This window comes from Hoplias malabaricus, chromosome X2 (genome assembly GCF_029633855.1).
Source record: "Hoplias malabaricus isolate fHopMal1 chromosome X2, fHopMal1.hap1, whole genome shotgun sequence".
Classification (NCBI taxonomy): Eukaryota; Metazoa; Chordata; class Actinopteri; order Characiformes; family Erythrinidae; genus Hoplias; species Hoplias malabaricus.
In genome coordinates, this window is record NC_089819.1 from 48,691,124 (window position 1) to 48,835,302 (window position 144,179).

Consider the following 144,179-nt stretch of genomic DNA (forward strand, 5'->3'; position numbering starts at 1 on the left):
ATTCAGTATTCTATTTCACTAGTGTAGCACATTTCGCAGCTAATGCTCAACAACTACCGCACAAATTTCCTAAAAAGTAAAAACTTGAGTGATAATCCTTCGCCAGATGAAGCTTCACCAACAGCTCTTCAGTCGTCTCCTTCACACGTCCCATCATCTGTTTAATTTAACCATTGGTTTCAGGTCTTTTATCAGTGATAGAATACATCTGTGAGCTTACGCAAATGAGAAATTACTCTTTATAAAGAAATCATTGTTTCAGCACCTCATTTCTTTTTAAAGTTCTGCCACAGTAGACCACTACTTAATTGCAGAACTCCTCCAGTTGTTTTCTTTTCACTCAGAATGTGATTCTCTTGGTACTGGAATCCATCACTGGAATGTTCTGGCTGAGGTTTTCTCAGGTCATTGATTCTCCAGGTTGCCGCTTTCTCCTTCCAGCTAATCTGTCTGATTCCCTCAGACACTGCAAGGTCTGTGGCCAAGGGAGCTTGCTGCTACTTTTGCCTAAATCCAACAGCACAGGTGGGGGACACACAGACAGACAAACACACACACACACACACACACACACACACACACACACACACTATGCATCAAAGAGAGGAGGAGATTAGAGAATTTCACATTGCTGCAAATGGCCATGTTCAGCTAATCATCTGCAGCATGAAGCTGTTTGAAGTGACCTAGGTCATGTGAAGAAGCTTTTAAAGTGTTAAATATATCTCTGGGGATTTCTTTGGAAAAGTTATTGGTGTACTTTCTCTGCTTTTACACACTCTCTGGTCAAAAGTTTGTTTTGAACAGCAGGAGGCTTAGAGTCATGACAAGGATTACACACATAAAAGAATAGTTCTATAAGGGTTCCTTAGTTTTAAAAAAAAGTGTTCCTATATAGAGCCCTGAACACTCAAAGAACCATTTGCATGACTAAATGGTTCTTTGAAAATTTGAAAGGGTTCTTCAGACTGATGAAGAATATGCTATAAGTGGTTAAAGCCCCTTTCAGAAAAGAGTTCTATATAGCACCCAGAATAATTCTTCTATTGTAAAAATCTTGACATCATAACAATAAAATACGTGTTTTCAGGAAAGCTGCTAAATAGAATAATGAATCTGAAGAACACTTTCACAAATCATGCAAAGGAGTCTTTAAGTGCTCATTCTATATAGAACAATTTCCTTTAATAGGGAGTATCTGCCAGAGCTGCTCTGGGCTAAGCACTGCAGAAACTGCACTATGTAACGTTTAGTGGTTTTGCTTCAAATTCAAAGTCTTCTTCTTATTATTGTGTAATTACAGAGAAATCTAGGCAAACTAGATGATTTATAGATAGATAGATAGATAGATAGATAGATAGATAGATAGATAGATAGATAGATAACTGCACAATCTTTGCTGTGTTTTATTGTTTATTTTTGGAACAGACTCTAAGCTCTAAGGAGCAATAACGGCATAAAAGTAAAAACACAGATCGAAACTGCTTAAAAACGAAACAATTCTAGTTACAAACTCAAGTTACATTCCGCCTTAAAATATGCATCACTTCTGAACGTAAACAAACCAGAGAATAGCATTTCCCCATAATCATAGATGTTCCCTTTAAGGGATATGAGTTAATAGGATCCTAGGCCTGCCAATGATCCATGTAAATGCTTACCACACACACACACCCATGCACACATTCATAAAGGCTTCAGGGATTGAGTGGAAAAACTCATTTTGTTAGCTCAGACACTTCTGACTTTTTTGGATCCAAGCAGAGTATACACAAGGATAACCACCAGGATTCATGGCCAGTGGGAGTTCCTGCAGTCTAGAGCCACCATTTGGAAATAACATTAATGGCCATCATTTTGCTGATTTGGCTTCAAATACTTCCATTTGGCCTGAACAACATGAATCTGAAATAGCCCTCCTGAACAACATATATAATATATTCGACACATGTTGTGAGTGCACCACAATGCTGGAAACAGACGCTATCAAAACGACTCACACCATAAATCTTGCTGACAGCTGTTGCTTCTGGTTGTTATGGTGAGATCATTGCTGTGGCAACACTATTTATGTTCAGTGTGAAATGTTGCATAGCCATAATTTCCAGAATGGTCTGACAGGGTCAGGAGTAGACTCTAGACGTGCTGTTGTATGGCTATTGTTCCTTATGAAGCAATATGAAGCCATTACGTCTGCGCAGGGATAGATTTATTCTTATGATGGCTTGTTGTTGAATGAAATGAATTAAGCATCAGAAGCTCTGAAATCACTTTCATATGAACTGTCTTGACTTGTTTGGTTGACTTGCTATTTGGTATCTGAAACAAAGTCTCTCATTCCCAAGACTATTTGTAGTGACAGCAATTTACTACTTCATTGTAAAGCAGGAGAGATAGAGGTTTTTGGAACTGGAGTTGAATATCCCTCGTGTTGCAGTGTTAGTGTCCTGGAGTCAAACAGGAAAGGCATTGACAGGTATGTGGAGCAGCTCGTGCTTGTAATATAAATTGTTCCTCTATTAATTTCTTCTCTCTATTTTTTCACAGCCCTGAATGACAGATGGGGAACAGAACGAACTCGCATGTCTCACAGGATGTAAAAAAAACCTTTTCCTGTACCAGAAGCATCAACTTTACTTTTGCACTCCTGATTCCGTTCAGTGCTACTTTGCCACTTTTTGTTTTTATTTATGTTTTCTGTTCTTTTCCTTTTTCTGTCATTTTTGACCATGTCTTTATTTTTGACATGTCTTGGCAGGACCCAAAGTGAAAATCATAAAACAGTAGCCTATGAACTCTCTTTTGAATAAACATTTTCTCTCTCTCTCTCTCTCTCTCTCTCTCTCTCTCTCTCTCTCTCTCTCTCTCTCCAGATGATTACTCCCAGCCAAAAGGAGCGTCCTTGAGCCTTCATTCTTTCCATGCATTTTTGCAAAGCAGATAGAGGGCCTCCCTAAATCCCACTCAGCCTGGATCTATGGATGGATGGATGGCTTGGCTCTTTGGCAGCAGGTTTGGCAGAGAGCTGCACTACCCTAATAGTTATAAAACCCACTCCACTTAGTTAAATTGTATAAAAACACTTAGACATTTACTGGGAAATTTTCAATAGAAATGAGAACCTAAATGACCAGCTTATTAGCAAAGTGTATTTAACATTAAACGGATATAAATCTTAATGAAATAAACACCTGGGACTAAGTACATTACTCTCAAAACATGAGGTTAAAAAGGCAGTTTGTTCAGTTGTTGTTATATATTTGTTTTCACCATCTTTTTTCTTCCCAACTCTACTGCCCCAGAGCCTATGACAGTATAATAAGATAACCAGTAATACGGATGAATCTCTGTTTTTAAAGAGAATCTGTGAATAGAGGAATGTTCCACTGAGTCTGACCTGTAAACCAATGTCATCTGCAAACTGCATATTTTCTTTTTTTGAGCTCGACTCTCATAAATTTTGTAACCCGATTGTTGATTGTTTCCTTTCTCCCATGAGTTCTATATACACAATTAAACCATCACGGACTAATGAACGTCAAAGGGAAGAGCACAGGAGTCTAACCACTGTTCCGCAGCAACATATGCATTTCATTACAGTTTAATGATCTTAGCTTTCTTTAGCACAGACATGAATACAACCTCTGATCTCATCAATACGGCATCAGCACTGCAAGACATTAACAAACACTCCAGACAAACACACTTTCCCGTTCAGTATCTGTAGAAGCTTTTCTTCCTTTCTATTATTTTTACTGCTTTCTTTCATTTTTTGTGTTGTTCTTTTGTTTGTTTCATTACTTTCAGATTCTCCTTTATGTCTTTATTTATGTATTTTATGTTACTGAATCTGACTCTCTTCTACAGCTCTGTAAACAGCTCTGAGTCATGTCAGTGTCTGTCTGTATTCTCAGACAGGAAAATACAGCTTGTACCTCTGCAGCTGGAGGACTGTGATTTCAGTAAATCATGGTCTGTGCAGTTTGTCTGAAGCAATCACTCTGTGATTACCCCAAAGTTCCCCTGAAGAGCAGCAGGTACCAGTGAAGTCCGTGACCTTGAACTCAAACTAAAGAGGACAAAATAACACCTTTGTTGACCAAGTGCTCTGTTGCCCAGGAAGAAGCTTTCAAAAGCAAATCACTTAGCTGCAAATCACTGTGCTGGATTTAATTGTGAATTTTTGACTAGCCTGGTTAATCCAGGAATTCAGACCACAAGGGATGAACCCAAATCCAAATGGATAATGCTGTAATATTCAGATTATATGGGATACAGGAAACATTTAAAGTGGAATTTTGTTTGTGTTAGTTCAGGAAAAACATATTTTAGTGTATATGAAAAAAAAATCTAATTGAACAGCCTGTCTACTTTAATTGCTTTAAATATCAGTCTATCTCAGGGGCTGTCATACCTCAGGCCTTCATAAATCAAGGCATTAGCTTTTGAGAAATAGCAAAAAAATAAAATAAAATGAAAACAACAATAATAATAATAATAATAAAGATGCACAGGAAAAACATTCTGGCTCAAAAAGACAATGCTGGATGGGATATGATTTAATATTCTAGGTTATCTTGAGTAAACGATGCTGAGGAAACGAAAGTTTCCACCGCCATTATTTTGATTTTTTTGAGGTTCACGTTAGAGACTTTGTTTTACAACATCACTATATTTCAGAGCAGATGGGTGGGATTTACAGTGGAAAATGAACCAGGGACCAAGGGAATAGAGTTGAGTAGAGCCATGTGGAGTCAAGTAGAACAGGTACCATGCAGCAGAAAGGCATCATAAACATCCCCATAAAAACTGTGCCGTCACTCATTTCAGTTTTATATTTCTATGACTACTATGTTTGGTATCTGCTCCCCAGATGACATCATTTACTTTAAGAATCGAGGCATGTAAGTATGAAGGTTTTCTCCCGGTGTCTTCAAAGCTTCCAGTTTTGTGTCATAACAAAGGAGTTTTAATTGCGGGAGCAGTAAAATCCAGCTTTATAAGAGTGGGCAGTTAAGCTTCTATCTGGAAGCTTGTTCTGAGGTCACCCTTGGCCTGAGTGTTGGGAACATGTGCGTGATGAAGTGAAAAAGGCTGCTGTGGGACTAAAGCCTTCATTAGCTCTCTGCTGCATCACTGCACCCCACACCTCAGGTCTTTGGTTTTTTCTCAGATTTAATAATTGGGTTTTCATGCGTATATGTGTGTGTGTGTGGGTGTGTGTGTATGTGTGAAAGAGAGATAGAGATTATACACCAGCTTTTCAGGATAAAATAATACTCTTCCTGCAAGTGGAAATGATGATTGGGTTTTTAGATCCTGTCGATTTAAACATAGTGATTCAGCACTGATTTGTATTTTTTTAAACGTCTTTAGCCAAAATGCTCTGAATTTCTGAAGGTGTGCCCTTTCTGAATACAGAGATCTTAGAATATGTGAAGTATGTCTATAATTTACAGTCCTGTGCTAAATTCAGAGACTGCTTTGCATTGATTTATCCAAATTTCAGCGTCATGCAAAAGGCTCAGTGAACAAGACCTCGTTTTTCGTTTTATAGTGTGTCCACACTTAACCTACTCTAGCTTAAAAAGAGAAATATATTTAGACTTGTGCTTTGCATATTGACTTAAAATTACAATCTCCGATGTTAAACACCTTGTTTTTATGTTAAATTTCTACGTTTCTTTGAGCTGGTGCCACAGAAGAAGCACGTTTAATTTCTTAAGACACTTTACTTCACTCTAACCTCTCATAGGTGCTTATTACAGAAATCATAAAATAATTAATCAATTATGATTGTACATGGTGTTTAGCTGCATGCTACAGAAGAGTTAAGGATAGGAATGAGGATGAATATGAAATATACCTCAAGAAAACAACGGTGGTTTACCTATGGCACTGCTCCAAAGAATTGGTTGCCTTATTGTTAGAAGTGCAGATACACAAAAATATATATATAATTTGTGTGTGTGTGTGTGTGTGTGTCTGTCTGTCTTCGGTCTGACATCACATTCCCTCATAGGAACAGTAAACAGGAATAGAAAGTCATTATTTATTTATTTGTTTGATGGCTTTGTCCCCAGCATCTGCGTCTTTTATTGCCTTCTTACTCGAAAGCTCTAATAATTGAGACTTTTTTTCCTCCATGGAAAGTGCACTGTGCTTTATCGTGCCTCTGAGAGAATTAATGATGAAACAAGCACTCGTCCATAAATCCTGCTTATTCAGATACACATTGGCCCACTAGCTCAGTTCATATGAGGTTCATGGCATTTATGCCAGTGCCCAGTTTGTTCTTGCCAAGCGGATGGCCTCAATTCAGCTCAACCACAGTGGAACCACACAAAGCTGTGATTTACTTAAGGGCTTGCCCACATATAACATGGTAACTTTACGGATATTTATGCTACATCATCTCAGTAAAGCATGTGGAAAGTGAGCTCTGTCAGATACAGAACCTCAAGCCACAGCCAAGGAGTTGGTTGGTTTACACAGCTCGGCCATGCCATCAATTATGTGCTCACTGACCACTGATTACAATGGCACATCAGTTCAGCTCAGCAGCTGAAAATGAGGGCTTTGTTTAAACTTGCATATTCACTATTGATGACTAATAGAAACATTTCAGGAACGTCTAAGGAAACAAAACAAACTGAAACTATGAATAAGTTCTGGATTCGACAGTGATAAAAGCTCTCAAGGAGCTGGAAACAATAGATATGGGAGGATCTGTGACCACATTTGAGAATGAGAATGGAGTTAGAGCCAGTGGCTCATAGTACAGGAGGAACCTCGGGGGAACCAGGTTCAAAGGGGTTCAGGGTGTCTACAGAGAACTCTGAAGATTGCATAAAAGAGTTACAGATATCTCTTGAGAATGGAAGGTGGGTAACAACGGATCCTGATGTGAAACCTGAAACTCATCTAAGTGCACATACACACACACACACACCAACACATACAGTCGAACAATCTGCCCCTCGCTCTCTTTGTCTCACCAGCTGAGCTCTGTCTGCAGTGGGCTTTTATGACTCTGAAGAGCATTTCTGGGAGTTTGAAGGGGAAACAGCTTTCTTTCAAAGCTGTATAGGAGGCACACCCCTCAAACATTACTCATTACTTCATACTCTCTGACACACACCCGACTCAAAAGCAGTTTGAACCAAAATTCTGCTGAGATGGGTGTCAGAATATAGTTTGTGTGTGTGTGTGTGTGTGTGTGTGTGAGTGAGTGTGCGAGATGTACAGGATGCATGCTTATATGTTTATCTAATGTGGATTGGCGACTCAAAAGTGTCTGTAGGTGTGAGTGATTGTGTGAGTGTGTGTGTTGCCCTGTGAAGGACTGGCGCCCCCTCCAGGGTGTATTCCCGCCTTGCGCCCAATAATTCCAGGTAGGCTCTGGACCCACCGTGACCCTGAATTGGATAAGCGGTTACAGATAATGGATGGATGGGTAGATGAGGCTTTACACAGTCTGTAATCACTAAACATCATGAGCACACTGATTCCAGACAGTTTTCTCTGTTATAAAGCAAGACTAAAATGAACCACTGAGTTTTTAAAAGGAGCATTCTTATTTGAATAAATCCACAGAGGTACCACCTTGTTCCAAAAAGCGTTTCTTTCCTTACATCACACCAAACACCTTTTGTTTCTAAATTTTGTTTCTAATGCTAATCCGTATTCTTTTCTGTCTAACCTTGCTTTTCTGATGTCTGTTTTATTTCAGAGTTGACCAGGATGACAGATCACACCAAATAGTAATTTCAGTGCGTGTGTGTGTCTGTGTGTTTGTTTGTGTGTGTCTATGTTCACACTGTCAGGCTAGGGGCCCCTTCTTGAGAGTGAAAAAGAAGAGCTCATCACGGTGTCAGGGCCGAGAAGCGCCTGCTAAGCCTCATGCACTACAGAGGCCGTGACCTTTCGTCATCACTTAGCGACCCTCTTTTGGCCAACAGTCAGAAGGAGCAGCTCAGAGAGGCCAAGAAGAGAGATGATGTCTGTGGGAATGAAAATCGCAGCAGTAAAGTGAGCACTTTTCTTTTCAGAAACATGTCAACCACCTGGCACCTTCAATTCAGGCCAGTGAAAAGCAACGTGGGGCGTCCAGCTATGTGTCATTAATCCTCATAGTTAAACTGGACGTCATTCTCTTTAACTCACCCAGTCAACAGCTCCAAGTCATATTAAAGCTAAAAGGTATAACTGAACACTTCAGTCATATATTTGTGTAGGGCCTAAGTACATTTAAACATGTGGGATCTGCTGAGGTCAAATGCCACTTCTAATTTTAGCAAATGGGGCAGCGATGGCCATGACTCCATCTCCATAAATGGCATGCAATTTAGACCTTAGAAACATTTACTGGAGTACCATTCTTTAATTAACATGTGTTCACAGCAATGGGTGAAAAGCACAAAGGGGAATTTCATCTTTATTTATACTATAGACCCTTTCCTGCAGCTTCATGGGTTTAAAATCTGAAGTATGCAACAAACAGTAAAAACAAGATCATTAATAAAATAAGGATCCATTACAGAAAACAACACAAATATACGTAACGACATAAAATGGTGACCTAGATGTAACTATAAACCTTCCTTATGATACCACTGCTTGCCTGCAGCTGGAAAGCCCACGCCCACAGGTTGACAGATTGGTTAATTACATTTAACTCATAAGAAACCCCATTTGTCTCATTTAGCACATTTGAGACTGTCTTTGGAACGCTGCAGTCAGCCATGACACAGGCTTAAAGACACAGCCATAAACACTACACAGACAAGAAAACAAAATAAAATCAAAAAAAAACAACTGTATTTTCTCTAGAGGGAGGTGTTCTAATTTAAGGGACATGACTGGACCTTGACAACTAGTAATACATCTGCAAAATATGGACTTCCATATATGGATTTCCAGACATTTGTTTCCCAGGTGAAGAAAAAGTGCATTTTTTTCAAAGGAGCTAGTAAAGACATCTCAACATGTCCAAAAACACTCTGATCTCCCTCGTCCCTCCTCATCCTCTTTTATATATAGTTTTTGCCCCATTATCTGTCCTTAAAAGCTGCTAATAGCTCCTGTTCCTTTAATCCTGACTCCCGCCAGCGGTGTGTTTTGCCTTGTAAGTGCAGCAGTGACGAGGGTTTGTAATTTGAGAGAGGGAGCCGGGCTATCATTAGAGCCGTGGCCAGATGTTGGGTAGACACACACACACACACACGCACACACGCACACACATACAGGCGCGCACGCACATACTCCAGGAGGGAGTCCATCGCAGTGCACCGTGTTTTCAGGGCAGCTTATTGTGTGCAGTGCGCGAGTTTTTGTGCTCGTGCGGAGGCGCGGTTCGTGCGGATTTTGGCGCGCGCCCTTTTCGCGCGTGGATATGAAACGTTCTGTGTGTGTGCATAGAAATCTGACCGAAGAGAGGACTGTTCCTCTGTGGAGAAACAGAGGGGAACACGCAGAGTCACCCAGGACGCTGCGGGGCATGTGCGCGTAAAGGTCAGTGCTCTGGTGGAAAAAGGGCAGAAACAGGAGGAAAGCACGCGCAAAAGTCGGTGGAGAATGAAGTAAGTAAGACACCGTACTAGTGTAACTTTAGATAAGATCGCAGAGTTAGAACAGAACACTTAAAAATACAGGTGCTACCAAGGTTTCTTTGAAAGATGCCCACTTTTGGTTCAAAAAATATTTTTGATGATACGTTTAAATGGGTAAAGGACCTTAAGACAGAGTGATGGGGTTTTAAACATTTTAAGGTTCTTCATACTCACACATTTCTAAAACAAACATGGTTCTTTATGGAACCAAAAGTGCTTCTTTTATGGCATCGCTCAAAGAACCTTATGTAGCACCTATATTTGAAGAAAACAATGCTTGAAGGTTAGAAAGCTACTATAGAGGGTTAAACAGGACACGGTTAGAACACTAGTTTGGAAGGTTGCACAAGGTTAGAACACTAGTTTGGAAGGTTGCACAAGGTTAGAACACTAGTTTGGAAGGTTGCACAAGGTTAGAACACTAGTTTGGAAGGTTGGAACCCACGGTGAGAACACAATGTTCTACCTTTTGAACCGAAGACTGAAGCAGGATTTTAGTAGCTGAAGTTAAACTCGCTCCAGACAGGGAAGGTGAACAGGTTTAAACTGTGTTGAATCTGATTCATGTTTCAGTATGGTGCTGCGCGCGGCGCTGCTGCTGAGCGCGTGGGCGGTGGTGTGTACCAGCGCGCTGTTCACGGGACCCCTTCACCCGGAGATGTCCAATGGCACGTTTCACCACTACTTCGTGCCCGACGGGAACTACGAGGACAACGACGACCCCGAGCACTGCCAGATGCTGTTCCGCGTGAAGGACGAGCGGCCCCCGTGCGGTGAGGACGAGTACGGGGATGCAGCGGTGCGCGAGGACTTCACCTTGGTGCGGCGGCAGGCAGAGGACGCGGCGCGCGTACTTGAGGCGATCGCGCGCGGCGTGGCGCTGGATCTGGATGGAGAGCAGAGCTACGCGCTCTACCTGCGGCGCGAGACAACGCACATTTCCGAGGCATTCGCTGCCTCGGAGCGCGCGCTTCTAGAGCTTGAGGGCAAGTTCTCGCAGAGCCGCGAGAACGACCGCGAGGGAGAGCGCGAGCGCGAGCGCAACGAGGACTTTGCAGGAATGGCGGCGCACGCGCGAGACCTGCTGCGGCAGACGCGGGATGCAGCTAGCATGCTCGCTGACCGACACGAGCTGCTTGCACTCGTTGTGCGCAGCCACGGCGCACGCCTTAGCCGCCTGAAAAACGAGTATCTGAAAAGCTGATGAGGAGAGAGAGAGAGAGTGTGTGTGTGTGAGAGAGAGAAAGAGAAAGAGAGAGAGAGAGAGAGAGAGAGAGAGGGAGAGAGAGAGAGAGGGAGAGAGAGAGAGAGTTAAAGAGAGTGGAGATGGGTTACCAGTTTGTGTGGTTGAAGGTTTCTCTTTTTTGCTGGACCTGGCAACCCATGGGGAAATGGACAGGGGAGGCGTGCACACACATGCACGCGCATGGGTTTTAAGGGGCGTTGCATGTGTTTTTCTGTTGCATTCCTCTTTAACGTTGACACAAATGTGCAGAAGTTTAGAAAACGTTTGTAAAATGACGTTTGCGTACATTTCAATGTATAATTAATGGTTATCACCTGATGGGCTGCGAAATACAAAGGCAGGGTCATCATCATCATCATCATCGTCTTCTTAGCAGCTTAATAATTTTCAGGGTCGCGGTGATGAAGGCAGGGTTTCCAGGTTTATTTTACCTCCAAGGCTAGTCTGAACATGCAGTGAAGAAAATGATAAACGTTTCTGATTATTGATGGACAGCGTTTACATAAACATTATATTTGGATCTGGCAAACCTGGAGAATGGAAAAGAGTGTTCATCGGAGCTAATATAAGAATGTGTACACTCCAGAAACAGGGCATTCTGCGGCAAATGTCAGTGCATAACTCATAAGTATTTGTTAAATTTAACGGTGTGGGGAGAAGAAAGTAAATAAAACATAAACATTTTGCACATTTGCACAAGGCACGTTTTATATTATTATTTCAATGCATTCAATTCAACAAATAAACAGCAATTATGTTTTAAAATATGCAGATATATATCAACCAGAGGAAGATGAACGTTTGAAAAAGTGTCCAAATTTTTGCAGACCTGTGATTTTCTATCAGCTCCAGGCTGTTGTAGTGAATAAAATATAACACATCAGTATTCTGAACCCCTAAGGCGACATGGTGGGTTTTCATTTGTTTTTTTTAAAAAAAACGTGGCCACTAAATGACATATTGAGACCACAAAATGATACAATACTGTGGCCATGAGATATTTTAAGGCAATGGCATTATATAATGAGGACACTATGGCCATGAGAATATATAAAATCTTGTGTCCTCAGTTTGTCATAGCCACACATTGTGTAATTGGAGGCAACTGCTTAATATGTTGTGGGAACAACATAATTTGTAGCCTTCGGGTATATTTGTACCTTTCTGTATGCCAGTGACTCTATGCCAGTGATGTCTTTATGTGTCATTCCACATAAAGTTTAATATAAATCACTCATTTCATTGCTTTTTCAGGAAGTCATAATGGCTCCAATGAAATGGATTTCTCTGTGCTTCACTTTTTTGTGGCCTCTATATATTTTCTTGTGGACACATTATAACACGCCTTATTAAAAACAACCATGTTAGGGGTGCTGTATATTTATTATCTTCTGGTTTGCTTATGTTTAGCAGTATCTTTGCTGATGTGGTACATTTCATTATTGGGGCTCTGAGAAATGTGTTTGTATCAGCTGTACTTCTCTGGTATTTGGCCAAAGTGAATGCAGCTGTTTTGTGCAATTTTCAGTCCACTGCCACAGGCAGACAAGACATATCATGGATGATCTGCAGTGGACAACTATAGTGAACACACACTGTCCAGGCCTCAGACATTTAGCTCTTTGTGCTGAGTCATTGGTACAGAAAAATTGCAGCCAGTGTCTGAACACCTTGGTGCAGAAAGGAGTCCAGGCATTTTTCATCATGTGGGAACAGTAATGGGAGTAATGTACAGTACTTGAATGTTTATGCTCTGCAACACCCTGGAAAACAGACAGGAACAGAGCATAGTTTTATGGTGCATGTTTTGAAATACCAATGCTATAAAAATGCTGAGAGAACTCGAAATATGAAGGCAATGTGATGCATTTATATTTTTAGTTTTCTACACAGCTGCTTCTGTGGTCATTCTTACTAAGGTTATATTTGTTTAACTTATATATGATTGTTCATCTAACATTTGCTGACAATTAATATTGGGGAGTGTTAACTTGCATTACATTTACAGCATCTGGTCTTAATCAGTATGACTTACAGTTTAATTGTGAATAAAGAATTAATAACGTAGTCTCAGGGGATATTTACTGATTCGTCCTAATGTTCTTTAGAGGAACAGAACCCTAGTCTGAAGTCTAAAGAACTGCAGGGTAATGTTATCATTGTCCTTTCTGATAACACAGTTGACTCTGTTTCTCTGTTCTCCAACTCCTGATTAAAAACCCGCTGAGACCTAATGTCATGACATCATCCTTCTGTAGATTTCTGGAAAGTGTTAGAGTGAGTAACTGAGCAAGACTCCCTCTGTGCATTAGTTACAGTATCATAATTAGAATGAAAGAGAACTCATACTGGGCGGCACGGTGGCGCAGCAGGTGGTGTCGCAGTTGCACAGCTCCAGGGACCTGGAGGTTGTGGGTTAGATTCCCGCACTGGGTGACTGTCTGTGAGGAGTTGGTGTGTTCTCCCTGTGTCTGCGTGGGTTTCCTCCGGGTGCTCCGGTCCAGAAACACACGTTGGTAGGTGGATTGGCGACTCAAAAGTGTTCGTAGGTGTGAGTGTGTGAGTGACTGTGTGTGTTGCCCTGTGAAGGACTAGCGCCCCCTCCAGGGTGTATTCCCGCCTTGCGCCCAATGATTCCAGGTAGGCTCTGGACCCACCATGACCCTAAACTCGATAAGCGGATACAGATAATGAATGAATGAATGAGAACTCATACTGAATGAGAGCATCTGCCAGTTGCTGTACCTTGAATGGAAGATAGTTTTGCAGCCTATGAGTAAAACAATCTAACAAATTAATTTCTTTATGAATGAGCACAAAAGCAGTTTATTTGCTACAGTGAATGTTTCACACAAAATAAATAGAGAATAAAAGAAGAATATTCTTTGGTTATACTTGATCTATTATGTCTATAAATGTGTATGTCATCAGTGCAATGAATGCCAAAATTACAAATAGCAGTTATATCTGTGCAATTATTTAAAAAACAAATGTATATGTGACATATGTGACATTTCATTCAGGTAGAAGAGTGTGCGCTGTTGAGTCAAGTAAATCCAGTGTAGCAATATAAAGAATTAAATGCACAATTAAAAACTCTGTCTGCAGTCTTAGCACTCATGAACAATGTAGTTAGATCATTCAGTCTGACTCTCCTCCTGAAACATACTGCTTAAAATATACTATGTACAACAGCATGCATCATCATCATCATGATCATTATTATTATTATTATTAATGGAAAAAGAGGCAAAACTATATTTGTAAGGACGTATATTTCTTTTCCATGGGACATGTGTTTGTTATACTGTGAGTGAGTATATATTTTATGGGGTGGGGTAGAGCTTCATTGTATGTTATTCATATAATGAAATGTTGCAGTAAGAATATATTCTTGTAATTATTATTCTCAGAGATGTTGTGAGGGAAAGAGGCTGAGGGTGACGTGTCCTCAGAAAGACCAAAGATAACTGCGGGCAGGAATATTGGACTTCAGACATTTTAACATGTGGAGCTGCATTCCTGAGAGTTTTGGTTTGTTCCACTTGTAATAAAAAATCTTTAACGACAAAGGTTTGCATATTTTTTTTGATGTTGGAAACACCGTACATTGTTTTTAAATGAGACAAACAGAGAGAACGTGGGAGGAATCCAGGATCATAAAAAGCACACACGGATTTCTGATTGTGAAAATATCAGTGCAAGGGTCAGAAATGTTGTACAAGCTCAAACATACACACAAACACTTTCCCAATCTTAACATTCTCTTCAGTTACTTCACATGAAGAAACTAGTCTTTATATAGCTGTGCCAAGCCAGTGACCAGCCACTTTTATTTTGGTATAATGTAATGGTTTCATATTTTATTTCAGTTCGCTTAGAAGATAACAGCATGGTCGGCGCTCTCTCTCTCTCTCTCTCTCTCTCTCTCTCTCTCGTGGACACTTTCTGAATGCTCTTTCAATTAAGTCTTTTATGTCAGATTAAAAGAGACCGAGACAGTGATTGACAGATAGACATCAAACTACTCTGAGTGACTTTGTCTACATCTTCACAATTATTATAATTTCACAAATCTGAAACATAATTGGGCGGCATGGTGGTGCAGCAGGTAGTGTTGCAGTCACACAGGGACCTGGAGGTTGTGGGTTCGATTCCCGCTCCGGGTGACTGTCTGTGAGGAGTTGTTGTGTTCTCCCCGTGTCCGCGTGGGTTTCCTCCGGGTGCTCCGGTTTCCTCCCACAGTCCAAAAACACACGTTGGTAGGTGGATCGGCGACTCAAAAGTGTCCGTAGGTGTGAGTGTGTGAGTGAATATGCGAGAGTGTGTGTTGCCCTGTGAAGGACTGGCGCCCCCTCCAGGGTGTATTCCCGCCTTGCGCCCAATGATTCCAGGTAGGCTCTGGACCCACCGTGACCCTGAACTGGATAAGGGTTACAGATAATGAATGAATGAAACATAATTTCAAAAAACCTAGAGATCTCATTCTAACTCATCAGCATTAAACTTTCAGTGTGACCAGTCATAGTTTATTTCAAACTGCTCAAAACTGCCCCCTGAATTCCGCTCCCCTCCCCTTATTTGAGCACTTTAAAAACTACACATTTGTGTTTCCTCTGTAAAATCTCTAACACACGTCAAGCTTCTCAGAACAACCAGTTCCTTCAAAGAAAAGAGATTACAGCCAAAGCCTGAGAAGACGTATTAAATTAGAGAACGAACGACAGACAGGGATTTCACAGCAGCACTTTTGCAAATCAGTTTATGATGCATACATGAAAATGTGGGATTTCATAGAGAGACACGAAGAGAAAGCAGCTGCAACTGTGCCTTTCTGTAAGCTCACACAGGTGCACATGCATCAGATCAGAACATGGGAATGCAGTCATCATAACAGCTGCTAAAGAGTTGTTCTCCCTTTCCCTGGAAAGACTGGGTGTTTCCCCCATAAATGTGTTGTAGGGCAAATGTGGAAATAGAACTTGTTAGTGGTCACAGTGAGACATGAGAGAGAGAGAGAGAGAGAGAGAGAGAGAGAGAGAGAGAGAGAGAGAGAGAGAGAGAGAGAGACAACCGACCATGCTGTTATCTTCTAAGCAAACTGAAATAAAATATGAAACCATTACATTATACCAAAATAAAAGGTCACTGGCTTGGCACAGCTATATAAAGACTAGTCACTTCATGTGAATTACAACACTGCAGCTACCCAAAACACTGAATGTTTGCAAGACATAATGACAATAAAGTAGTTTAAATAAAACAAGATATTTTTAAAATAGTGTTATTGTGCTTTTGCATAAAATTACAGTCATTTTTGTAATTCACTTTTTCTTAAATTAGTTCCAAATTATTTTGGGGAGTGTGGCAGACATCAGACTATACATTTTATTATATTTACAAAATACTGTCCATTTGGTCAGTGACAACAATTTGGAAATCTTTTCTTCGTAACTTAACAATTAAACAAAGCCTTAATGTAATTAACAAATCACAAATTCCTATTTTATTCTATTCACAGCTGCATTAGTGCTAAATAACGGTGTAGCGTACACTATGCCATTTTATGGCATTAGGTGATTTTTATTTTCTTGGACATAACATTTACATATAAATTGTGATGAACAGATATTGGGTTTTAGGGGCACATTTTGACCGAATGGAGACTTTGAGTGGATTTGTCTTAAAGGGACACGTTTAATAATGGCCTCGACATGACCAACGTTTCACTTTCAGTGAGAGGCAGAGCGCACACTGACTGTAACCTTTCATTTTTGAGGCCACGGCGCTGTGACCTTTCCCCTACTTCCTCTCTCAGCTTCTCACACTCCGCTGTTCCGCTCCTTTCGATTGTAAGCGCTCGGTACCAATAACACCACCTCCAGCTCTCTGCAGTGCCGCCGGTAAGTTCGCCTCTCTGCACACACTGTGTACAGCCTTTTTTATCCTCTCTTTACCCGTTCATGGAGCGCTGACCGAGCGCACACGCAGAACACAAGCTGATTTTAGTCCTCGGTGTTATTGTTTACTCTGTCTCGCTCTCTCACAGACACCCAGAGCTCTCTTAGTGTCAGGAGGCTAACCGGTTAGCTTCTATATAAATAACTAAAAAAAACATATTTTACTATTTACATTACGCTCATCCGCGTCACAACGCATGGCTACAGTGGTTTGACACATAAAATGAAGGATTAAGACCTTTAAAACAGAAGCGCTCAACTAACCCCTGATTCAGATTCTTACTGAGAGGAGGGAGGGGCTGTCACCTTTCACCCACTTCTGGGCGCGCGCCATTCATGCAGCCGCGGGCATCCATCTGCGCTCCAACGTCAGAGTGACGTCATGGCGCTGGTGTAGCCGTGGTCACAGATTTGGTACTGGACCCATATACAGTCGCATGTCAAAGTGTGGCAGCTCTGCGCATGCTCAGATCTAGTTTTACGTGATAAATCTGTTTTTCTCCGCTGCATTACATAATCTTTGTTTACTGTTATTATATGCTTTAATGTTCCAAAACTGTACACGGCGAAAAAAAAAACTATAAAAGCATTTCTTATCACCGTAATTATCATTTCTTTAATAAGGGGATTTAGGCTGTGCATATCTCCTACTTATACTTCTGTAGGCAGCGTTTTCTGATACACTACATATAGCTTAACAGAGTCTCACATACTGTTTTATTTAAGCATCTGTACATATCAAAGTACACTCTGGCAGCACATTTTGACAAGGTAGCACAACTCATCAGAACACCGCCTCTAGGCAAAAAGAAAACAGCTGAACATGTCCTCGACGGGGAGGAGTAATCCAGAGCTGTCTTTGTCACACTTTATTTATTTGCATGTTTTAATGTGATGGGGAAATATTTAATAAGCAGTAGTTGTGGATAAAAATGCAATGTGGATCAAGCCAATGTCACATTTTTAATTAAAGTTGTGCAAACATGTGTGGACTATGTCTGCTTTACATTTGGCTACTGATGATGTTGATGGAGCATATGTCTTGGTGTGAAGTGACTGGTATATTTAGGGCTAATGGTGATATGTGTTATCTGATCTGAGCTCATTAATCCATCCATCCATTATCTCTAAGCGCTTATTCAATTCAGGGTCACCGTGGGGCCAGAGCCTACCTGGAATTATTGGGCGCAAGGCAGGAACACACCCTGGAGGGGGCGCCAGTCCTTTACAGGGCAACACACACACACACTCGCACCTACGGTCACTTTTGAGTCGCCAATCCACCTACCAACGTGTGTTTTTGGACTGTGGGAGGAAACCGGAGCACCCGGAGGAAACCCACGCGGACACAGGGAGAACACACCAAACTCCTCACGGACAGTCACCCGGAGCGGGAATCAAACCCACAACCTCCAGGCCCCTGGAGCTGTGTGACTGCGACACTACCTGCTGCGCCACCGTGCCGCCCTGAGCTCATCGAAACTTTTACAAGCGATCACACTCGTTCGTTCTTTTATACATTCATTCATTCGTAAAATCACTGCAACCACTTTATCCTGTTCAGGGTCATGGTGAGTCGAAAGCCTACCTGGTATCACTGGACACGAGACAGGAACACACTCTGGATGGGAGAGCCAGTCCATCTCAGAGCATCACAAGCTCACACAGTCACTTGCACACTCACATCAGTGCAGTTTTGAATAACTAATCCACCTGCCAGCCAGGGTTTTAGGACTGTGAGGGAACACCCCAAAACCCTCACAAGCAGTCACCTGAGGCAGGGGTCAAACCCACAACCCCAGAACCCTGAAGCTGTCTGATAGGTACACCACCTGTTGTGCCAGTGCGCTGCCCAGTTTCACACGCAGTAGTGTCATGTTATCATTTGACTTTTGGCTTATTTTGATAACTTTATCTTTTGGCAGAAGTCTACTTCACAAACATGAACTCTTATCAGCTGGGTCAGTTGTTTCCTCAAATGAGTAACATTCTGATGCAGGAAATATACAGATTACATCTTGTTCCAAAGGTGTCATAAATGTATATGGTCATAATAAATATGGCTGCAAAGTATTTATGTAACCACTTTTTTATGTGTCACCAGAAAGACAGTTTGCTTCACACTGCTACTCACCACACTACAGGTTCTCCAGGTCCAGGATGTTGTCCAGTCTAGCACGCACTGCCTCCAGGGGGGCTCTCCAGATGCTAAAAGGAGCAAGTTGTGTGTCCAGGCCAGCTACGGTGCATCGTTTTGGTCATCAGACACTTGCAGCTGCTCCTCTCCCTGCTGTTGGTGGAAGTGTTGGAGTGAGGCAGGCAAGGGCACTGGACCATGAGAAACTGCTGCAGGTGGAGTGGGATGATGGAAGTTGTAGTTTATATCCATTCACCTGGCTTAGGGATAACTGCCAGTGCCCTCTGTGTACCCTGCATTCAGCACAGGCTCGGAGTCTTCTACTCACTGACCTTGATGTGCACACCGGAGTGGGCCAAGTGCTCACAGACAACAACAAGGTAGGAGTAGAGAATAAATGTTGTCTTTAAACCAGTCACAATACATTCACATACAAATAAGTGTGATTAAAATGTTTATTGAATGTTTAGGTTCATCTGTTAAAGCACAAGCTTAAAGTGGCCAAATTGTTTCTCTAATGATCTTGTTCTCTAGCTGTTGATGCTCGGTAAAAGCCAATTTACACTTCTGCATTGATTCGACGCAGAGCTAACATCACTGTGAGCCTTTATACTTCTGCATTGGTGCCTGTGTTGCTCTGCAATTACACTGCCACACCACTAGGGCTTCAATAAACAACCATTACTCAATACGTCCATCTAAGCCTATTAAAGAACAAAGTTATGATGACATACACCCTCAGACAAACTGTCACTGTGGTGGTACCCCCAATGGTACATATACAGTACATTTATTCAACACCTGTGTGCTAACAGGCATTGTGGTTTAGCGCACCACAGCTGATGATTTTCCAGCAAACTCCAGCTCAAATCTCACATATTTAGAGACAAAGCATAATACCTGTGAGCACAAAGTCAAGTGGATTCCCTTAACCTTGCAAAGAGAGCAGTTCCCATTCTATGTGTGTTTTTTCTTTTGTGGTACACACTCCCTTTATTTTGTGTTAGTTAAGCTCTGGGCTGAGCACTTGTCTGAGCCTTTATAAAAGCTTTATGAATTGCCTGTGGTAATAAATGAAAGCCTTAATTACCTGTTTGGAAACAAAACAACCTTAAACCTGAACGGTAAATACTTCCTTCCTGAGCGCTTTAATAGAGAAAAGCTTGGTGGAAATTCATCCAGTTCTAATTCTGCTTGTTCAAAGGATAACACATGACTAGAAAAACAACAGAATATTGAGTTTACTTAAAACTGTTATAAATGTGTTAAATTTACCTGTGTAGGTTTCTGTGACATGGCCAGATCAACACAGAAGTGAGTTTGAGGCTGACTGGCTGAAGAAAAGGTGTTTCTCACCTGAGGCAAGACAGGCAAGACAAGAGGAGCTCTTCCTTAATGGTGAGTCATTCTTATTGTAAAAACTAGCACTTCTTGTTGCAGACGAGGCCTGCTTTATAGCATATAATTTGCTAAATAATCCTCTAATTACAGTGTTTTTTACTCTGCGCTATCAGTGTCACACTGCCAGGTGAGTTTCTCTAACTCGTTTGATACATGCCCTATTACAGGTGAATTTTAGACTGTCAGAAAAACTGTGTAGCGGTACCTTAAGGGCACATGTTTAGTACCTTTTAGTTAGGGAGCATAATTAAACCCTATGTTGTCATAACTGTAGATTTTAAAAATCATGAATCACCTGTAGATTCATCTCCTGGACCAAACATCCCTCCTTCCAACCTGCAAGTCTTGGTGATTGAGCCTTCTCCAGACTTGCTCCACACCTTTGGAACTCCCTCCTTTGAGAAATTCAACATTCTACCTCTCTATCATTATACCAACCTTAAAACATACCTGTTTTCTGTTGCCTATATCCACTGTGTTTCCTGAAGCCTATCTCAGGCTGACGCATGCTGTTATTCCTGCTGTGATTTGTGTCTTTGTGTTATTGAAAAGCACGTTAGAAATGTCATTTATTATTTTTTATTTTAAACAGTTCTATAATTAAATCTTACAAATATTAATGGATCCTTCTGGAGATAACAATGGTTTGTCCCTTTAAGGAACACAAGTTGACTATAAACCACTGTTGTACCTTTTTAAAGATACATTTACACAGTTTGTACCTTTTGTGACAATAATGTACCTCTACCATATATTATTACTGAGAGAGTCCAAAAACACACGTTGGTAGGTGGATTGGCGACTCAAAAGTGTCCGTAGGTGTGAGTGTGTGAGTGAATGTGTGAGTGTGTGTTGCCCCGTGAAGGACTAGTGCCCCCTCCAGGGTGTATTCCTGCCTTGCGCCCAAATGAGATGATGAACTGGATAAGGGTTACAGATAATGAATGAATGAATGTACAGTAATTAAATTTGATGGGGCTAAATATGATCACAAGCCAGAGTCAAAATCATGTTAAGACTGACATGTCGATTCACCTGCTCAAGATCTTGTATAGTTCCCAGGAAATTTGCTCGCTATTCTCATCCTTTTTATGAATAATTGAGGATAGTTTGATAAAAGAACACTTACTCACTAACCAGTTCTGCCTCTGATAAATATGTTTACTGGATGTTTATCCTTTTCAGTGATAGAAATGCCAGTGTGCTTATTAATTTATTCTATTTCTCTGAGAACTATTATTACTTTCATCTTTTCTTGGACCCTGAACAGGTCATAAAAATGATTCCTTTTGTTTAATCATAACCTGTCATAGCACTTTGTTATCAAGGGCACGTGGGCAAACAGAACAATGCAACTATTGCTTCATTTGTTTTAAAAATGTCTATGTGCATATTGGTAACACTATAGACTCTAGAATGAATTGTTTGAGGTCCAGGTTCAGTGTGTTTTGTTGGATGCTTCAGTGTTTGGAGTTTTGTTCTTGGGTGTCCTGCCAGCTCAGGAGCACTGGGAGCACTTTACCCAGATGAGAGCTGGAACATGTGCGGCCTCTCTTGCAGCTCGCCTGCATTCTGGATTTAATTAGACCTTCCTTAGGTCCATGCTGAAAAATTCCTTCCCCTGTTAAGAAAAGGGAGGAAAAATATCTGGAATCAGTTTAGCTTTTGGGTGGGATGCAAGTCTTCAGGACTGGATTAAGTCTCCTGTGTCTTCCCAGATAATAGTTACGTATCTGTGTAGAAATGAATGTCAAGACATGTAATAAATTCCCTCAGTAAATATACCTTTTTAAAAGCGAGATTTTAGTCAGAGCCAATGCATTTCCTAACATCCTGCTATCATGAATCGGTGCTGGATTTTTGTGGGTATTTCTTTCATCTCATTCAAACAGACCAGGCCTGCTCAGAGCCTGCCCTAATGATTTGAATATGTAGTTTTATTTGTACTTTCCAAGACTTCTTTCCAGGGTGAATTGACTGAGAAATCTAGTTTAGTATTATAATTAGAAGCTTACATTTTTATTCATAGTAAATTATTTTGATGTATGAATAGATTTATTCAGGAGTAATAACTGTTGTCAGCAGAGCAGTAAAATGTGGCTGCTGTTTCTAAACAGTCAAGCCCAAGGCTGAAGGAGACATATCCAATGTATCTTAAACATCCACTCCTAAGTGGAAATTGTCTCTCCGCTTCCTGCCATATGGAATAGAGATTTAGAGAACTGAAAGAGAGCACTCTGATGAGCTCTGCTCAAAACCCACATGCGTCTGTACTTAGGGCTAACGGCTCTGAAATCACAGCATGGCGTCACATGACCTGAGTGAGTCAAGCCAGAACAGAATTGCTGGTGTTCTGTAGCTTCATTGGTTTACTGTGAATGAGGCTTAAAAAAAATTTAAATTTAAAATCAGCAAGAAATCATGAGCAACACGGACATAAACCTTTTTTTAAATACCTAGAATGTCTAAAACAAAGAATCTGTTATTCTTAATCCTTAATCTGTGATATAGATTCTGTATATATATATATTGTGATATAGATTCTGTGTATATATATATATATATATATATATATATATATATATATATATATATATATATATATATATATATATATATATATATATATATATATATATATATATATATATATATATATATATATATATATTAGTTTCGGGCAGCACGGTGGTGCAGCAGGTAGTGTCGCAGTCACACAGCTCCAGAGAACTGGAGGTTGTGGGTTCGATTCCCGCTCCGGGTGACTGTCTGTGAGGAGTTGGTGTATTTCCTCCGGGTGGTGGGTTGGTGGGTTTCCTCCGGGTGCTCCGGTTTCCTCCCACAGTCCAAAAACACATGTTGGTTGGTGGATTGGCGACTTTCCCAATGTTCCCACCTTGTGCCCAATGATTCCAGGTAGGCTCTGGACCCAACGCGACCCTGAACTGGATAAGAGCTTATAGACAATGTATGAATGTATCAGACTTGATTGCCACTTTTATTTTTGTAAAGAAAATCAGTACAAACTATTGTAAATCAAAATCTGGTTGGTCAATGACTCTGTAATGTCTTGGATGTGTTTTGTAGTTAATGTAACGTGTAAGGTTTTGTCCAGTGCCTGAAGTCCTTTCCAGTGTCAGAACTCTGCAATAGCTGTATCTATCCGGAAATATTCAGATTGGATATTAATTAGCCCCCTAAAGAAGACATTTATTTCAAAACTGACTGTGTTTAATTTAATCAAAAATGAAAAAGCAGTTGCATATTTTCAGGTCAAATCAAAGAATAGGCCTCTGTAGGTTTCGCCACTGGATGATACACATTTTATACATTGTTATTGTAATTTATTGAGTGTTACGAAAGAGTTGCAAATTTGTAAAGTACAGCAAATGGAGATTTGAGGCTTTATAATTAAGTATAACATGGCTCCAGATTCATCCATGCCTTTAAAAATACCCCTCATTTGTTGTAGAAGCATTTAAAGAATCCTCTGTAAATGGTAACAAACAATTCCAGTTATGCATGGTTGTAAACACAGGCAACAAAATCTCTTTCACCGAGCTTGTCCTGCTGTAGGCTGTATCCTAAACACATGCTTCTAAGCTCATAACCCAAAGGTGCATGTTTCCAACCTTGTTCGTAAACAAGCACATAGCCCATGAGGTCAGCCTCTGGCCCTTGTTAAGGCATCTCCCTCGTAAACCCCTTTTAAGCTGTCTGCCAGAGATAAATTATTCCGGAGTCAGTCATGCGTCTCCTAATGCTTTCTGTCCCAGGCAGCGATGTGGCATTTGTCTTTTCCAGAAAGGGCTTTTGCCCTTTGTACCTGCTGTCTGAGTTGAGTATCTAAACAAAGACTTGGTGTTTGTTTTTGTATTTGTTTAAAGTGAAGCCAAAGGCATCTCAATGGCATCTTCAGCTGTTAGTTAGCTAATGTTCTGTTACGACAGCTAACCTACTACTGTCTTTGGGTTGTGTGGGAAGCAAAACGTCTCCTGGAAACCTCTTTAGAACTCTTATTACCACTTAATGTAAAATGAGACAGTAGAGGTTTGCTGAGTATTAGCGAACATGAAAACAGTCTGGTACGTCCAAGAAGGCTAGTAATTTGCTGCTTAGAGATGCAAGCCGCTGACATTTGATTTCTGAAAGAGCAGCTCGTGATTTATTACACAAAAATTGGTACTTGTTCTGTGACTTTATGAATTGTGCATGAATGAAATGCAGCATAGACAGTTAATGTTAAGAATTTGTCTGTGGCTTTCGGAAATCACAGTTTCATTAGAGACAAAATGCCTTTTTTGGCTGTGGATTAGGGTTATTTGCATATTGTGACCCTTAAAAAATTAAAATGATTTTAGCCAATGCTTAGCCTCATCTTTGAGCACGGGACCTAACTTTGTTCTGTTTGCACCAAAATCTCTTACATATACAGCAGTGTTTGTAATCATGTCATGTATATCCACAGGCACACTACATTGTGTGTCTGTGTATGATTCTGTGCAATGTCTGGCAGTGGAGACAATAGGAACTTCCAACAGCTAAACCGAGATTTGGTGATAAACCTTTCATGGTGATGATATCTGCTGCTGAGTTACACGCAGGCTGGAAAAAACACTGCTCGACAATAAAGATCTTTATCGTACTAATGACTCAGATTTTCAGATAGTGTCTAATGACCATAGAATGATTATGAACAATCCTAGGGGGTTAGAAGGGCAGGTCTTTGCTTGCTCTACTTAATGTGTTGTCTTTGTTTTGCCTGTATGTCAGCTTAATCACCTGTGGAAAATAATATGAAATAAGATTACACCTCAGCTAGCCCTTCAAATGGAGGCACAGCACAGTAAATGGAAAGGACACCATTGCTCTGTAAAGGCGGCACATATAAAAGTTAAAGACAATTACATTTTCCAAAGACTCTGTGAAAACTGACCCTTCAGGGTACATTGCTGCATTGTGAAACCACTAGAGTTTACTCAAATTCTTAGAACGTGAGCTTGAATTGACTAAATTGACTTACTTCTGGACTTTTGTGTACAAAGTGCATGAGGAAATTAATTGCGGTAATTGTTTTTAATGGAATTCCGTTTTCCATCATGAACACACTGCACTTGTGTTGGCTGCTTTGAAACATCTCAGTAGGAGCTCAGTTTGACAAGAACTATGTACAGCTGCCAGCAACCTGAGCTTCCAACCACATTACTGCAGCAGAAAAAAACATGGGAAATCCAGCAAAAAGAACATGAAAAGCCTCTGTAAAGGACTTTTTACATTTTCTATACTTGTATTAGGCATGTACACTAACCAACACAGGAACTGAGAATGAATATGGATTTACAGGTTTATCCCTCATTGGAAATGGACTTTTATTTTTATTTTAGTTTCAGTTAATTTTTGACACATACCAAATTATCATTTGTTTCTCACAATAAAAAAACACAGGTTCATAAAATGGCTATAAAAACCTAATAACATATTGAAAGAAATAAAAAGCTGTTAACAAATGGTGCGTACACTTTCCTGTCTCTCACTTTTTTTGTAATATGAGTTAAAGGGCAGTAATGATCTTTCAGATTCAGTGATGTATTATATCTCTGAAGACCAGCTGGAAACTATGTGAAAGTGAGAATATTGCCTGGCTCAGAGGCCACAGTGGGCTCTGCCAGGAAATCCTAGCTGCAAATGTGTGTCGGTGTGAGAGAGAATCCTGAGTGACATTACATGGCAATAAGAGTTTTACAGAGTAGCACCGTCTGAACCTTCTTACCCTGGGACCACTTGTGCTCCCTCTCTCTCGCGCTCTCTCGCTCTCTCATATATATATCACCTGCTATTCCAAAAAGATTCTCTGTATAGATCACTATAATGGACATGGATATGTGATCATTATTGTGAGACTATTAAAGTGTGTTTCAGGGAGATGGCAATTGGCATTTTCTGATTATGTGACATAATAAATAATGACAAAAAATTGAGATGCAAGGTTCTGTTTTCTGACCGCAATAAACTCAAACTTCATATTCATATTTTTAATGAATGTATTTATTTTTAAACATTTGTTCTATACTGTATTGATTTTGAGCCCTTTTTCTGTTATTATACACCATAAATGTTTACATAATGTGTATTAACAGCTGACAGTATTCTCTTTAAAATTATCATGATGTATTTTCACATAATACCACAAATGCAGGGATCACTTGCTAATCTACACTAGTGCAATATGTGTAGTCTTCATGCTTAATATTTGTACCTACAGGAAATTACCAAAAGCTTCCCTATGCATTTCTGCTATATGTAGAAAAAAATGGGGATTTATTTAATTTTGTAAGTGTTCTTTTTTTCAGAGGCCCTGCTACTCGTGCAAAACGAAGGCAAACTGTTAGACTCCTGTTTAATTATGTTAAACATATGATTAGTGTCAGTGGTGGATGCTGGTCTTTCAAGGAGGGGAAGCTCAATTTCGGCCTACATCATAAAATATGTCGGTTTATTTATACGTAAATTCTACCCTTGACTAGTGTCCTCTCAATGGCCAGCAGAGCTAGGCTGCTTAAACGGCCTTGGCCCATGTGAAGTGTGTCCGCCTGTGCTCCCACGGATCTTTACACCAAAGGATCGCTGATTCGCTGAAAGGGATTCAGCCTTAGACAGATCATCCAATCATCATGCAGAAGCTGAGCGTCCGGGCCAGCCGAGGCCAGCCCACTGCCCCATAGACCCCCAGAGACTCTGAGCGTCCGATGGGCGGGACAAAGCCCCGCATTTATCCAATGGCTCGTCTCGTTTCGCTGCACTTCGCTGCTTCGCTATTGAACTTTAAAACACTGTGAAGCTACGGGAATGATTGAGAGGAAAGCCGCGTCTTTACCAGTGATAAGAAGCTGATTCTGAACAAAAGTTGAGCGCGTTGTAGTGCATATTTATTCAATGACATGTACACACAATAATATATATTTGATCACTTATTTTTTGACATTTTAGGGGAAGCTGAGCTTCCCTTGCAGTCTTAGAGCAATCGCCACTGATTAGTGTGTTCTGGAACGATACAAATGGACCATATTTGAACACATGGCTGAAAGAATTATCCTACTACTGGAAAGAATCTACTATAAAACATAAGTCTGAGTGGTTTTCAAAAAACATGTTTTATTTTTTTTGTTTTGTTTTTTTAAATGTCTTGTGGAAGTGAATTCTGAGATGGGAACCACTGCATGCCACTTGTGAATTATTGGATTATTGAGAAGTATGACATTCTGCATACTTCCTGGGTGTATTGCAGCATAAAATCTTAGCACATATCAAATTCCATGATTTACATCTAAGTAAAACATATCACATTAGCACATTTTAACTTTGTCTTTACTTACAAAGCATCTTTGCAAAAGATATTCACAGCAGGTTTCCCATTGTCGTAAATAACAATTATAATTAGAATCAAGGTATTGGCCACTGTGCTTGCACACAGAAGAACTTGTTCTCCGCATTTGACCCAAACCATGCTGTGAAACACATGTTTACACACACACTAGTAAACACTAGTGGGCAGTGAGCACACAAGCCCAGAGCAGTTGGGGAACAGTTGGGGATTAGGTGCCTTGCTCAAGGGCACTTCGGTCATGACGGCTCTGAGGATTTAACCAGCAACCTTCTGGTTACAAGCCAAGTTCCCTGAAAACCACTTGTCCACTTTTCTGTATAGAACTGTTCCTTTTACTTTTGAAAAAGTGTTTTTAGGGTGTACTCCTGGGTACATGTTTACATCTGTTACTCTGGAAGTATCCTGGATGAGATCTGGTCTCTACTCTTGTTATAAACAGGCCTCTAATGATGTTTACAAGAAAATTATCATGGCAAGAGGTGTGCTTATGAAAAAGGAAAACAGTCAAAAATGTCCAAACTGCCAGCATTAACAGAGTGAAGCAACAAGGCATAAATCTAAAGTTAGTCTGATTGCTCTCTTTCGTGCTGTCTCAGTGTCTCAGTCTATTTCTCTCTCTCTCTCTCTCACACACACACACACAGAGTGGTGGAAACAGTTAGAAGAGCCAACTGAAATATCTGCTGGGGTTTTTTCCACATACGTCCATCCTGAACCACACACTACTGCCGCTGCTCTCACACACAGTCTGACCACCATGTTCTGGCTCTTCTCTTCAACACACACACACACACACGCTCTCAATTAAGTAAAAATGACTTGCAAACTGGGATGTGTCCAAATTTCCATTATGTGTGTTATTTTAGCTCATGTCTGCTGTGTGTAGTTATCACACTCGTCTCTCTGGCCAGACACAAAAGATACAGACAGTCAGAGACAGACAGAGGGACAGTTTCTACAGGAAAGGACCAGAGATTTGTCTTATCACAGATAAGAAGAGTTTAGACCGTTCACATTTTCCATCCCTATTAAAGTTGAAAAAGACTGAAACATGACAGACTAAACAGAAAAATAGGTTTTGGAAAACTGAAAAACCTGAATTCCACATGAATGAACTGAAAGTAAACTGAAGGACTAAATTGAATATGACCATTTTACCAGAAGTTAAATAAATAAAGAGTGGCCTTTTTTCCCAGTGGTGTACAAACCAGTCAGAGGCTTTGGCTACAGCTTATTGTATGTTTCACAGTTTACTTCATGTTACTTCTCATAAAAAAAAGAAAAGAACTTGTGCTGTATCTTTAAACATAACTGTTTTGGCTGCTTTTTATGACGGAAACACAGCTCCACCAGGTTGAAGTGTTATGAACGGTCCAGAACATTAAGTGTAATGATATTTCCAATCATATTACAGTCGATAAAATGTTTGTAGGACCCAAAATACCACTCGCTGGCTGGAGTGAAAATGTCAGACACACTCCTCAAACTCCTGCAGTATGTATTTTTTTACATCCCCAAACACGTGTTTTTACTGAAGCTGCCTTTTAGTTGTCGGTGCATAGTTTCCAAATGATTTCTCAACACAGGCATATGTGCCTGCACAAAGAACTGGAACTGCATTTTTCATAGTCTATCAGCCATATAACGTTCCTCCCTTTAAATTCAACTGGAAGAATAATTTTTAAATCACTTAAATTTAATTTAATTATTTATTTATGTAACTAATTTATTGTAATACAGATCTCATATGTGTAATACCACTGTCCCTTGTTGCTCCCACCATGCTCTTTAAGATGTATGCTGTGTGTAGGAGTACACTGCAATACAAGAATTTCATTAAACACGTTATTTATTATTCAATAAATACGTTACTGCAAAGCATCTACTTTAAGTGTCTATCAAAGGAGTAAAAAGCAGCTCAGCCTTGGATTGCATTCTCTAATGCTTTTTCATATAGAGCTTAATATTTTTATTTTAAACTCTATAAAGGTGCTTTTACTTATAAATTAATGATGGTGGGGGGGGGGGGGGTGTTCATGTGTACTGTTATTAGTTCCATGCTCACACACAACTAGGACTCCATTGATTAGGTAAAAGTAACTTTGATTATCATAGCAGTGAGATGCATTTGTGTTTCTGTGTTGTTTCAGAACGAGATTTCTGGGATTCAAGTCTGCAGATCCCCACACTAGACTTTGAGGAGGTCCTCCTGAACGATAAGGCTGCTCTGGAGTGGCTCATTACTCTGAGGCGTGTCGGCATCGTCTATTTGAAAGGGGCGCCAGTGGAGCAGGGTCAGGTGGCTCGGCTCAGTCAGAGGATTGGGTACCTCCGGCTCACGTTCTATGGGTAAAGAGCTTCAGTTTCTAAAGGAGTCTTAGGGGAAAAACAATTTTAATGTTACTGTTTGTTGCCTTTTCTGCACACATTCCCCAGTCCTCCAAATACCGGATGTGTCAGTTTAGTGTGAAGCAACATTGAAAACTCAGCCAACGAGTGTTTTTTCCAAGGAGTTTGTGTTGTAAAGATGACTCACAGGGCAAATGTAGTTAACTTGATTTTATGGAATAAATCAGAGCCAAATCAAACAACATTCACTTGCACATAAATGAATCCTGCTGCCTCTGACCTCTCCTTAAACTAAAGAACAAAGGTAGGACCCAAGATATAGAAAAATGACAGAAAACATATTAAGAAGTTGGAAGTAGCTGAGTAAGAGCAATTGAGATGAAGCAGAAACACTTGAAATGTACTGTTAGCTTCACTTATAGACTGCGTTAATGTCCTCCAGACATCATTACAGGCTGTAACTGTCAGCTGAACTGAAAGCAGGAGAGGCAGTGTCTCACAGGCTGGAGAGTAGCCTCAGATGATACCTGAACCTCTGGCCCCACAGAACTGGTTACCAAACGTTCAACAGCTGTCAAGCCACTGCAGAGAGAGGTAGCAATGGCAAAACAGGTGGAGAGTCCAGGACATGTCTGGACTTTCTCTAACGTGAAACAGTCAAGTATTTTACTGACTTCACTCTCTCTTCCCTTATGTCTCTCATCTTTACCAGAAGAGAGACCAACTTAGGTTTTGCTTCAAGGATTTTTACAGTGGTTTGTTAGGTTATAGGTGCGGCTTAAAGTTAATAAATGTTCAATAGCTCACTTATCTATGAAGCTAAAAACTGAGTTTAGTGCTAGGTTTCTAAATGAAGAAAAGTACTTCTGTGGGACTTCAAAAAGAGATGGAAATGGCATTTTCTGGTTACTTAAACAGAACATATGAAAGGGGTTTCATGATGTATACAATCAGTAACATACAACAGTACCATAGAATTTGTTACCCTGAAAATATTACAATATGTGCAAGCTGCAAGCAATGCCAGTGATAACACACAAATCAGGACGGTCCCATTATAATCCTCTGAGAAGGCTCAGTGCAAAACGTGACCAGCCATTTTTGATGGATGCCCTACATTTATTTCTGACATGTAGTTCTTTTTAGACACACTGGTTAAACAGCGTGTATTGGATACTTACCAATTTCAAGTGAGGTCTTCAGCTGGTCAGTTCTTGATTTGCTTTCAAACTTAATGGACTGACTAGAAGCTTTTGGTGCAGACATAGTTTTTTTATACGTCATGCCACACTGCCATATCACTCACTCACGTTGCTTGCACTTAAGACACTGTGTCTGACCTCCATAAGCAAGAGTAGTTGCGTGCATAATCATCCACAGCTGTTTATAATCAGAACAGCACAGCAGATAAAAAGCAACATTACCTTAATTGTGAGAAGTAGCCAACGTTTTTGGAGCCATACAGCCATTCATATTTCTTATTTACCATTTTAATGACTTCCTTATGGTACTCCAAGGTTCTCAACAGACTGCTCCTAATACAGTCTGAGTTTGTCCATCATGCTGAGGGTCAAATTATACGGTAGTAATCACAAGACGGAATTCCAGCCTTCAACTGCCTGACTTTAAGTGTAGTCATAACAGAAATGTCTGTTACATCCATTTCAGCAATTTCTTACGGTTTTCTAAATTCTCTCATGTGGCTACACGAACACTGTAAGCATTTTATGACTTTGTACGCTACAATTCATAGAGACGCAGTAAACTTTAAGTGGTCTGAAGACACCTGTTCTAAACCCTTGCTTTTAATTTAATTCTCCAGACACACATGGCAAGTGCAGGACAAGCCCATGGCCAATAATGTAGCTTATACATCAGGAAAACTGAGTCTGCACACGGACTATCCTGCTCTGCACCGTCCTCCTGGGGTGAGTGTACAAACTCCCCACCTAACACACACACACACACACACACAGACACAGAGTTATGCATGCATAAGCACGTATCCAGGTCCAGTTACATAACCTGAGCATTGCATTGAACTGCCTAACAGGGCAACAGTGAAAAGTGTAAAGAGTAAACAACAGTAGTGCCTGCTAGTGCCCACATTTAGTTGGCATTTATTGGATGAGTAAGAAAAGCTCCTAAAAGCACCTTCAGCTTAATACACAGCACTGTTTACTCATAATATCTGCTCCAAAGATAGAGCCAGTCATGTTTACTGAAGTACAACCTAGTTAACAGTGAGCATTTTTAAGCATTTGTAAGAAATACTCAAGGTTTATTTTAAGATTAAGATTTTTTTCTTAAGAAAAATCCGATCATGAATGGCTATTTAGTAAATGTTTGTACACTATTTGCAAGAGGACACTTATATGCTTATATGAATTTTCCTCTGAAATCAAGGCTTGTTCCACTTTATGGAACATAGTTCCACCACTGAACAGCACAGTGCTGAGAGGGTGTATATCCCTAAAATATGTTTTGAACATCAAAACCCTTTAAAGGCTAAGCACCAGCGATATGAAAGTGTCAAACAAATAAATACAGTGGAATTTGAGTTCCTAACTTGTGTTTATTAATAGTCAGAAAACATGTTATTTCTTACTAATTGAAGGAATAAGGTTTAAAAGACCGTTGGTCCCCCCCCCCCCCCCCCCTACGGTGTTCAGAAACTCTAATAGGCGTCTTGCCTGTGACGTAGATGGTGGACAACAACTCTAGAAGCTGCACTTAATTTAATGCAAAATGACGAAAATGTGTGTTGTTTTTGACTGCAATCATTCAATGTACCGTGTTCAATGTTCTGTGCACAAATGGCCCAAAGATCCCAAAATATCCAGAATATGGACTAAATTTGTCCACTTTAAACGGGCACTTTGGAAAGGACCATCCGCTCACTCCGTTATCTGTAGCTCATTTCACTGGCGCTTTTCCAACAATATGGGCATGTAAGGACACCAACGAAAGGTGTTCAAGAGCCTCTGTAACATGGAGGTAAACAGGGTAAGGACACTCACTTCGCCTGTTTTAGTTGGTGTTAGTTAACGTTAGCTTGACTCGCTAAACTCGGGGGCTCAGATTATACTCGGCTACGTAGCTGCATTACGGAGGTTTATAGTGTCGGATGAATTCGAGTTCGACTTCGATCACATTTACAAGAATAACGGTACCTCTACATTTGAGTTTAGCTTATTGCTAGGCTATTGTCATGAATAATGTTGGTTATTTAGCTAGATACTGTCGTAACAGTCAGTCATAACGGTGTTTTACCGTGGCGTTGTTCAGCTGTTGTCCACCAGTGACGTCACGGTCGCGTTCAAGAATTTCCGTAGCGAGCTCGGGTTTTTCCGTCAATTTAATAAAATTGTCAGTTTAAAAGCAAATTAAGCTGCTATTTTCATTTAAATTCATACTTATATATGTCAGTAACTAAAATAATGTGAAATATTCATGGAGGTCCATTAAGTGGTGCTTAGCCTTTAAGATGTAAATATACTTGAATATTTAAAACATAACACCAAAACTACATGAGTAGTGATGTCAGTATTTAGCATTCGTGTGTTTGTGGGTGATATTACAGGTCCAGTTCCTGCACTGTCTGCAGCAAGCGGAGCAGGGTGGTGAGAGTGTAGTTGTGGACGGTTTTCACATGGCTGAGCTACTGAGGAGAGAGAACCCTGAGGCCTTTAACACACTTTCCTCCCTCCGAGTGGACTTCACTGACACCGGCTCAGACTACTGCGACTTCTCTGTACAGTCCAAAAACCACATTATAGAGTGAGACAAACTCGTATAATGTAGAAATAATGTAGAAGAAGAGAATCTGATACCTTTTTACCGTGTCATACTACATCTACATACATCTAATCACTACCTGCATTTGTGTAAAAACAGCGCCATCTCTTGTTAAAGCATCTAAGTTAAAGGCATATCTTATGGTCTGTATCTTTCTGTGCACAGTGTGGACAGTGAGGGCCGTGTGGCGAGAGTAAACTATAACAATGCCACACGGGACTCTGTCCTGGACCTGCCACTGGACCAGGTCCAGCCATTCTACTGCTCCTTGAAGAGCTTCGTGGAACTGATGAACCAGCCAGAGAACGTGGTCACCTACAGGATGGAGCCAGGTCAGCTCTCGAAATAATTTTTCCTGCTCCCCGTCAGATATTTCAGCACAATGCACCAATCATTCCCCCTTATTGGCCCCTGGATTTACTACATACTGATTCCAGATCAGTAACACACACTGAACTTTGTAATGCACAATCTGTCACAGTGTTGTTTTTGTTACAAACTTCAGCACACTTAAAAGCTTCGGTTCATTTCACCATTTGAATGATTAAAGGGCCAATATTTAATGGAAAACAGAGAAGCATTGACAGTAATAGCTGCCAAAACAAAAGGTCAGATGAGTATTATAGGCCTTTTCAGTTCGGCTAGATGAAACTTTTATCTACGGCCACGGAGGTGAAATAAATGTCTAAATTTGCACATATGCATATATTTTAGTGAAATTGAAACTTGGTGAGTCAGATATCAATTTTGCTTACAGTGGTTAACCAAAAAATTGTATTCTGTTTTAATTGTTTAATTGTCCAGTTGTTTTAACAGTGCTGAATTTTAAGACTGGGGTGGCACGGTGGTGCAGCAGGTAGTGTCTCAGTCACACAGCTCCAGGGACCTGGAGGTTGTGGGTTCGAGCCCCGCTCCGGGTGACTGACTGTGAGGTGTTAAGTGTGTTCTCCCTGTGTCCGCGTGGGTTTCCTCCCACAGTCGAAAAACACGTTGGCAGGTGGATTGGCGAAAGTGTCCATAGGTGTGAATGTGTGTGTGTGTTGCCCTGGGAAGGACTGGCGCCCTCTCCAGGTAGGACCCACCGTGAACCCGAAATGAATGGGCGATTGAATGAATTAATGAATTTTCATACTGTCAAAAGCAGAATTTTTTTAATCAGTTTAAGTGTTTGTTAATTGCATATTTTACAGAAGTTTTTGTGTAGGATAAATTATTGTTCATTCATTCATTCATTATCTGTAAGCGCTTATCCAGTTCAGGGTCGCGGTGGTTCCAGAGCCTACCTGGAATCATTGGGCGCAAGGCGGGAATACACCCTGGAGGGGGCGCCAGTCCTTCACAGGGCAATACACACACACTCACACCTACAGACACTTTTGAGTCTCCAACCTACCTACCAACGTGTATTTTTGGACTGTGGGAGAAAACCGGGGCACCCGGAGGAAACCCACGTGGACACAGGGAGAACTCTTTACAGACAGTCACCCGGAGCGGCAATCAAACCCACAACCTCCAGGTCCCTGGAGCTGTGTGACTGCGACACTACCTGCTGCACAACCATGCCGCCCTATATCATACTGTGATATAGTAAAATGGGGAATGGTTTCTTTGGTTTCGTGACAGTTGATCACACACACATCCACAGATGAACAATGATCTACCACATATTACTGGGCAGAGTACTAATAAAATGTTCATTGAACACAGAATCAACATTGCTTAAATGTTATGGTTGTTGGGTGTATATATATATGATACTGAATTGAAACGTCATTGTCTGCTCTGTGCAGGTGACCTTGTGACCTTTGATAACTGGCGCCTGCTGCATGGCCGTAAGAGCTACTTGTCCCGGGTGGGCAGTCCAAGACATCTGGAGGGGGCATACCTGGACTGGGACGAGGTCATGTCCCGCCTCCGGATCCTCCGGAAGACCTTGCATGGAGACAGCTAAACCCTGTACCTGCTCTGAAACAGAAATGATGGATAAGTAGGTGTCCAATATAGAACTGGGCTAACTAATTTTTATGAAACTTTAGGGACAACCCTTCACCTCAGACAACCTCTCAGCTGAATACAAAAAAATGCCTGCTCAAAGCTACGTTTTGTCATTGCAGAGCTGATGTTATTTGATTTTTACCTGAGAAGAGGTCAGTGAGACATTTACCTCTCCTGGTAAATTCTATAATGCATGTTTTTGGGGCTTTTTTGGTTTGGTTTTATGTTCTCAGTGAGTACAATTTTATATATATATATATATGTGATATGTTGTAGGTCAGAATGATAACTGTGGGACAACTTGACCTGCAGTTATGTCACAGCCTCAGCCTCCCAAGATGTCCCTTCCTCTTCCCTACCAAAAGTTCTACATTAGCCAGATTAGCTAATGTAACACAACTGGCATTTGATTTTCTCATCCAAGGATGTTGAGCTGTCCAATGACAGCAGCATGAAAATGATGTGCTGGCACATCATGTCTAAAACAAGAAATGTATCCCTCTCTCCTCTCCTTTGCATTCTGAGATGGGGGAGATCCTGTGTGCAGGTGGAATACTATTGACTACAGTTGAGGCAGAATTGCGATTGAATTGCTACGTATTTTACTGCACAATAAGAATCTGAAAACATCCCTTACCTTTATGATCGCCTGTTCCCAAATCTGGGCAGAATTTGTTTTTGTTTTACTCCCCAGTCATATTCCCCAGCCCTCAAAGCTTCTGGTTAATTCTGGGACAGTGCCTTTTATTCAGTGTCAAGCTATTATTCAGTACATTCATTATCTGTAAGCGTTTATCCAGTTCAGGGTCGCGGTGGGTCCGAAACCTACCTGGAATCATTGGGTGCACGGCAGGAACACTCCGGAGAGGTGGCACCAGTCCTTCACAGGGCGACATAAACACACTCACAGCTACGGATACTTTTGAGTCACCAATCCACCTACGTGTGTTTTTTGAACATGGGAGGAAACCGGAGCACCCACTCTGACACAGGGAGAACACAACAAACTCCTCACAGACAGTCACCTGGAGCGGGACTTGAACTCCTGCTATGTGCCTGCAACACTACCTGCTGCACCACTGTGCCACCCGTATTCAGTGCAACATAAGCTAATTTAGGAAATTTATGGCTTAGTAACAGTTGTTTTGTTAAACTTTATTGATAAGTCATGATGCATTATGTATGTTTTATAAAAGATTTCTTTAAATCGTGTTATAATTTTTTTATTAAACTAAATATAGTCAGGGAGTTATAAAAATAATACCTTTATTATTAAGTTAAATTATTGGGCTATAACTTGCAAAGTGGGCTGTTTCATCTTACACAGCTTTGTCTGGTACTTTATAAAAGAAAGGAGACTTAGTCTTGGATAGGAAATTTGCAGCTACAATGCATAAAGGGCATATTGATGACCTAAGAAAACCTTAATTATTTGTAATGGGTTACTTCTTTACAAACAATGCAATGCATAAACAATAGGCATTTTAACAACATGAAAATGCTATTAGTTACATAGATACAGGCTTTCTTTCACATGCAAAGTACTGTATGTCACTAGTTAAAATCATGTTTACATTGGGCACAGTCAATGCATATTCTTAATATCAAGCTTCATAACTTGGGCAAATATTTTGTTTTCTACTAAGAAAGTCTTATATTAATGCATTAAGGAAACAAAGGGCCTAGCACCACAGATTAGTGCTGGGGGGTGTTTTAATATCAAAATATTTTCCCCAGTGTATATGATATGTTTGTATAAATAAATCAATGAATATATTGTTGCTTAGTGATGGTTTGCTGCTAAATACCCTGCGTGTGCTTGCTTTGCACTGTTCAGTCTTGTAAAGTAATAAGAAGTAACTGGGATCAACAGATCTACACAGTATTGTAAAAAATGAAGCAGACAGGTAAAAAAAAATCCCTAAATGATGTATAATAGAAATGATCGCTGTTATGATTTTGGTTGCAGCTCAATCTTTAATAAAGTAAAAAAATCGATATTTAAATAGTTAAATACAATAACCAAAAACGTGCAATATATCACACAGCACTAACAAAGATTTCTAATGTTTTGTGATGAATTTTGTCAGTTTTGACTGATTGAGTGCATTCAGAAATGTTATAATAAATGCATTCAAAGCAAAGTGGTTGTACGTGTGTAAGATTTGAAAATGAAGTAACCTGGATGATTCAATTAATTCTAGCAGTATTAGCACACTTTATTTATTTAATATGCCACACAGTCTAATCAGTAACAACCCAATCTCAAAAAGCACATAAAAGAAACGCATGTTCCAAACCAGTTCAGAATGTGGACAGTCATTTAGGTTGAACATCTTTTATTGTCATATTGCCAAAGCTGTACAAGTTCTATAAATACTTTTTAAACACTGAAATATTTACATCCAATTTGTACTTTCTCTCTCCCTCCCTCTCTCTCCTTTCACCAATTGTTCTGAGCATTAAGAGGATAGGAATGATAGACCAGGCAAACTCAGCTGCCGCAGTGACTGTTACACCACAGACAACAGCACTCACCAAATCAAAACACCCGTCTTTGGAGACTCTGAAGTGGCAAATCTTGTCTTGTGCTATTTACAGCTAAATTCTGTAGAACAATGGGCCTTACTAATAACCATCTAAAACAAATTCTTTTCATTGAAATGCACACCAACATACACAATCATGAATGGACCTTCAGTTTAAAACCATAACACATAAAAGGACATTAAAAGGAATGTCAGAGATGCTGTAAAACAATCTCCTTCATGAACACACACACACACAAGCAGAAAGGGACCTTTGAAAAGGGACGTTTCTCCACATTACGTAATATTTAGGTTCCCTCAAACAGTGACTGGACATCAGTAGACTTACAGACCCACACGTGAACACAAGAGATCTCCAAACACAGCTGTTTTTCAGCTTTTACACATTCAGTAATGCCTCTTTCTGTTTACTGCGGTTGATCACATCCACTCCCTCAGCCTTCGCCCAGACGGGGGACCGTGGACAACAGTTCTTATTACAGGGCATGTTCTCAGTACCCACTACAGATAGTATTGCACATCTACTCAACAAACCACAGTTTGTTTCAGAACATTTTTTTCAGACATTGCTCCAGTGAAATGTACAGTGTATTTTCTTTTTTTTTTCCTTTTTCTTTTTCTTTTAAACAGTAACATGCAGGTCATCACAGCTGTTCACAGACAGAGCAGTAGAAATATTACAGTAGGCTCAGGGCAAAGCTAAAGAGCTACACATCTTGGACCACTAAGAGCAGATGAGGCAGGCAGACTGAATGAAATGCTTACAACTGGCTCTCCCTGGTGGCTTTTTCAGGTATAACACACGCAGGGTGAGCGTTTCTTTAACCTCGGACTGGAGGTTATGGTACCACTGAGGACAAGGGATAATGTACTACAGTCCCTGGATTCACAGACATGAAAATGAATAGGAAAGGGTGTGGGGGTGCGAGCTTGCCAAGAAAGATACCATTGATGTGGGCATGCCAATGCCATTTTGCAGGAATGCATTGGACCCTCTGACCACATGCAAGAGGCAAAGACAGCAGCATGCTGCATCTCTCAAAAGATGCAGTTCACTGGATACTCGATAACAAGGATTCTGATCAACAGTTGCTAAAGAGAGGTCTGCTGTGAGCATGCACATTGTTCCAGTGCAACAATGGCTAAACAATCTGAACTCACTAAAAGGTCATGAACCTTAAAGAATAAAGACCGAGGATGAATTAACTAGAATTGGTTGATTAGAGAGTGTTAGGAATATTGTCTATAATAGGCCAGTCACCAAGAAGCTAAAGACAGCAGTACAGGAGCCCGTGATGTTAACCTGGCCTAGATATACAGGCTGGAGACTAGGATATGGAGTTTATTTAATGGAGTAAACTGGGACAGAGCCAAGAAAATTGTAGCAGAGAAATATGCACTAGCTGGGCAGGGGGCGTGGGGACAGCATCTTGGGTTTGCCCTCTGCCTCCTTCCCCTTCACTGCAGCCATGTAGGAGAAGAGACAGAGCACTGAGTAACAGATCTGATGTGCCTGGACAGAAAAATAAACAGAAAGAAAGAGAAAAAAAAATCAACATTCCAGAAACTGGAGAGGTCTTCAATATAAAAAAAAAATAATAATTTGCCTTACCATTGGAGTCTTGTACTTGTGGATCACCACTTCTTTAGTTTCAGGAACTGCAATCACAGGTGCAAGAAACAAAACAAAAGAGTTTGGAAGAGGTGGAATAAAAAATAAAAAAAAGCAAACAAAAATGGACGAGAAAATAAGTGAAAGAAAATGAAAGAAATAAAAAATTGAAGGAGGGAGAGGGGCACGAGAGAGAGAGAGAGAGAGAGAGAGAGAGAGAGAGAGAGAGAGAGAAAGAGGGGGGGGGGAGAGAGAGAAAGAGAAAGAGGGGGGGGGAGAGAGAGAAAGAGAAAGAGGGGGAGAGAGAGAATAAAGAGAGATTGCCCATAGCAGAATGACGTAAGAAACTTACAAATTGTTAAACACAATATAATCATCATCATCAATATGAGAACTAGGACTACAGTTCACTGAAGGATCAGTGGTGTGTTTAAAAGACCTTACTTAACTATCTGGCCTCTTGATCAAGCTGAGGTAGCTCAACCAGTTAGCCGCAACGTTCCAAGAAACCACACACTTAGCGTCTATACAATAAATGTCCCTCTAAGCTACACACACAAAGACCTCTATCATAACCAACATCTACCATCATGAGAGAGAGCGGTAACCTCACTGTGAGAGAAGTGGTCCAGGGCTTGCCAGGCTTACAGTCGCTTATGGAATGAAGAATTGCTACAAGCATGATAACGTGAACTTGGCGAAATGTCTGACAGCCAAGGCAAAGACGATGATATACAGACATGTATCAGTCAGTAAGGGCAAAAGAGAGGTGGACTAATGGAAAGAAGGGGAGAGGAGGAGTGGTAGAAACGATAAAGGTGACAGCACTTTACCTGCTGGAGAATGAAGGTTTTCATAGCAGCAAAGATGAGGGGGCGGATTACAAAAAGGAAGCACAGAGGCACGGCAGTAACCCAGTCTAGCCCTGACCTTTGACTGTTCTCCCTTCAATTCTACAATTACCTTAAAACAACATGCTACTAAAGGGATTCGTCTCTACGTAAGTTGTCATATCTAATCAACAACACAAGCTTCGTGGTCACAATCTAGAAACAAGTAAAACTATATTTACAGAGGCAAACTTAGTTTAACCATGAAAGGAGCTAGTGTGAACCTGCTATACTTTAATTCTAGTGTGAAACTGATGTAGAGTTATCCAATAAGTTTTGATCCTCCCCATTTAATAGTATTTAACATGCACTACTTGCGCTCTCTTTTCTCCAACCAAAATGAGACTTTATTTAATAAGTAAATAATTAAAATCACTGATCAAGAAATCCTTCTTTCTCTAATGATTTCTTTCACTGTACCTTTCTCTTCATAAGTATTGTTTATACCCTAGGGCCTAGCTGAGCAACAAAAAACTAGAACCCTATGAAATATAAGAATGAGACTAAAATGATCCACTATGCCATTACACTTAACAGTTTGGTTTACTGCCGTGTCGCGTACACGCCTAGAATCAAAATGGGGGTAATTACCAAATTCCTCCAGGACAAAGACTCCCTTCACAGTATTGCACTTTTTAATGTGATTCAGCTCTATGAAAACCTAAAATGAAATAAAAAACAAACAAAAGAACAAGGCACACTGTTAGCTACTCAATCACACTTTGTGGGAAAATAAAGAAAAAAAGAACAGTTAAATAAATGACAACCTGGACAGTCAGTAAACAGTAAATCAGGGAGAAACTAAGACAGCACATAAGCAAGCTTTGTAAATGCTACCAGAACTAAAAGAAAAACACAAAAAAACTAGAGACAGACAGAGGAACTTTCCATGCTGAAAAGCTTACATGGGCCGAATGAATGATGGCTGATGTAACTCAACGTGAAGATGGACATTTTGAGGCTGAACAATACGATTAACGTTTATATATTTACCCAATTTACTCAAAAAAATTAAAATAATAAAAATAAATAAATAAAGAAACATGGTTTTCGTTCAGAAAGCTGCCATCTCAGGAAGCTGAAAGTTATTTGATTTGCAGATTCAATGTTGACAAATGATGCAGGGGTTTTTGCAAATGGCTGATGGTAACATTAAAAAAAGCTTGAATGTGAACTATGAAATGTTCCATATGCTGAGAGGCCCATGTAAAAGCACACATGAAAAATTCCATTATCTGAACATAATAAAAAGGAACAGAAGCAAAAAAAAAAAACAAAACAAAAAAAAAAAAACTGAAGACTGCCAAACAGCTACCAATGGAGTAAAGAAATAAAGGAAAGCCAATAATAATAATTGAAATAAAATCTGCTAACAAGCAAAGACAGCAGAGGTGGTGTACCTTCCGCTCCTTGCAGGGAGAGAGAGCATGGGAGAGAAACGCTTTGGATTATTATCGCACAAAAAGCACAAAAAACACCCAATGGCGCTACCTCCCCACTCTAAAACAGATTCAGCGAGAATCAGTAACCAATAATCTTCAGTCAGTTGGCCCAGTGATAATACAAAATAAGATAAAAATGCAATCAAACAAAAAAGAAGTTAAATCTCATTTGTGAATAATTAAGAACTGAGTCTTGAGTGATTTTCTGATGCCTTGCTCTAATCCCACTACATTGCCCTCCATGCCTCCTCCGCCAGCAGTGCGGACTGGCACCCTCGGGGAAACTACAGCACAGATCTACATAACATCAGCATACTACAAAACATCATTTACACTTTCATCTCAAGTTCAACAATCTTTTGAAATTCAACAAACTACTCCCATCTAATTATATCCGATCTATCAGAACACAATGGAGCTAGTGGGAAGTTACTTTTACATCGCTTAAAGATGTGACATCAAACACAGAACCCAGAATACAGCAGCAAGTTTAACAAATCAACATCTTAAAACATATTTGAGTTATCGGGATGACAATGAAAGCATGAGACACTAGCATGAAGAAACCATCATTTCTATGGATTCTATGTAATACCCATCTTTAGGTTTAGAACTGAACTGATATAATTACCAATAATTAGCACCCAACTCATAAGACCTACATCACAAACCAAATAGATATTTAGTTATTTTACAGTTTGTAGGTACTTGACCTTAATGTGAGACCAAAATAATTTTATACAACTCAAGGAACAGCTACAATGTTCAATATCAACATTATCTCAAAAAATAAATCTGATGCTAAGCTATAAACACCGATCAACAATAACATTATAATCACCTCGTTTCTAAACTCATGGTCCATTCTCTCAGCTGCACTGTCCACATAACACTTTGTAGTTCTACAATTACAGACTGTAGTCATATATTAGTCTGCATACTTTCACCCTGCTCCCATTCACCCTATTCTTCAATGGTCAGGATCCCCACAGGACCACCACAGAGCAGGTATCGTTTGGGTAGTGATGGTGGTGTGTTAGTGTGTGTTACACCATCTACTCTGTTAGACACTCCTACTGATGTAAAGTCAGAAACAGTAGCTCACATCTGTTGCTGCACAGCTTGTATTTTTCGTTCTCTAAGTCTTACATCAGTGGACACAGGATGCTGTTCACATGTCCAGCAGTGACACTGAGGGGTTTAAAAACATGAGCAGCATTGCTGTGTCTGATCCACTTGTATCAACTCACACTAACAATACCACCACGTCAGAGTCAATGCAGTGCTGAGTATGATTCACCACCCACATCATACCTGCTCTGTGGTGGTCCTGACCATTGAAGGACATGGTGAAAGGGAGTAAACAAAGTAGGCAGAACAAGAGATGGACTACAGTCTGTAATTGTAGAACTACAAAGTGCTCCTGTCTGGACAGTGGAGCTGAGAGAATGGACTGTGAGTGTAGAAACACGGGGGTGGTCATAATGTTATGGTTGCTTGGTGAATATTATTTTATGTTCATATATATAAATAAAAAGTCATGTTATAGCGATAGAGCTAAGCACCACAGTTGGATTCCCCTTGATATTAATATTAATTTTAAAAAAATAATAAAAAGAACCACCATATACAAATTTATTGGTTTGGCTCATCATTACTTTGCGGGTTAAATAACATTATGGGTGTATTCAGCATGTTAATTAAAAAAAAGAAATGGTACATCTTGTGTTGTCGGTGCCCACTGTCCATTATCTCAGCTCCACTGTCCACAAGAGCACTTTGTAGCTCTACAATTTGTTGCTCTGTATACATTTTTACCCCAATGTCACCCTGTTCTTCACTGGTCAGGACCCCTACAGAGCAGGTATGTTGTGGGTGGTAGATCATTCTGAGTGATGCAGTGTCAATGACGTGGTTGTGGTTTGTTAGTGTGTGCTGTGCTGGTACGAGTGGATTAGACACAGCATTCTGGCTGGAGTTTTTAAAGCCCTCGGTGTCACTGCTGAACTGAGAATAGTCCATCAACAAAAAACGTCCAGCCAACAGCATCCTTTGGGCAGCGTTTTGTGTGAACTGTTGAAAGACAAGAGGACGACAAACAGAAACCGTGCAGCATCAGAAAACCTACTGTCTCTGATTTTATATCTACAAGATAGATGTGTCTACCAGCGTGGACAGTAAGTGGACACAGTGATTAAAAACTCAAGCAAGCGCTGAGAATGATCCACCAGCCAAATGACGTGGTGCTTCTGACCATTGAAGAACAGGGTGAACCAAGGGGAAATTAAGTATACAGGGACTACAGCCTGTAACTGGAAAGTTACAAAGTGCTCCTGTATGGTCAGAATGAACAGTGAGTGTAGAAACAAGGGTTTAGTCATAGTATTATGGTTGATCAGTGAATGTACCAGCTGTCAGTTGTTTACTGCTAAAGGTTTTACTCATATTCCTATATCTTACCTCAGAACATACCAAAATAAATTCCAAAAATCACACCAACACACCCACACACTGTGAAGACAAGGGTTTGGTACCACAGTAAACAACAGTTAGTACTAACACAGTTTATGTGTAATGTGCGCTTTCATTTGACGAACAAATAATTGCAAGTGACTAGGCAACTCAAAAACCAACATCCAGCAAATGAAGCCAAAACAAAAATGCTATTCCTCTCAGAACTTCTCCAGTAAACAAAAGGCTTTTATTATGAAGAATTATGTAATGTAAATTCCAAAGACTTTTACACTAAACTATGTTGGTGCAGCTCTTTTGTCTTTCCTGGAAGTTATTTGAGGAAGACAGATGCACAAAGAAAAAGAGCATGAAGAAAAAGGCATGGAGGCTAGAGAGAGGACCACAGAATGAAACAGAAGCAGAGAGTAGAGAATGAGAGAGAGGTGTTTATGGAGGTTGAGGATGTGCAGGGGGTGAGTTTGTGCATGCATGTGTGGTAGGTAAAAGGACCAGGCATATGGCCTCCTACCTGGCTGTGCATAAATTTGAGGTTGATTCCCTCGAGTGTAACCTGCAGGAGACCTCCTTCTCCTGTCTTCATATCCTGAACAGGGAACTCGCCTCCTAGCTCTGGACCTACAAAAAAGTTTATTTATTATAGTACCTTGTGTAAAATGAGGCCATTGAGAAGGCAATAACAGAAATACATTAAATCAAAGAAGTACTGATCATTATTTTAAAATTAATGGCTAAGTTACCTCTCAGTCAATCACTATAATTTCTAAATACTAGCTTTGGATCAGCACATTCAGACTCTTCCATTTTTCCGACACTATGTTTACCTGGTTTGATGCTCTGCTGTCGTGCTGCTGCGCGCTCCATGCTGTCTTTCACACAGTAGTACAGTTCCCGACACTAGTGAACACAAACAGAGCATGTTGACATGAGTACTAAAAAGGTCATAATTCATCTAAAGCAAATAGGAATGTTATGACAGAAGGGATCGTGCCAACTGTTTTGTGGCTCTGTCAGTAACAAAACCTTTCATTTCCATTACAGAAACTCTATTGTGGGAGGAACATTTTTAAAATAATAGTTTTTAGAAATTTTGAATATCTTTTGGTCCATTTATTGGTGATTATGATATGTTCAATGAAAGCAGAAAATGAAGGTACATGGGTTTGTTCGCACAGTGATAACTACTGTGAATTCTGACCTTCTTGGTATAGAACTTATTAAGCTGTGTCTCCTGTCCATTTCTCCTCCACAGGCATAGCACTTTGGTCTTGGGACAGTAGGTCATATTTATTAGCTTCTCATACCACCAGCGCTCATAAACTGTCCCAATGTTACTACGCAGAACGATGCAGTCATCGCACACCTGTTTACAACATACGCAAACACACAAAAATATACACTTACTAAGACGTCTTAAGGAAATGTATAATTTGTATGAAAACTAATTTGTCTTAGTAAAAACAACTGTTGGATGGACACAGATTATTATGATTGTTTAAACAAAAACCTAATGTGCAGTTTCCCCCTGACGTCTTACTCCTTCAAATGTGCCCTATTATTCAATATTTACACATTTGGCCAAATAATTTTTTGGGGGGGAACTACTGTCTCTCACACATACCTCCATGAAAAAAATATCCCCTGTGGTATCAGTCCCAGCATGCACCACAAATGTCTGCTTCTTTATGTGCCGGCTCCCGCTCGGCCTTATGGGTATTTCCCTTCCACTCTACAAAAATAAACAACACACTATAACTAATGAGTTCTCATTAAAGGAATGCAGTATTTGAAGCTGGCGTAGTGGGGTGATTACCAGCTGTGCAAGGCGGTCCAGGAGTTCATTAATCTCCTGACTGAATGTTAGGCCAATATGAGACTTCCCCATCAGACGCCTGATTTTTTTCCTGATGTCGTTCTTAGTCACCTAAAAAAATGCAAAGATCAATATTACAATAATTGTAACTATTTTAAACTTGATTTGAACCTTGATTATGGGGTAAACAATCCATACCTTCATCATTAACATGTAGGCAATCATATTGTGCAATAGAGTGGCCAACAGCCTATCTTCATCATCTTCTAGTCTCTTGCGGTCATGTTCACCAAGTGACAGGTACCTGAATTAGGACCCATCATATTATTACACCACACAGAAACAAGCTCACTCTCTTGCTTCCTCACATATCATCAAAACATGTTTTTTATTTCTGAAAATGTAGGAAATAATCATGCACACATGCACACACCTGTCAATCATCTCATGTGGTCCCTGGTCCATACCCATTCCCTCTCTTTCAAGCATTACAGCATCCAAAAAGGCATCCTCCCAAAACTGCAGCTGGTCCCATAGAGTGGAACGCTCCTTACCTTTAAACACAATCACACAGGAACTTATTACAAAACACCTCACATTCTGTAACACAGATGTCCCACATAATCAAGAATATTAAATTTGGGTGTATATTCAAATGGTCATATCACCTAATCTCTAGACACATGAAGCAACAAATTAAAACACTCATCCTCTCAATACCAATGCACAGCATGTACACTTTAGTTTACCAACTAAAGCAGTATTGTAGCAAAGTTAACACAAGCCTAAAGGTGCTATTCACACTTAAACAAAGCACCCCCACACTTCTAAATAAAACGCAACACAAAAGCTTCAGAGAGGATCCCAACTGTTCATTTTGCAATAAATTAGTCAGATATTTTAGGGTGTGGTACAGAAAGGGTGTAATTTCCATACAGTGCAGAAAATTTAAACTTTTAGTAAAAAAGTATCACTGATCTGGCACTTGCTTTGTTCTGAGATGTTTCTTATTTTAAGACATGCTGATAAATACATAATTTATATGTGCGATATTTTGGTGTATAATCTACAATCTATAAATTACAGCTTTGTAAAAATCAACCCATTTTTAACAAATAAATGTGGCAATCAATACAATTCTGCAAAATAGAATACTTTGCATGCCACACTGCAATATGGTGTAATCGTTCTTACAATGCAGTCTTAGTGTAAATGGCCACATTTTTAGAAATAAAACACTTAAACCTATATCACATGCTCCATACACGTTCCATGCCAACACACAAACACAAACAAATATCCCAGGTCGTTATTCAGACTTATGCCCTACTCAGAGAGAAGGTTTCCATGGCAGCGTCCTCCAGCTGATCCCACACTGAGCTCTTATCCCTCCCTATGCCGCATTAAGAGAAAAAGAACAGTGGGGCATAGACAAAAAAAAAAAAAAAAAAGAGACAGGGTAGCAGAGCACAGAGGACACTGTGTTAGTGCATTAACGCGCAAGCAGCAAGCCCATCAGTGTTACAAAAGCTAACACAAACAATGAACCATTCACTAGTGCAAAATACTACTGGTGAATACATATTTACCATAGAAACAAAATGCAAAAGAACATCTTCTCACTGTTGAACTGTGTTCAGTCATTATATATATTGCAGCTAGGTACATAGAAGTACATTTGCCTAGTCATTGTGTAGAAGAATCCAGCACTGCATGCTTGTTTACAAAGAAGACTAAATTTAACAGAAAACCATGATAGAATTGGGAAGAGAGCCTATGAAATATTTAAGCACATTAAACACAAAGCGCATAAAGTGGTTTGTGAAGGTTCAAACACAGCATTTGTTTCACTGTGATTATAAAGAGAGTTGAGAGAAAACGTAGAAAAATGCAAGAAAAAGGTATGGAACAAGCAGGTATATTAAATAAGAAAGTGGGAGGTCCTACCCAGAAGCCCCTCACACAGGTAGATCCTCATGCTGAGATCTTCAAGAGGCTGGGTTTGGGCTGCTTTAGCCACACTCCCAACAGGCTCCTTTAGACCTTGCTTCAGGCTGTGGGTCTTCCCCTGAGGTATAATTATTTGTTAACTACATCTCCAAACGTACCCAGTGTACTTTATTAACCAGATCATAATTTCCCTATCTTGAAACATGTGAGAAATAATGTTTGTGCCTAATTAATAAAGGCAATTATATTAAGTAACTGTAGCAAATAAACATATAACAATACTGATATATATATATAAAAAATCACCATCTCCTTATCTCCCTTGCAACACATTCTAAAACGTATTATTCTGTATCTACATTAAAAGCCAAACAGCATAAATCATTTTATATGAGTAACAATTGCAAGCCTGGATACACTAATGTCTCCTGGCCAGTAAAGCTGATAGGTGATGAACAGCCTTTGGAACAAGCTGTGTTTGAGCTTTGCCAAACAGTAATACTCACAAAAACAGAGCTGGTTGCAGGGTTGGTCTCTATCTCACTGTCCGAGAGTGTACCTCGGGACAGTGTGAGGTGTGGAGACGGGCGACCAGTCATTCCTTCTCCTGCTGTGCTGCTCAGGTCACTGTCGGCGCCTAGCGTCTCTCCTGAACTGTTACTGACCTGTGAGTCAAAAGGCAAAGTTCAAGACATATCCATTTAAACACAGAGAAAGGGAGAGATTATATGAGAAATGCTGCAGTTTTTAAACACCTCAGTGTCACTGCTGGACTGAAAAGTTCCACTAACCAACACTGCAAACAACATCCTGTGAGCAGCGTCCTCAGACCACCGATAAAGGATTTGAAAATGACTGACACAAAGTGTGCAGCAAGAGATTAACTACTTTTTTGCATCTGTTTTTGTAGGTTTATTAGATATAATATAAAAAAAGGAATGGACAAAGAAGGGATCCAATGATTCAGATAACGCAGAAAGGCAATAAAAAACAAAACAAAACAACAACAACAAAAAAAAAATAACGCTAAATGTAGAGACTCAGGGTTGGTCGTGCCCTACCACTGTGCTGGCCTCCGAATCTTGACTGGTGCTCCTTGTCAGAGCTGGAGGCTCCGAACTTGCCAAAGACTCAGAATCACTCTTCTGTAATGACAGATAAGGGGCATTAGTTCCAGTAGAAATCAACATCATGTTAAATGACCGTCAAAAATGATGAGTATGCACACAGACCTGTGAGCCTGATGTCACACTGAGGCCACTGTCTGCACTGATCTGAGATTTCTTCTCCTCTGTATCGCCCCCTTCTGGACGCTGCTTGGCCCCCTCAGCCCCTGCAGGAAACACGTAATTAGTCCATCTGTTCACTGGCTCTCTGCACTGCAACCTGCAATGTCCCATGACTGGAAGCAGGCCAGAGGATGGAGTCTATATTGGATGCTTGGGAAGGACCAATATATTCAATATTTGTGGATGAAGCAGACAAGTGTTTTCTAATAAGATATGGAGAGCTCATTTCAAACAGCTTCGTCAATGGTTCGATAAGAAAACACATAACCCCAGGAACTGTTATATATTCCTGGTGCCTAGTATCCCCGATGAAGCTCAGTTATGTTTACTGATTGCAACAAAATTGACAACCTCCATGATAACTCTATAGCATGCCAATAACACCAGTGAACTACATATGAGTACATAGTAAAAGGAGAAACCCAAATAAGGACATATAAATGTCTAAGGAGTGCAGATGATTTATTAAGTGTGCTACATTATGAAATTAAACATTTAAACTCGTACTCTATCAATCTGATATACTTGACCTTGAAACTGGCAAGACAGGTGTATTTTAATATAATATTTTATATATAAAATGAGAAGACTTTAACTGCATGCACAAATTCTGTTTATTGCTACCTCCCAGTGCATAAAAATGTATATAAGGAAGTGGCGGCCTATCAGACCTAATTTTAGACCAGGTCCCACTAAATAACTGATGCCAAGCCTGGTTCCATTACCTTAATACCACCTCAGACACCGTTCCAACATTTCACTAAAAAACTAAGTTGAGGTAATCAATGTCAGTTACCAAAAAGGTAAACACCAGCTGTGTGTACATAAATCATTATGAACCTAAATGTCACTGTCATTTTTTTGGTACATGAATGAGAATGGGCATTACCTGCTGTTACCCATTAGACATTGCAGGTCAGGAGCAGAGACAATTATTTGTTTAAAATCAGAAAATGTTATTTCACATAGGTGAATAAGCAATAAGCTTCTTCAATTCACAGTAGCACTATCTCACTACACACAGACAAAAGCAGTCACCCATGCAGGCAAACACACAACCTACCAGTCAGACAACAGGAGAGGGGACAAAGCTTAGCTGCCATTAGTGTGCTTATAGGATGAAGATATCAGTACTGCAAATGACCATTGATACTGGCATGTGTACCAGTAAATGACTTAATACACTGCACCCCACACTCTGCTACCATTGGAGAAGAAACACAATGCACTAAGTATATAGTATCCATGAATGAAATGCTGTTTCTCAAATTTTGCCAAGCTTGACAACTTTTCAGCCCAACACCACTGGTTTAATTAACATCATTAATTAAAACAAAACAAAAACAGGAGAAAATTAGAAATTATTATTAAAACATGTTTCATTCTCCAGGCATTTTAGACATTTTGTGTAATTTTCTGTAAAATATAGTTTCTACCTCTAGTTCCAGACATTATAACAGAGGAGTAACTTGCACAGATCAACATGGTCATTCTTATTTGACATTAAATAGAAAACAGTGTGGTCTCTAACACACAAAAACTATTATGATGTGAATCCCTGACACAATTCTTATGAACCAATGTACTGGGGGTAAACAGTTGATTATTTAGTAACAGCTGATTAGCTAAACAAGGTAGCTAATCAGGGAAATTGCATCTCTTCCCAAGCATTAAAAATGGATTTATTATTTGCTAATAAACCAGGTGACCTTTTGGATACCCGATGCAATCTTAAACCACTAGTAACGGTTCTTAGTGAATACTCATTAAATTCAGTTTTATATCTGGATCATGTGGCTGCAGGGTTTCTTTCTGAGAGAGGAAATAGTAAACAGGTTGACTGGACTGTAATAACTGAATGAATCTATCGGATGAACCAGGTTTTAGTGGAAGTTGTAAGATAGACACCTAGTTTCGTAGTTTTGTATAGTCTACCCAGGTGCTTAGGGAAGTGATCTTACTCTGTTCTTTTTCCATAGCTTTTTGTTTTCTGTTATCCTGGTGCTTGCTCCACAATTCTACCCAAGATGCATTGCAAGCAAGGAGAGAAAGACAGAGAGAGAGTCAGAGAGCTGGTTGAATTGTCAGTTATGGTGGATGAGCATTAAAAATTAAAAAAGAGAGAAAATTAAAAAAAAAAATAAAATCCCAGTGCAAAGCCTCATTTTATCATTTTTCAACAAGATGTTTTGTAATGTTCACACACAGCTGTACTCTTGATACAACTAGCCTAATATTACAGCAACTGCTATCATAAACAAAGCATACTGTGATTAAAATCAATTGCACAATCGTAGCTACTGAGGTCACATTACAAAACATCCTGAGCTCTACAACCTTGATCCTGGAAAGATCCAAAGAAAGCTCCCATTTCTGATGACCATACAGAAGGACTGTGGCTTCCCAGGGCCAAGGTGGAGGCTCCAGGTAGTGTGAAAAGCATGGAATGGGGGCGAGACATCAGCCTTGCAGCTGGTGGGTGGAATGAGGAGCCGCAGAAGCAGGAAGGGCAATCTCAAACACATTCAGTAGAATTGAAGGTGCATCTTTACCAAAGGACAAACAAGGCAACGTTATGAGGGTGGGGGCTGGCAGGGATTAGCGAGCACTTTCCCCTGTACACAGACCTAGCTATTAGTACCAATCTGGGACCTTAACACAAGCTTAAGAACTAATTAAATATATAATAAAGTGTATTTTTGGGGTCTGAGACTGTTTACAGGGGAGGAGTATTCTAGTAGTCATGCTGGGGATGCGAGACAAAGGAGGTTCTTTTAACAGAGCGTTTACACAGCCCAGGACCTTCAAAGTCCTAACTTTCCACGAGACATAGCAGCAGGTTTGTGGTTCAAAGGAAACTCTAACATGCAATCAAAGGGCTCAACGGGTTTCAGCTTTGACAAAAGGCGGGTAAAAACCAACACACTCTAAACATTCCAAGGGGGAGAATCAATACACACTGGGCACATGATCATCACACAATTCCAAATATATGTCTACACCAGCTTGTGCCTTCACATCAGATTTATTATTTTAATTATTTGAATAGCTAAAGGAATGATTTATCCACAATTTCAAAGCAGACAATTTCAAAATATATAAAATTTCTTCCCAATAGGGTTTCCCAACTTTGGCAAAATGTTGGTATAGACAACTAGTGGAACAGAGGATTCCGCTCAAGGCCCAAAGAGGAACTGTAGGAGACATTGCCCCCTAAGGGTCAGGTGGTTTAACAAGCAAAAAGGCGCATGCAGAGGGGGCTGAAATTTACACACCAATAGAAGCAATAAAATTCTCTTCGTTCAGACTCCGGGTGTCAAACTGACGTGCCCCTTTCCCAGAGGAAGGGGGTGGCAGCTGAATTCGGGGCACCAGGAGAACACCCGCCGCCCTGGCACTCTCAACCCTGACAGACGGGCTCTCCTTGCTGCCTGGACTGCTTGCCCCATCTGTGGGACTTCGCTTTCGTTTCTCTGGCTCTGTGTACCACCAAGAGGGGCCGCGTGCAACGTGACAGAAAAACACGGAACAGAGAGCAGAAAAAGAAAAAAAAGACAAGAGACAGATTGTAGATTTAAAGAGTATTTTGTTGATTGCTGTAATGAGGAACAGTAGTTAGGATGAGACCAGAGGTTGTAACAAAGGGGCAACTCTCATTTTGGATTTCTTTCTTTTGCTTTTGTAAGTTCAAGGAATATCACTAAATAATAAATGCTGTTTTGGTGGTAGATATTTAAGCTGTAACGGTAAAGGGGTGAGGGGGGAACAAAAAACATAACCATATAAAGAATGAGTCAATTTCTAGATCAATCATTGGTGGAATAGCAAATGATGGTTAAATTAGTTTGCGATACATTACCTTTGGTTTGGTAGTGAGTTCGTGCTATTTCTAACAGGCTGAAGACGCTGGCCATGCCACCTAGCCCCGCATTAGTGTACGAGTGCTCCAAACTGGAAACAGTGCATTTCAGCAGGTCCAGCATGCCTTTATATACCTTCCTGTTAATCTCCTACAGAGACATGCGCACACAGAGTTGAGCACAGCAGTAGTAGTAAGCACAAGTCAAAAACGCATTAATACACTGAATTTAAGCAACATTTCACACTTTATATTTGCTCACCTTCCTTTATTCATAATTAGATGACTTACCACATCTCTAATTACTTCCTGCCGAGCATCCTCTTCTGACTGAACAGCACGGTTGAGTTTACTAAGTACAAAAACCCGCAACTGCTCATTCTCCAATAGGCGACGCACTTTCTTCATGTTGAGCCAGCCAACACCTTGGCCGTCCAGCACGCTCTGAACCACCTCCTTCAGGAACTGCTGGTTTTCACTGCACACAGAAGGACCAGCCTTGCATTAATCATTAAAGAAGGGATGCTTATTTTTAAGAGAGTAGAACGAAACAGCTTTTTGTACTTGAAAATTCAGTAATAATCATCATTGTAATTTAATTAAAAAGTTATAAACAAATATTGCACAAACATAATGGACAAACATGGAAGAAAATGATCAAAGAGCCCAAATAATAAAATTAATTTGTTTCTGTCTATAGAGAAAGCTACCTTGTGTTGTTGGCTCGACCCTGAGGTGAGGGAGGCTCCCTCTTTACTGTGGGACTGTGCTTTATGACAGAGGACTTCTGATCTACCAATGCACGTGGGGCACGAGCACCTGTGACAAACAGACTTCATCAGGAATGCATGATAAAACACACCCACTGTGACTCATTGACTAAACAACACATAAAAACTCAACCAATACACTGCAGATTAAAAAATCTGCACAATTAAGAAATTACCTAAACAGCCCTGAACACAGCACAATTTCCAAACTTGCCACTTCACTATACTGATACTTTTGCTTAAAAAAAAAAACAAGACTATTAAATAACAATTGAAATATATTTTGAGTTATCTCGGATATAGCAAAAGAACATTCTGAAAAAAATGAAGCTCAGAAAGATACAAAAGCAAAAGCAAAAATACAAATGCAAATTTTGGCAAGTCATATTATTTTTGTGAATACAATTAAACACACAGTTTACTATATACTTACCCCATACACAAACAAAAAATATCCACTGTGGTTCATGGGCTAAGCAAAACACAAAACACTCACAACGAATTCACAGCACACTAAAACAGTCTACATACTTCTGAAATCACACAAACACCTTCAGACACTACACACTGTTTTTACAGAAGCGTTTTCTGTGTACTTTTTTCAAGTGGTTTCTAAAGAGCAAAATTTGTCTAAGTAAAAAGGACAAACAAGTTGGTTTTCTTTTTATTTCCGCCAAATTGAAACTTGTACATCACAGCAGGTGGTATTATAGCTGATGATGCTGAATGAGCTACAAAATGATAAATGAAAAGGAGCAGACTGGGAAACAGACTACAGTTATGCACACACATTGTACACAGGTTGGCAGAGTAGAGAGATGAACATGAAGAAACTAGCGACACACTGTCTGAGTGGCTATAAATCAACAAATCACGTGACTCATGCACAGAACAAAAGAAAAATAAATGAAAAAAATCTCAAGTTTGTATGATCAAACCGCATAATTCTTTATGTTTCTATGCATCTGCCCTGGTAACAGGCATAAAGCACATTTGTGAATATACACTTTGTACTTTCAACTGCATATACACGGCATGTAGATGAGTGCATTAATGTGTTGTTACACCACACTGTGGGTACATCACAAAATAGGTTGGGCCCTACATTTTAATGATAAAGTGAAACATTACATTGTAATGTGTAAATGATATAAAAGGTAGGTATCTCTATTATTTGCATCTGAAAAGAATGCAATTAATAAAACAATTTATGCAGTAAGATAACTGATTTTGCTGTTTTTAATGAGTTTACTTTCACATTTTGAAAATGCATACATGCCACTACTTCAGTAAGAAGGCTATTTACACCAATGGTCGCCAACCAGTCGATCGCGATTGACAGGTCGATCCCCAAGACCATGCAAGCTGATTGTGATAAATCATGGCTGCTTCAGTTATGGCATTTAAGTTAATATAACTGAGTCATTCTGTATCCACAGTGGTGGTGTGCTACTTAAGCAGGGACATATAAGGCCGCGGTCACACAGGGTTTGTGTCTGCGAATACTGACACTAGAATGTGCGTTACTGACCAATAGTGCTGCTGCTCTGTCTCTGCCCTCTCTGAGCCGGCACGGCAACAGTGCTGACAGTTTCAAAACAGGAGATATTACACAAATATTTCATGCTGTACTCCGGTGTTCGGTTGAGTTGTGCTATCCTGTAGAAATGTGCGACCATAGTGTACTTTTATAAGCACAGCTGCCTAAATAATAGGTAGGATATTTGGATAAGCTAAAAGAAGTGTATCAGAAAATGCTCCCAACAGAGGTATAAGCAAGAGACATGCACAGTCTAAATCCCCTTATGAGGGCAAATATAAGATTTTTTGAAGATTTGATTCAGCATTCAGTTTTGAAGCACTGAAGTAAATACAGTAAACTAATATTGTATAATGCACCAAAGGGAATAAAAGAGACATTTCCCATTAAAAACACATAAAAACATTAAAAAGGATAGTTATCAGTAGGTAGCGCAACATGTCAAAACACCTCTTTAGCTCTTACATACAGCCTCAGGCACTGAGCAACACTACAACCAACACTCAGCTATATATTAATTATACATTTTATGTTATTGGAGGTGATGGGGAAGTACACAGCTTTTTTGCTTTTTTTTTTACGCTGGTAGATCTTTTATTTGTTCTGATTTCAATAGGTGATCTTGTACGTAAAAAGGTTGGTGACCACTGATTTACACTATATTGCCAAAAGCATTAACTTGTTTGCCTTCACACATATAATAGGAAGTCTTTCCACTAGGTTTAAGAGTGTGTTATGGCAATTTTTGACCATTCTTCTAGAAGCACATTTGTGAGGTCAGACACTGATTTTGGACGAGAAGGCCTAGCTCGCAGTCTCCACTCTAATTCATACTAAAGTTGTTCTATTGGATTGAGGTCAACAGCAGGTGCAAGCCATTTTTATGAACCTTGCTTTGTGCACTGGTGCGTTGTCACGTTGGCCATCCCCAAACTCAAATTTGAGAGCATGAAATTGTCCAAAATCTCTTGGTATGCTGAGGCATTAAGAGTTCCTTTTACTGGAACTAATGGGCCAAGCCCAACTCCTGATTAACCACCTCCCATCCACCAAAATTTACACCTCGCACAGTGCAGATAAGTACCATTCTCCTGCCAAGTTTTGGCAATATAGCGCACCTGCTAGCATACAGGCTACTTACAAATACAATTTTGCACCTTTATCTCTTGACTGCACTGTTGCTAATGTGAAAAGTAGGTTCATATAATATATGCTTGTGGAGAAATAGATGTATTGGCCTCTATGTTAACTACACCTGCTTTAAATATATGCTTTATCTTCATTTTATCAGGTCCAGATACATACCGGTGAACGTCCCAGTCCAGTGGTCTGTAGATAATGTCAGCCACACTTTAACACATTCAACTATCGAAGTAACCCCACATGACCATTTATTAGTACAGCAGTGGCCCTGACCTGGCAATGGGTGCCACACATAGTGCCAATCCCTTTTCTTGTTTTGACTTTTTAAACAACTCTGTGTTGCTGAGCGAATAGTGTGAAAAATACCATTGCTTTCCATTAAAGACATTTAGCACTGTTCAGATTCAACTCGCAAAAGCAGCTTTGTGATGAGACACATTTCTTGCTAAGAAAACAACTATCATCAGTAATAAAAAATGTTTCTACTGCTCTAAAGTAATGGGCCCAACCTTTAAAACAACATAGTGGAATGAGTGGCTTACTGGCATGAACAAGCAAATTAATAAAATGGTGCAACTACAGTGACAAATGACCAAGTGACTCTCAGGGACACAAAAAGTAAATGGTGGATAAAGAGGATGCTGGGAGATGTAGTTGACTGGCTTTGGAGAAGCATGCAGCTCGCGCAGCAAAGGGCGGAACCCACCTTCTCCGCTCCCCGGGCCGACCTCTGTTATAATCTCCATTAGAGAATTTAGCCCAAATACTGGACACAGAAGCCAAAATTAGTACAAAGGGGGGTTAAAGAGGGACAGAGAGCAACACCGGCCCAGACAGAACCAGTCCAAACATCAACCCACAACTACATACACAAACACATGTATAAAGCAGAGCAGAGAAACCAGAAAAGAGCAGAACAGTAAAGAGAAAAAAGCAAAAATGATAAAGGAAACCAGGTAGAGATACAGCAAGAGAAAGTGTGTGTGAGAGAGAGTGAGTGAGTGTGTGTGTGAGAGAGAGAGAGAGAGAGAGAGAGAGAGAGAGAGAGAGAAAGAGAGAGAGAGAGAGAGAGAGAAAACATGAGAATATTACAGGGAAGCCCACCATTGTACGTCTTAGGGAACTGCAAAATCTAGAAATTGTTTTTGCTCCTTCAGCATATGACTAATTAGATAGAAATATGGTAAAGAATAAAGTACACAGAATTTAGAGGAAATACTAAGAAGGATTTATAATTTGCACGGTATGTTTTACCAACTAAACTACAAACACAGGTAAATAGAACTACAAACATGAATCCTGAGAACATATAAAGTTCAAAGAATAAAAAAAAAAAGGGTTTCAAATTTAAGATGGCCCCATTCCAATATCCAGCACTGGACTTAGTCCAAAATTAGCAAAAATTATGAATCAGATACTAATCAGAATAGAATCCATAAAATGAAGTATAAATCATGCGACATGAAGTAGGTACTTCTTTAATTAATAGATAATCCAATTAAAAACATGTACGTCCCAAAATAATAACTTTACAGAATAATAATAATTAAAAAAAACTTTACTTTCAATGGAAGTGATTGTAAAATGATTTTATGCCAAGTTCTGGAGCATTTCTACTTAAGTCATCCTAAAGTTTTCACACAATGGAAAGAGCCGCTGCTGTGTTCAAATGATGCAGTAAACTAAAAATCAACAAAAATGTATATAAATGTTCTTAATTGGCTACTGACAAAATACAAAAATACTTAACACTACTACTACTAACATTAATAATAATAAAGCAATTTATTTTCAGAATTTTTATTCTGAAAATGTATTTCTATATTATATTTAATTTTTATTGAAAAGTTAAATAAAAAAAAATAGTAAATTTTAGTAATCAAAGAAATATCAAGCCAAAAATATAGTAAATGCAATGCTTCGGTCTCAGTATCAGTAAGAAGATCAGAAGGGCCAAAGTGGTATCATAATATATTCAGCTGAATTGCAGAAAGCTTGGATACTTGCTGGGTGTGCCAAGCTACAGTGCTGCAGCGGCAGTCATACTCGCGATGTCACAAAAAACAAATCACAAAGCTTTGTCTTCTGGTATAACTCTCATTTACCGGAGTTCACAAATCATTTCAATTTCCACAGCACAAGAGACTGAACTGAGCTTTGCTTATCACCATCATCATTTTTTTCCACTTCCAATTCAGGATTGCGACGGCAACAGGGTAAGCAAAAAATATCAACAACTTCATATATAATCTCTCCAGTGTGTTCTGGATCTAATCCAGTGCCTCCTCTTAGTTGCCCATGTCAGGTATACCTCCAATAAGAGGCAATCAGGGGTATCCATCTTATCCGATTCTCAAACCAGCTCAAGTGCCTCCTCTCAATGCAAAGGAGCAGTAGTTCTATTTCAATCTCCTGCAGTATAGCAGAGCCTCTTACCCAATCACAGAGAGCATGCTCAGCAACCTAGCAATATGCAGCTGCTTCCACAATGGATGTCTAGAACATTCAAACTCAGTGCCCCTAGTTCCTCAGGGAACATTGAAAAGTGGGGAGAGTTGGAATCAATCGGGAAAGAGTCCTCTGCAAACACTGAATATTTGTTTGATCCTACCAGGTCTGCCAGGCAGTCTTCCTCACTATATGATCCAACTCACCACCAGATAATGATCAATGGACAGCTCAGCCCCACTCTTTACCAGAGTGGTCAAAACATATGGCCTCGGGTCAAAATGTATGACAACACAGTCGATCATTGATCTTTGGCACAAAATACACTGTGCGCGAGCCTGGTGTTGGTTATGGCCGTGGAAGAGTGATTGGAACAACAGATTTCAATCATTCGGATGGGTGAGTACACAATTTTGGTGAGTATCATGCGAGGACAATTTAAAGACAGTATTGATTTTTTTGAGGTCTTGTTAATTTAACAAGAAATTTTTTTTTGTTTTTTTAGCTATAGATGCTAAACGTCTAATTAGGTTGATTTTTGCTAACATTTTAAAGCTTTTCCAATTTCATAACAGTTGCTATTAAACTATATTTATGGGCAGAACATGAATATGTTGGCTGAAACATAACAGACTAACTCTGCACAAAACACAAAAATGATCAACAATTAAAGGAAAAATCACACAAGACAAAGTAGTGCCAAAGAGAATAATAATCACTTATAAAATGCTATAAATTAGCATTCAAGTACAGTTTATCACTGATATGTCTGTACTATGATTATTAAGTAAACACTTTGCCACCAACAAACACACACACAAATAGGTTAGGGTGAAACAAAGACAGTGCTGGTATAGCCTGTAACACACACACACACATACAGGTATATCATCAGACTAGTTACAAGACTAATTCTCAAACACACACACAGAGAGAGAGAGAGAGAGAGAGAGAGAGAGAGAGATTCTTATTCTCTGAGATTAGGGACTACAATTATTAAAAAACCACAGCAAGCCAGCACACGTTCAGGGGAAATAACAGATAACAGAAACATACCAGGACTGTCAGGACTCTCATCACCATCATCTGAGCAATAAAAACATTATATCCAAAATCATGAACAAACAAAAAAGAAAAAAAGATCCACTTGTGCTAGCTAAGAAAGTGACCAACTCTGTTTACAGACCACATTTACAGAAAAGATTGGGACAATTTACAACATCTGAATGATGTGCAAATCATTTTAACCATGAATGTTTAAAAAACATGTTTTTGTTGACCAATTAAAGACTCATACAGTGGGTTTAAAAAAAGCATATCAGAAATGTTGAATCTTTCAGAAGTAAAAAATGGGTAGGGGTTGGCCAATCTGTGAAAGGCTGCCTAGGCAAAAAAGTAAATGATTCAACAATCATGTTTCTCAAGATTAGATGTTTCTTTCTACACTACAGAATATTATTAAAAGATTAAGAGAATTGCAAGAGATTTCTATATGCAAAGCAAAAGGCCCATAAAAGGCTCCTTAACTGCCAAATGTTTACAAAGTGTGGTTAAAAGAAGAGGCCATGCAATATAATCTCAACTTTTTGATAATGTGATACTAGCATCAATTTAAAAAATAAGCTTAAAAAATAATAATAAGAAGAAGAACAATAATAATTAGGGTTTAAATGATTAATGACTTGCACATCACTGCATTTTGTTCTTTTTTTATTTTATAATTTTCACAATATCCCAAAGCTTTTGAAAATGGTGTTTGTAAATGCCCCCCAAATTTTGTCAAAAGTATTATTTGGATAAGAAATGCCAAAAGGAAAACAAATAGTGTCAGGCTGTTTTTGACTTAATGTAATTTTCACATATGTGTCTCATCTAAACTAAATATAAAGCACCTAGACATTCATATTCACAATGTGTCTGTGAAACCTAATAAGAGTGTGGCAGGTTTTTGGTGCAATGACAATCCAAAAACTAAGTGGACACTCGTCTTTAAGTTATACACAGAATTTCATACTGTATAATGAGTTAAAACAACACAGATGTCTGTTGTATTATGATATTTGCCTAAAAAAAAAAAATATATATATATATATATATATATATATATATATATATATATATATATATATATATATTGTCTGAATAATACTTAAGACAGCTTTATGATGAAGTGGGAGATAAAGTAGGCATGATTTTCAGCTCATGGTTCACTTCCAGAGGAGCACCTCGGAGTCCATAAAAATATAAGAAAAGTGGGAAGAAGCCGAGCAACATTCCTACCAACCTTGATCCGTCTCATCATCTATATCAAAAATAAGCCATTCTTTTATTTAAAAATAATCACAAATAAAAGTAAATAAAAAGGAAAGATAATAAAAAATGACATTTAAAGTACCAGTAAAAATGAGTATAACGTATTTCCCGTCATTGTATCTGTCTTCACAATTCTATCCCTGCTTCCAAACTCATGTATTGCATGAATATATATGTGCTGTCTATTACATTGACTTTGTCACAAGACCTGGTAACCTGTCTATTTAATTAAAACACTTCTTAAAATTTTGCAATTTTAATTGTTCTTGGTTACTACCAAAAGGCTTAGATAGACAAGGAGTGAGAAAGAAAGAAAGAAAGAAAGAAAGAAAAAAGAAAGAGAGGAAAACAAGCAGAGGAAAAAAGTAGATAGGGACAACGCAAGAACTGACAGGTAGTACAAGACAGAAGTGAAGAGGATAAGAATGGCTGGATGTGATACACGATGTAGGATGAGTGGCTGTGAGGATGAGAGGACAAGGACAGTAGGAAGATAGCATGGCCTTCAGGCACACAGAAACTCCACTATACCTTTAAGACTGGGGAAGGGAGTATTCTTTTCCCTAGCTGCTTTATTAGGGAGAGCCAGACTGGAAAGACTGAAGCTGGTGCCGTGGTTCTTATATAAGTTACCTATGCAAAAATGTCAGGAGAAATAAAACAATTCACAAAATATTCATAAAATAACTTTAATTGATCTTGAAATAATTAAGTATATTTGTAGTAGCTTAGATATTCAATTATAGTAATTAACCAGAGTTAAAAATTAGACAAGAAATGAAGGAGTGAGAGAGTGAAAAATAATGTGAGCTGTCCACTCACTAGCAAAAGACATGAGTCCTCCAAAACCGTCACTGCTGTTGTTGGATATGGTAGAGTTGGGAGAGCTGTTCTTAGAATCACCCTCTCCATCAGATTCACCTGGAAGTTTCAGACTGCTGGGCCTTAGTGGGCGAGATGGCCTACACAGACAGGGATTAAATCAAAATATGTATGCGTATAGGCAAAAGGTTTCAATTTAATAGACAAATACCTACATCCTACATATATGAACATATATGAATCTTCAAAGGATGACTTTGCTTAGGACAAAAAATAACTCCAAACCCAAATAAAAGGCCAAACAGTTCAAATATATTGTTTTTTTGCTATATTTATTGCACAATTTGTTTTTCATTTTGTATTGGTGTATGATTTCTTTGGTTGCATTTGCCATATAAAATTTAGAATATACATTTTCATAGCACCATAATACAAGACAAAGTAGTGTCAAAGACAGTGTGTGTGAGACAGACATACTTGTTTCCGTTCATGTTCTGATTGAAGCGTGGTGTATAGCTCTCCTCTTGTTCCTCACTGTCAGCTTCCTCTTCGACAGGGAAGCCATACTGTGGCTCAAAATATGGGTTATCATATTCTCGCTTCTTATTGCCTACATCAGAAGGGGCTGGTTCTGGTGTGGGTCTTGTAAATGGTGGAGGAACCAATACAGGGACAGAGTTCTGTAGTGCTACACTAGCTGATGCCTCAATCTCAACAGGCTCTGTCTGCTCCTAATTCGGAAAAAAAAAAAAAAAAAAAAGCCAAACAATCATCCATATTAACCATAATATTGTACAACAACTGCAGTCAGAATCTAATGCCTATTACTGAAACAGGCTTTAAAAGCTCCCTAAAAAGCTTTAATTATGGGCAACATGAAACATTATTTATTCAAAAACTTTGTTTTTTATCGATCAAGAAATAAATGATGTATTTTTGGTTAACACTAAAATTTTATACACCATTAGGATACATTCAACGACCACTAATTTAATTTCAATGGTACGCAAAATTAATCTGGTTTGCCAAAAAAAGGAGGCTTTATGGGACTAATGGGCATAATACCTAAACGTAATGGCAAGCTTCTGAAACCAGGAAAGCCAAAAAACTAGAGTACTTACATGATTCACTCCCTGGATGACAGTGCTGGGGCTGGAGCTGGCTGTGGTGCTGGAGCTGGAGCGAAGTGGCTGGCTGTCTGTGGCCTCAGGAGGGCCCTCTGTTTCATGCCCTTGCTCCCCACTATCCTCTTTATACTCCTGGAAGTCATGGATTTCCACCTCATTAGCGTCTTCAAGAGCTGCATGTGTCAAGGGATCCACATCTGCAAGAGATCAGAAAGGAGGGATAGAAAGAGTAAAAGGCTTATAATTTCAAATACAAAAAACAACCAAACAAAAGCACAAAGGGAAAGATATTGAAAGAAACAGAAAAACAGTAATATGGCTAACTTGGTGTGTCGCCCTGAATGTCCCCTTTGATCATTTCATTCACGAAATCTCCAAGTGAGGAGTAGGAAGAGCTAGAGTCATCATATGCTTCACTGTCACTGCCACTAAAGTAAACACAAACAGGAGGAGTTCATTAATAAACATTAATCTCAAGAAATTGTAACACATGATTCATCCTAACAGAGTCTAAAAAAACATATTAATACATGCATACACTTCAAGGCAGGCAACACATTTTTGCATATTTCCAGTCAAACACGTCTACAGAATTAAACATTCTTCAGTGCCAAAGAAAAAAAGCCTGTATTTATTAGTTCAATCATTAATTTGGAGCTGCTTAACTGTTCCTTCTTGCCAGCCCAAAACATAGATCTGGCCGCGAAACGAAAAAGTGTTCTTCCTCGCAGACCAATTGCTCACCAGTCACCTACTGCTACATGCCTCAGATATCTCTAACAACCACTACCTATATAACAGTTCATATGTGCTCCCAAATGTAATTTTTCCCATTAACAATTATTACCTTTAATCATTTTTACCACCATCACTATTGTTTTATATCAGTACACTCAACATAATAATGTGATGGTTCTGGGACTTTACTTCAGTAATATTTAAATCGTTTTTAAAAGTGTGTCCACCTTGCAAGCCTGGTTCCTCACAAGGTTTCTTTTTCCATATTCAAGTATTTCATTGCCACTGCCACTTTTGGCTTGCACACACTGAGTATGTTTTGTTTGATATTTTATTGTTCTATTGTTTACTAGTACTGCAACTGTACTTACGTAAAGCTGTTTGTGAGAACATCAGTTTTGAAAAGCTCTATACAATTACATTTTGATTGACTGATTTAATTGATTGATAGTACCCTTTCATAAGAGCTTTGAGTGGGTGTAAACTAATTTAGCCCATGTCTTTCAATACAGGACAAATGCTGTTGTAATCCAAGCAGAATGTGGATTGGGACTGTCTTGCTAAGTTTGCTAAAGACCTTGAGAGGCCATGCTCTCTGAGATTCCTACCTGTCATCTGTAGGGTCGGAGTCATTAGCATCGTCCTCCAATGGTCCGCTCATTGCTTCGGCAAGCTGAGAGTTTCCATCATACACACGATAAAATACTGGCTGCAACTGGTGAGCGTACCACTTAGGCTTATCGCCTATGAGGGAGGGGTCATATACATCTGAAATACCAAAACAACCAAAACTTACAATATTGTATACATAAGGAACTATGAAGAATATGCTAGTGTACTTCAAATACATGAGTTAAGGGTGACTGTCTGTGCCATCTTACTATTGTGGATCCTCTGGAAAGCCAAGTTAGTGGGGTTTAAGGCCCATTCCCCATAATATTCCACAGCCTGTGTGTGAGAGAGTTTCTCAGTGAAGCCAGTGCGTCTTGGCCGAGACGCCAAGAAGGAAGTTGCCTGAAAGGCAACTACAGGCCGCGGGAACAGCCGCAGTGTGCGAGTGTGCATCTGGAACCCCTGCAGTACATTTGGTGAGTTGAAGAATCTCACCATTGCCACCCTAAACAAAAAAATAAGCACTATTTGAAATGAATGAATGCATGGTAAATAAAATAAAGAAAAGGTTTTCACCATTCAGTAAAAATTCCTTTAAATATCTCTTTTCAGAATTAAAAAGGAAAAAAAGACAACTTAAGGCATATTCTTTAAGGGCCTATATGCCCAATTCATCCTAATGATATATATGAGTTCTGCTCTGCTCTGGTTCATTTTCCTATATTGTACCATATTCAAAAAGCAGGCTGAGTCGAAACAAGCTTTATTCCATCAATGTGGATAAATAATAACCTGAAAAAAAATGTTGAAAGTAAATGTTGGCTTTTGTGACATCACAAAAATGAATAAAATCATGCTTTGTATGCAGCTTAGCATGTGTTTACAGAAGGTACGCGCTGAAGAATGTAAGACATGCTTTTAAACCCGTTTACATGCTCCAAATGTTTAATTCAATAATAAATAAATCCAGTTTTGCATGCTGTGTTATTGTTAAAAAAGCAGCTTTTTAAAAATGCACTTTATTTAAGCTTGACTGCAGTATATTATGTTTTAAACTGCCATCTAACACTGAAAGAGCTCTGACCTTGTGGCCACATCTACAGAGTCAACATCATTTCCATAGATGAGGGGATTGAACTCTGTAGAGGAGGGGGAGGACTTATCCCGGCCTGGAGGCAGCAGAGGAAGTTCCTGGCCTTCCTGGAACTTTTCTAGGTTTAGAATAGGCTGAGTGTTCAAGCTCATACTGGCCAGAGCCTATGAAAGGGGAGACAGAAAGAGAGAAGAGAAATAGGAAAAGAAAATGAGCCGAAAAAACATAGATTTCACAAAATCCAAGCTAAACATTAAAAGGACAAAAGGGTAAGGAGTAGCATTCTCACTTCAGGCAATTATTTGTCATATGTGGCACTTCATGGTATGCACAGGAGGCATACAAGCATGTTTGTGACCCCTAAATGGCTAACAAAAAAACTCCTAAGCCAATTATTAAAACTGAGACCATGTCGGTTTTGGATACTACATACAAGTATATGAACCATGAACTGGATCAAAAGCTACTGCCTGAAATGACCTGCATAATTATTGGGTTGAAAGATCAGAATGTTAGAAGTGGGACTGGTTCATCACACTGAGCCATTTACAAAGCACTCTGGGAATATCTCCCTCGGTTGCTCCACACCTCACTGACACAGCTAGCATTTCAGCAGATCCCTACACACTTTCAACAATCTGGCCGGCCACATTGCCAAGCCAAACACATCATCCACTTGATTTACAATCTGCATATTTACAGTTAGAAAAATTTCTAAGTGAGCTCTCTGTTAAGTGAGTGCAAGGGACATCCAGACATGCTCAAGCCAAACAAGCGCAGTGAGCAGCAATAGAACACATCTCAATCCAACAGGAACAAGAAAAAAAAGCACAGATGGGGGAGATTTTATTTTGTTTATATGTACGTGTATGCTTCTGTAAAGCACTGGGCAGAAGTCAGAGACCAACCTTTAAGTATTTAATTTCCTGTCAATGCAGCAATTAAGCACAAGTTAGTTATTTCTAAGCTCCAGAACAAAAGCAGAAAATATATGTTTAACAAAAAAATGAACAGAAGCCTCAACAACTATATATGATATTATATATTTTCAGCATTTACTGTGTCCATCATTTGCTTGTATCACAGCTTCCATTCTTCTTTAGAAAGGGCAGCAGTTGGTTGCATTTTCTGCCTTCCACCCTCCAAGTTACTCTTCGCTTATTCAGTAAATGTCCTGCTCTGTAGCAGCCAGTATCAGATCTGACAGAGCCAGCGAGTATCTTGTCTGAATTTTATTATTTCTTTCTTTATTTTATTCAGAATTCTCCTTTTTATGTAAGTATCTTATTTCCTGAAAAATTAATTACTTGTACGTAACTGCTGTTCTGATGAGAAAAAGGTAAGGCTCTGACCTTTGCATAACACTGGATTAGTCCGATACACTGTGTGTATGTATCTTAACTGAAGTGTGTGCTCAATGGCGTATTTTCACTGCATGGTACCTACACTACTCGACTCGCTGTTTGGTACCTGGGACCTGGTTTGTTTTCCACAACATTTCCTGCCAGAAATGTAGCTGGTAATATCACAAAACACCAACACTAACAGGAACAGCTGGCTTAGGAAACCACAACAACAGCATTGTTTACTCATTGCATATTCAATTGGATCCAAAAAATAAAAATAAAAAATTACAGCTATAAAAATAAAAATTATAGCATTTTACAAATGGCTATTTTTAGTGTATTCATTGTAATTAAATTTAATTAATTAATTAATTAATAGCTCTACATAGCTCACTTGGAACCACAGACTTATGGGTACTAAAAAGTACCTGGTTCCAAGTACCAGGTACCAAATTTGCCTAATGGCTTAGCAAAAAATCTGAATGCAGTTGAGTAGTACCATGCAGTGGAAAGAGCCATAAATGTGTCTATGCATGAAGTGAAGGCACAGAATGTATCAGGACTGCGTGCAAGTAGGGAGCATTGCAAGTTCCAGGAGCAGAGATAGAGGAACCTTGGAGTCAGACGAGAAGATCTGCTTTTGGGTGATCACAGTCAGCCTAACCAGACACTGAGGAACACATACACAAAAAAGACACACAGAGCCAATGTCACATGACTACCAACCCCAGACAATCACTGGGAAAGATCAGTAGGTCATGTGACCAAAAAGTCGGGAAGAGAGAGTACAGTGTGTGAACATTGAGTAAAGCAAAAAACTGAAAAAATGGAAACGAACAGACAAATTGAGAAAGCAATTTTACACAAAAAGAAGCCAAAAAAATAAATAATATGGCAGGACAAATACAGGAACACTACATTAACAGAGTGAATGGACAAAGGAGATGCTTTGTGACAAATACAGACAGAAAATAGTGCTGTTCAATAAAAATAAAAGTCAATATCACAGTATTTGAACAAACATTTTAAACCGTTTGTTTATACTATAGCTGGCATTAATACATTTAATAAACCCTTGCTTTGAGTTCTTGTAAACCTTCACCAGACCAATACCACAATTCCAGAAATTAAACTGCACATTCTATCTGCCACACCCAAACATTTACATTCAATGTAGTTAATAGGGACGCACATCACAAATTAGATCAATATCGATAAGATAGTTGCTTTAAATAAGATGCAATGTTAATGTGGCTACTAAACTGGGTCAATATCAGTGTTGATCTCACAAGTCATAGTCACAATTTCCAAACTCAAACTATAAATTATTTTTAGGTGGGTATCAGCAAATAGTTGCTACCTTAGTAGTTTTTGTAATTTATTAGTATTATTAATACAAAAGTCAATACTGATGCATGATTCACATTCTGTCCTTTCTGTTGCATAATATTTATATTGTCCAGCACTATAGTCAGTCAGAGCTTCCAGCCAATTAGAACATCCATGGTTACCAGAGTGATAACCAATAAGTATAGAAGCAGAAGATGTAGATCTGAATGAATCACTTTCCATGTGGGAATAAAAATTATACCGAAGCTTAATGCCTTTATTTATTAGGATATGACTTCTCTTAAAACCTTCATGTATTCACATCAATTAACCACAACACAGGTTTTCCAAGATGAGGAATCTATCAACAATATGGATTGGAGATCACAAATCACAATACACAGGTTTTCAATGTATTGTGTCTGATTCAGATTTCATCATCATTTTCAGAACCATGATGATCTGAATATCCAGGCTGATTTAAAATGTATAATTTTCTTATGAAGATTATATTTGTAAGTAGGGGAAAAGTATGATGGCAGGTGAAATATTAAGGTATATCTTATTTAAAACAAATAAATAAAAAAACACCATAGTCAAATATTAAAGGATGACTAAAACAACTGAATAGAAAACATTTTACTGTAGCCAATAATATCAAGATGCTGAGATGCATTTTAGCATCTTAAGCATCTTAAGCATTGTTAATAGCTTTTGTTAATAGATTCAGAGGAGTTAATTTGTATTCTGAATCAGTTTTGGGTTCTTGATAATACTTTGCTGTAAGTGCTATAAGGGTTCTACAGGCGGGGTTCTGGGGTTAGTTACTTTAGAACACTCAGGCTATTACTGGATCCATGAATGAGATGGACCCAGAATTCATTACCTCCAAAAGCTAGAACAGACAAGGGAAGGAAGAAATAGGCATTCATTAAACTGCATTACAACAGAACTGTACAGTTAAACAAACAAAAACAAAAACATGTTTTTTTTTTCTTTTTTTTCAGGAGAAACAAAATCAACAGTTTGTATGTATATTTAGGGGTGGGCGATATAATGTCGTGCAAGATAATACATGGTTATAAAGTAAGTTTTTAATTCGATAAGACTTTTGCGATATCGCAATATTGTGACGTAAGAATGAGCCTCTGACGTGGGCATGCGAACATGTCTTCAGCTCTAGCTAATGCTGGGGGTATACATCGATACATGCCCATATGCCTTATATCGAGTTTCCATCTGAGCACATTTATAACATTAGTACATTAAAAAAAGTGCACAAATGTCTCATTAAGCTCTGTTTTTCTCTCTCACACACCCTCACCTACACATGCTAGTGCACCCACGCTCGCTCGCACAGCCAAACAGACACACACACACTCACACACACACACACAATGCTGTCCTGCTATTGTTCGTGTACACTGCTGGAGCAGTTCTCAGCACATTTATCGCTCTCTCAAATCTAACTCTCTGATTATTGTAAGTAAGTCAACAAAGGACAAAAATGAAGTCAGTGGCAAGGTTTTAATTCCAAAAAATAGCACTGTTAATGACTTGTTTGAAACACGGTTCTCTCCCTCAGCCAGAGAATGCACTTCTCATTGGATCATCACTTTTATTTGGCCAATTAGCGGCCAGACTTAACTGTCCATCATTCAGTGCTCAAACCAATAGAGTCACACTCCCGCTATCAGGGGTTTGTTGGTTTTGTGGCGACGCTGAGAGAAACAGGTCAATGCTTAAAAAAAAATTAAATAAATAAAAATGTTATTTTATAAAGTAATTATTTATACATAAAAATCACATTAGATCATTTCATATAAGATTAAAAATAATATTAAATTATGTATTTGTGAAGACACCATTTGTTTACTTTGATACACAAAAACAAAAAAAAAAAATTAAGCAGCACATTGAATGCAGGCAGTTTGTTTCTTAATGCTAGTTTACTTGAAGTGTGCACTGTGTAACAGTACTATCTAGAAAAAGTATCAAATCGGCAGATACTCAATAATTAAAGGCTCATATTTCTTAGGCATACAGTTTTATAATTACAGTTAGATTATACAGCATATTCTTTTTGGTGTTAAAAATAAATATTTTGACATTATATTTTGTTATCAAGATTTTTTGATCATATCGCCCAGCCCTAATGTGTGTCTGTATATATATATATATATATATATATATATATATATATATATATATATATATATACACATACATACAAACATACACACACACACATATACATACATATACATATCACTATATAAACATTTTTGGAAAACGTTTTGGGATATTTTTGTTTACTTGTTTCAGGTGTTTCTTCAGCTCTGAAGCTTCTGGTTCAGGTAAAGGTGGGAGCAATTCTGCATTGCTAGGAGCAATAACCTAGGAAGAGGCAGAACAAACTGTAAATAAAACAATGATGATGAATTAAATATGAAATTTAATTTAATTTAATGATGTTAAATTTAAATATAAAATAGGTGAAAATTAAATTCTGGTAAAATGAAGGACTGGGTAGCTACAGCTTACTGACCTTATTGCAGTCCAGATCCACTAGCCAAACATCATCAGGCATCTTGAAGTCTAATTTATAGAGAAAGAAACTAGCAGGCACACCAATAATATATGGTGTAGGTGCTAGCAGAAGCTTGACAGAGAAGAGAGAATGGAGAGAGGTGCACAATTTCATATTCTGCAATGTTCTTATCCAGAGAGACTTGCAAATCAAATCATGTTAGAGGTAAAAATGTATGTAACTAGAGGATTCCGTTCAAGATTTGATTGCCCAATGATTTACCACATATTGTCAAATTAGAGTTGTTTATACAATTGTAAAGTAGCTTGAGAATTCTGACAAAATGTTGCTTTTCCAGTAATATTTACCCAATAATTAAGTCAAATCTAGTGGCTTGTAATTTCATGATACCTGTTCGGCAGAGGCCATGCATGTGGGAAGCAGAGGGATAACAGGGAACATGTACTCCAGAGGGTAAATCATGGCCACAAATGCCATCACACTCATAGAGAGAGCGTTGTAATCTCGAGACTGCAGTACAACCTACAAACAGCAGAGAGCATGTGAGAGTCAACAGCCTACTACACCCTAAACGCACAATGAAAAAGGAACTGATGAAAAGTTGGGACTCCAGAATTCTTTTAATCTCTATTCAAATTCTATGCTGAAATGTTCAGTTCATTTTGTTCTCAAATATATTTTCTAAGCCAGACTGAAATGTTGGTTTTAGGCAAGGCTACAGTTTGTCAATCGTGTGTATGAAAAGTGATCTAAATTCAAAATGACAGAGTAAGGTCCAAATGATGTTGAGTAAAAGATCAGTTGAATACCATGCAGGCAATCTAAATATCAAATTTGATAACCAACGTAGGGTGCTTACAGAGCAGGATGCTTTTTCATTAAGACCCCCATTCTTTTACCTTGTGCTCCAGCAGGATGCAGCTGAGCACCTGTAGGCAGGCATCCACCCCCAAGAGTTCCAGGGGAAGGTGGAGGGGAAAATCCACCAAGCAGAAGCGTGAGGAGTCCGGCAGGGCAAAGGTAAGTGCCGGCTGCAGTTCGTGTGGGAGCACCTCCACATCCACACGTCGGAGACCTGCTACAGGCACTGGAGAACGCAATAGTCGGTACACCCATGACTCAATCTCCCTCAGATCCTGAAGTAACTGATTGCCTTTCTCCTTCTCCTCTACAGACAGAGCGCCGGTGAACACACGCCACATGGCGTCCCTGAAAGTTAAACACACACACGGATGGTCATGCCTTAATTGAAGGTGGATATAAGGAACATTTTTTCGGTGCCTGCTGAGCAATACTGTAAGAGACCAACAGTGAATGAAACAACATCTATTCTGCTACCTGATGAGGCTGACAAATGCAGTTCTCCATTTTAGGATACTAACCAACATGAACTCAAACCTAGTTTTAATTTATGTACTGATAATATGGTTTGTTCATAGATTCAGGGAATACACTTCAAAAAGCACTTCAGCCTGGAGTTCCAGACAGAGTCTCACACACTCATACACCTCTAAGCATTATCAGACTAAAACAGACATATCCAGCTTAGCTATTTTTATCCTGCTGCACTCAGTTTCCCCGGTACATTTCCACACTGTGTCATTTAGCGGGTCGCAGTGAAGTGAAATAGCAAACAACATTTCAGAGATACATTTCCGCCAGACTAATCAGTGTTTGCGTGTTTTTAAATCACTGGTATTTTTCACTTTAAGAGCCATTGTCCAGCATCCACTTGCATCCATTTTGTTGACTGGGGGATCTGTAAATCATCATCTGTCACTTCCTACGCTTCCCACAATTCACAGGTGTTGACACCTTGGAGGCAGGGGAGGTGATGACACTGCAGCAAACAGGCCTATTAATAGGACTATTAGTCACAATGACTTGTGACAACTGACAACCCTTAGACTACACTGTCCATCCTCACCTCATCCTTCTTCATTCTCTCTCTGCAGGGCACATCCTGCTCCCTCTAGCCAGCCATTTTACACAGCTGGGCAATGTGTATCATGACGGTGCAAAAATAATGCCACCATCATTTCTGAAGGAAGCAAAAATCTAAAAGGGAAAGCAGGGTTCTGAGGTATTAGACCACTGTGTTGTAAAATTGAATGCCCTCTAAGCCTTTTATGTTATCCATTCAAGTGGCAGAGAACCAGAAATAGCACAAAAACAGTGGCATCTGGCAGCTAATGGTGAGGATTAGGCCACTAATCAGTTTAAACCAATGTTGGTTTTAAAAAAAACAAAACAAAAAAACAAAACCCTAAGCAGACATTCTGGAGCTTGCTGAAGCACTATGCAATAAAAATGGCCAAACAATTCAGAGCTACCTTCAACCACTTATAGAAAAACCATTTTTCAACAACCACAAAGAATATCTTGCACTTTTCTGTGAACGTTTGACAGAGACAATCTAAATTTACAAAAAGGAAAGGAAATTTGCGTCTTGCTTATTATGAATATACTATACTTTGTAAACCCAACCCAAGTAGGCACTTAAAACAAAACATTAGATGCTGGTTCCCCATTCCCCTCCATGCATTTCAGTGTTCAGACATCTCATGTTTCTTTCTGTATAAGAAATACGTTTATATTACAAGATTTCTTTCTTTTATTTCATGACAATTTGAATAAATACTACACATAAACCGTAAAGACGATGTTCAAGATATTAATCAAAAAACAATTTTTATAAAATTCTGATTATGTTTCCTCACCATCTGCTGCTCTCCAGTCTGACAAGTTAAACCTCAGCCACCTACAACAGATTTTTCCCCTCAAACATAACGTTCCACCTTACAAAACGTACAGCTTCTGAACATAAGCAAACCAGACAACAGTGTTCCCCTACAATCCCCTTTAACTTAACTACATAGTTAATGTAAAATAAATACATTTTAAAAAATTAAATAAAATATTGCAGCACTGCTCCCTATTCGATGTGCTTTCTATGATACAATGTCACATATCAGTCTCAATAACCTACCACACCTCAGAGCAAGGTTACAGACTGCGGTTCTCCCGAGTCAAACACTTAGCCCAACCTAAATCCTGGAGAACCACACTGAGCTGCATTCATAGCTGTAAGCTCAGCACTGAAATTCATTTTTCCTCAAGACACCAGACAAACGGGAACTTATCGCGTGGGTTGTGGTCAGAGTCGGGGGGGTTGTGGCTTTTATGCCAGTGAGAGTAAGCCATAATTTGCTCATGTGAAAGCCTCCCACCTATTGCAACCAGTCCCTGAGGAGAGTCATCAACCTCAATCTGTCAAACTGTGCTTCACTTGTCTCAGACTTACATAAGCACAGCTCTCTCTTATTCCACCTCTCTCTCTCTGACTCTTTTACTGTTCGTCTCTCTTGCTCTCTTACTTTCTCACTTTGCCTTTGTCTCCCCTGACATCTCTTGCTCATAAGCATCTGTCTCTTTCAAAAAACAAAAACTGAAATCACCACCATCTATGCAATGTATTAAAGCACTGTCATGAGGGCTGCGTTCCCTCCACTTGCTGCTGTTGAATTAACTCTTACTGTAGGCCCTCTTAAGAGCTCTGAATAAAACCAGAGCACAGCAGGGCCCATCGGCAGTAACAACAAACCAAGAGGACAGGACAAGATCACTTCTGTAACTGTAAAAGCCAGCAGTTAATGGTTGTGTGTTGTCAGAATGTATCAACACATATTAGAACACAATGTCTAATGTGTGTGGCCATGCACATCTGATTAATGCCTTCTAAGGTCTGTAAAATCCATGTGCACTGACGGAGAGAAAGAAACAAGAAATAGACAGACACAGAGAGAGACAGATAAACAAGCACACAATATTGCATCATCCTATAAAACGAGAATGAAAGGTAATGCCTGAGTCAGAACTGCCCTTTTGAGACAAATTCATTACACAAATCAGCACACTACTCACTAATATACAGTGCACCTGCAAGACAAATAAAGACAATATCTAGTACAAAGGCCTCAGGGGTGTAATGTAATGCAATTTTTTTGCTTAATGCACAATGTTCAGTCCCTCTGTCTGGAGCATCTGTGGCTGAGACAATTTTTTAACAACTGAAATATCAAAACAGCTTTGTTTAAGGCACTGGCACCAGTGTTGCACCTTAAGCTCTATGTCTGTGAACAGCTCTTACATAAGACCCCCAGAGGCGAGCACTATGTGGAAATTAACACCGGTCATTTCACAGTATTATGCCAGAAACAGATCTTCATTTTAAATAAAGCTCAGCCTATAAGCAGGCTTATAGCTCTCAGCACTTCAGAGCAAATCAAAGAAGCTTGGCAGGGTAATTCAACAGCAAACAAATTGAGGCCTGAAAACTCAACTGTGACTCTTCACAGTAGTGGTTGCTAGGCTACATTAGAAAAGGCTTGGTTGAGAAAAAAGGAGGGGGTGTGTGCCCTTGTTCACGATGCTTATTGATCTGAATGAGGGAGCTAAAGCACTTATGAAGATTGTTTAATGGCATGCTGGAGGGGTTAGCCATACCTTGCAGTCACTCACTGAATCTCCAGTTAAAATAGTAAAACAACTGACCTGCTATTATGTGACCTCACAGCAAACCAGTTATATAACTCGAGATAATTACCATAACCACCGTTCTCTTCCCTCTCACTCTGATATATTAGTCTCACACGTTCTCTCGCATGGATGCAATAGTTTTCTCATTTTCAACCAGTACATTCTTTTTATTGTTCTACTTTTAATAAACCTCATAACTCATTACTTATTTTTGCGATTACATTTCTCCCTAAAGGCAAGCAGTTAAGGAGGATTCACATGCAACACTAAATAACACAGTGAGAGATACAGAAAGAAAGACACAAAGAGTGAGAATACCTGATTGCATCATCCTACAAAACTTAGCATTAACACTAGCAAAACATGCAGAAGAGATCGAATAAGCTGTGTGTTAAACTAACTTTTTAGAGTCAGATGAGAAACATGTTACAAAAACTCTTGGTCTTTTACATTGTACATAATAACAGGGTCATTATATGATCTGATTTTGAGCCTTCGACCAAGTTAAAAGCATGAATCGATTTATCTGTGGCACTCATTTTTTGAATTCTTCTTCTGCAAACAGGGTTTTGTATTCTCTGTGTACCAATCTGTTATCCCAGACTCCAGTCCTGTTTTTTCTCATTTATAGCAGAGCAATGAGTCATGTGTGAATATGTCAGAGGCATTGTCACTGCTACACAAAGACAATGCAAAAATAATTTTATTGAAATTAAAATGTAGTTATAAATATCTGTTTTATGCTCAGTGGTCAAAACTGGATCTGACATTATACACACGAAAAATGTCACATCAGGTTTCATATACTAATATAAAGATGTGAAACTGAGAATTAACTCAGACTGTGACTTCCAGGCTGTACTCACCTCTGAATGCCTTTGGCAATGCCGGGTCTCTGGTTAAGCCGGTGGCTACAGCAGTCCACCATGCGTTTGAGGATGTACAGACACTCCCTAAAGGTGGAGAAGAATGGGTAGTGGCTCAGGACACACAGGGACGTCAGGGTGCTGTTCCGGTTCCGTGCTGCAGCCCTGTTGCCTTTTGGTCGGGGTGATTTCCCACCGACCATTTCACCAGGTGGTACCATCCCATCAGTGGCCGGGGGCACTATAGAGTCACCCGACAGAGACAATGTGGAGGGGTCTGACTTTTCTGTAGCCTCAACTGCAGGGTCTGTCTGTAGGGGCTTGTCTGTTTAAAAATGGAAAATTGGAAATTTAGCTACTGGAGAATAATGCCCACCCCAGGCGGGTGGAGCTATTGCAGAGGGGGCTTGGAAAGCTAAATAAATACATACATAAAGCATGTCAAAAAATTATGTCACTTTGTTTTATTTTGTTGCTGTTTTGTATGAATCACAATGTTTAAAATTAATGCTAGTTTGGAGTTTGGAAGCTATATATATATATATATATATATATATATATGAATATTCTTATTGGGGAGGTGAGATATTTTATCAACAAAATAAATTATTATAACTTAACCTAAAATTATATAAAACAATCAAAATCCAGATGGCTGGCTGCAACAGATTATATAAAGACTAGATTACATATTTGTTAAAGTGCACAGGGATATAAATTGAATAAAATTACCAATAAATAAATAAATAAATAAAAAGCTCGACTGAATTCAACCTCATTTAGTGTGCTTCCAGAAACTGAAACACACCACAAAACCAAAAAAAGTGTTGTATGTTTGATGCTTCCAAAAGGTGTGACACTAAACCATGCTTTAAGTGTCTAATGACCCCTCACCTTTCCCCTCTGATCGTGAGCGATGGTGACTCCTCTGGAATGACCGGTAGAAGTTGACGCAGATGCCATAGCGTGTAACACCAGAGTCCTTGTCAGTGAGCGTGAAAACAAAGGAGGAGTCATCACGAAGGCTGACGCGGCGCTGCCTGATACTCAGACAGCCCTCAGGCTGGCAGAAGAACACCACATCAGGTGGAAGAGGGAAGTCTGAGTGATCTTCCAGAGGGTAGCGCCTCAGCAGTTGTGGTGTCTGGGCCACACTGTCACTACAGGGCTGCCTTATAGGGTCAAAAAAAACAGAAAAGGGATGTAAATAAAAACAAAAACTCTTTGGCCAAATAAGCAAAAAATAAATAAATAAATAAACATAGTTTCTATTTAGCCAATATACACTAGTAATACATGGCTGATCAGTCAAATAATAATGAACATTTTACAACACCTGCTCTGTTGAAAAAAAATCTGTTAAAATCCAAACATGTTGTGTTTAACTTTTACTTCCTTTACTCTTGTTATTTAATAATAACATCTCCCTAACCTACATCATAAAGACTGTTTACAGTGTGATTAAACCAACAATGGCATGTATAAACATTTATGCTTGTGTTTCACCCAAATTATATCAGGCATATATCTTTAACCTTCTTACCTTGTCTAGCCTGTGGTCAGAAATACATGTAATATAGGTTTGGTAAACCATAATGTAAACACATCAGCTTCACTAACAGAATGCAGTCAAGGGCTGCCATTCAGTTCAAACACAAAGTACTATGAACAAGCATACACCTCAGGTAAATGTCTGATTCAGACTTACTTGTTAAACAGCTAGGTCTACACCCAAGGAACAAAAGCTATAGATACGGTCATACAATGAATTCATCACCAAGAACGCAAAAACATACTACCTTGCTCCAACTACCACGAGATAGTCCAGGAGGCGGGGACACATTTTCTTTTTCTCCATCTCTGAACGAGTAGTATTAAGTCATGGCAAGGGTGGCAAAAATAAACTCTCTTCTCGGATGCGGTCAAATCTCAATGCAGTTGGGCTAGGACGGGGTGGACCTAGATAAGCATCTGGCAACCATTGTGCTGACAGCCATATGAGAATGAGTCCTCCTAGAAGCACAGAAAAGAGACAAGAAACATTATGGAGGTGATGTATCCTTGTTTGATTACTGCAGAAAACCACTGCACCTACACTGTCTCTGTGAAAGCCTCAAATGGTAACAACCAGGAATAGGTCAGAACTTGCATTTTTCCCACACATTTGCAGTTTCTAATAATGTACCAATAACGTTCTACTATCAAAAATCTAAATGTTGCATCATGTCCGAGTTTCTCGAGCACCTCAAAGGCTAGGGCAGTTGTAGTTACTAACTTTGAAAGACGAACATTCCTAATTTTTCCAAAACACATATCCTAAAAGCAAAGTGCAATGTTACTTTAAAATTGTAAGCTCACACACAAATATGCCACATGGGTTGGCCATGTGTGTTTAAGCTCCATCAGCACATGTCTGCCAAAACAAATATAGTTGTTCAAACAAACTTGCTCAATGAGAAGTAGAAGAGCATTAACAAACCTTTCAGAAAACATTCAGAACCTTTTGACAGCTTTGGATCTAATCTCAATCTGTAATCTCAAAGCATTAAAAAATACATGCTGTTTAGGCACAGATATGTTAGGGGTCTGATTACCTATTCATACTTCCATTCTTTTATCAGGGCCAAATATCACAAGAAAAACAAAAGTCTAATCAAAATGGCACACTGTAAACCTATAGCTACACAGAGATTACATTAGGGGTATTATAGTTTTAGATTTTCACTAAAGAATAACCTAATTAAAAATATGCTTTACAAAAATAATTCTAGAAATTACTAGTAACATTATGACAAAATGTAAAGTTGCAGATACATAGACAGCACTGGATAACATACAGGGGGTCCTCGACTTACGACATTGATTCGTTCCTACGTTGCGTCGTAAACCGATTTTCTGTGTAAGTCGGAACATACGTACATATTGTATGTAATTAACCTACTGTAAGCACTTATCCTATCCTCCTCGGTCCCGAGCCGCGTAACCGTGTATTCTTCCGCCGCGCACACCAAACACAAAGTTCACGTTACGACGTTTATGACGCAAAACCACTTAAGTCGAAACAAGGCTTTATACAGTAAATGGGAGATGTGTCGTAACCATGAAACATCGTAACTTGGGACTGACGTAACCCGAGGACCTCCTGTATTTTTAAAAATTAGTTTTGCCAAAAAGTTCTCCAGGCATATGCTATTCAGTTATTAGCAGCTGTGTAAGTGAATGAGTAAATTGACTGCAGTTTATACCTCAAAACAAACACAGCTATCTATTCATTCATTCATTGTCTGTAACCACTTGTTCAGTTCTGGGTCACGGTGGGTCCAGAGCCTACCCAGAATCACTGGCTGGGACACACCAGTCCTTCACAGGGAGAAACACACTTACACAGTCACAACTACGGACAGTTTTGAGTCACCAATCCACCTACCGATGTGTATTTTTAAACCATGGGATAAAAACAGAGCACGGGGAGGAAACTCATATAGCCTAAGTCCTGCTTATCCCTTGTGCCAAGATTGTGCCGCTAACCCATATTCAATATTTACAAAAGCATCAATATGATAACCCTGAGCTACTGAACCATTCTTGTTTTTATTCATCCATGCCCAAAAATTAATCAAAGCCAAACTCCAGACTAGGATTATGCTATAATGGAGCAGATTCCTGTGCAATGTTACATTTCAGTGTTATGGGGCCTGTGCATGTTATTTTCTCCTGAGGTATCTCAGGTTTCGTGCTAAACTGGGTCAGTGTTTTCTAAGGCTCTGAATGCATGTTCTGCACTGCAGACATCCTGAAGCTCACACAGAGACACGGGTCTGAATAGGACTGTCTGGTATGCTGAGAACACAGGCTGTGTGTTCAACTGCCTATTTTTTCCTTCATATTTCTGAGATGTAAGAGTTTGGGGCTGGATGGCTCAGTGTAGCATTACACTAAACCATCTAGTCCCGAACTCTTACATTTCAGATATATGATGGAAATGTAACCAAAAATACTGAGTAATCAAAATAAACTTTATCAACGACCAGGACTAAAAAGAAATGCAAAAGGTTAAGTCCAATTTTAAGATTTAACAACAGAAAGATTACATCTGAAACAAAATCGAATCTGCCTGCCAAAGACAAGTGCACTCAGCAAGTCTTCCTAGGGACCTGTCCAGTAGAATGCATACATTCTGCTGTTTAACTGCCATATGTTCTGTTGGGGGCTTTGACTCAGAGATTAGTAGGCAAACTCTTCTGCAGTCGTGGCACTTTCGCCTCTTCACCTGCCTCCCCAAACATTTCAGGGCAGAAGAGGAGGAGGAGATATGGAGGGAGATGAAGCACAGTGGCCTCAGGCCCTTTTTGTGAGTAATACATCAATAATAACACCCCCATTTGTTCTTGCAGCATTTCATTTTTTGACACCAGGAATCACATACTGTTGAGTCATTCTTCACTTCAGATGGAAGGCTACAATGTGGTTTTATAGGCCATTTCACTTTGGATAAAGACAGAGCAAGTGTTTTAAGAGAGAAAAAAAAGGTTCCTTGTTTCTTCATTGTTCACATACCCTTGCATGTTCAGTCATGCAAACAGTCCGTGACAAGCATATAAAAATACTTATGGAAGCTTGATATCAATTGTAAAAAAAAGTACTGAAACAGCAAACATAATTGGCTGGACCAGTTTAATGGAAAATTTAGTGAGTGTAGTGCTTACTCTAATCATAAACATACAAACAAACAAACAAACAACAATAATAACAACACATTCTGCTTATTAAAGTTATTCAGATGTTGCTGACAACCATCTCACATATATTTCATATGGTACACCGTAAAGTGAAGTGCTGCATGAATAATACGCTTAAAACAAGTACAGAAGTGTCATCGATGAAAACCACAACAGCACCCTCGTACTTGAGCAGTTCCTAAATGTGACTGAGTATGTGAGGTGCAATTCCAAATTGTGAGCGAGTGAGTCAGTATGTATGCAAGTGAGTAAGAATTGAAACAAACCAGTTCCATGAGGTGCTCACGCAAACATGTGGATAGAAAAGGTAACAGACATTTAATTACTTTTAGTGTTTTAATTGCAATAATAATGGGAAAAATACAAAATAATTATAGAACAATCCTAATTAAAAATAAATAAATAAATACATTTAGGTGGGTGTGAATGTGAGAATTTGTACGTGAGTCCATATGTGACATAGTTTTATACTGTATTGCATTTACTGTATGTAATTGACCACTAGGTTTCTCCATGTGAGAACAAAAATAAACAAAAGGACAAATAATGTGTTGTTTACAGTAATGATACACTGGGCGCCGCAAGTGTGCCTTGTGTTTGACTCTCTAGTTTGCTTAATTGTGGCATATTGAACACATCCAGGACCTCACTACCTCCAGAGACTGTGTGTACATGTGACGTCAACTGATCTGCTTCTGTCACGATCACCGAAGCACTACAATCAGCTACAAAGTAATGAGATTCCACTTGGTCACCGTGGAAACCCAATCTGCTCCTCACCACTTGCACAGCTGTGATGTTGTTTTTGACCGGATTACACCAGGACTCAATCGGCATCCAAATTAAGTAGGACAACAAATGGCTCAATCACAAGACCTGCATTTACACAGCTCTGGTGAAGCAATGGATGTGACCGCACTCCTCCTCTTCAGCTGGCTGCAAGTGGGCGTAAAGGTGCTCCTTGCATCATCCAATTGAAATCACCTCATGCTAAATCCATCATACACTGCACTTGGGACACATCACACCAACACTTCACAATGAATATGAATTGGACACATGATATACCAGATCAATGTAAGGTTGGGAACTGCGTAAAGTCAGGAACTGCAACACAAGGGGCGCTATTCCTCTCACAGGTTAGGATCCTGAGATTATACCTGGCAAAAACTAGATTTTGCGGTCTGCAAACCATATTTACATAGATTTGAAGACCATCCAGTCTGAGAAGCAGCCAGGTATAATAGTTCCTGGTATTTAGAATCATGATGCATTTTCAGGATTATCTGCCAGTGCCAGTGAAAGCAAGCACTCACAACAGTAGAGGGCAGAGTAACAGTGGTGAAAGTGGCCCATCTCCGCTGGTGTAAAGCATCCACAAAGACAAAGCAGTCTGCAAATGGGTCCTGGGTCTCAGACTGTGAAAGTCAAGCCAAGCTGATGAGCTCAAGTTATTTTTTATTATGTATCATGGGAGCCAATCATTCTGGAGAGCAGGGTCAAATGAAATAATAACATGCAAGGCAGGTTGAGTAATAATGATACTTATTCTCTTAATCTGCAGTGGTCTAAATTATATCAAGGGCTAGTGCTGAGAAATGAAGATTATATTGCTAAAAGGGGCAGGAATTACTCAAATGAATGTCTGCTTGGGCATCTTGATCAGGAGATGTGAGCTGAATAATTGTTCTTTAAGTTTTTTTTCTTCTTTCCTTTCTAGGTGTTAGCACTGGCTCGCTCTGGCAGTGCCTGAGCTCAAGGGTATTTTATGGTGCTTTTCCACCGCATGGGTCCGGCTCAACATGGCTCGGGGCGCTTAATGCTTGTTGCCTTTCCACTGGCAGGGCGCCCCTGCGAAATGAAGCCAATGACTTCGCAAAACCCTGTTTCTAAGAGGAATCGCTGGCTTTGAAAACTACAACAACAGCGGCGATAAAGTTAGGCGCTGTTTACTCATCGTGTATTTGCGTGTTGTTCCGCGGCCCAGTTCTAACAGATCAGGTTTACTTGCTGCACATTTGGCTTTCACTGGAAATTTTTCCGTTGGCCATCAGCCCAAGGGGAATATAAACCTCTAAAGAACACCTCAAGGTAATGTTACAAGCTGCCGTTATGAGTCGGATAAAAATGAATGCGAAAGCTACCGGAGTTTGTGCTGGATATGAATGAGCTCTGCATTTTTTGGTGACTGACATGGCTTTGGCCAATCAGCGCTCTGCAAGGTTTAGTACCTTTTAGTACCTACTCTGCACGGCTGGAACGCAGTGCGAGCTGGGACTGAAAACTTACCGGTTTGAGGGACCAGGTACTATATTTAGCCAGTGGAAAAACACAAGAGCCTTGTTAAGTTGAGTAGAGTCATGTAGGTTCCGTGCAATGGCCAATAGACTCTAACCTATATGAACTAACTGCAGTACAACTTCAACTAAACACAAAGCACCTGTATAAGGCGCTCTGTCTAACAGTATCCGCTAAATGCCTTGAATGAATATGTTTATATATGCAAACAAAATTGCTAAAAATGTAGACACTTTTTGTATAAAACAAATATCAATAAAACACTGCAATGCAATCTGTAATTCTTCATTTCCTCTTTTCTGTGGAAAATTATGAAAAGAAGAATCACACAACAGCAAACAAAGAGCATTGAGCAGATGGCTTATCTTCTATCAAGCAAGAACGGAGAATACTCCATTTACTAAATGGAATCATCATCTGTTCCCAAATGATTAAGAAGCATCATTAAAGCGAATTATTTGTTATTGTGTTGCAGGCATCAAATTCTAAATTTGTTACAAAATAAAGTCATGTTTGTCAGTGACAACGCTAGAAACCTTTATTTTGTACTTTTGTAAGTAATATAAAGATTCTTGCATTAGACAATCATTTTATTGCATTTGACAAAACATCTTAACTTTTCCACAGTGTTTGTATTAAAACATTAATATAAATGCAGTCTCCGCATTAAAAATATAGCTCAAGTCTTCCTTCACAAAACTCACAGCAAATAAGACCTCTGTTCCTCCACCCAGAAAGACAAACAAATTCTCTGTTACTCATAGCAGCAAGAACCAAATACTACAAGAGAATTTCTTGTGAGAATGGAGAATGTTAAATATAAGAATAGAAAATACACCAAATATCAAACACTATAAGGTTTAGTTATTATAAACAGCACTTGAAATATTTACTCTCATGTCTTTCGAACCTTATGAATTCTAGGTTGTTGAAGTTTAAAATAAGTAAATGTTTTAGGCACCAAGCTCAAGGGTCCACACGGCAGGTTCCCAGCTTACAGGAGATTTGCTTTGCACATGATCTCAGTAGTCCATAGGGGCTGCCAATTTTAACCACTTATATAGCTGTACTGCTGACAGTACATCGGGTTCTGTTCTCTCTTAGTAAGTGCATATATTAAAAGAAGTCATCCTCTGCCCCCTGGATTACATTTCAAATAATGAAGCCTGTATCTGATGACCATTATCAATTACTGCAATAACAGCCTTCAATAACAGACATAATCATTTTTCCAGTAATTTTGAGGAGGCTTTTAACCCTGAAGCAAATACATGGCCAGGCCAAATAAACTAACAGCTTATGTGCTGAAGGACACGAGAGGACAAAGAAACAATCGAGAAGAAGAAAGTATACTGCCTCTGATATTAAACAACATTTACTTCTAAACCATTTTTCTGAAACTTCTACAAACATTAAAATACTCATTACATTTATCCTTACATGAGCCCTCCCTAGAAACAACCGGGAAAATTCAAACCAACAAAAATTATATAGCCCAGGTCTATTCTTTGTCAAAAATACATGACGTTCCACAATGTCAGAAAACAAATGCACCACACAAAGAATATATGTATGTATGTATGGATGGTAGTGAGTGACTGAGTGAGAATTCAGTTTAATACAATGTTTGACATCTAAAAATTAACAGAAGTAATGAATAAAATCTTTGAATAAATCCACATTTTAAGAACTATATCCGTGTATTAAACAGATATACTGGTTTTACATATAATAGTCTTAGCACTCACCAAAGACAAACAGACATTTCTCTGATGCCTTTAAAGATTCATTGCGTAGGGCAATTCATCTGGAAAGTAAATGCATGGTTGCCAACAGTCGTCCCACCCACTAACAGCACATATGCTCACTAAAAAAGCTCTGTGGTCTCTGATGTGCATTCAGGACACACTAGGACATCCTAGTAGAGGAACAGGAACAGCCGAGGATGACAGAGGAACAAGAGAAACAAGGAATCAAGATTACTGCCCATAAAACCATTAGCGTGAACCAATCCCAATACACTGAGTGGCAGATGTCTGATGGGGGTCTTGCTTCACAATAGAGGCCCCAAATTGAAGCTCTCGCAGCAGTTGGTGCCAATCAATAGGACTGTGCACAATCTAACTGCGAACTATAGACTAGTGCTATTACACTAAGCACCTTCTTCTCCAAGGCCACAGTTTTTTTTTTCTCCTATAGTTTGTAATTATGTTATTCCAGTATTGTATCATTGCACATTTTCATACCATCCTATGCTGAAAAGATTGAGAATAAATTAAAGAATTTGGTGAAATATTTTAATAGAAATCAGAACAAGCAATATTAGATTTTTAGGACATTATTTGAGAAATGCATATCCTGTGATCCTATGAAATTTAGACATATTCAGAAAATGCTGCAATACTGAAGTTTAGGAAGAGGAATAATCACCGGGCTCTACCATGAAAATAATATTTTCTTATCAAAGTGGCACTTCAATAATCTGAAAATATGGATTAAACGTGAATAACATTTTACACCAAACACAATATTCTCTTTAGCGAGCAGCAGTTCCGACGGGGAAACCGAGCAGACAGAGACATCAAACAGTAATGTCAACCAGCATTAAACAAACAGATGAAGGAAGAAGCACAGGTCCACTCAAATCCAATCACCCTCATAGACTCTGGCGAAGGTCTCCTGATGACAGCCTGAGATCAAAGCAGCAGAGCTGACAGTCCGCTCTTTCGGCACACATACGCAAATGTGGAGGAGAAGTGACATTAGCACAGATCGCAGAGCAGGTGCAGAGCTAAATCCAAACATAGAGAAACCATATCACACATCCACAGTGAAAAAGTCTGCAGCAGTAGATATGAAAACCCAATATGTGTGTGCACACAGGACAGCAGATACAAATTTAAAGTGGTTAAAAATGTTAATGGAAACTCTCAGTGATGGACACTAAATGTTTTATATGCCCGAAGCCATTCTGGTAGAGCTTGACCATTACCGGTTTACACGGCTGCTTCAGGCATCAGCTAGGCTATTTTGAGAAGCTCTCTCCATATAATGGCATGTCACAGCGACAATCTGTTCTACAAAAAGGGAATGGATTCAGCAAAAAAAACATAATTTTCTATCATAACTGGCAATGCTGGCAATATGATTTTATGTTTAAGAAACACAAAAGTGTTGTAAGAAAGAGACTGATGTAATGCAACTGTAGGCAGCTCAGCTCAGCTCAGTGCGAACTCCAAGAAAAACAAAAGGTAGCCTGACCTCCTCCCTATCATTCAAGTAACAGACTGGTCATGCCTTTTTGTTTTCACTCATTAAAGCACAACCCGTACACAGCAATAGTGTGACTCCAACACCTGTAGACATAAGCCATTCTAATAGAATTGTCATGCTCATATTATTCCAGATATAATAACTGGCTGAGTTATTTTTACACAATGCCGAAATCTGCTTATATGTGCACTTCTAAAATGGGCACGATGTAGACAACAGAATGGCAATTTCATCTCCTGTGTCTCCTAGGAATAATCATTTCCATTGAGAACTGGCATCAGATCACATCACAGGCAAAAACTCTCATGGCTGGAAGCAGCTCTTTCATTTCCAGCTACAGAAAATGATCCCATGCTTTGTTCCAAATAATGGCATTGGGATGACCACAATTACTGCTCTCAAAGCTGATTCAAGCACTCATTTCCCAACTCATTCAGCCTAATGGTCTCCCTCCAGAACACTGAGGTACTCACAAAAATGACTAAACTCATGACATAGTTTGATAGTCCTCACCCACGGATGTCTCATTTCATGCTGTATCAAACTTGCATTTCATTCTATACATTATTTGGTGTTATGTCATGGAAACCTGCGTAGTCAAGTGTCTTGTATCAGGAGGAAAAAGGAGCGAGAAGCTTGTCTCTCATTTCAGGTTTATTTACATTTAAGATGAGTGAGAATACTGCTTTGTCCAACCATTGCACATACACATTAAAATAATCAGCATTAATTCCAGTATAATATCTGATTACCACAATCTGTATTATCGGAATTGTTCATTAGACGTTAGAATTGCACAAATATAAGGTTAGCAAATATACTGAAATAAAGAAAAATCAGTCAAAATGAATAAAGTTTTTTTTAACCAGCTAATTAACCATGTATTGTTATTGCCTACTTTGTAATGATCTCCATATTCACGTTAGGTACTGTGCAATTCTCTGTCCTTCTGTCTGAAAGAGAAGCAGTGTCCTTGTGTTGTAACGAAATGTCGAAATGTGCTACAGCATCATCCTTCACAGGCCAATACATACTGACACGTGTGGATGATAATGTAGTCATAATAATAAGCCTTTATTTGACAAAATGCTGACTGTAATTTTCAGAAAACTACACAATGTTGCCCTGCCTACCTGACGATGCACGTTTGTCCTCCAACAATGTCAACATGACATTCAGTACATATAGTTGTCCATTAATTCGTTTGATTAAAAAAGATGTCGTGTAAAGTCACCAAGAGATTCTCGTATCTACGACTAAAAACAGTTGTAATTTACTGGTTATTAGCAGCAGCTAAACTAAGCTGGGGTTGGCTACTCACTCTAATTTTCCGCTCCACCTTAAAAACGCATAGTTTGTATTCTGGTGCCTGAGGGGCCAGAACGTGATCGTAACGCCATTTAAGGTGGAACGAAAAATTGTAACAAGAAACTGTCAAATAAAAAGCCAACCTCAGTTGTGCTACGTTATACATTTACAAAGCGTGCTATCGGTTTATTTCTGTTTTATCCATTTTGCAAAATGGTAGTAATGACAGTGAAGTAACTACAATAATCTCGACAGTGTCTGTAAATTAACCACAACGAAGAAATCGTTACTGACCTCCAATAGCTAGCAAGCGGATTCGCCTGCTAACTCACTAGCCGTCGCCGTTACGACGTCGTCTTGCCACAGAGATGTATTTGATTCCCTTTTTTTACAAAACAAATGTCTGCAGCGTTTCATATCCTCCGGACATTATCGTGTGGAGCACTTCTCAAAAACTGCAGACCCTGTTTCCGTAAGGTTTACCAGACTGAGATGTGTCGTTAGATTAAATCCTCCCTCCACAGCACAACACTCATTCGTTCTGTATCGTTCGCACCTGAGTCGACTCATTGAATCAAATCTTAAGGTAAGAGAATCGATTCTTCAAACAGATTCTTTGAATTATTTCTGTGAATCGATTCTATAAGACTGACATTGACGAGTCGATTTTTACAAAGAGTAATGACACGTCACATTCTGCAAATCAGTCAGCTACCGCTCCCTGATGACGCCCACCCATGACACATAAATAAACATGAGAATCATAACCTAGACTGAGTACTTCAGCACGTTTTGGATTATTTTGTCTACATACAGGGGGCGGCACTCACACAGCTCTAGGGACCTGAAGATTGTGGATTCAAGTCCTGCTCCAGGTGACCTGGGTTGTCCTTGCCTCAAAAGTGTCCATAGGTATGAGTGTGTGTAGCCCTGTGAAGGCTGGCGCCCCCTTCAGGGTGTGTCCCTGCCTTGCCTGGGTAGGCTTCGGACCCACCGCAACCCTGAATTAGATAAGTGGTTATAGACAATGAATGAATGTCTACATACAGTACACCACCCGTATTTGTAAACATTGTTTTAAAGCTGAATCAAAACCAGTAACTTTAAAAAAATCAACCATGAAAGAAATCAGCATAATATATGCTAAAAAAAAAATATTTACAAGCTTATAGTGGAAACTGGAAAGCTCTCCTCACACTGTTCAGTTATTATACATATTTTTATTTAATATAAACCCGTGCAAAATATATGATGAAAAAAATATTTACAAGTTTATAGTTTCCTTCAGTTATTATATGAGCTCGTTAAAACAGTATTTCTAAATCTTACCATTGGTTTTCGATAATTCGAATTGGTTGAATTAGATGTCCGATTCTTTTAAATGAATTTCATTGAATCGGTTCGGTCAAATGAATCGAATTTCTTCCTGAATTGGCTCAGTAGGAACATAGGAGCATTTAAATAAATAAACAAACTATAAATAACAGCTCAACTAGGAAATTAGAAATGGGCTGTAAACCATATAGATATTTTATTTTTAATAACAAGTATATAGTTTTTAATTGAATTTCCAATTTTACAATTTTCCCTTCACAGTGGGAATTTCAGTAAAATTATTCACTTCCACTTTTCTCATATTTCATTTTTGTGTGTTGTGGAAGTGAAAGGAAAAAGTCCTTAGACTGTGCAATCATCAGAGTAGGGCTAAACCCAGTGCATGTTTGTGAGGGTAAATGGGCTTCTCTATGTCTGTGTGTAAGCCAGAGATTAATTAAATGTCATTTGTTGTATGGTGGAAAGTCACTGTTTTGTGTAGTGCACTTGCAGGAAAGCAGAGCAAGTCTACTTTTCAAGACAAACAGAAGGGACATTGGTCACTGTGGAAGTAGAGGTGAACACTATCTTTGTACTGTTAAAAAAAAAAGCTGTTGTCTTTGATTGCTCGTTTAGGCTGATTAATAAACAAAGTGCATGGTTATGATTGGTCATTGCAGCTGTATTGATAAATGTCATAGTACGAGTTGGTTTGGCTGTGGGTGAACACAGTGCTTGTGATTGGTCAGTGTGACTGCATTGATAAATACACTATACAGATGTATGGTTGTGGACAGTGTGGCTTTAGACGTGAACACGAAGAGTGTTTGTGATTTAGTCATTGTGGCTAAGTGGTGAACAGAATGCATGTTTGTTGTAGGTCAGTGTGGCTATGGAGGAACACAATGCATATTTTGTGATTGGTCGGTGTGGTTGTAGTAGTGAACATGATGATTGGTCATTGTGGCTGTAGAGGGGTCACAATGAGTGTTTGTGATTGGTCAGTGTGTCTGTAGAGGTAAAAATCTATCAGGGCATTGGTGACTTGCTTATGTGTGCAGATAACATTGACATGGATTTGGGGTTTTTTAAAGCTTTATGCTTCCCTCAAAGCAATGTATATTCTTGGGAATTCTATGGTTATTACAGTAATAAAATTCCAGACTTTTCCTGGAGCAGTGCTTTTATAATTTACATGGTTAATGATATATGGGTACTTAAATAAGAGTAGTACAGTCCAGGTTGCAAAACATAAGTACCAGTGTTAGTTGGAGATGACAGTAGAAACTTTAGGATTTAGGGTAATATGCAAAATCAGAGGCGACACACCGTCCCAATAACATTTCCTCAAGGTTTGATGGAAAGTAATGTGACCCAATAATCCTATGCAGTGTAGTTTTTTTGTTATAAGTGAAATATTGATATTTAAAAGCATTCAGAAATACAGTACATCCCATTTAAGTGTTTTAATTATTACTGTAAACACTAGCAATTGTTCAGGAATTCATGGTGAAGGTATTATAAATATCTTGCCAATTTATAAGAAAATCTAATAGCAAATGAGCATTTTTTTGGATCATGAGTTGCAGTAACTATTCTATGAAATTTCTCCAATGACCAACGTGAGAAGAGGAAAAATAAAAGCTATGTTATCAATATTAACTGGTAGTTGTAAGTAGCATTTGTTTTGTCTCACTAAAGTCATTTTGACTCATCAATTGTAACATATTACAGATTCGAGCCCAGCTGTGTGTGATTGGTGTTTGGTGTGTTCTCCCCATGTCCGTGTGGGATTCCTCCCACAGTCCAAAAACACGTTGGTAGGTGGATTTGTGACTCTGAAAACTGTAAATAGGTGAGTGTGTGTACCTAGCAACTGGAATGCATTGCGTTGTAGTTCTGGTCCCAAAGTCCGAATAAATGAGGGTTGTGTCAGAACATCCGGCGTAAAATTGTACCAAATCAATAATGCAGATCGGATGACCCGCTGTGGCGACCCCTGACAGGAACGGCTGAAGGTAGAAGAATTTTAAGATATTACAGAATAAAACAAACACGTTCATCTTGAAAATTCTACTAACAGAATTGGAGCAAAAATACACAATGAACATCCTGTGGACATTTTTAAATCACTGATGAATAGCTAATATTTTTCACCAAAGTTTGACTAAAAGATACATTCAGTATATATGCCTATAGCAAAATAATCCTAATATTACCGTTTAAACCTACAGTACAGAATTTTAAAAATGTCTGCATAAATAAATAAAATAAAAAATTCAGTGTGTTCAGTTTTCATGTGAACCATCCTGTTGTATAATTATACAAAATGTTGCACATATGGAAATTGCTTTAAGCAGTTTCACCATACAATACACAATTCACAATTTTGTGCCATTAAAAAAAAAAAAAAAATGCAATGTAACTACAGGAGGTCTTCGGGTTACGTCAGTCCCGAGTTACGATGTTTCGTGGTTACGACACATCTCCCATTTACTGTATAAAGCCTTGTTTCGACTTAAGTGGTTTTGCGTCGTAACGTGAACTTCGTGTTTGGTGTGCGCGGCGGAAGAATACACGGTTACGTGGCTCGGGACCGAGGAGGATAGGTGTTAGGATAGGATAAGTGCTTACAGTATGTTATTTACGTACAGTGTGTACGTATGTTCCGACTTACACCGAAAATCGGTTTACAACGCGACCTAGGAACGAATAAACGTTGTAAGTCGAGGACCCCCTGTATAGTATTTTCTTGCTAGAATTTAACCTAAATTGATTTGCATTAAATTGTGATTGTAAGCAGAGTCAAAAAACAAAAAGCAGGCAATGTTTTGAATTGAAAATTTATTTACAAGGTAAACTCAATCAATATTAAAAACTGCAGAAGAATAAAAAGACAGACAATGAGCCATGTTCCATGTTTCAGGTCAATATATTTCTGTATAAAGAATAGTTGAGGTGTTTAGTTATCTATATTTTTCAGCTTTTCAACAAATATCATATATATATATATATATATACTCTGGCAGAACAATACAATTTTTTTCAGAATTTAATTTATACATATAAAGCAGTTTATTCAAGGACTTAAGGCGTTAAAACATATGTTTGCATTCCTATGTCACCATCATTTGATGCCACATCAAAGGAGGTCAGATTAATTAAGAGTAAAACGTCCACCCAGCAGGGCATTACAAAATAAATTAATACAATCAATTCTGCAGTTAACGCTTGCCTGGTACATTAGCAATCTGTTAAAAACCAACATGATTATTAATGTGGATTGGAAGAAAGTAAAATGCAAACAGATGCTGCAAACACACTTTGATTTAGCTGGAAGGTGATCATTTCTGTTATACCTGAATACGTTTCCACTGTCATGGGCTAGAAAAACAATATAAATGGCAAATGAATGGTTTTATGAAAAATCATCCGATTATACAAATCCACTTGTACACTTTAGAAGCATTCACCACCTTAAAGTATGTACTAATATGCTCCAAATCCGATTAGGATGAGCAAACACTGTTGTTCTTTGCTAATAACTTTCCACTGCTGTCATATTTAACATACAAGAATGGTTGCAGGCCTAATGTTTATCATGTCAATCGAAAGGGATCTAGTTTAAACCATGGGAAGTCAATAAGCACTGCTGAATTCAACAATTTTCAACAAATTTTAAAACCTTAAAACATATACTATTTCAGAGCAAGCAGAAAATAAAAGCATCAGGTCTTCAGGGCATATTTTAAGGAAAAATGAGAGGCTTAAATATATTGTTACTGAAATTATGTAAATTATATAATCTGACAGTATAAATCTATAATGTAAACATTATATTCTTGGTTTTGTCAAATACTACATTATCAACATCAACTGCATCAATCATTATTCAGCCACAAAGTAGTGCTGTTTCAAAATGTCCTTATTCAGTGATAATTCCAGCAGGAATCAATGCAAACTGCAATCTATTTTAGTGCTGCTATATGACAACAAAGTGTCCAACGATGGCAAGCTCATCCTTTAAATGTACAGTATATAAGCTCACTAATAACACAGCATGGTGTCATCAGCTCCAGACTGAGGTTTAAAAATGAACAAAAGTGACTACTTTGAGTTAAAAGCATGTCAATTATCTGGAGTTAACTCTACAAGCCAAATAAAAATCCTGAATAGTAATTACAAGATTAATATGGTAATATTTTACAGAACTGCCATTCATTTGGTTCTAGGCCAATTTCCAAGCTCGTGTTCACCACAATAAGGTGCCTGATATAACTAATAACCTCACTGACTACTGTACACTAGCTACTTTGAGGTTATTGTCTTTCCATGTTGTTGGTATTTTGTGGGGGTAGAGTATGGAATTCCCTACCAAGCTGCAATGCATAATAATGCAACTACAAATAAGTTTATAAATATCAAATTCAATTTGAAAGGACCACTAACTGACTTTTGGTGGCCAGGATGAGCTGAAGTGGTTGACAGAAACTACCCTGCAAGCTTTTTTGATTGGTATAAATAGCAGTGGTTAACAACAGTGAGAATACAGAGATCACATACAAAGCTATCAGAGTTTGGGTTCAGAACTAAGACTGCATTAAGCATAAAAGAATATGTGAAAATGTCTCTAAAAACCAAATTTAACCCCTGGTTTGGAAGACCCATTACACTGTATGATTCTGATCTGAGTTGCAACAATAACAGAACATGTTTTAGTTAAAAAACAGAAAATATAAACCTTTCTAGAAGACAGGTTGACAGCAAACAACTGGAGATGCCCCTCTTCCATAGAGCGATCACTATGCCTACGAGCTAACTTACAAAGAATAATGATAAACTGTTAATAGCAGTGAATGGACCTAGTTGAAAACCAGGCTCAATTAAAATGGTTAGATAATTTCACACAGTTTCTTGCCAGCCTTAGAAACATTTGAGCAGCAAACTTAGTATGACAGGTCCAGTGACTCCTGCCAATCCCTGTAAGAGGCTCACTGGCCTATTTTTCTTGTAATATGAACCATGGATTGCATTTTGTTCACAATCACTTTCACACTGTAAACTGTGAACATGAGATTGTATGTAGCAGTCATTAAAATATATGTATGCCCAAGCCCTCTACAAAAATGTCATGTTTACATCAGTAAATGAATAAAGAAGCAGGTACGAAAGTTTTAAATGCGTGACTTCATCAAGTAGGAACACCAAGTGTGAGCTCCTCTGGCATACTAACCTTTTAGTCAGTTCAGAATCCTGACACATTAGCCACATTTTCACTGCAACAACTTGGAACGAAGGTTTGAAAAATGCGATATTGCCCCTTTTACATACAACATTCTAGGATTATTACACTCACAATACATTTCACAATAACCAAGCTGAGGTGACATTCAAGAATTACATTTGGCTACAATACATACCTTGAAAACATATATAAACACCTCCAAGGACACCTCCACCATAATTCTTTACTAATTCAGAACACCCCTAAAGTATAAAGAGCTCATAGAATTTACATTAAAGCAAAACCCACAGTGTAGAAGGGGCATAATGGAAGAGAGAGAAAAAAAAAAAAAAAAAGAAAAACAAAAAGGTTTCGGAGCACTGCTCCCTAGAAATATTAAAACAGTATTTTCTCTCCAAAGTGCAAGAAAGAAAGATAGTTTTGGAGTACAGACATGTCCTTTATTGTGACTATCCATTAACTTTGTTAAATCCTTGCTAACAAAGTTAATACCTGGATCTGCTTTAATTTGGATCAAATGACAGATCAAGCAAAGCAGCTATGGACTTGTTGGTATACAACATTTAGGCTCCAAGTTCTGACAGTGGAAATGTGGCCATGGCAAATGCTAAAAACCAACAACAAAAAACCAGAGAATTATTTCAGTGAAGACCAGGAACCATTGCCAAGACCTGCTTAGAGCTTTTGGTAATCAAAACATGAAATAAAAACAGAGACAACCACCTTATATCAAGTCCTTTGTAGCCATTTATTCCAGTGAGCATATTTCTGGGTTCATAACCTCTATATCCTAGAGCGTCGCTGCTGGGAAACCCAGTATCATCAAAGTAATTTACAGAGGCTTGGCATAAGCACTCCCAAAGCCTCACCTGGCCACACAGTCAAGAGAGAGCTCATTCTGAAAAGGCAGACCACTGACCACTGTATCCTGCACAGGAGAGTACAAATGTAAGTAAATAGGAAGATAAAACCAGGCTACTCAAGGTTGAATCACTTACAGAGCAAGTGTCATCTTGGGCCTGAAGGACATTGTGAGGCATTGCTCACCACAACCCCTCTGTCATTATAGCCCTGATTCTGCATGACTCTGTCCTGGGGGTGTGGTCAGTGCTTTACTCATGGACATCCCAGATTTCAGAGAGAAGAGGCGGAAGTTTTTTGTCCTGCAGGCGGAGGGCAAAGACCTGCTCAGAATGCACACTGCTGAGAGTGCGCAGGCTCACCAGTTTCATAAGCATGCGCGGGAACATCAGGTGATCCTGTAGAGCAGATGGGACAAGACAAGACATGATCATTCATAAGGTTTCTTATACCAACACTAGACTAAAGTAGGGCTGACCAGGTATACCCAGGTATAATGGGTATATAAACGGATAACTGGTGATAATTGAGAAGAAATCCAATTGAGAAGAAATTGAAGAAGAAGAAATTGAGAAGAAATCCAAAGCTGAATACTGAAGTGACAGAGAAAATAAGTGATGTTATATATGCGCAAAGCTTCAAAAGAAATAAAAATGTGGTTCGCAAACATTTATATTGCCTATAACCTGTTTATTACTACATCTAACTTCACTAAATTACCTTTTTTCCAAGTAAGTAAACTTACAGATTATAGGAAATAAAAAGCAGTATCAAAATGGGGGAGGGACGGATGGATATCACATTTCTCTGTTACATGAGGATGAAGCTGATATTATGAATGTTGTAAAAAGGCAAGTGGAGCTCTAATATAGAAAAATAAGACAGAGTCATGCATTTAATACATGAATACATTTAGCTCCTTTCCTTAAAGCTGACTTACATTGGGTCTCTTTATCCTGATGTATGAATGCAGTGCATCCACGTACGGTTGCTGGAGCTTCTCCACTAAATCATGATCCTGCACATTGGGTCGGTCTGAAAACACAAGTGTCCGCACACATACACACAAAAACTGTGAGGGGGAAGTTAGAAATCCAGAGTGTCTGACACTAACAGCATATATATATTTATTACAAGAGTACAGTAGTGTCTAAGAGGAAGGACAGTGAGGCACAGAGCAGATGTTCGGCAGTATACCACTAGCAAGGGAAACCTCAAGCTAGCAGTAAAACAGACTCAAGTTTCTCAGATCTTTAAAACTGCACTGTACTGTTGTTGGACATGCGTTTTTTTAAACGTGTTCTGAAGAGAAAACATGGCTTAATGAAATGCTGTGTCAGCAGAAAACACCCTACTGACAGGCATCATACAATCAAATGTTCGTAAGGAAACTAAAATAAAATATCTAAGATATTATTACACAGTGAGCGAACTGGGTCATGTACTTGTTTATAAAGAATACACATTTGTATATTACAGAGAATTTCAATAATTTTGTCTTTAATATTTAACCATGCAAAAAACTGTTTGGTTAATGTACAGTACAATGTTACAGTACAATGCAAACCCCCCTAAGGTTTGTCTGTGTAGCTGAATGGGGTTGTTGTCTTCTCAGCTGCATTTTAAGTGGAAATAAAAACACAGCAGTCTGTCGCAGGCTGAGGTGACTTAGTTCACACTGTTGCTGAAATACATAGAAGAAACTCACACTCTTAGGGCTAGCGTATATGGCTATGGTTAAGAGACATTAATGACAGATTTAAACATTGCTTTCTTTTTAATAACATTTTAGATGCATTTGTTGTTAAATAGTATTTTAATCAGAAAGTACCACAAAGCTGTGCAAAATGTATTAAATTTTATTAAATAAGCTGAAGCCAGATGTTTAATTTTGTTTTCAAGATTTGTGTGGACCATTCTCTGCATGGGACGCTGACCTGCTGAGAAGATGTTGATGGCAATAAGCAGTGCATATTCTGCCTCGTCCAGGTGCAGGTCATTCATGCCTTTAGAGAACTCAAAGATGGGGTTGATGAACTCGATCTGCAGCCCTGTTGGCAAAGCCAGCGTTCATTTTAAGACTTCAGGTCACAGGCATAATCAGCATATCAACCAATTCATTTTCATGATGAAAATCTGGATTAAATGTTACATTATTAATGATACATACTTAGATCAGTGACTTATAAAAGCAAATTCAGTCATTATCCATAACTATTATACTTTGGACAGTGTATTCATTAGTATCTGCACCTGCTTTGGCAAAGTCATCCTTGTTGTAGCTGAAGTCCGGAGAAAGGAAAGTGATGCTCTCTATTGCTGGGTTGTAGCGCCGTGATGTCTCTAGCAGCATGATCTAAATAAGAATATTATAAAAGCTGTAAGAAATGCAGGCAGCTTCGTCAGAAAGTGATATTGCAGTGAACCGTTGGCACCACTAGGGGGCATAAAACATTAACTTAAAAATTGTCAGACACAGACCAAACAATCTTTTAGGCCACAGGTGCATGTAAAGGTGATAAGGTTATTTAAGAATGCTGAACACAGACCTCTATGGTAGAGGTCTTGAGCAGGGCAATCTGGTCCTCGCGTGTGAGCTCCAGGAAGCCAGGCAGTTGTTTAGCAAAGTCTACGATCTCCTGCACTGACATGATTGCCAGCTCAGTGAAATGAGCAAAGCGCTGCTGTCGCACTTCCCGGTTCTGTGGGTCTTGACTCTGTGGCCACGGCTAGGATGTGAGGGGGGGGGAAAAAAGAAAAAGAAATCCATTATTCCGTTATTCCTTGTCCCCAAAATATTAACATTTGAATTAAAGTGTGGAGTTGATTATATAATCTTACTAAAATAAATAAATAAATAAATAAATAAAAATAATTAAAAAGACATACTCTTATCTATTTATTTATTTTTATATCTACAGATTTCATTGTATAATTTCTATTTATTTGCAAACATTCACACATTGATAAAATTTGCCATAACTTTGCCGAGGCCACCATGGATGTTGATTTAGTTTGTTTTCACCAGCATGATAAATTCAGCTAATAAACAGTAACTGTGCATAAAATATGCACTAATATATTCTTAATAGTACTAATTCTCATTTAGAAAATCAACTACTGTGCCATGTTATCAGGAGTACATAAATGTTTCCATACATCTGCTGATAAAAATTCTGTTAAATTAGGAAACCCTAGCAATTAAAAAAGCAAATCTTTGCAAAGTGAATGGAAAGAATCCATAAATATATTATTGGCTTTAATCAACTAAGAAAGGTTCATCATGTTAATCAGAACAATATTCTGTGATTAATTATAATTAATCACAAGTTAAAATGCTACTACATCCTTGTACACTTGGGAGAGAAAAAAAATGTAGTGTGGTATGCATGACAAACTGGTTAAGTTGAATAAACAGGTTTTTTAAACTTTATTACAGTATCTTAGAGGAGTTTTGATGATTTTTGAATTAGATCATCTTCATATGCAGAGTAAAAGTTTGTTTTAGGGTGAGTTTTAGATTTGAACACGAAGCTAAGACACAAAAACGTTAATGAAATAAATTAATGTTAATTCAGCACAGCTCATGGCTCAAAAACAACTTCATATTCCAGTTTCAACTCATTTGTAACAGATAAGTGAGGTAAGAGAAGAAAGATGCTGTGTTTGTGTGTTAGTGAGTGAATTTTGAAAGAGATGGAGCACAAGAAAAGGATAGATAGTTACAGTAAAGTACAGTAAAATCTACCACTGTATAGACAATTTACATCAAGAAAATAACGTATTTGACGCTTGCCAAAAATCAGACTTAAAGCATGCTTTTAATGACTATTTTGAAACACGTATTACGATCCACATCGCATATGATATTAATTTTGGTCGGTTTGAATGATCTAAAGTAAAGAACAGGAGCCACTTACAGTGACTTTGAGCCGGTCAATGAAGGAGCGTTTGTTGCACTGTTTCTGCATGGCCACAAGCTTCTCAATCATTTCCTGTTGTTCAGGAGCCAATGGGACCACATCGGGTGCAGGGCTGGGCGTAGCCACTGCCGAACTCCGAGCTGCTTCTTCCTCATGCTGCTTCTTCATCTTCTTCAGACGAATCTGCTCCTCAGAGAGCACACCTGAGGAAATGAAGAGATAACCATACACCTATGGGTAATCAGGTCATTTGTGGGCGTGCATGCAGACCATATTCCAAAATTGGTAAATGTAAATACATGTCTAAAGATTTGTTACTGGTTTTCATGGTATTTCTATGGCAGTCACAGAAAAATGTTTAATTGCTTTTCAATAATTCTTTTTTTTTTTTTTCATATAATTTTTAAATGTTCTCTTCATCCTCCAATCAATACAGTCCATTTATGGAGACAGAGCAGACAGTTTTTAAACTGATTGTTTCTGTGAAGTTATGAAAAAATATTCAGCAGGTTAACTATTCAGAGAATTCAGAAAATCAGAGAAATAGGAATGCTAAAAATGTAATGATTATTTATTAAAAGTACAATTTAAAGGGGATAAACAGTTTCAACACAAAGTGCATGATCTACTAAGAAATGGCACTTTTCCACTGCATGGAAATTCATCTCAACTTGGCTCAGCACTTTTGCTTTTCCACTAGTCAAATCTGGTAGACGCTCTCTAGTAGTGGGTACTATTTAGTCCCTGTGCAATCCAAAAAATAAATAAATAAATAACATGAATATGCAACAGGTAAACAATGCCTAATGTTAGTGCCACTGTTGTTGTGGATTTCAAAACCTGCAATTCCCGTTAGAGACAGGGATTTGCAATGTCATCTCTTACATATTTTGGGGGATCTGTGGTAGTGAAAAAGCGTGCTGAGCCGTGCTGATGCCATGCAGCGGAAAAGCCCCATTACTGATTTCAATTTAGGATAAGAAGAGAAAACACTCACATTGTTCCAGCATGCCAGCCTCCCTGCACTTGCGCAACCGGCATTGCTGGCACTTGCGGCGCATGTACATGTCCATCTCACAGCGGCCTGAGTTCTTGCAGACGTACTGTGCTCCTTTAATCACACTACGTCTAAAGAAACCCTTACAGCCCTCACAGCTTAGCACATTATAGTGGAAGCCAGAGGCCTTATCCCCACACACACTACACACCTCGTTGCCCAGCATTTTGGGAGCAGGGCCCTTCTTCCTCTTCACCGGTTGGCCCTCTGCATAGACAGATACATTTTATAAAATAACTAATGTTGCCAAAAAGTTGACAGACAGCAAAACAAACTAACAATTTGTACTGAAACAGTCAATAAACTATGCAATTCATGATACTAGACTATGTTTTTGGCTTAAGAAATTCTGAATGTAATTTAGGAGATAGAGCTGAAAACTGAATTTTCTAAGGAATGGTAGGAGTCAAGTTTATCTCACTGTATCCTCCACTTTTTGTGGCCACTTAAGAGTAATACAGTTTAAAGTAGTAATGTGAATTTACATTACTCTATTATGACATACATTTTCTTTTTTTGCTCAGAGGCTTTTGATATATGTGAGTCTCCAGTTTATTTGACACATTTTGGACCTATTAAAAACTAACTGATTTATGGATATACCTCTTGAAATTCCTGTAAAATATTAGATTAATTATTACAGACATGGAGATAAAGCTTTGGAAAAGTATTGGACCGCACAATGCTTATTTATTTAAACAATTAAATATTATGGCATTCATATCACAATTAGTTCTTGGAAGAATCTTGCTGCACTGGGAATCTCCAATAGCTCCTTGTTATTGGAAGATATGTACTTGATTAATTATACAAATTTAATTATAATATTACTTTTTATTACTGTTTTCGTTTTAAATTAATCTTTTTTAAAGACAAATTCCAGGATTTGTCTAAACATCACTGTGTAAAATGAGGCCGATCATTTTACCTTGTGAGGACAAAGGGGCTTATGTAGTGATTACTGCAATTAAAAACGCAATGTTGTGTATATAAAGGATCCATTTTCCTTTCAATAACTAAAATAATAGATTTTGGATTTTTGTCATTTCAAAGAGACATTAATGATGTATTTTATTCATTTTAGTGCTATTGCAAGCCTCCAAAATATAATTCCTTTACTACATTTAATACTGATCCACAGATATCATATATGAACAATTTATCATCATGTTTATGCATAGGTATCATCTTTTGTCCATAAAAATATAAAATACCTGCATCAGATGCCCACAAAACTCAAATCTATGAATGTCTAGTGCACTTTCAGTACCCTCATGGCATTTGAAGAATGAAGCTGGGACGCAGGAAATGGTTGAAATGTGTTGATGACTATTGTTGATAATGTTTATTATTTAGAAGAAAGATTAAAAACAATCATATTTAACACGTACCTTCTCTGGGAAAAGAAAAATTTATGCTGTAATAATTTTTGAGAACTGCTGATCAGTATTTTTGTAAAAACCCAACTTGAGGTCAAACTACACCAAGTTGAAGTTTGAAATAAAAAAGAAAGTCCTATTAATCACAAGTAAGGTGTAAATGTACAATAAAATGATGGGACATGTCATACACGTTCAGGGTGGTTTTAATTCCAGGATCTGGTTATTTGTATTATGTCACTTATCAGACCCTCAACACTTATCATCGGTGTTGAGAGTCACATACTTAAAGCAGCACCTGCGAAGCAAGTTCACCTTTGCTATTAGATCTTTCTTCCCATTATGACTCACATTCCTACCCCTATCCACCATCTCCTAAACATACACTCCTACAAACATAATGCGCCCACAATAACCTTGTTACATTGCTTAGCTTTTTAAAATTTCAAGATTAAACTAGCTATGCTAAAATATGCTACATTGCCTCTAAGAAAAAGTAAACAGGTAACAGTATGCATTAATGCAGATATCATTAATTTATGTGTGTCATAAATATACAAATACACAAGCTTCTACCAAACCTATGAACATACACAAACCCAACATACCTGGCGCTGGTGGGTCAGTGGAGTGATCCAGTTTAATGTCACTGGGTTCCATGGGCAGTGTGTCACTCAGCTCGTTAGGAGAACTGGAGAATGAAGCGGACTGACTTGGAGAAGAGTAAACCTCATGTTTCACTTCTGCTACTGAAGAACCTTCCTTACTGACATAGCCCAGACTCTCCCCTGCTGGGGAACACAGCCACACACACACACACACACACACAGACACACACACTTATTCAGCACAAAGTTTTATCTTCTACAGGGAAAGAAGGCAAGGACAAGGAAGGCAAGGAAGGCCACAATTAAAAGTATAAAAAAAATTAAAAAGACGATCAATAATGGCAGTATGATACAAATGGGAACTTTCTGAAGACCTACAACAAATGAACTGGTTGAATGTAAAATGGCTCTTACCATGACCAACATCACTGATATCAGCCGCAGAAAGGGTGGTCATCTTCTGCACAGCAGCTTGTCATAACGGACCAAGACTGTGCCTAAAAAACACAGGAAAAATGATCAACAAATGAGCTAATAAGAGATAAAATTCTGTACCAAAGGAACCCCCAGAATTCTCTTGACTTACATTTAAAACAGCAAATATTTTATATCACATTATTGCTTGTTGGTAATAAAGTTGAATATAAATGTATCAACTGATTTACCTAAAAACTAAATAAAAGAACGGCAGCCATTGGCTGCATTAACTTGCATTAAGGGCCCCCATTGTTTTTTGGGCAGCTTTGACAGACAATGTAACAAAGGCAATGCCTGTAAATAGTGTAGATATTTACTCATGATGCATAAGTGTTTTTACATAAAAATAAAAAATTACATATTGACATTGAAGATACATTATTCTCCCTCTCATTACTGCAGTGTTTATTAAGAGAACATTCACAGGCTTGTGAAAGCCTTAGAAAATGAACACTGAAAATGTGGAGTAGCCTGTTAAACAACAAGAATTCATAATGACAACGTGAACACAGTTTTCAAGAGAGTTGTGAGGTTCAGTGTATCACACAAAGCACTTCATGGGTCTAGCTTGCAATTCACTCACATAGTCCCCCTCATGGTAAGGAACTGCACCACAAGGGGTGCTATTCCTCACAAAATCACATTTAAAAAAGGTGTGTGATAGGCTGAAGTTGGAAATTCAGCAGCAGGGCAAATGTGGCCCTCCCTTCATTGCTCCTTAAGAAGCTGTTTTGATTTGCATTTCTTGGGCCAAACCACTTTGTTTTCTACGGGCAGAGCTGGGGTTGGGTGTGAAACTTATTTCCAGCATGAAAACAGACAGAAGAGCTTGGAAACCATGAGGAAGCATTCACTAAAATGGGAGAAAGATGAGGGGAGAGGGGGAAAAAAAACAAAACATAACACTGAAATCACAAAGTATTTTTAAGCACTGCTCCACAAGTATGTGCTATTGTGCTCTGTATAAATGAATAGTTTGCACAATCTATTACTAACATATTCTTAGTTATTGTTTATATTTCAGCTGAAAGCTTGACAAGTGCTTGTTGACACTGAGTAGTTTAGAATTTCCTAAAGGTTTCATACCTATACACATACACACACACACACACACACACACACAGAAATATTGCCCCTCTCTACTGCAAAATATCATGGGAACTATATGACACTAAATATTTGTGAAATTAAAATGCCATACATTGCCAACAACATCAAAATAATGGAACATGATCACAGGCTCCTTGGTTGCAAAATACAACCTCAAAAGACACCCAAGGTTTTGTGGTACAAACCAATAAACCCAGCTGACCTCTCCACTGAACACTGCAATGAACTGAAGAGCATTGTCATAAGTAAGCACAACTTGACCAATGAGACAATGGTTCAATAAACATGAGTAACTTTTATCGAAAGCTGGACCTATGCTGCAGAGTCATTCTTTCAGTAGCGTGGGAATCTGTTGCTGTGCACACAGTTGTAAGCCATCCCCCAAGCACACACCCTCTATATGTCAATGAACCAGCACATTTTCAAACTAACTCAGTCTGCTGCATCAACACCTTGTTGACAAATGGGAAATGAAAGTTAGAAACTGCCTCAAACTGAAGTAATTTCTAAACTTTTTGCTGAGTGTGTAATTACTATTCCTTTTACAAGAGAGTAAATTCATTACAGCAAGCACATTAAGAAATTCATTGAATGGAAATACATTAGAAAGAATGAAGAGAGTATTATCAGCAAACTAAAAAGAGGAAGGTAGAAAGTAAATCCCAAATGGTTGCAGCTAAAAATAGAGATGTAAGGAAGGTGTCAGATATAAGACATGACAATAAATATGTGTCACACAAGATGGTTTTGTGAAATGTAAATGTATCATTTTCACAAATATATTAGGTGTACAAATATTTCATAAAGTGTTATTGTGTAACAAGTTCTTGTAACAAAAAATTCAAACATTTTCCCACTCTTTGGTTATTTTTCTGGTAAATTTTGCATAGTACTAAAAATGAGTGACAAACACCCACTCCAAAAAAATAAGTATTAATATGCTAAGTTCACAATCTCTAAAATAAAAATCACCATCTTTAAATGGTGACCAAAACTCTCACACATATTTTGATACAAAACAAAAACAGAACAAATGAATGCATGTGCATGTATCTCCATTATTTGTCTGTTTTTGGTACACATGTTTTTATATATTCATTTATTGTCTGTAACTGTTTATCCAATTCAGGGTCACGGTGTGTCCGGAGCATACTCGGAATCCTTGGGTACAATGTAAATTTTTATGTATAAATAATATGTACCCCATATAAAAAAAGAAAGGCTCTGAAGCATCTCCATGCTCAACAAACTTCCAGCAAATGGAGCGTAAAACCTCAAGTATTAGCCAGAAATATTCTAACATGTGGTCTAACGTCTTCCTAGGATTCTAATATTTTATTTTCAAAAGTAACACCTTGGGGGCGAAAACCCCCCAAAGCAAAACAATTGTCATGACATGAATCAGATATTCTGTCTGATTTCTAAAGCATTGGTTTTTAACTATGTTGATATAGGGCTTGATAAAATATATTTTAAGTCCGAGTGTTGCATGAAGACTCATTTTAGCACCACTTGCAAAACAATTTGAAAAAAACGTAAAGCCCCTGGGAACCCATTTTGAAATCGTGTTTTTTCGTCTAATTCTAAACTTGTGTGTTAAGTGTCCAGCAAAGTTTAAATGAAAAACAACACAAAACAGAAATATGATAAATCTCTCCTCAAAAACTACCAAGATCCTCTCTGAGAACGGTGTGGGCATGGTCCAATACTAATGACCTTGCGTGACTGACAGCTCTCTTTCACTGGAGAACAGAATGCGTTACCTTGGCTACACAGCCTCGAGACAGAGCAGTCACTATTTTTTCCTGGGGTTTACTCTGAACTGCAGTTGTCATTTTTCACAAGATACACAATAAAATGGCACAGGCGGGTAGAACCCGCATTATACAGCCCTTCATGTGTGAACCTATGGATGTCTTTTATTTTGTGTGTGTCTGAGGCTTTTATCCCCGCTGCTACTTTGCTGTACCCACCGGCCCAGTGTGGTGACTATCACCGCTGTACTGCCAATCGAGTGGGTCTTCCTTTCCCACTGCTACTCTGCTCTGTGCCCCAGCCAAGTAAATCTGTTATCTCCTGTGATACGCCGTTAAACACGCCGATCAAGTGGGTCTGCCTTCCCTGCTGCTACTCTGTGATTGGTCAGGGTAATACTGACATCAGCATTACCCACTTTTAGGACTGCCCATTGACTGCCAGAGGAGAGCACAACTGGTCATTTTTGAGGAGAGATTCATCATATATATTTTTTTTATTTATTTAAACTTTGCTTTACCTTTCACATAACACCCAAGTTTAGAATCATAACAAAAAAAATAATTTAAAAATGTATTTTGAGGGGCTTTAAAAGGGGTCAATTCCCTGCTCATTCTGTATAGCAAATAACAGTGTGCCATCTGTGTTTTAAACATAAATCCCAGATTCCCTTACCCCCAACGTAGAGAAATTAAAGTCAGTAATGGCACTTTCCATTACATGGTACCTGCTCTACTTGACTCTACTCACTTGGTACCTGGTTGGTTTTTCCCCAATAGAGGCCCTCTGCCCTGAAATGTGGTCAATTTCATTGGGCCAAGTTAAGCATTGTTTACTCACTGTGCATGCACACTATTGTACATTGAAAACAGCTTCGCTCCCAAGTTCAGACAGGTCAGTGTAGTTTTTTCAATTCCTTGTTGCTCCATCTAGCTCTTGCTGGATTCTTTTGTCGGCCACCAATCCAAGGAGCATTTGAACCTCTTCAAAACCACACTCTGCACTTTTATGAGCTGCTGTTGCTTGAAAATCTTATAAGCAGCTAGCCTGCAGGCATGCATTTCACTGTGTGGACATGTCTCTTTGGTCAATCAGCATTCTGTAAGGTTTAGACATTGTGTGTGGTCCCCATTTTGCTTGCTTGGGAGCAGGCGTGAACAGGGGAAAACAAAGAAGTCTAGCCAAGCCGAGCTACCATGCAGTGGAAAAACCACCATAAGATTACTCCATTAATATTTAACATCCCTGAAGGACTCCTCAACAAAAGAATTTTCCAGAAAAACTGAATCTTTCTTTAATTAAGTCAATATAAATATTCCTAGTCATTTCTAACAATGTGTGACTTTTATAACGTAACAATTAAACATAATGTGTGATAAGATTGAGATGAGTCATTTTGCCCAGCGCTAACCTGTTAGCATTCATTTTCCTTTGTTTCTAAACTACAACAGTTTTATGCGAAAACAAAGACAGCACATCTTGACTAACCACACTGCATTTGGGGTAATGAAATTGTGATTTCGGCCAAATCATTGCAATTTCTGTGTATTCACCAAACAAGCATAAACTGCACTGGCGGCAGCGAGCAATAAAAATGAAGTGAATTTCAGTTTGGGTGCCTCAGTGATTAATGCAGTTATGATTAAGAGTGACACATACCCCTGCTGTAACTCTTTGTTATTGCCTGTCCATCGTGCTATGCATGTTGCTAGCAGGTGATGCTGTTTATCCTCTTCAACGCTCTGGACTCTGTCAGGGCAAACTCCACTCCTGAGAACGTTTTCTTGTCCCAGCTTTAAAAAGACAGAAAGGCCCAGAAACAGGAAGAGAATAAGAGAGAGAATGAGAGAAAGAAAGAAAGACAGAAGCAAAGGAATAAAAAATAGGTCTAAGTTTTAAAGACGTATGGGTCTAACAACAAAGCAGAGCTTCAGCAGGATCTTAGCAGGGTGAAAGTAAAACAAAGGGAGTGAGAAAAAGTAAAGGGAACAGAACGAGAAAGGGAGGGAGAGAAATAGACACAGAGGTTACTATCGGTCGTTAACATGGCTGTGAAATCCCTGTAGAATTCTATGCACAAGGCGCTTCTTTATTTATTTATTTATTTATTATCACTTTCAGGCCATTTTCCCCAATAAATCACCTATTCCTGTACTAAAAAAACCCTGGTCCATTGACCAGACAGGAGCACTTTGCAGTTCTATAATTACAAACTGTAGTCCACCTGTTGCCCTGCATACGTTGTTTGCTCACGTTCACCCTGTTCTTCAATGGTCAGGACACTCAGACATCCACCACAGAGCAGGTATAATTTGGTGGGTGGGTCATTCTCAGCGCTGTGGTGACACTGATATGGTGGTGATATGCGAAAGTGTGTTGTGCTCTTATGTGAGTGGATCAGACACAATACCGCTACTGAAATTTTTAAACCCTGCCTGGTCCACCTTGTAGATGTAGAGAGAGTAGCTCATCTGCTGCTGCACAGTTTGTATTGGTCGTTGTCTAGTTTTTCCATCAGTGGAACACCTCTTGCAGCAATATGTTTGATCCACTTGTACCAGCACAACACATATTAACACACCAGCACCACATCAATCACTGCAACCGATGGACTACAGTTTGTAACTGTAAAAATCACAGTGCTCCTGTGTGGACAATGGAGTTGAGAGAATAATCAAGTGAGGTGTAGAAACAAAGAGGTAGTCATAACATTATGGTTAAAGGGTGTACATCTTCAAATAACATTAAACAGATTTGACAGTATTCATCGTACAACATAAATCATTTATTTGTTTAATTTTACTTATAAAACAAATTGATTTGTCAGAGATGTGACACAATTAGTAAAATGTCTGTTTTCAGCAATGAATTAAAAAGTATAAAACTTCAGTACGTTCACATACGGCTCCTGAACTGAACAAAATACTAAACTGTCTAAAAGAGGCAGCTGTGAAAGAAAGGGTCTGTATCTGACCCTTTGGGATAACCACACATGCAAGGGCTATGCCTTTGCTTTCTATTAGTTCTGTTCTCTTTCTCAGTTTGCTCCTTCTCCCAGCTGTGCCTGGTGTTGCATCACACTTTGAATGCCTTCACAACCAGCCACAAACAGGTCGAAGTCCAGGTTATGTCACTGTCTGAAGTTGCCACAAGCTGTAATTCAACACAGCAGATGACACGACATCCTCTTTGGAGCTTAATGCTCCAACATAAGAACGCTTATCTAGACTTAATCTCATTAAAAAAAAAAAAAAGAAAAAGTTCTCCAAATATTGTAAATTAACTAAGATTAATTTGGTGTCTGAAGTTTGCTTATTGATTGACTCTGGAGCTACAAGGTTGTACCTACATGTAACATGTAAGTGAAACTTATGTGTCACTGATAATAGCAGTAAGCATCCATCATTGGTTAGCTACATTTATTCCACAGCTCTAGTGAAAAACTGAAAGAGCAATTTCAGAGCTCAAAAGTCTCCATTTAGTTTTGCCAAAGTACAGTAAATTGGCAAGTGATTATATTTAAGTTTGTCATATTATAATTTGGATAATTTAAACCATTAAATTTTGTCTTAATACCCAAAATCAGTATCAAAATAAGGATCCTATTGCTTTTTAGTTAAACATCAGGGAAAACAAACCCCAAAAACATGAAAACAGAAAGAAAGACAACCTGACCATCAGAACTGCTGCTTCGTCAAACGCACACTGAAACCAACCTAAAATAACCTCACCTAAACCTTCTAAGTCCAATGTTCTGTACAACTTATCAGTGGATTGTTACCTTTGGTCAATAAACTACATATGACAGATCAAAAGACAGGTCATCTCTTACCACACACTGCAGCTGGAAGCAACATACCTTCCAGCTGAATTAAAAAAAGTTATTAAAGTCTTTTGATGTGACATGACAGGTTCACCACCTACACCTCTCAAAATCAGTTCCAATAAAAGGTATGTGAATGTTGTATTTGAGCAAATACGTTTGGTTGCAAACTGCCTCTGTCAAGACACCTGCACACATTACAACTCAATGGCAAGGTTACAAATTTACAGTGTCTACTGTAACATGAGTTCCCATTTTCATTTATTTCTTTAAAATTCTAAAGCAACAGCAAAGCAGCAACTGTATCCATAAAAGATAATTTTCCTTCAAAAAGCTACAATTTTGCAGATTTACAGAGAATTGCTGAGAATAAAAATAGGCTATGATAAAATCACAGCTTTCGCAATTTACAAATTTCCCTCTTTCAAACTGCAATTTTGGGGTAATCAATGTCCATAAAATGTGAACGTTATCTGTTCCATACAGTACCCATCAAAAGTTTGGACACATCATTACATTAGTCATTGGTGGAATTGGGCTATTCACTGTATAGAACTGTGTACCAGCCCCTACCTCTGCACAACACAAGTTATGGTCTCAAACACAAAGGCAGCGAGGAGTTCTACAAATTAACTCTTGACGAGGCCACAACTGTTCACTGAAAACCATTCCAGGTGACGACATCATGACGCTGACTAAGAGAACACCAAGAAGCTGTCATCGAAGCAAAAGGTGGCTACTTTGAAGAATCTAAAGTATAAAACATATTCTAGTTTGTTTTACACTTTTTTGGTTACTACATAATTCCATGTGTTCCATCATAGTTCCAACGTTCCTTTACAATGTAGAGAATAATAAACATTGAATGAAAAAATGTCCAAATTTTGAATGGTACTGCATATTCACAATAAGTGGAAAATGGCCCAAAACAAAAGAAACCTGAATGTCTGTTTCCAAACTTTTGATGGGTACTGTATATCAATAGGTAAATTGATATGCAACTGCATATTTTCATCAATATATAGTTAAGCATGCATAGAGCACTGAAAGTAAACATCTTTTCAGCAACAGTATGACATATGTTTGGATGTGTATAACTAATGGAATGCATCTTGCATTAGCATATGGCTTCACATGCTAATCATTTTATCACTCAAGTGAGGTCAGGAGCTCACAGATCCAGTAAAATCAATGAAGAGGAAATTTTTATTTATCAGTTATGAAAGATAGTCTCATGGCAAAATATGACCAAATATCCTATTTATTCAAAAAACTTATTAAAAACTGGGGTCTGTTCTCTCATATGGAAAGTTATATGGCTACTTGCAATGTGTGATTACTACTATTACAGGGGTCTGTATTATATATAACCTTGAAGTTTAAAAGTTCTGCTAGTTAGAGTTTTATTATTATTATTATTATTATTATTATTATTATCATTATTATTAGCAGCACTTCCATTAGTCAAATTCACATACCTGGGCCATAAGTAATTACATCATGATCTTGCATACTCGAAAAGTATAAAAAATCTTCCATGAAAATCCCATACCACACTGAGCCACAAACAATGACCACAAAGTACAGGCACAAAGAAAATAGGTGAAAGTTAAACTGCAGGATGTTTTAGGAAGTGGTCTCTTCCTATTCTGTACCCACATCTAGTGGTTCTATCATGAGTATTCACAGGAAGAGGTTTTCACTACATACAGACTTACAGCATATTACTGTAGGCAATGTATGATTCAAAGCTAAGAATGCAGCCCAGTTCCATGTGACTATATGACTCACTCAAGACCAATGGTTTTCATCATTTCCCCTAGAAACGCAGCTCAATAACCTTATGACCAGGCTGGAAGTGGAAAGAGGGCTCAAGAAAAGCACCCATCTGTGCCGGTTTTAACACAAAATTTAACTCCCTATCGCCACAATCCACTTTAAAAAAGTGCCATAAAGTACACGTGTTCAGCATTTTAAACAGTTCTCATATGTCTATATAGGCATTTGACTTTGATCAGTGTGAATAATGACAAAACAATGATTCAAACACCCATTTACAACTCTATAATTAGCCCTTATATTGCAACAAGTCAAAAACGACCATGTCAAAGTAAACAGCTACAACTATGAGGGGCATGTAGGAATCCAATCATATACATTTGCTGTCCAATGAAAGAGATATTTTCAAAAACCCAGTTTTCCAACAACAGGAAAATGAGGAACGGTTAAAATAAACCAAAAATTGCATGTAAATTAATCATACATATAAGCCCATATCTCGCTCGATACAAAAAAAAACACCATTTCCCATTCAATAGGACCTTAAAAGCACTACACGCTGCTTGATACACCGGACGCCACAGGAGTAAAACAGAAGTAGAAACCATAACCAACACAAAGTAAAATTAAAGAAACTATATTAAATTAATTCTTACCCAGAAGCTTTAAAAGACCGCTATGTAGCTGAAGTGTCACTACCTCACAAAGTGCAGTGGGTGGACTTGAATGCTAAAAACTGCTGAGTGATTGACTGCATTAATGTTAAAGAATGAACACAGTTGGGAGTCATTTTAGTTATAGCGCCCTCTTTCGCTTATGAGATTTGTATTTAATGGAGGAGACAACAGTGTTTGTGGTCTACATTTACGATTCTAGTATGTAGGCTTCGATGCCAGCAAACAGATTGACAGCCCCTATGTCATATGTAATTAGCTAGTGGTACAGCAACCTTAGTGTTGAGGTTTAGGATTCAACAGGAGTTTTGGTGGCTGCAGGTAGGAAGAGAGTGTGGTTGGCCCTGTGTGAAGCTCTAATGGATTGGCATAGGATCTTTTACGTCTTATCTTGTGTATGATTATAATAGTAACTGCCCAGTCATTAAGGCAGAGCTCCTCTGTTAAACTGTAACAATGACTGTCAAAATCTTCAGACTGTGCACCATTCTAGTTAGAAAACACTGGCTGCTGCACCAAACTAGATAATTTGTTTAAGAACAAGACATGGGAATCAGCCATGTGTACACAACAGCACACTGGACATACACTGATGTATTTAGGTGAATAAACAAATTTATGTAACTCACATAGTGCACTATGTAGGGAGCAGAAAGAGATTTGGGACACAGAAAAAGCCTGAGTAACCAGTTAATCAGCATTTAGTTTATCATACTTGGCTTCAAAAAACAGCATTTTACACATCAAACATGCTCTCAGTAAATGTTTCGCACAGAAAAAAAAAACACATTAATGAAAGAATAGTTAAGACAGCAGAGCTATGCTACAAGAGCATTACTGCCATTCAGCACAATCCCGCTAATGTATCTTGGATTTAACACTTGATTTTCCTCCATTTGTTCTGTATTAGCTGCTGCTTGTTGCTGCTTTATTTCCTGCCAATTCATGAATTTGCAATATGTTAGCTTATGATTAGCTATAGGCAAACAGTATCATCAGAGGTGTCATAAAACATGCCAAATAAAGAAATTTTGAAATGCTGGCTAGGGTCAGACACACACAAACAATATTAAGATATAACTTTATTAACTAAACAAATCAGCAAATCAAAAACAAACTAAATTCAGTTCGGTATCATGTATCATGATGGTCTGATCAGCCTTAACAAACAATGGAGAATCGCACCAATCTCACCTTTACTACCTGTACAGTAGACAATTCCCTATTTCTAAAGAATTATCCACTCTGGAGTGATTTAAGGAGGAGACGGGGCTACTTTTTCCTACAATAGCCAGTTTCATTGTGTACAATTAGTGTGCGTCTGAAGATGCATATTCCAGTGTCAACTGCAGGAAGGCACCTGCATAAAGTAATGTTCACTGCTTAAAAAAATAACCTGATACACTATGTTCTGGTGAACTTGTAAACGGTCTTTAATAGGTGATTGTTCAGGTGATATGTTTTAGGTCTTCCTAAAGGATTATTATCACAATGTATTATTCACGTTGGATTTTTGTGATCTTTTATTAATTCTTTGTGCTTCTGCTTTGATTCTAATTTGACATAAAACATAAAACTGTTGATTTCTAATGGTAACAGTTAAATAGTTTCCCTTTTGGAAAATAAACTCCCAGGTTTCTATTCCCAATGGTGTAAGTGACCCAGCAAACATGTAGTCCACAAACCAGAACTATCAGAACTTTAACCAGATAAACGCATGCTTCAGGTTAAGTGTGTCAAATAGGAAAAGAGCTGAGAGACATTCCTTTTTTTACAGTCCTCATCTCTGGGCCCAAGTTACCTGGCTAACTATTAAATAGTGCTTTGTGGAACAACCCACAGGTGAAGGAACAATCATGTGGAAGGGCAACGAGTCTATGTTGATAACCACCTCAAAAATATAATAGACATGTTATACTGGGACTGCAGGTCTAGCCCACGGTTGTTAAAGGAAACCATCGGGTATCTATATATTAAAACCACGGCCTCTGTGTGTGCCTATCACTTTAGTGAAGTCTTAATGTCAAAGAAAGAACTGGCTTCTAATGTGGTATTGGTAAACCTAGGTCAAATAGCCATATACCCAACAAGGAGGCATCTATTTAACGGTAAACAACTTCAGAATTTGTTAATCATTGCGCTATTCTTGCTATTTAAGCCTATACTGATAATTAGTCTAACAGGGGAAGACTAAAAACAACTACACTGAAACTTTAAACACGCAGCTGAATTTGGTTTCTATTCGAATTCACAATTCCACCTTAAACTGCGCGAAAAAGAACCCAACTTTTATCTGCCGGGACTGTCAGAACAAGACTGGCTAGCTAAGCCAAAGCTAAATTATGCTAAGTTAACATCTATTAAACAGAGCTAACATACACGCTTATGTAAACTCAACCGGTCACCACGAACAAATCCGCATTAAATGTAGTTAGCAGATATAGTTAGCAATTTGCTAGCTAAGTAAAAGGAAAATAAATAAAAGAAAGCAATGCTAAACGGAACAAGCCCACTTTTGCCACACTTAATAATGTTTTGCCCTTAAACGTGACACAGTTCAGTTGCCGCAAACGAAATATTACAGATGTCTTCAGCCGTTCCAGCAATTTACCTGGATTTGAAGGCGCTGGCGAAGCTCTCTGGAGCCTCTAACGACACCAAGTTCTCCAACAACAAGGCAGCTTACTGTACAAGATGGACAACCGAAAAAAGAGCCACGGGCTGCGTTCCAAAGCACACACTAGCGCACTTTATAGTACGGCTAATATAGTACACTACCAGAGCCGCCAACGGCAGCGCATCCAGCACGGTAGCAGGTGTAGCAGTGTCGGAATTGAATCGGAACAACGCCAGATTGTCTTCCAAAATAAATGTCTTAAGAGGTTAGTTATAAAATATAAACATTTAAATATATTTAAATATATGTATAAAAATAATTTTATACATATTAAAAATAATATTCTAAAGAAACTAAAATGATCAAAAATAATAAAACGAATAATGTTATGTTTATTTTAAATCTTAAATAAATTGCATTAATTTGTTGTAGCGTCTGTGTCTGATCCACTCGTACCAACGCTACATTAGTGTCACTGCTGAGAATGATCCACCACCTCAAAAAATACCTGCTCTGTTGTGATTTTCAAAGGGACCTGATTGCTGAAGAACAAAGAGGCAAACAAAGTATGCAGAGCAACAGATGGACAACAGACGGTCTCAAATTGTAGGGCTACAAAGTGTTCTTGTATGGTCAGTGGAGTTGAGAGATTGGACCGAGTTTTTAAATCAGAGATTATTTTTATATAATTCATTAAAACACTGAACAAGCTTACAACTACTTGTATGTGTGCCGAAAACACAGAGCTCTACCGCCACCCTGTGGACAATGTAAAGAATACACAAATGTTTACAGAGGGTATTTTTTTATTTTAGTAGTGTTGTGATTTTGGACACGTCACTAAAGTAATAAATAAATGAATCACGTATAACTTCCACAGTACATTTTATTAATTATTTTGATCATTCTTTAACTTATCTGTCAAGCACAGAATTGTCAATTGCATTAAAATCTAGAATCTTTGATTTGATTTTTCATTCTCAGACAAAAAATAAAATAAAAAACAGATATTTAAAAAAGTATTCTTGTAATTGTACAAAGAAAAAAAAGTCAAAGATTTCCAGTGATTTCACTGACTTCAGTAAAACAAATATTATAATTTAGTTATAAGTTGTTGTATATTTTTGGAAGTGGATTTTTTTTTCTTTCCATTTTTGCTTGATACAAGACCTGGCCTGCTCAACAGTCTTTGGTGGCCATTGCCTCATTGTTCTCTTCTTGTTCTGTGGGAGACAGATCTGCACTGTAGGCAGGCCAGCCAAGCAGTCAATGTCTATGAAGCCAAGTTGTTGTAGCACATGCATTGCCTTGCTGAAATAACCATAGACATACCCAGGAAAGCATTGTCTCTAATAAATTCCCTGTATACACCTAAACATCAATGGTACATTCAAACATGTGAAAGTCAGCCATCCTGTGGTCACTGATATATTTTTTTTATAATAATTAGTTTTAATAAAAGTTGTTTACATTCCTACTAGTACATTTTGGAATCATGATATCCTTATATAAAATCATGATGTCCTTATATTTGAGGAAAAAATATAGTCACTGCTGCAGTGAATTGGACCGTGCTATTACAGTCATTATCTGGTTAGAGTCTGCTACCTGCGGGCTGGAGGGTCTGTTTCGTTTGTTTAATGGAGCTAGGGTCCTCTTTTACCCGGACATGTCCTCTTTTTAGACTTAAAAAACCTCCGGGAAAATTTTACAAACTTCCGGGATTTTGTTTTTCTAGAGCTTACATAGAACTTCGAGAAGCGTTTCGTTCACAAACTAGTCCCGCCCTCCTCTACTCCGTTTGGTTCGCTTGAGTGAGAAGGGGGCGTGGTAAATTAGCCTAAAATCTTCTGATTGGACGGTCTGACTGTAGAGCTACCGTTATTGGTATAGAATGTTCTCTGTAAACATTTAATTGGTCAGTCTGCACGTCAGTAGTCCTTGTTTACCTCAGGCAAAGCTCATGTACCCACCCTCATCTCGAGCAGCTATCCCGAAACGTAAATGTAAGTTCTCGGATGAATTAAAAAAGAAATTCCCATGTTTTGTGCAGCAAATAAAGGTGTCAAGGACCTAAAAGCACACATGGGTTCAGCTAACCCCCTGAGACGTGTCCTCTTTTTCTGCATCTCAGATCTGGTCACCCTATTTAAGCGTTTTTTTTTATTACGTAATTAATGTCAAAAACGTATATGTGTTCTTATTAAGACATTTTAAGAACTATTTTTAAGGTAGGTAAAGTTTATTACCTGCCATTAGGATTTTGTTATTTAGTGAATAAAGTGAATACGGAGGGGGCGGCACGGTGGCGCAGTCACACAGCTCCAGGGACCTGGAGGTTGTGGGTTCGATTCCCCCTTCGGGTGACTGTCTGTGAGGAGTTGGTGTGTTCTCCCCGTGTCCGCGTGGGTTTCCTCCGGGTGCTCTGGTTTCCTCCCACGGTCCAAAAACACACGTTGGTGTGTGTTTTCTCTCTGTGAAGGACTGGCGCCCCCTCCAGGGTGTATTCCCCGCTCGCGCCCAATGATTCCAGGTAGCGGTTACGGAGGAAGCCGTTATCGGACACTTGACGTGTTCAGAAAAATGGAAAGGTCTCGTGAAAATAGAGGTAAAAGGTCCCCACTTTAAAGCGGTTAAATTGTCGTATGAACCATTAATGACTAGAGACACAACAACCAATCATTCTTTATTTACTTATTTTATTGTTGTTTGAAATTGTGTTCTTAAAATAGATGCGTTTTCTCAAAATGTTACTTCAGAGCAGCTATCTATCACTATTTATTACAGGGTGTATTGTATGTATGTGTTCATCGAGTCTGTTATACAAATTTAGCTGTTTAACTATTTCATAATAATTAACTAAATACAGGAGGGTTTAGGTAAAGGGCTTTAGGCTTATGTAGCAAACTAGTATTCTACCTAGCATAGCAAGCTAGTCTGCATAGCCATCTAAACCCTATATAGTAGGGATGGGGAGATTCACCGATTCACATCGGTGGTTCGGCACACATGTCTGCGATGCGACTGCACCGGTAGATTCAAGTTGCATCGGGTTTAATTTGCGGGCGAATTTACGGTGCATCGCCTCTAGCCTTTTTGCATCGGCAAATACCATGGTTAAATCGGGTGTTTTGTTTTGCAGTATTAGTTCCTTATTGTAATGTATTTTCTGAGTCAACGTATTTTTTTATTGATTTCTTTTTTTTCTGAGGCAACATAAATGCACCATCGTGTCCTCAGGCACGGACTCAAGCTCGCAGACGTACACAACAAAAATGGAAGGAAACGAGAGCATTAGCAACGACAAAGAGATATTTAATGCACCAAAAAAGACACACAAATCAAACGTGTGACCATATTTTGGGTTTTTTTAAGCGAGGTGGTCAACTTAACAAGATGCACTCAATCTGCAAGCAATGCCGTGGGGCTATAAAATACGTTAGTAGCACGACAAACCTGGTGACGGCACGACGGCACGGTGTGGAGTAGCAGATAAGTCTAGCAGACAATAGTATGTGTTGCAAATCATAATTTTCTCTATGCATATTTTTAATACTGCACTTTTGAAAACTGTTCATCTTATATGTTTTATACATTTTGTATAAATATAGACGGAGAATATAACTGAGTAATTCAACTGAATAAAATGTAATTCTCTGTCTGAATGTATTGAATTATGGATTTTTTATATTATGTATTGGTTTTACTCCATTGAAAACAACCAGATGCATACATCCCTCAGATTGTTACAGAGAGTAAAGCAGAATTGTGCTATTGAGTTAAGAAAACTGATGGGTTAGGCTAATACATCCTCAAACCTCAACTAACTGTATCGAATGATTACTTTTAAAACCAAATCCTCTTATAATTAAGTCATATCGTTATCAAATCATTTTTGAATCGCATTGTATCCTGAACAGGGTTGATTTGTATCGCATCGTATCGACAAGGGTTTTCAGTGTATCGCAATTATATCGTATCGGTGGCAGTGTATCGAGATGCGTATCGAATCGACATTAGTGGTGAAGATATACATCCTTACTATATAGACATCAGAGCTTATAAGGACTTTGGTCTACTTCAGTTGCCCTAAACACAATATTGTACTAAAACAACTTATCACAGCAATAATAATAATAATAATAATAATAATAATAATACATTTAATTAAATGTAACTAATGATAGTAAAATTAGGAAAATGTAATTGAAAAAGTAATAAATGTATAGATGACTTTCATACAAAGATATTTTACAGCACTTTGCAGTACAACAAAAAGACAAAAGCAGAGAAAAATTAGTCTAAAGAGAAAAAGAAAAAAATGACAAGCAAAGTGGATTGAATGTGTAAATGTATCAAATGTGTAAATTCCAACAGCCAGGGCTTCTTACATCATAAACCTAACACATGTAAGGTGGGAATGTAAGTGGAGCGGGCTAATTGCATATTCCTAGATCTTTATTTAATCGTGCATATTAATGAAGATGAAGGTGTAGAGTTATATATAAGCTGTTTTAGGGCATTATTATTAATTTTTTATTTTTACTGAAAATAACATTTTTGGAAATAAATATGTTTTTCTGAGATTTTAAGGATCAAAGGTTTTAATTGATGACCATAATTGGACTTTAATTACAGCTACTATTGTTACTGAGAGACTCATATTTTTATTAGTGATATTGCACTTTTAAGTTATATATATATACATTTCAAAATTCATTTTACACTGCTTTTTAATGCTTTGTTGTTTAAAGGAAAAATAGTTCAATGAGCACATGTCGTAACAGTGCAGATACTGTCAGTTATGTATCATCATGAACTGGCACAAATACATATTCATTCATTATCTGTAAGCGCTTATCCAGTTCAGGGTCGCAGTGGGTCCAGAGCCTACCTGGAATCATTGGGCGCAAGGCAGGAATACACCCTGGAGGGGGCACCAGTCCTTCATAGGGCAACACACACATTCACTCACACCTATGGGCACTTTTGAGTTGCCAATTCACCAAATGTTTTTTGGACTGTTGGAGGAAACCCGAGCACCAGTAGGAAACCCACGCAGACACAGGGAGAACACACCACACTCCTCACAGACAGTCACCCGGAGCGGGAATCGAACCCACAAGCTCCAGGTCCCTGGAGCTGTGTGACTGCACCACTGTGCCGCCCACAAATACAGATTATTATACAAACTATGTACAAATACATAGTATTAGTTTTTGTACCATAAGTATTAATACCTTAAAACACCTCATAATTACAAACACTTGTAATAATGGTCTGTTAATTTGGCTCTGCTGTTTCGCTTTTGCCCTTTCCAGGTTGTGTTCCCGCTTTATGCCCAGTGATTCCGGGTGGGCTCCGGACCCACCACAACCCTGAACTGGGTAGGTGGTTTCAGACAATGAATGAATAAATGAATGATTAGCTTTTACAGAAAAACCTTCTGAAATTTATACTTACTTTCTGTAAGTTTTGGACCCACATATGTGTTATTTTGTTATACATGTGGTTTACTGTTGTCTCAGAAATCAGCGCAAAAGGTAAATCAGTGTTACTTTGGCCAGAGGTGTTAATTTCAGGTACAGAATAAGAAAAATAGAAAAAAAAAATAAACCTTTTCAGTTTTACAATTTTCAAATGTTCTGAAATCCTGTAGAGGGTTTTAACTTTTAATTATTACTATCTCTGACTGTCGCTAATACATCCTAACAATAGTTATGCTCCACTTAAACATGTATATGTATTTGGGAGTGACTCGACTGCCCCCTTGTGATCGATCAGGTAAACTACACTGTTCTTGTTTTATCACTTGTGCTGTGCTTACCCCAGCTGGCTCTGGGCACTGCTCCCAGTCTATTTAAAACAGGAGGAAGGGGTGAATGTAATCAGGGCTCATCTTTGTTGAGAATCAGATTATGAGGGCCCCTTCCTCCCTTCTATGTGGGTGGACGGTTCTTTTACTGTTTTTTTGCCAGCAAAGCAGCACAATATTTAGAAGCCTAGAACAATTGCCTATCCACTGGTTTGCAGTTTTGAGCAGAGAAACATGAGATCCAGCATTCATGCCTAAATACGTTCAAATTATCTTTAAAGGAGGAAGTGATTTGGTTGTATTTTTGAAATCTGGCAATGTCTTGTGTGATAATTGAGAATAACAGGATGTCTAGACATGGATAAGGTTTTTCAGTTTGATGTGCCAAGCGTTTTACAGATGGTGGAATAAGATGGCATTATCTTGTCCGCAAAGAACATTAAGATAGGCACATGATATGCTCACATTTAACGCTGTGATTGACGTAAGAGCTAAATATTTCTTAGCAGAAGGTGTTGGAGGGATTTGGATCATTTGTGATAGGATCATTGGAGACCCCTGTTCCTTTTGAGTCATTATGTCTCCTTGTCAGTATGCGTGTGTCAAGTATGAGGGCCGTTTCCTGTCGATTCTGCTCCATTCCCTTCCCATTGTAATGCCTTTAATTAAAGTGATTTTATTCACAGGCACACAGCTGGCACCAGCGACTTTCCATTAAGCATCTGAGTGGCCGCCTCACTGGTGGGAGGACCCGCACTGGGGCTGCTTCCTGGGGAGCACAATACTAGTTTCATCTCCCCTCTGAGTTTGTTGTGTGTTTTGAATTTATTAATCATTGATTTTAATGCGCGCTTCTTGACGGTGGCTGCTACCCATGCATTAATTAATTCCTGCAATCCTCTTTTACAAAATGGCATTTAGAAACAATGCAGGGGTCGGCCAGGGTTGCCTCTGACCTATAAAGAGAAGCGCTGTATGCGAAATGTCAAAATTTGCTTTTATTTGTTCATCATCTCTCTTCTTCTTTACCGGTTTTATTCGCTCCTTTTATATTTGATGGCGGTGATACAAAAAAAGACCTATTTTTTGCACCCATTGTGTTACCAGTAAATACAGTTCTTTGTAATTGAGCTACACTTTGCGAGGTCGCAAGTTGCACTCATTTCTCTAATATCATTCCCTAAATATAACCCAGCTACTTGGCATGCAGGTACCGTCAGCTGCCAAGCAGTCAATCCTGAGGCATATTGTTGGTCTTAAGTTGCAAAGAAAGGTGCTTTGCCATCAACAAAAGGTAGACTGTGTTTATCCTTTCAGGTCTTAAGAAAGTAAGTTCAAAATTTGCCTTCAGTGAATTGTGTGGATTAAAAAGTATGATTAGATCTCGTAGCTTGCATATGGCAGCAGAATTTGAATTGGGACAGGATTTGAATGTATTCGTCTGAGTATATTTTTATTTATTAAAAAAGCCCCCCCAAAAAACCCTTCCATCTATTCAATCCATTTAAATGAGTAACTGGTCTGTGTGGTTGAAAAGATAAAAGCTGGGCTCATAATCCGTATTGACACAGGGGGATGCGTAAAGACAGATTCCTAAGACCCAGCCATACCCCACCCCTGTGAATGGGCCTGATCCCCATTGAGGGAGAGAGTCTTAATGCTAAAGATTTCCTGACAGATTGCTTTCACTGCATTGATTAGCACATGTTGTTGGTAAGAGAACTTTCCTGTGTGTGTGAGTGCATGCGAGTAAAGAGACAAGGGGTTTTCAGAGTTCTTCAGTGAGTGTCTGCTTATCACTCGTCGTGAGAAGCGTCCATGAAAAACGCATTGGAAAAAAAAAAGGCACAAACAAATGCAGCTGCAAATGCAACTCTGTGCCAGTCACCTGCGGTCTGTTTGTGTTGTGTCTGTCATCCTCTTTTGGCTTTAAGATGCTGTGACAAACCAAGGTTCTCAGGTATTACTGACTGACTTTTCCTCCTTGGATTCCACCAAGGCACTTTTTATATTCACAGGGTATTCATTGGTAGTAAACCACTCTGCAAGCCTGGGAAATTCTTTCGCAAAACTTTTTGAGAGGGTCATCAATTATATCATAATATCTGACCCTTTTACAGTAGCCTGAGCATATGTTGTTTTGATGGTGGTTTCCTTTCCCCAGTGGTTTCCTTTTACCCCTCTTTGTTCACTATATTTGAAGACCACCCCCTCAAGCACCACTGGCCACAAAGCCTAAAAGCTGCTGCCCTTTCTCTCCTCCCTCCATCTCCAAAGAGAGAAGAACAGAGAGAGTGAGAGAGAGAGATCCATCGATCAGTAGCGATCGTTCAGCGGCCCTGCACCCTGCCTCTCATTGTTTTTTATCTTGTCTCTCAAGCAGGGCGAACCCTTGTTGCCATGGCATCCCCCACACACTGGCAATGGCACTTCAACCCTTGCTTAATGATCTCTTGGCTGATAGCCTACTTGTCAGCCTCACTCGTTCTGACGAGAAGCAGGGAGGATATTTGTATCCTGTATCATAAACTGCTGCATTTCGGCCCATCCGTCCACACTTTACTTTCCACAATGGCAGAGCTGCTTTTCCCCTTGATTTCACATATCAAGCTCTGTGTATTCTTTTTTTTTTTACTCTCTTGCATTGGAGAAGTCTCCCAGGATGAAGCGCAGTCTTAGCTTAAATGGAAAGAAACCAATTTGCATTCATTTAGGATGTTTTTTGTTTTTTTTAGTCATTACTTTAAATCATCACTTTGCTGGCAGTTCAGTGCTGGGTGAGGGATTATGTCTCGTATAAATAGCTGCCATTGATTTGGCAAAAAAGAGACTTCTCTGTCATTATGGAGACAGAAAATCCTAATTTAGAAATATGAACAAAAACGCTGAGCGTTCAATTCAATTCCGTAATCCTCCATATTGCATGAAATCAGGGGTGTCGTGCTACAATACACAGTTTAAGTCTGTGCCACGACGGAGACAAAGGTAGCGCCTGGAGCTACATCATGATGTACCAAGCAAGGAAATTTGTTTGTTGACACTTTCATTTTATTTTATTCCATTTTTTTTAAATGTACAGCTTCAGAAGGCCAGTCTCATGTACCTTTTTGTTGTAGTATATGTACCCATTTCATTTGGATGTATGTGGTTAAAGTGTTTAATATTGTAACACAGAGCAATGGCAAGGCCCCTGTTAATTAGTTTAATATATTTCCCTCTCTGTCTCCTCTCTGCTCTCAGTGAAGCGGGCGTGCCTAATCGTACATGACTTTGAGGAGATGATGCGTGCTACAGCGGCTGCACGTTTTATTTGAATATGGACAGAAGCGGATCAGACGTTAGCTGCTGCTATTGATCCTCAAATAGAGGCTGAGCTGTCTGTTTTGAGCGCCACGGTCCGGTCGATTACATCTGACCTATTGTTCACAAGGTAAAAGAAGAAAACAAATAAAATGGAAAGGATTCGGATCATAATTGGGTTGCTGCGGCAGTTGCTATTTTCAGTTACTTGAAAGGCTCGTCATGTCCAGTGACCCATACCAACGAGAGAGAGAGAGAGAGAGAGAGAGAGAGACTGACTTCTTTGCTATATTTTATTCTAGGCTTCAAACAGATAGTTTTAATTGGACACAGCTTAATGTGTTTGATTAGCCTAGCTGCTTTTAAAATGTTTACTTACAGCCTAATGTAGCCATTATTGTTCTGCCTTGATAGATGCTTTTATGTAAACAATGCTGATGTTGCTCTAAAATGACCCAATGTATATTTTGGAAATGTTCGAAATGATACAATTCTGTCGTGCAAAAAGCATCCCATCCAGAGATGCCCTAATGAAGTACCATCTATCTATCTATCTATCTATCTATCTATCTATCCATCTATCCATCTATCCATCTATCCATCTATCCATCCATCCATCCATCCATCCATCCATCCATTACTTATTTATATATTTATTTACTTATTTATTTTTATTTTCCATCTCTGAATGCAATTCTGTAGGGCAGGCCACCTGATTTCATAACTTCCGCCTTTATTTATGCATGCATTTTAAATCTATCCAGGCATGCATCTTCAAATTGTATTCTTTCAACTACAGCATGATGTGCTGTAAATATTAATGGTCTGATATATGCCTGCCAGCAGCTTATGTAAGAATTATTTAAAGTTGGGTTGAAATTTTTATTTTAGAAGGTGCTGCTGTTTCTCCTTAGGTCTGAATGCATTCCTCCCTCTGTCTGCACTGCTGGGGACATCTGTAAAGGTCCAAGAGGCCTAATTTGAGAAAATCAGGGAATAAATCTCCCATTCCCACTTCTTTTTTTAATTCATTGTAACACTAGACACCGGATTCAATTTTTACCCCATTGTCTATGCAAAACCTTACCTAACGTATCACAGAGAACACATAATGGTTATTTCATGAGTATTTGATTAATTTATATTCATATATCATTTATATATATTTTTTCCATAACTAGAACCACTTCTTTGACATGTCTGCACACATTTCCATACGGTGAAGTGTCAGAGAACCATGACATTTCGGTTTGCCCGGTTTGACCACTGCTATAGTGTATCCAGCCGATGTTGTAACCAGTGGCCAGAGACGCTTTTAAGGCTATGAATAGTGTGGTAGGTGTGAGTCAAGAACAGTCAATATGAAGTAACTTGTTCCATTACTGTTTGGACTAGGTCGATGATGGATATCTTACATTTACTGAAAAGCAGAGTCTAAAGCACTTACTTCCCACTTCTCAGCCCTCAGACACAGCAAAAGTAAGCTTCACTTTTTATCTGCTTTTCTCCTTGTGAATACTTACAGCCTTTAAAAAAATCAGTTTTACTATTTTATCCCTCCATAATGTGATATAGCGATCCAACCACTTCCTGCATATTATAAGGTATTGAAAGGTACAATTGAATTAGACTAAAGAGCTCTGAAGAACGAAGAGTACTCCCGTCCTCTCTTTTTGCTGTAAATCGACACTGAAATGGTCCGTCTCGCACCCTCTCCAACGGATAACTTGCATATTAACTGGCTCACGGCAAATTGTGTCGAAATGGGACAGAATGCAGTAAATGAGATATCTATTGTCTCGGATCGCATTTCCTCTCATCAGCGTGCTTTATTTCCTCACTCCCGTTGATGGGCGTTTATGACGTCTGCTAATGACATGACCTTGACTTCTTCAGCCTCCCCTCTACCTCCCCTCCCCCCACAAACAAATGTTGCTTTGTTCCACTGGACAAGATACTAACCATTAAATGAGGCAAGTAATCTATATTACAAATGATCCTACTTCTGACACCTGTACACTACTCCATTCAATAGATCAGATGCTGTGCTTCTTTGTTCTTCTACTTCTTTGCCACATTTGGTTTTTTTCCTTTTTTTTTTCCCAGAGAATTAATCGGGGCCTCTCTCATCAGATTGAAACTGTCTGGGAATATCTTGTGCTCCCAAAAAAGAAAAGCAGAAAGAAGCTTTGAATATACATATGATTAATAATTAATTCCATACTTTATTCCCCTTTGAAAGTTATTATGCAGAATTAATATTTCATTCGAGTACAAGCCTTACATGACAAGCGTGCTAAGACAAAGGATAGTAATGGCACATAGTTTGACAAGTCTGTGTAGGATCGCAGTCAGAGGAGTTGGAGCTTTATCAGTAGCCTCCATTTCTCATAAATATGACATGACAACCCACGCCTCTATTTTTGGTCATTTCCCCTGAATGCATTAGCTTTCTGACTTCTTAAGCATTAGCGGCACAACGTATTTCCTGTGCTCACATATATTCAGCTCTGGATTGGGAATAATGTACTCTAAAGGCTTGAATGAGGTCATGGTTCCTGAAGGATTTGAGGAATGAATTCTTAAAATTAAGTTATTCCACATTTTGATTCTTTGATCGGTGCTGGTAGTACAGTGGTAGTTGCACCAATTGTGACAAGGCTTGCTGCTGTTTGAAGTGGTGTTAAGTGACAGCACGTTTTGGGAAGATATTCTGTCCGGTCTACTGTTGTACACTCGTTCTGTTTCCTTTTTGCAGTATCGTTCTGTTGCCTTTGCATTTTATCAGGTGTACCTGGGCCCTTTGCGTGTTTTTAATGTTTATTATCCCTTGCCTTTTGGTCTGTTTCTCTGTCTGTCACACTCTGTCTCACACCCTTGTATGCACACTAACTCTCTCCCTTTCTCTGCCGTTTCCTGATGTGCCGCAGAGAGACACAATTATCCACTTCATTTGAGTCGCCGTGATAATGGTTGGCCCAGCCCTCACGGGGAAATAGGTAGCCGTAATTGTGAATGGTGTAATGAGTGTGGAATCGCGGGCGCGCTGGGCGACACCATTAGAAACGACCCGCTCCTGACCTCAACCCCAACAACAAGTGAGACCCTCAGCCCTTGCTAAGCTTCAGCCACACTGGAACTATTCTGGCTTCTGAACAATTAATGCCAAGCTTTCTTTCATTACGTCCCACACCTTTTTCTCAGTTGATAGCGATTGCCTTTGTTGTTTCTGTTTTGTTGTATGCACTCAACTAGGCCTTAAATGGAACGTTCTGCTGTGTGGTCCCTTTGCAGTGGTGGTTCCTTTGTGTCTCTTGCTTGAGCTCAGCTAAGTTTTAGATCAGTCAGATACTTTATCTGGTGTGTGCCTTAATCAGTGCTGTACTGAGGTACAATAATCTGAGGTAAGACCAATGACCAAGCAGGGGATAGAGAGTTTTCTCCAGTCAAAATAAGAGCTGTGAATGTTTCGAATTAAAGTGAGAAGACCAGAGTCCATATTCTCTAAATGTGTTTTAATTGATGCTCTTTTTTCATTAGTATTCAGTGTACTCGTTTCATTCATGTGCCTTTTTAAATCACAGTGAAACAACAACTCAAACCACATAAACATTAATAGTGAGTTTTTAGGCTTTGTAAGTTTTTAAAATTGCTACTGTTAAGTTGCAGTGAATTGTCAACATCTAAAAGCCAGGGATATCATACAAGGCCAAAGCCTAAGATCAATTTGTTCACACTGCATTAAAATAAACGACAAATTACTTTTCAGTACGGTTTCATTCATTCTAAATAAAGTCTTAATTTTTGGTGAAACCTAAATACAGTGTATACATCTTTAGCTCTGGAGCTATCTCCCTTCTCACTCATCCTGCATCTGGTTTCAGCCTCAAATCAACTCTGTATGTCAACTCTGTATATCAATCTAACTGTATGTTAAGGATAGAAAAGGAGAAAGGCTGGGGTAGTCATTCTCTCTGTTTCTCTCTCTCTCTCAGCCCTGCAGCATTGATACTCCAGCACCTGTGTGCAGACAGGTGAGCGCGGCTCGGCGACGCGCCCCAATTATCCGCCGTGACACTGTGTCAGTGAATGATCTGCCTTCGGAACGGTGCGGAGCGCCGGCGCGGCAGCGGGAGGCCTCCCAACCTGAGGCGCTATTAATCTGAGCGTGAGCAGCTGAGGAGCCCCTCTACTCGCGTGTTTGATGAGCCGCTTATCACGGAGCCCCGCTGCTTCTGAGTGGGGAGGCGTTGGGCTCTCTTTTTAAAATGCTTTGTATTAATTAACCCCCTACCCCTTGCTCCCCTCTTCTACATGCTTCCACTACTCTTATTGTTCTTAGTGAGAGAATAGAAGTTAGGGGACATTTGGCTCGGATGGTTTCTGTCCACTATAATGGCCATGCTGCTTTGCTGCCTGTGCTTCTGCTGGTAGATTGATAAATTATTACTCTTCTGAGAAGTGGAAGCATGCTAGGGGAGTTGTTTGGTCTCAGAACTTGCTGTACTCATAATTCTCAAAAGAGTTTGCCCTGTTTATTAATAGAAAAAAACACAGTGGTAGAAAGATTTCCCATGGGCCCCGGGTGGCTGAAATCCATGCAGTTCTTATTTAGGGATTTGTTCTGTAATGATGATAATGATATAAAAAAATTGAGATACTTAAATGAATCAACTGAATTGGTCAGTGCTAAGTATTGAACAATTCTGTATTGTTCACTACTGAACACCACTAATACTTGGTACCTAAGCAGTCAATCTTATTAGGATCCTAATAATAATAATAATAATAGTTTTGTAGAATTGTTTAATCAGAAGGACAGAAGTGAAGGCCCACATGTAGAAAGCTTTTAAAAAGAAGGCAAATATCATGAAACCATGGGGAATGTAGGTTAATTGTGCAGTAAGTAATAGCTATGTGAGTTGAGATGTTTGAATAATTAAAAAAACTATAGCTACATGTTTCCCAATAGTTTAAATTACTGCATATAGCGCTTTATTGTGTCCATCACACTGTAGATACTTCTAATGGACTGCTGGTTATTTGAAGCTACATTGAACTTGAATGTGACCTGTGGGAGAATGCTGTTGCGGTTATTACTACACTTGTCTGTAGCAAAGATGAGAGTGGAAGGTTTTACTCTTATTTTGGTCCTGATTAATTAAATTTAGCCCCGTTGATACTCGTTTAATATTTACTAGTCAGAAGTCTGACGTCCATGTAGCGTTTAAAGACAGATAAAAGTTTGTAATGAAGCCTCACACTGAAATCAGTTCCTCTAAACTAAATAATACTTGGTTAGTGGTCCAAAGGTGTTATCATTCCACTAAATATATATAACAGGTGCCTGATAAAATGGACGAGGACCTAAGGTATATTTGATTATTTACTTAAATGCCTGAAAGTCACAACTGCGGGGTGTGGCTATGCTTTATGCGGCAGTCGCTGTGGTTTAGTGAAATGTCCTTTAGAAAGAAACAAGATGTAGCCTTAGCATCTGGTGGCAGACTTGGGGCCCTTTTATTTTTAATGAGAGGTCCGTATCTGATTACAAGGAGACCGTGATCCAGCAGACCCCTGGTGTCATGAATAAAAATGTACTAAGAAACAGGAATTAATATGTGACCTTTGGATGATAACATTTAATTTTGACTGTTTGAAGGGAAGCTTAAAGGTGATTTGGAGTGGCCTATAAGGGCCAAAAGAGAGTCTTACAAGAAAATTAGTTTCAAAGCGAAGGTGTACGAGGCACACCACTTGCTTATGGCATAGCGGATACTATTCCCCATTAGCATATTATTATCGTTACACTTATATAGCGCCTTTCTAGACACCCAAGGACGCTTTACAATCTACACTGCTCAGAACGCTCAATTCACACACACACACACTGGCGAGAAGCGGCAGCCAAACGCGCACAGCGTACTCTCAACCAGAAACGACCGTCCACCTGGAGGACTGCGTCGGGCACTAGGGTTTAACCCAGGACAGAGCGCCAATCCATATCTGGGCTCACACATACAGACATTCATTCACACACCAGGACAGTTATTAGAGAAGCCAATTCACCTATATGTATTTCATAGCAAAAAAAAAAAAGGTCTATGGGAACATAATAGGTAGCTGACTTACAGATGTTTAAGGGATTATATTAATGCTAATTGGTTGAGGAAACAGAAGCAGAACCACACATGCGGAATTATGGAATTAAGGGACAATTAGACATAAAGTCCAGAAGAGGGTGGGCTGCAGTGGGGTAAAGTGAGAGATGGATATAGACAGAGAGGGAGTATGATGAAAGGAGTTAGCGAGAGGGCGGATGGAGGAGGAGGAAACAGAGAGGCAGAGATGGAGGGAGACTGGGAGGGAGACATCTGCTGTCCAGCTGAGCCTGCTCGCATTAACCCACTCAAGAACACACTCTCATTGTCATACACTCCCAAGGGTCCTTGCTGCCCAGGTCCTGGGGAAAATGGGGAGTGTGTTTCAGTCACATGTACCAACAGGAGAGTGGAGGACATGGACACATGCAGAAGGAATGCACTTTTAAAGCGCACACTATTTTTAATTTTTTTATATATATACTTATATCATCATCAGGAAAGTGGCTTGCTAACATTTTTTTCCTTTGTCTCTCCAGCAGATGGTGCTGTCGTCACTGCTTAGCGTGGCACCTGTGGGAAAGGCTTCTGAAATGCCAACACAGTCTACAGAGGAGGGTGAGGGATTACTCCTAAAATCACACACAAATGCCGTTAGCTGAGTAAAGAGAGCTTATTGTTCTCCCGAAGTTTACATGTCAAGGTCATTAGTTTGTCATGCTCATAGATTTTTTTGCTTGATGCCACCCTACTCTAAGCTACACTTCACAATTTCCCAAATATATATGTGTGTGTGTGATCGGGGGTGCACAACATCATCTAAATAAATCATGCTAAATCATTGTATTCTCAACAGGCTGCCATCGCTTGCCAGCATTTCTTCTCTTTTTTTGCAGAGCTTGCCCATGTTTATAAGTCACAGCCTTTAAAGTAGTGCTGTCTTAACCTTCAAAGCAATTAAACCCGTCCATTGATCAGGGCTAAAAATACAGTATATCCTCTATTAGAACACACAGAAATACACACGCACACACACAGTCGGTGAGAGAGTGATTCTGTGGATTTAAATGCGGTCGGGCACATTATCGGGCTGTGCTCAGTCAAGCGCAAACATTCCTTAACCTCAGCCTTCTCCCTGACCCCTCCCTGCTTTTAACAACTGCCGACATAGTTTTGCCCTGTTCTGTGATCATGCTTGGATGAAATCTGTCAAACAGCTCCCTGAGTTATTAGGCTGTCTACGGCTGACCTTTCCGCAATCAAAGATATATGACTTAAGGGCTCAGATTTGCCATGGCAACGGGTCCAATTTGCCGCCGTGAGAAAAGGTCTAATTGTTGCAGAAATTTAATGATCTAGCGCGACATCAGGGGCTGTGAGATTTTATGAACTGTTTACGCTATAATTTTCTTTTGTTAATGCATTCCCGGCTTAACTCCTTCCCTCCCAGCTGCCTGGAGCAAGGGGTGGGGGTGGAATTTGTGTATGTGTGTATGTGTGTGTGTGTGTGTGTGTGTGTGGGAGGGGGCTATTCACACTGATTGTGTGTGGTTTTTAGTAGTTTCAACCTGTTTGCTGCCCTTGTGTAATGAAGCAAAAGGTGAAAGTGCAGTTTTTTCTTTATAAAAATGTTTCTCCCACATAGACATCAGTAATATATTCTGCAAGGTCAAACACAACTGAGATTAAAATATCTAATCAGTTAATTTGTTTTATCGAGGGGAACTGGGGTGTGATTGGACTGAGAGAAGGATAGGGAGAGTGGGTGGAGATGTTCAGATTTGCTGATATTTTGACTGTTCCTATGCAGAAAAATATGAACATGCTATACTAGGTTCGACAACACAGAATGCTGATGAATGTCTGACAGATGTCGCCCCCCCCCTTTTCTCTCTCTCTCTCTCTCTCTCTCTCTGCCTCTCCCCATCTCTCTTCTTATTCTTTCCTATGGCACATCCATACTGATTTTATTAGTTGCTGAAATAGACTTATATTTTATATCTCATTAAATATTCAAAATAAATTCAGCATATTTGAGATGGTCATACATATTCAGTTTCAGTAACAAGGATCAGAATATTTTGATTGAGCCCGTGCAGCCAAAGACATTCTGAATTTTCTTTTTGTGTGCAGATAATTCCATTCAGAGGAATGAGCAGAATCACAATTGATCTCATTGTTTTCTTTTTCTTTTTTCTTTTATTTTTTTTACTCCTTTCCATCTTTCATAATATATAAAACAGCATATCTGCATAGCCCACGCAGGCACATCTTAACTTGATGGAGGCCAAGTTCCCATATGAAACATTTTACAGGATGCCCCTGTAACAGCTGGTATATGTTATTCATAGAAATACCTTGGATTGTTCCAGAAAATTCACTCTTGGCCTCTTAATATCTTTCCAATGAGTGTCATACATCAATGTGAAATGTTGGTTTTAACAGAGACAACAGCAACCCTGTTAGATATTTATTAGTTATGGAACATAATACTTTCTAGCACACGAGGCACTACAAAGAGAGAGCAGTTTTGTTCTTTTCTCCTGTGTGGGGGATATTAAATTGCTTGTGTGTGTGTGTGGGTGTGTGTGTTAAATGAGGGTGTGAATGTGACCCCCATTAGGTCCAGTAAAGAAGAGTGGTCCAGCACTGTTTGTTTTGCTTCAAGTCGCGGGAGCAGCGGCCAGACCTTGATTTATTAGTGCTCTGTGCCAAATGACCATGATGAAGTGCATTTCCATTTTAAAAGACTTCAGTGCTCAATCTGGAAAAGTTAAGAGGGAAAAACAGCATGAATAGCAAAGGAGAGAGGGGCACTATATTGAAATGAGATTTGAGAGAGAGAGAGCGGGAGAGAGAGAGCATTGCTTTGTATGTTTTTGAGAAGGGTTGTCATGTTTAATATTTAATCTGGGGTGCATTTCCTGTCAGAAGCATAATGTGTAAGTCCAGAGATTTAAGCTGAGAAAGTATCTTAAGCCTGTTCAGGCCTCATGCAAGGATTTAATAATGATAAAAAGATGTATGATGTGTGGACATGAGCAAAGCTACCACATGCAAATGCTGCAATATGACAGGAAGCTTGCGTGCCTTACACATCTTTATCAAGTTCAGAAAAACCCATGTGCTCTGAATGTGTACGCTAAGGTAAAATAGTTGGACACTCTTAAACGTACACTACTTTTACCAATGATAATTTATTCTTTTGTGCAAACTCTTAAAGACATTTTCTCAGAAGACCTGAACAGGCCTAAGATACCAGAGCATAAACATTATGATTTCCAGAAATCTTTTCAAAGAAAGAACCATTTTTGCTTTTTTAAATGGCCCCATATCATTGCTTTTCTGACTTAGAAGATTTAGACGCCAGCCCATTTATGTTGATTTTATGAGGAGTGTATCAGGCTGGTGTGCTTTTTGAATGAGGCATAATACGTAGCACATAATCAACACAGAGGTCATTTCAGAGACAACCCTTCATTTATTTTCCAGTCAAAGTGGTCATTAAATATAAGTTATTCATTTTAGGAGATATTTCTGAGGACATTAAATTTAACACTATCTAATTGCATTAGGAAAAGTTAAAGGAAAAGTTCAGAAAATAGAACAAGACCTGGATGATACTTAAGGTTTTCGACTATGAGGTGTTTCTGTCCATCCTTCCCCTGTGAGGAAACAATTCAGTGCCATTGTTCTGAAAGGATGCTTGGCTCTCAAGAAGCTGTATCTGAAAAAGAAACTGACCCAAAAATAAGAAGATTTAATCAATTCTTTATAACATTCTTTAACTCAGACCTTAGCATCGCTGAATGTCTTAACGATTAAGAGGATTGTGAAAAACAGAAAATGCAATGAACTTTTGAAATATCCCAAAAAGAATTAAATATTCACATGTGGACAAACCAGATCTTGTCTGGGTTCGTTACGAACCTACATCAGAACATCATAGAAGAATAAAAAAAAATAAAAACAATATCTCTCCTATCAGTTTGTGGAAACGTTTGTCAAAAGCTGCTTAGCAAATTGATTAATGGCAATCTCAAGTCCAAGAAAATAGAAAATCAACTTTGATAACCACTTATTTAAGAATGGACTGACTTACGTTTATTATTATTATTTATTATTAATATAATATTATTATTCTGGACATTCAGCTCTGTGGAAATCTAGTAAACATATATGAGTACCCCTGCACTAAATACTGAGAATAAAAATATAAAAAATATATTATTTTATGAAATATTTAAATAAAAATTCAGTGAATGTCTATAATGGCCACTTTGACTAGAAACTAAATGAAGTGGTGTCTGATTGTTGTACAGTTATCATAAAGACACTGTAACGTTAAATCATAGAGGATTAAAAATCTAAAATATATATTGGAATCAAAAATCAAAAGTATACTTTGCTGAAAAAAAAAGTGTTAAAAGATGTGGTATGAGTTTTTTTTTAGAGTTTAATTAATCTCCACATAATGTGAAGGTTCAGATCAAAGAAATATGTCGGAAGTTTCTGTTTTAGGAGCACAGCTGTGAATCTGTTATGATATATGACCATTAGAACAGCAAGGTTAATTCACGTTGCTGAAATTTTGTGGCAGGATGAGCTATGTGGCATGCAGTTTTAGGAATCACACATTCTTTTTTTTCTTTACTTTTGGCTTGATATGCTTTTGGGGTCTGGAACCTATGACTATAACATTCTTTAACTGTGCTCATGTTGCATTGCTTAAGAACACGTTTGTGGCCTTGATGGTTTAGTAACTGTAGCCTAACTTGGCTCACGCTGACTTGTCATTGTGCATCTTGCAAGGTGAGATTCCATGTGTGCATGCTTGTGTGTGTGTGTGTGTGTGTGTGGTGCCAGCTCCTCTGCAAAGCAATGATAAAGTGATTCTTAAATGAAAATACACCTGTCTTTAGGACAAATACGTGGCACTAATTACTTGTCTAACCTAAATCTCCTGCCGCCAGATGTTACTAAAATACAGAGAGACAGAGACAAATTGCACACCACTCTTTTAGCCAGTGTACAAATATAGATGTTTAAATCATCTTTTCCTTGACCCCTCTGGAAAGGCATTCAATGTGAGCACTAAGACAAGGCTAAGACTAATTGTTACAGTATGGTGGGTATCATGCAATCTCGTTGTGTTCTGGCATAGCCCTGACATGAGAGGGATTATACCTCCATGTCCCCCCCACCCTTCAGAATTCACATTTCTATTTCAGTTATGTGCTCTTCAGCCCTTCACCCTCACTATGCCTTGTCCTCTCTCTTCTCTTCTCTTCTCTGAAGATAAAATCCCACTTTGTGATTCACACAGCATGCTGAAGAATTTCTTTGGATTCACAGAAGCCCTCGAAAAACGCACAGGTGTCAGTTACAGTAACTCAATAAGACTCTTAAAAGACGGGAAAGAAATTTCTCCTCTCGGCTGCCTGATAGAGCAATCGACCCTCATCCCCGTTTCTGTCTCCCTCTCACTCTATTACACTTTTCTGCTCTCTTTCCATTGCACGTTATTTCAGTCCATATTTGAATTCTGCATAATGGGGAAATTATGTGTAGGCACCACAAACAGCCGGCCTCTCCGTTACTTTAAAGGACAGGATAATGAGAGTGAATATCTATTTGCTCAGCGCAATGTGTGTGTTTCCATAGACACTGAGAGACTTCAGTGTGTGCGAGTGTCAACCTACACACACAATCCTGCAGACAGGGGGCAGTTGGAGAGAGAAAAGGAGAGAAATGAGAGATACATTCCATAGGCCAACACTTTTTATAACAAAGGTGGATTTGTATTAGATTTATTCAGTTTTGTATATTTTTTAGAGCAAAACGTCATATCCCCAAAACTGTAAGTTTATAGAAAGAGTATAAAACATTTATTAACTTAAAGGTTTGTTTGTTATATATCACTCATTTTTGGTTTGTCATTTGAAACATATTTAATATTGAGAGTGTCGCCTCTTTTTATCTGCTATAAAATCTTTGAATGCACACAATACTACTTTATTAATATAATTTTCTATATTTATGTTCCTTATTGATTGCATACTTCTAAATATTGAATGGTAGTACACCTGTTCACTACGTAATTCTCTACAATGAGATTGACTGTAAAATCACTGTCTGCCTTGCGGCTTCCAAAAGCTGAGATCAATTCTGGCCAAAATTTGCAAACGATTTCTCATAGGTAGTTTGCCCACTAATTAAAAGAGGTGTCTAAACTGTTTTGGACAAACTGTGAATTATTCTGATGCCTATAGTCTCCCTTTAAAGTCCAGTTTCCAGGAGGGACCTAAAATGGTATTGTAAAAGCGTGTCGACTAATAAATATTGATGTTTGCGTATTAAATTTTAGGTAATCGACATAATGTTGGCTACATAATTTAAATTGATTTTTCTTTTAATTCTTCAAGTCTTCAAGTACATAAAAATATATAATATTTTACTATGGTTTGTTTATGTTCAGAAGCTCTGTGTCTTTTAAGATGGAATGCTATGATTGAGGGGAAAAAAAACTACTGTACTCTAAGTTTACTTCTCTTTTTATTCACTGTTTGACTTACCACAGAAACGCATTTGTAACTCAAGATGTTTAGTTTTGTAGCACTTTCGGTAATGAAATGAGCTGTCTCTCGAATTTGGAGACATTTCCGTCTTAAGTCATCCGAATCAGCAAAATAAATAAATAAATAAATAAATAATTTAATTAATCATAGTATCCACTAGTAGAGCAAGGAATAGAGCAATGTCCTAATCTCTGTTTGTGCTTTTCAAATGTTTTTTACAAACTCTATAGTCTGAAAAAAAAACTCCAGATTCCTTTTCTCTGCCATGGGCAGAGAGAGCCAAAGCCTAGCATATCGGACCAAGACACTTGGTATTTTGACTCCAGGGCTTTGTTAACACATTAGACCTGTTCCAGCCGTCGAATAGAGTGGAGAGCTGCCAATAGTGAAGAAACGTTTTGTAAAACATCACCTTTATAACCACACTACAGTGCATGTAGTCAAATGATTCTGCCCCATCAATCTGCCACATGGAAGCAACATGGAGGAGAACCACAACAACTAACAGACTAACTGGGCAACTTGAGTAGCTTCTACCAAATGCTGTGTCTATTGTTTGGATATGTTTTGACTTTACTGAAGATGATACTGAACATAAAGAAGTCAAATGTAAACACTGACAAAAACAGTTTCAGCGATCAAAGTTAATACCAGCAGTCAGTTTCAACACTTGTAGCACATTCACGTCACCAAATACCAACAGTGCATTGCTCAAAAAAGAGACTGAGAAGCTTCCAGAAACATTAGAAAAATATGTTTAATACTTGAGCATATTTAAAGTACAAGCTTCGTCAGTGAACTATGAGGGCAAAAAAACAAAACAAAATAATCATTCATAAATTGTAATCGAGGTAAAATGTTTAATAAATATGTTGAATGAGTTAATATAATTTTGGTCACTAGGCTATGTTTAAGAGATTTAAATAGTTAATTCTGGCTTTTGAGTAGTATTTTTAGTTTTTGTGTGTCTTGGATGCATAGTAGACCTCATCTACAGCTTCTTCCCTGTGGACCATAGCGCTACATGCCAGTACACTGGAAGCAGTCTGTGCTGTTTTTAGAACCCAGTCTCTTTTAGGGAAGAGGTTGGATGCATTTAATACATATCTGTGTCTTTCCAGAATTTTTATTTTTTTCCCCCCTATTTTCAGCTGTCATTAAATTAAGCAGTCCTTGAGGGTACAGCCATTATTAAGATGACAGCTCTTTTAAGCGATCTCTTGCTAGGTTTGTTAGAGACACACACTATTGTGCCCTCAGCCTCTGACTCAATGCTGCCAGACCATGGCCACTCAAAATGGCGGCAGCAGATGGACCGCTGCTGCTCTTTGCTGGCCTCAACCACTCGCCTCCCTCATTGCCATGTCTCCCACGCCTCCCTGTGTAATATCAGTCATGAGCGTTCATTCTAATTATTTGTGCAAATGTACTAATTAGTTATCAGGTGCCCCCTTCATCAGCCTCCCAAGCATCCTTTGTATTCAAAATAGGCCCCAGCGCATGGGAATTTTACAAGCCATCAGCAAATATTTACCACTTCCATCTCATTATGTTTGGAGTGGCCGTATGTGCTAAAAAGCTGACCGTGAATATCTTAAGGCTCCGCACACATGCCGCACACATGCTTTAAACTTTGCCTTGACCTTTAGCTGGCCGGCTGACCACACTAGAGAAACACTGGGGTCCTCTCCCCTGTGGCCTAGTGTGTATCTACATGTGTCTCGCTGTTGCACTCTGGGGTTTGCCAAACTTGAACACACACACACAGTCTGATGCAAAATTTTAGACAGCTCTGGTCAAATAACATGCTATGTTGATTTTCAATATGAAAATAAGTTGGCGCGTTCTCCACAGGGAACAAACTTAAATATGACTTTTATTTCTACAAATTTTATATTTATTTACCAAGCTCACTATAGTAGAAGACAATATAAAACATGTTTGCTACGGTCATGTTTTCAGCTTTATTTTTCCAATATGGTGAATGTAGCAACACAACTAAAATTAACTTAATTCTGCGTTAAAATATGCAGAGCTGTGTTCGCTGTGAAGGATGTGTTATTTTCGTATAGAAAACCAATAAAAAATATAATTTGACCAAGGTGTAGAAAATTTGTTATACATCTGTATTAACAACTAATCAGGCAATATGTTTGCATCTGGAAGGTTGACCAACAAAGTAGGAGTTCTAAAGGTGTGCCCAGTGAGTAGTGACTATGTTTAAAAACTCAAGCAGCACTGCTGTGTCTGATCCACTCATCCACAACAATGTCACTACCGTTCAGAGTATGATTCACCACCCAAATAATATCTGCTCTGTGGATTCTGTTAGGTTCCAGACAATTTAGGAACAGGGGGAAAGGCAGTCAACTTAATATGTGGACAACATGGACTACTGTTTGTAGTTGTATAACTACAAAGTGCACCTATATGGTAAAACGAGCTGAGACAGTGGGCTGTGAGTGTTGAAACAAGGAGGTAGCTTTAATGTTATGGCTGTTAGGTGTATATTCATTGCTGTGCTATTGCCAAGTAGTTAATTTTCCTCTAACTCTGCCTCCATTTGATTCGCTTGTTACCAACAAATGATGTATATCAGCTTTAGTGTGACCAGAGGAAAATGCTGACCATTTTTATTTCTCTGGCTCAGTGATTAGCAAGTTGGGAGTTGTCAATACAATAGAAATGAATGATTGGGACAAACCTGAATTGGGGCTATAATCTTTTTTTCCTGCTATGCTTTGATATTGCTATTCTGCATTTTTGCTTAAAAGGAAAGTGATTAATCAATAATTAATTTGAAACTGTGGCATTGACAGAGGTGAAATGGTGGGAATATTTTTCATAAATCTGCGCTTTATTACAAGTGCGATTGAGCGGTGTGGAGTGAGCCTCCTTACTCATGTTAAGTATGGTGTTTCTGTGTGGCTGACAAAAGCTGCTACCGTCGGAAATCGCTCTCCATGGCAGGGCTTACAGCCGGACGGCAGGAAAGGCCTCAGCGTGCACTTCTTAATTGCTCACAGGAGTTTGTCTCTCCAGCAAAGGAGTCGGCAAAGCGAGAGGCAACGGAAGAAGCACTTGACTGCTAGAGTGGGGTCAGGATGGAGCTGTTGCTTCAGCTTGACTCTCTGGTTGCTCTGCTCTCTGAATGCTCATCTTTGTATACTGATCTGGGGCCTGCTGAATTCTGGAAGATTCAGTGATCAGGATTAGGGCTCTTGGGAGCTTGGAACTGGTTCATGGGGAGGCTGTGTGTTTAGTGTCTAAAAGGCTGATCAATTTGTATATTAAAATCACAATTACAATGAGTGCAGTTGTAGTTTAGTTATAATGTGCTTCTTCAACAAAGGTCTGGAATTCAGATTTGATTGTGTTGTTTTTACTTGTAAAATAGCTCAGATCTTTAATTTATTGGAAATAATTGCAATAAATTGTTTACTTATTATTAAATGAAAGGTATGGAGGTACAAAAATACATATGCACTTGTCAAGCTGTGTGCTCTTAGAACATTTTGGAATACATCAGGTGGCATGTAGTACCTTGACTTTGATTATTTTCAAATCCCAGGAGAAAAGACTTAAAAGACTTAGTCAGAAACAGAAGAAAAGAAAATAAACGGATTGCATTCTCTGAAATCACCTCCTGTACACCCTTTTCTGTACCTCAAGCTCTTAAACAAAGGTAAAATATTATCTAAAAATATTCGCTATCATCATCTCCGATGTACAGAGAACCTGTTGTTTTTAGAGTGCAGAGAATTTAAAGACAATGCTGCAGGGAGGCCAGAGCTTTGATGCACATGCCAGGACTCTGTCTTCCCAGGACTATTTACCCTGGCCCTTCCTCTAGCATTGTTCAGGTGGACCTCCAAAGATAGGTTTTTTTAACCACATCGCTAAATAAGCCAATGTTCAATGGATGACTTTTGTTTTTAGCTTGTTTTGGTTTTTTCTTTTTTTATGTTCCTACAATGAACATTTAAGCCACGTCCTTTCACCCGGAAATGTTGCTGTTGTTATTTTAAACCCGCTAAGCAGCGTTTCATGGTGCAGACACAGCCGTCAAGACACAACATCCTCTTCCCCTGAGGAAAAGAAAGGTGGTGACCGGAGGCTGTCTGGATGTGGCCACTCTAGCAGCTGTATTTTTTTCTTTTTTATATATGTGTGTGAAAGGTGGTGGCGGGTTTATGGGGAGGGGTGCTGGATCTACAGTCTGGAGTTGCAGGTTGAAAGTCTCCATGGCCAGGAGGAGGAGATGGAGGAAAGATGGGAAGTTTTTGAGGGAGGGAGGAAGAAGAAGAGGAGGAGGAAAAAAGCAGCTGTGCCCGGGCCATCTGCTCAATCCTCAGAAGAAGGTAAGGTCTGTCCATCCACGTCTTCCCTGGCCACACTACAGAAGGCATCCTCTGGCCATGGTGCATCATTCAGCCCCACTGATTTAATGAGAGAAACTGGGGATGCCATGGCCTGGCCAAAGAGGACGAAGAAGCAATGAAAAACAGTGATTGTACCGCCAGGCCAACTTGCGTATATGTATGATAAATTCCACTATTATTAGAAGGCCCAGTCCGAGAGAGCGACATGGATTTATCACCTAGTTGGATTAACATGCATTCGTAGAATTTGTAAGGAGTTTTTTTTTTTTTTTTGAGTGGTGGAATAAAGAGGAAGGCTAATAATGGGGCGAGCAAGAGCGGCTGTGGTGGCTTGCGCCCGATGCCAGCGTGTGTGGCAGGGTTTTAATGATGCATCTGCTCATGTCAAATGATTCTGGACACATGGCAAACCCTGGCCTGCTGGAAGCTTTGATGTCATCTCTCTCTCTCTCTCTCCCTCTCTCTCTCACTCTCTCTCTCTCTCTCTCTCTCTCTCTCAATCAAACACAAACAAATGAACACATACATTCACCCTCTCTTAAATGCTCATACAATGACACATTTTTGGTCTCACACATACCAAAGAAGCACAAACACACACACACACAAACACACAGATTCTCGCACGGATGCACGCTCAGCCATGTACGGGCACGAGTTCACTTAGGCCCCCTCTGGTGCTGTGGTGGCTGGTTTTAATGTCCCTGCCTAATGATCTGGCAGCCCTCGAAAGGTAAATGATAATTTGCTTTAAGTGGAGCCTTTAGGCGGAAAAGCCTTGTAGGGCTTAGCTCTTTCAAAAAAACGGCCACGTTCTCGACAAGCTACGGACAGATTTCATTTCAAATGTGATTTCCGTGCGTGAAAGCGTCACATGGTAGCCCGTGCTGTCAGCTCTTATTTCAGCACGCATGGCCCAATGATGAATTTTCGAGCTATCTCTCATGAAGGGATTTAGCTCACTGAAGCCTGTTCAGCTGGGATGGACCAGAGAAGGCCACAGCAGGAATAAACACTGATCTCAGACCAGCCGGGTCTGTGAATACTCGTCCTGCAGAAGCTGCATAAATCACAGTACAGTGGAGCCTTTGTACAGGATATCTGGAGGATTTTATGCGATTCATCACTGCAAACCACTCAGCCTGTCTGCTTTATTTTTATTTTGTCTCAATAAGCAAAAATGAGTTTTCCAAGCATCACTTCTGAAACTTTTTCTTTTCTCGTCAATGTTATGCTAAATTGTTAAACTATGGAAGATTGTCAGGCCAATAAACAAAGCACATGTGAATCACGTTATCTCCCGTGACCTGAGTGAACTCAGTCATCAGATTCTGAGAAACTAGTCACTCTGAAATTAGCGTAATCATATGAGATTATATTTTTATATATACTCAACTCATGCAATTATAATAACAATATGTTACTTATTAGTTACATTTTCATTAGCTTGAAATAATATTAGATTAACTTTAGGGATGCACTGATGTGAACTTTCAGACGATGCTAAACTTTGTTGCATCCCTAATTAAGTTGAATAGCCGTTCAGTTAAATTAATCATTAAATGTTATCAGTATGTTTATTTTGTTTTCTTATAATGGTGTAAGAATCTTAGAAATCTATTAAAATATGTTGCATCTCTATAAAGTTGTTAGTTTTTAAGTATTATTAATGCTTTCATTCTGAACCTAACCCACTTACACATTAAGTCAACACAGCTTACTCCTAAGGTATGATGATAACGTCCAATCTATGAATGAATCCATCGTGACAGCAGATAGCACAGTTTCAGTATGACGCATGTGAGTTGCAACAGCAGCATTGGCAGGAGCCTGCACTCTGATACAGTGCTGTTGTAGCACAGTGGAGAGATGAAAAGAGCCAGGATGGCGAGGAGCGGCCGGGAGCGCATCCCTGGGGGCCAGTAATTGGTCAGGGCGGAGGGGAGTTCAGGCCCTGCTTTTGTCCTGCTGGTAATGGGAGATGAGAGCTGAGGTGCTGGGCCTGTGGCGACGGCCTGTCACGGCTGATCAGAGAAAGGGGTGCAGGGCCACGTGGGTGCCCTCTCTTTTTTGTCTGTTAGCCTCTGTCTGTCTCTCAGTCCACTCTCTCTTACAGAGACAGAAAGACAGAAAGGTGTTTTTGATATCTGTCATATCTCAGGTGTTTCACAGCAATGCTTTCTCTGTAGCTCTTATATCCCTTTCCCACAGTATTTCCAACCTGTTCCTATCACTTTCCCCATCCTCACATGGGCAAACAGTGGGGAGTTAAAGATCTCTTATCCTTTCCCTGGGCGAGAACGCTGCAAACTGGGCACTTAAAGGCAATATTTCTCCACTCTTCCCTTTTTATTTCTCTTAAAGTCGAAACTTAAAGGGTAATGCAGCTTTTTAGGGTTTCTAGGTGTAAAGTGAGAAGGGAAATGTGATTGTGAAGCATTAGGTATTAAAGCTAGAGTATTGCTGTGGGAGGGAGGAAGGGTGGTTTTGATCATAGAGCGATAGAAAAACGGGAGCCCCAGGGGCTATGCCTTAGGAAACGTCTGAAACGCTTAAGAGGCCTTTTTCCTCTTCCAGTAATGGAATGAAAAAGACTGGATATCATAATGTGTGTTCGGCATGTGAACAAATCCTCCTCATACAGTACGTAGCCTAAGTGGAAAGTAGCACGAGCCTTCAGTTTTTACAGCAGTCTCTTTGGGTCTGCTGGCACGCTGCGTTGACTGCGCGAGTGCTTGTAAGTGATGTTCACAATGAGCCGCGAGCCTC

General features: G+C 39.0%; 4 protein-coding genes across 23 annotated transcripts; 2 read left to right on the forward strand and 2 right to left on the reverse strand.

Moving 5' to 3' along the window:
- The first annotated feature begins 9,427 nt into the window (after positions 1–9,427).
- On the forward strand, positions 9,428–10,815 carry LOC136677410 (fin bud initiation factor-like). Its single transcript, XM_066654930.1, has 2 exons — positions 9,428–9,581; positions 10,185–10,815. Exons 1-2 carry the CDS (start codon positions 9,577–9,579, stop codon positions 10,813–10,815), a joined length of 636 nt encoding a protein of 211 aa, XP_066511027.1. The 5' UTR covers positions 9,428–9,576.
- Positions 10,816–16,680: 5,865 nt separating this feature from the next.
- LOC136676332 (gamma-butyrobetaine dioxygenase-like) lies at positions 16,681–36,828 on the forward strand. The gene is made up of 8 exons (XM_066653249.1): positions 16,681–16,760; positions 18,922–19,334; positions 20,238–20,352; positions 29,890–30,088; positions 31,911–32,016; positions 33,672–33,868; positions 34,052–34,218; positions 35,677–36,828. The coding sequence occupies exons 2-8, from the start codon at positions 18,978–18,980 to the stop codon at positions 35,835–35,837; spliced, it is 1,302 nt and encodes a 433-aa protein (XP_066509346.1). The 5' UTR covers positions 16,681–16,760; positions 18,922–18,977; the 3' UTR covers positions 35,838–36,828.
- A 1,354-nt stretch (positions 36,829–38,182) lies between these two features.
- On the reverse strand, positions 38,183–89,148 carry LOC136676330 (MAP kinase-activating death domain protein-like). 15 transcript variants are annotated; one of them, XM_066653234.1, is made up of 37 exons: positions 88,907–89,148; positions 78,794–79,007; positions 77,889–78,166; positions 76,995–77,319; positions 72,489–72,798; positions 71,980–72,111; positions 71,587–71,700; positions 71,355–71,435; positions 68,323–68,379; positions 66,355–66,527; positions 65,540–65,775; positions 65,267–65,426; positions 64,245–64,348; positions 63,915–64,117; positions 63,271–63,524; positions 62,794–62,933; positions 62,503–62,604; positions 54,468–54,576; positions 54,049–54,235; positions 53,758–53,908; positions 53,174–53,377; positions 51,860–51,916; positions 49,842–49,942; positions 49,674–49,754; positions 49,116–49,274; positions 48,607–48,727; positions 47,990–48,052; positions 47,093–47,213; positions 46,858–46,963; positions 46,660–46,770; positions 46,468–46,575; positions 46,045–46,209; positions 45,671–45,743; positions 45,358–45,464; positions 41,524–41,593; positions 40,043–40,089; positions 38,183–39,943 (listed from the first exon to the last, which is right to left on the reverse strand). In XM_066653234.1, the coding sequence occupies exons 2-37, from the start codon at positions 78,850–78,852 to the stop codon at positions 39,830–39,832; spliced, it is 4,983 nt and encodes a 1,660-aa protein (XP_066509331.1). In that variant the 5' UTR covers positions 78,853–79,007; positions 88,907–89,148; the 3' UTR covers positions 38,183–39,829. The 15 variants fall into 15 exon arrangements, with proteins under 15 accessions (XP_066509331.1, XP_066509330.1, XP_066509344.1 ...); XM_066653233.1 differs by having other exon boundaries at positions 49,671–49,754; XM_066653247.1 differs by lacking the exon at positions 68,323–68,379.
- Positions 89,149–92,824: 3,676 nt separating this feature from the next.
- LOC136676789 (oxysterols receptor LXR-alpha-like) lies at positions 92,825–115,366 on the reverse strand. Of its 6 annotated transcripts, none has more exons than XM_066654010.1 (11): positions 115,229–115,366; positions 108,001–108,134; positions 103,414–103,496; positions 103,000–103,182; positions 100,953–101,219; positions 99,953–100,158; positions 98,582–98,761; positions 98,286–98,388; positions 97,970–98,083; positions 96,973–97,067; positions 92,825–96,430 (listed from the first exon to the last, which is right to left on the reverse strand). In XM_066654010.1, the coding sequence occupies exons 3-11, from the start codon at positions 103,454–103,456 to the stop codon at positions 96,284–96,286; spliced, it is 1,338 nt and encodes a 445-aa protein (XP_066510107.1). In that variant the 5' UTR covers positions 103,457–103,496; positions 108,001–108,134; positions 115,229–115,366; the 3' UTR covers positions 92,825–96,283. The 6 variants fall into 6 exon arrangements, with proteins under 6 accessions (XP_066510107.1, XP_066510109.1, XP_066510106.1 ...); XM_066654012.1 differs by having other exon boundaries at positions 103,000–103,179; positions 108,001–108,281; XM_066654009.1 differs by having other exon boundaries at positions 108,001–108,281.
- Between the last annotated feature and the right edge of the window lie 28,813 nt (positions 115,367–144,179).

What these genes read in the sequence shown, in the direction of transcription:
- LOC136676332 (XM_066653249.1), top strand. Translation starts at nt 18,978, where the DNA reads ATGTTGTCCAGTCTAGCACGCACTGCCTCCAGGGGGGCTCTCCAGATG. An exon ending in TGCTCACAGACAACAACAAG is followed by an intron (nt 19,335 to 20,237) that starts GTAGGAGTAGAG and finishes TTACCTGTGTAG; the next exon opens with GTTTCTGTGACATGGCCAGA. An exon ending in CTCTGCACCGTCCTCCTGGG is followed by an intron (nt 32,017 to 33,671) that starts GTGAGTGTACAA and finishes GTGATATTACAG; the next exon opens with GTCCAGTTCCTGCACTGTCT.
- LOC136676330 (XM_066653233.1), bottom strand. Translation starts at nt 78,852, where the DNA reads ATGGAGAAAAAGAAAATGTGTCCCCGCCTCCTGGACTATCTCGTGGTA. An exon ending in GCATGGCCTCTGCCGAACAG is followed by an intron (nt 71,701 to 71,979) that starts GTATCATGAAAT and finishes TTCTCTGTCAAG; the next exon opens with CTTCTGCTAGCACCTACACC. An exon ending in TGAAGAAACACCTGAAACAA is followed by an intron (nt 68,380 to 71,354) that starts GTAAACAAAAAT and finishes TGTGTTCCTCAG; the next exon opens with TGTCTGGTTAGGCTGACTGT.
- LOC136676789 (XM_066654010.1), bottom strand. Translation starts at nt 103,456, where the DNA reads ATGACCACCCTTTCTGCGGCTGATATCAGTGATGTTGGTCATG. An exon ending in TATCAGTGATGTTGGTCATG is followed by an intron (nt 103,183 to 103,413) that starts GTAAGAGCCATT and finishes TGTGTTCCCCAG; the next exon opens with CAGGGGAGAGTCTGGGCTAT. An exon ending in TCAGGATAAAGAGACCCAAT is followed by an intron (nt 96,431 to 96,972) that starts GTAAGTCAGCTT and finishes TCTGCTCTACAG; the next exon opens with GATCACCTGATGTTCCCGCG.